At 41.1% G+C, this 144,179-nt stretch overlaps 1 protein-coding gene across 6 annotated transcripts; it reads left to right on the top strand.

Annotated features, from left to right (window-relative positions):
• The first annotated feature begins 25,427 nt into the window (after nucleotides 1–25,427).
• pbx3b (pre-B-cell leukemia homeobox 3b) lies at nucleotides 25,428–120,529 on the top strand. Of its 6 annotated transcripts, XM_029637690.2 has the most exons (11): nucleotides 25,428–26,388; nucleotides 27,110–27,183; nucleotides 97,499–97,740; nucleotides 101,062–101,252; nucleotides 102,589–102,724; nucleotides 103,956–103,985; nucleotides 110,023–110,188; nucleotides 110,793–110,870; nucleotides 111,320–111,432; nucleotides 112,906–112,995; nucleotides 118,341–120,529. In XM_029637690.2, the coding sequence occupies exons 1-11, from the start codon at nucleotides 26,195–26,197 to the stop codon at nucleotides 118,431–118,433; spliced, it is 1,407 nt and encodes a 468-aa protein (XP_029493550.1). In that variant the 5' UTR covers nucleotides 25,428–26,194; the 3' UTR covers nucleotides 118,434–120,529. The 6 variants fall into 6 exon arrangements, with proteins under 6 accessions (XP_029493550.1, XP_029493551.1, XP_029493552.1 ...); XM_029637691.2 differs by lacking the exon at nucleotides 103,956–103,985; XM_029637692.2 differs by lacking the exon at nucleotides 111,320–111,432 and having other exon boundaries at nucleotides 118,341–118,428.
• The last annotated feature ends 23,650 nt before the right edge of the window (nucleotides 120,530–144,179 follow it).

Genomic DNA, 144,179 nt, shown 5'->3' with positions numbered 1-144,179 from the left:
ATCACAATGACAGAGGAGTGACGCTGCCTGCCTCAGACCAGACGGACAGACTGTAGCTCTTATTTGACATGGTTGGGGTGTGCTGCTCCCCTCACTCAGCCAAAGGACATGTGGATTTATATCTTCTCAGAGTTTAGGTTTAATTAAATGTAAAGTAGGGAGATACATCTATGGAGAAACCGTTCATCACATTGTGTAGTTAACACCTAGCCAAATTGTTTGTTCTATGACCAGGAAGTGTAAGACAATATTGCTGCCCTACTGGACAGTCAGATCAAGCAGGTGAACTGTAGAACTTTGACCTCAATTGTGAGGCCAATGACTTGTGGTTGTTTACATATGTACCTCAAAACGGAATACAGAATTGAATCATTATGCGTGCCATATTAAGTAAAATCAAGTACAAATGAATTCAAATGGAAAATTATTAACCAAAATACATAAAATTCCTTTAGCTATCTTGCATTACATATATTGTTGGAGTTTTGAGTATTGTCTGTAAATATATTTCAATTCTTTAGCGACTGGGAACAATTGTTGCCCCTTTTCTGTGATCCATAAACAATGATAATTCAATTGTCTCATGTGACTGGAACACCAAATAATGCAATTTTATCAATTACATTTTGTCTTAATTGTTGACTTCACTTAGCAGAAGTACCAACACAGCAGAGCACCATGCCATTTTTCAATTAAAAGGTCCAGATGTTTTTGGAGGCTTCAGTAGACACAAGCAGCTATGAGAAATGTGGTATCTGCATTGTAATAATCACTACAACATCAGCTCCAGGCTGCATTTACATACTCATGTTTTATTCCAGCCCTCTTTCTAATGTACCGTTTAATTATACTGAGCGCAACACAATGCCAGACTCCCATAGCCCAAAATGTATTATTTTACAGTTGTGTGGAGAGGCTACAATCAAGTCTGCTACTGAATCCTCATGACAACATACACTACCCCATACATTCGATACTGTATGCATATACATGTATCCTATACAGTACATCATATATACTATGCATGACATATACATGTATCCTATACAGTACATCATATATACTATGCATGACATATACATGTATCCTATACAGTACATCATATATACTATGCATGACATATACATGTATCCTATACAGTACATCATATATACCATGCATGACATATACATGTCTCCTATACAGTACATCATATATACTATGCATGACATATACATGTATCCTATACAGTACATCATATATACCATGCATGACATATACATGTATCCTATACAGTATTTCACATATACTATGCATGACATATACATGTATCCTATACAGTACATCATATATACCATGCATGACATATACATGTATCCTATACAGTATTTCACATATACTATGCATGACATATACATGTATCCTATACAGTACATCATATATACTATGCATGACATATACATGTATCCTATACAGTATTTCACATATACTATGCATGACTATTGTAATAGTGGCAGACAACTATGTGTTTTGCAACTGGCTACTATCTGATATTATAGTGGCAACACATGTTAAGTTAAAAGGAGACTGCCATTCTGAGTGCACAATGAATCCATGGAAAAAACATTTGTCATACAAATAAGCAGACATCTATCATGTAAAGGTCACAAGTTCCGTTACGATGAGAAGGTGAGGAGTGAATACCCCTGTGCAAAGCAAACAACCGGAACCAATTCAGTGTGCATTCTATTTCCCCCTCTGAAACAGCCAAGCATGAAAGGACCACTCCAATTCAGATGGAGGGTCTGTGAGAGGTATATAGAGATACAGTGTGGCACGCGTTGAGGTCTAATCCAAACACACTCCTCTACAGAAGGCAATCAAATCTGGCGTTCATGTGTAAAGACACTTATCTGCTTGGGGAGTATTTCAACATCATATTTTCCAAGGGAAGTAAGTATCAGTACTGACAGCAGTTTGCCACTGTGAATCATTCAGAGCATCTCAATAGGAATGCCACCTAGGAAAGAAGAAATAACAGTGACATTTTCTCAGAGGTCAATCCTGCAATCACAAAGACAACTAACATATTTGCTTCTTAGTATTTCATTTGTCCATTTATTGAAGTCACGGTGGATGAGATCATAGGGAGATAATGATACAGATTTTAATCAGAAAATCTCATTTCGCTAACATGCTTTACCCTACTTTCCATGTTTGCTGCAGGCATGTTTTTGTCATTTGTTTGAAAACAATTTTGCTCTATCATCGCCACACAGGTAATATATGGCACATTATACTGCTCGAAGGAAGGGAGACTTAATGCGTTTCTAAATTCAAAAACAAATAGCTCACTTTTGATATTGTTGTTCAGATGGTGTATATTTCTGTTAGTTCATGCCATGCACCCCACACTTACCTGTTTAGTCAACTTCCATAAACAGCACATCATTCATTCTCTACTGTCATTGGTCACTTTCAGTGTAGCATGACAAAACTCCTGCTGAAGAGAGAGACTGATGTTGACAAAAGAGCTGTAATATGTTCCTGCAAGTGTGGACTTACTTTCCCAACCTCCAGTGAAATGAGTTACTGTTTTAGAGAGGGGTGATAATCACATTTTCCCACTCTTACTTTATATCTTTAGTTCATTGTCATGGCTAATGGAAACTCCCCCACAGACTGTCACTCCTTCCGTAAATTAGTGAACAAGTCCTCTTCCAAAACAATGACTAATACTGCACTTAATCTTGGAAATGCTCAACTTCCATGAAAAATCTTAGAGAAGCGGCTGGAATGACACTGATGCATCGGAGTATTGTCTGCCATTGCATTCATCATGTTCCTGACTTAATTAATCTTGATAGGCTAGGTACTAAATTACTTTAGCTCACACATTGTTCATCAAAAGCGCTGAACAAATGTTTATTGTACATTTCTGGTACCTATGATAATTATGGATGTGTGATAAGACATTTTACATAAAAATGAGCTGACAGTTGAGATTCACTAGTAGTTTTAAATGTTACACAGACACAGCAGAGACAAGTGCTATGCATTGTAGTTGGAAGTCTACAACTCGTCGTTTCACTGACCAGTACCTCGGTAGACGTATCACAGTAATGATAACATTAATAACATGAATTACCTTTCTCTCCACATACTCCCTGATTGTAGACATCCCCCATGTGTCGTCTCCATATTCAAATGCTTTATTTCAACTCTTAATTGTCAGGTGGTAGATGATTGTTCACTAAAAGGCAACCAATCAGTTTATCATGTTAATACACTTTTTCATTGAAACAACGAACAAACACTTAATCAGAATACAAATTGTGGTAACACTTTACTTCACAGTCCTGTTTCAGCTAATATTTTCCCGCTATTTATTAAGGAAGTTTGTGGTAACTATGGGTAACTTACCTGGTACCAAATGGTAGGTAATGGTGCTTGTTAGAATGAATAGAGAAACAAGGGAGTAAGTATAGGTCATTACTAAATTATTACATTTCTGAATACCAGGTAAATAACAGACTGTAAAAAAGAGCCTAGCGGAAACTTCATGAGGTATATGCAAATTAAGTCTCTCAATTACTTCCCTGAAAAAGCCCATGCAGAGAAAAACACCCCTGAGATGTACACAACTTTAGCTCTGACATAAGAAAACAGACATGCATAACTCATGTTATTTATCTCCCAAATGAACTCATTTTTCATGACTAATTCATATATGTCGAGGGGACTCCTGGGCACACACTGGTTGAAATTACGTTGAACCAATGTGGAATAGACGTTGAATTGACGTCTTTTCCCAGTAGGGAAGAGGCACATTGAAGGAGGAAAGCATTGTTTGCAAATTGCATAGTCATTCATTTAGATGTATAATCGTCTTCTGTAACTTATAGAGAAATAAAAAGTGATGTTCTTAGAACAGAGCACACAGTCATCACTAATAGGTAGACCGAAGCATTTGTATTGTTTCGCTAATGCTGACACACCAAACGGATTGACAGTGCCTAAAAATATTGGGAAGTTTGCCAACCTTTCCAGGCGCTACATTTTAAAATACATCATCATGTCACATCTTTAATGTAACATCATCTATTAGGCACATGGCAAACTAAGAAGAATATTTTTAAATGATGGGTTTTATGGCTTTGTGTTGGTGATTAATTCAATAAAAAAGGTGTTTCACAAATCATCCCTTTAATTAGTGGCGGTGCTACCTCTATCTGAGGCTGGTATGCGCGAGGGGGTGCGCAGCCAGAGCTCCAGCAGGCATAGGGGAGCTGGAGGGGGGGGTCCTTCACCAGCTCCAGGCAGCCTGAGCTGCACACCCAGGTGCTGGTGTCAGCTGGAATCCAGCTGCTCACACAGATTAATTTAATTATTTTGTTATTTCTGTCCTCTCCTTATTTTCCTTAATTCTTTGTCTACTTTCTGTCAGTCTTTCTTTTGCTCTCTCTTTCTGTCTATTGTTTGTCTACTTCGATACTTTCCCTGGGTCTTCAAAACACCTGTATCAAAATCACTGTAATGTATGGATAGTTACGGAATATTGTGCATGTTGTAGAACTGTAGTAATTACGGTTTTATAACTAGAGGTCGACCGATTATGATTTTTCAGTGCCGATACCGATACCGATTATTGGAGGACCCCAAAAGCTGATACCGATTAATCAAATCAAAATCAAATCAAATCAAATTTATTTATATAGCCCTTCGTACATCAGCTGATATCTCAAAGTGCTGTACAGAAACCCAGCCTAAAACCCCAAACAGCAAGCAATGCAGGTGTAGAAGCATGGTGGCTAGGAAAAACTCCCTGGAAAGGCCAAAACGTAGGAAGAAACCTAGAGAGGAACCAGGCTATGTGGGGTGGCCAGTCCTCTTCTGGCTGTGCCGGGTGGAGATTATAACAGAACATGGCCAAGATGTTCAAATGTTCATAAATGACCAGCATGGTCGTATAATAATAAGGCAGAACAGTTGAAACTGGAGCAGCAGCACGGTCAGGTGGAGTGGGGACAGCAAGGAGTCATCATGTCAGGTAGTCCTGGGGCATGGTCCTAGGGCTCAGGTCCTCCGAGAGAGAGAAAGAAAGAGAGAATTAGAGAGAGCATATGTGGGGTGGCCAGTCCTCTTCTGGCTGTGCCGGGTGGAGATTATAACAGAACATGGCCAAGATGTTCAAATGTTCATAAATGACCAGCATGGTCGAATAATAATAAGGCAGAACAGTTGAAACTGGAGCAGCAGCACGGCCAGGCCGATTATTATATATTTTTTTGTAATAATGACAATTACAACAATACTGAATGAACACTTATTTTAACTTAATATAATACATAAAGAAAATCAATTTAGCCTCAAATAAATAATGAAACATGTTCAATTTGGTTTAAATAATGCAAAAACAAAATGTTGGAGGGGAAAGTAAAAGTGTCATGTAAGAAAGCTAACTTTTCAGTTCCTTGTTCAGAACATGAGAACATATGAAAGCTGGTGGTTCCTTTTAACATGAGTCTTCAATATTCCCAGGTAAGAAGTTTTAGGTTGTAGTTATTATAGGAATTATAGGACTATTTCTCTCTATACCATTTGTATTTCATTAACCTTTGACTATTGGATGTTCTTATAGGCACTTTAGTACTGCCAGTGTAACAGTATAGCTTCCGTCCCTCTCCTCGCTCCTCCCTGGGCTCAAACCAGGAACACAACGACAACAGCCACCCTCGAAGCCACATTACCCATGCAGAGCAAGGGGAACAACCACAGGCTCAGAGCGAGTGACGTTTGAAACGCTATTAGCGCGCACAAACTAGCTAGCCATTTCACTTCGGTTACACCAGCCTCATCTCTGGAGTTGATAGACTTGAAGTCATAAACAGTGCAATGCTTCACGCACAACGAAGAGCTGCTGGCAAAACGCAGGAAAGTGCTGTTTGAATGAATGTTTACACGCCTGCTTCTGCCTACCACCGCTCAGTCAGATACTTAGATACTTGTATGCTTGTATGCTCAGTCAGATTATTTGCAACGCAGGACACGCTAGATAATATCTAGTAATATCATCAACCATGTGTAGTTAACTAGTGATTATGATTGATTGATTGTTTTTATAAGATAAGTTTAATGCTAGCTAGCAACTTACCTAGGTTTACTGCATTTGCATAACAGGCAGTCTCCTTGTGGAGTGCACAAGGACTAGTTAACTGTAAGGTTGCAAGATTGGAGCCCCCGAGCCGACAAGGTGAAAATCTGTCATTCTGCCCCTAAAAGAGGCAGTTAACCCACTGTTCCTAGGCCGCCATTGAAAATAAGAATGTGTTCTTAACTGACTTGCCAAGTTAAATAAAGATTAAATAAAGGTGTAAAAAAAAACGATTTGGTATGGAAACTTGAAATCGGCCCTAATTAATCAGCCATTCCGATTAATCGGTTGACCTCTAGTTATAACACAGGTATAGATCAACTGAATGTAAAGTGTAACCAAACAGTCAGCATGTCAATGCATACAGTATGTATTGTCTTTATCATAATGTATTTAAAGTGTGTATCCCTATACCTTTATACATGTTACATTTGCTAAGTATGCAGTAATACAACAATATTGTACAATGCTATACAAAATGTAAATGTTTTCATTGTTCAATCCAGATTTGAATAAATAGTTTATAGAATTAACCATGCACATTGACTGTATAGATTTCCTCTAGAATAAATCATAGCAATCAAATCATAGCAGCAAATGACATACAGTATATGTGATAGCCAAGATCTAATTCACCTTCCTTAAACCTTAATGGGAAACCCTTTGACACACTTGCTTAATCCACTTCTCTTTATCTGGAAAATATTCCGAATAATGAAAGAGATTCATTTTATAATGATACCATTTACATAAGTACTGTATTGTGACAGTCCATGCAACTACTGAAAGAGATTTTTGTTAAACTACTAGTTCTAGGTCATGTGAGTTGTTATTCACATTATCAGTCCTCGGCCATTTCCATGTAGATTCATCCTCAATCACGGTTAATGTTAACTTCATGTACACATAAGAGGGCTGATAAAGAATCATTAGTCTCCTTAATGAAATCATGGGTTCTATCCCTCCATCCTTTTCTATTGAAAACTGCTCTTCGCTTCAAAGTTGTTCTGCTGTATTAAAGCTCATTACCATTTCAATTTTAATAAACGCTCTTTAGAGTCATTACCTGCAGTAGAGTTAAAGGCTCAGCTATTAAAAGGTTACTTTAGTGTGAATAATGGCCTCCTGATATACTCAAGTTAATTACTATTGGAAACTGGTACTATTCTAATTTAATGCTGAAAGCCTAGTGAAGGATATGCCAGAGTAACAAAATTGTTTAAAAAAAAACTATTCATGGTCAACAGACCTATGCTATCTCTTTTCACAAGGATAATGTCCTCCTCTAACACTAAAGAAACTAATCCTGAAGGAATTCAGTTACCCCCCCTCCCAATATAACAAATGGGAAACGAGGAACATTATTTTTAAAGAATGGAATTGAGTCTCAGATGTTCTGTCTGAATCAGTCGAAGCCTACTTCATAAACGACACTCCCCATAAATGAGAAAGAGAAGAAATGGTACAAATGTCCGTCATTCTTTTACTTCCTATCTTTAAAAACCTCAAAGTCAATTATGTAGATATAATTTAAATTCAATAGCGTTCATCATTATATCCTTTCTGAAGAAGATTATTTAAAGCTATGAATGAGTGCCGTCAGCAGGTAGCCTAGCGGTTAGAGCGTTGGGCTAGTAACCAAAAGGTTTCTGGTTTGAATACTGGAGGTAAAAAAATCTGTTAATGTGCCCTTGAGCAAGGCACTTAAACCTAATTTGCTTCAGGGGCGCCATACTACTATGGCTGACCCTGTAAAACAACACATTTCACGACACCTATCCGGTGCATGTGACAATAAAATGTATTTTTATTGATTTTCTACAGAGCTTCAATAATTCCTAGTACAATAATTCCTAGTTCCAGTACAGTTACGACCTGTGCCCCAGGTCTATATACCACATATGCAGCACATGCATTAGTATGTGGAGCACTGATATTACAGGGGGCACCCATCAAACTGTTATCAGCCTGCTTGATTCAACTCTCCAAAGTATTCATCTGGTCAATATGTCAGTGTATTATGTCTGTTTGTAACAGTGAAAATGTGAACGTATTATAAATTGTATTTTTATTTTCAAGGACTCTTGGAAGATTAGTCCAAATGATGACTAAAAAGAGATAATAATAATAAATTATTATTATTATTATTTTCCTAATAAAATCAAATCAATCCAATGACCATTACTGTAATCACCATACTACTGTATTATCCTTCTGTTGAACTCTATGTTATCTTCTTCTCACAGACTTTAAGAGCACTTAAAGCTGGCCTCTTCATCTCCGGCACTATTTCAAGAGGTAAAAGCCTAATTCCAAGAATGACTGTATAAAAGGCCAGCACAAGGGCTTTTACATCACATTGGTATTCAAGGTTTGCTTGACAACAAATCAAATGTTCGTGTTTTTTAACAAGAAGCTGCAGAACACTTTACATGTTCTTATGGAATGTGTTATGGATTACTTTGACTTTAGGGACAGAGAGGCTAAAAACACCCACTAGAGCCGATGGTGAAACCAGCAAGTGATATACAGTAGTGGTGGCTAAGAGTCACTTCCTGGTTTTACTGAAATATGGAGTGGGTTTGACAGGAAGGGGAGAAGCCATTTAGGGAATTTGATTAAGCTGGCCCAGGGTGCCTGGGTTTGGCGGAACCGGGCGTGAGCCAGGTGCCCCGTTCTGGCTGACGTCGAATTCGGCTTAAAACAAAAGTGACGTTAAGTACGTATGTTTTTATATCCAAAAATGATTGCTTTGATAAAACCTAGTTTGAAAATGTGAACACATATTTTACGGAAAGAGATGTATGCATCATGCTGCCTTGTTGACAAAATGACAGAGCGGTTCAGATTACTGTTTGATTTGAGCAGGGCGTGCCTCCCTCGCCGGCTTTGCCCGGGCCAGTTTATTCGAATCCCCTCATTTTGACTGCCATATTGTCACGGTCGTCCTCTTCATCTGAAGAGGAGAGGCGAGAAGGATCGGAGGACCAAAATGCGGCGTGATATGTGTTCATGTTGAATGTTTAATTAAAGAAAGAACTGAACACTGAAACACTATACAAAAACAGTAAACAAAATAACAACCGTGAAGCTAATGCGAGCTGCGCTGAAACAAGCCATCAACATAGACAATCACCCACAAACAAACAGTGCAACCCAGGCTACCTAAGTATGATTCTCAATCAGAGACAACTAATGACACCTGCCTCTGATTGAGAACCATACTAGGCCGAAACATAGAAATACCCCAAAACATAGAAAAACAAACATAGACTGCCCACCCAACTCACGCCCTGACCATACTAAATAAATACAAAACAAAGGAAATAAAGGTCAGAACGTGACACATATTGTGGCCAGAAATGTTTGGTAACTAGGAAACTGTTCATAGTTTAAAAGCCTAGTTTTCTCACTCTAGTGAGAACTTTCTCAGTCTTGTAAAATATATTAAAACCAGGTCTGCCCAGAGTTGCCACAGGCCAGATCAGCAAATAGATGCCTAACTCGCTCCATTGTGAAGGAAGAACACCAATGTCTGCAACTTCCAACCACACCACCCCCTATCCCATCCCTAGTCCAACTTTACTCCCTCCACCCCTCCGTTTCCTCCAGAGACTGACAGCTGGGCTTAGTTACAGCATTTAAAGATGCTCTCACTGGCAGACCACAAAGCTTTCAAATAATCATTTTCCCTCAATCACATAATACAGGAAGAAAAATAATAATATAATGATGATATCACCACCTAACAAATTACACATATTCCACAAGCTAAAGGGAAAATTACCTTCATGTTCAAGATATAGTGAAAAGAATCAATCTAAACTTCCATTTTTATTTGTCTACTTAAAAAATGTACTGTAATTGCCTTATTAATTAATCTAGGCAGAATGCACTATGTGAACTTTTTTTCAAGCAATCTGTTTCGCTCGCTCTCAAGGTTGTGTGACTTTAACTCTACGCCTAAGTAAGACTTATGGGTGTCATTATGAACCCTTTCATAAATCCCCTGGCCCTTTTTGCTGGACACTAATAAGTACAGGTCAGGAGATCATCTGATCACTTTTTCACACAAGATTGCATTAAAACAAAGTAAACGATTAACCAGGTGACAGAGGACGCAGGAGGAATAGGGAGAGGCAAGTTGAAAATGTAGTCATGATGAAAATCTGAATTAATTTTGCCAACAGTAGACAGGTCGTTGATGTTTTGGATAAATCGTGTGATCATTGCCAGTCTCCATGATAGACAGATTATTTGCTGAACAATGTGTCTTTGAAGCCCACAGGTCAACCACTGTCAGCCGAGCAGATACTGCACATTATATATGAAAGAATGGGCAGCCAACTTCCATCAAAGACATGATGAAGAGACGTTATGCAGACATTTTTCTTGATCAAGAAAATGCAACCGCTATTGAGCAATGGCATTGTTTTACAATAAATTCTTTCATTTTTTCAAACAAACTATTGCATGGGCTGAATGGCTTTAGAGTAGCACTACTATTGTTCACGTTTCACATTAATGAGTAGCCAACAGACAAACCAGTCACAATGATGATACTAACAGACATGCTCAACAAAGGAGTTTGAAGTATAGAAACAATAGAAAGCATTTTCTGTTGATGAGAACAAAAAATAAGGGGATTGCTGTTAACATGTATGATGCTGTAAGTGTACCTGAATGCACAGACACCTCATTCAGACAAGCTGTTTCTTTTTCAGTCACTGTTACCTTTCTATTGCCTGCCTTTCTGCTTGTTATGTCTTTGAGCTTTTAGACGAGGACACAAAAGAAAGACTTGAAACCAAACGTGACTGTCACACAGTGCTTTCCAACATTGATCAACTATTTTTCATCAATTGTGAAATATAAAGTGTGCTTTTGTGGCATCTGTGGCATTTCTCATGAAAGATGACTGGTGATATGGGTCAAATGAAGTGAATCTGTCTACTGCTTAACAGTGCCAGTCCAGCGAGAGAAACAGTCTTACAATAACAACCTAATCCAAGTCCTAGACCTAGAGTATACAGTATAGTAAAAGTCCTGAAGAATACATTAGAAGTGATGATTCGGCACATAGCATAATAAAGACAACAACAGGGAAAAATAGGTCATCTAATTTGTCTTTATACGCTGAAGTATTAAAAAAAGACAAATTACAATTAACAAAAATACAGGTTTCTTGTATTCCTCTGTTCTACTGAACCTATTTTTTTGAAAAAAATGAAATATGAAAAACATGATTACAAAATTTTGCCAATCCGGCCAAGAAGATCTGTAAAAGAGCACCACAGTATGGGTCATAATACCCATAAAACCTAGCGTTCAAATAAGGAAATGGTTCCAATCGTTTTTCCACCATTCATTTTTCCCACAGGGGATTTTAGAAACACTTCAAATAAGGGCTGTGTTTTGTGTAGGCTTACCCTGGCGTGACGTTTTGATAACTGTGTAAATCTCATGTATTTACCCCCCAAAACTAAAATGCTAATTAACTGCTAATGTGGCTATCATTAAGAACTACAAATGCCATGATGATCTGGACGAGACTGCCGAATCGAAGCAAAGGTAAGAATGTATACTATCTAATGTAAGCAAAATGTTGTAATTAATAAATTGCCTACATTGCTTTAAATGGACAATTCTGTGAACTGTCTTGTGCAAGTTTTAAATTGACACAATACCTGTTAGCAAAGGTGTCAACTAGAGATGACGTGCAGGAGTTGCAGGAATTTGTAGTCTTGCATGATATCTACTTTGAGGTTAATTAGCATTTTAGAATATGAGAGTAAATAGAGTATTTTGATAAAAGTCACCTTGTCCGAGGGAGATTAACATGCTTATCCAAACGTCAAGCCAGGGTAAGCCTACACGAGACACAGACCTTATTTGAAGTGTTTCTAATATTCCCTATGGGAAAAGTTAATGGTAGAAAAATGATTGGAACCATTTCCCTGTTTGACCGCTAGGTTTTATGGGTATTATGACACCTCCACTGTGGGGCTTTATGTCCACTGGACAGGAAAGTTGTCTCTATCCCACCCAAACAAGTGCTTGCATTACACTGATGAATGGAGCACGCTGCCAGATTACTTGATTTGATAAGCAGTACAAATCATCGGTAACATAATACATCACAAATTGTTTTGTCATAAATTTATGGTACAATTTATCAAATGACCATCGCAGTGGGCTGAGTTATGGTGTCATATCTGGCATGATGTCAATACTCAAGTAGAGTTGAGGGCAGCCTGGCTACAGTGATTTAGACACATTGTGCTATGACCTTTGCACAATGTTTAATTCATGTAGCAGGAAAAAAAATGCTGTAGCATTTTAAATCAAATCAAATCGTATTTGTCACACGTCCCGAATACAACAGGTGTAGGTAGGCCTTATAGTGAAATGCTTACTTACAAACCCTAACCAGCAATGCAATTACTTTTTTTATACTAAAATAAATACCTACAAAAAATAAGAATAAGAAATAAAATTAACAAATAATTAAAGAGCAGCAGTAAAATAACAATAGCAAGGCTATATACAGGGGGTACCAGTAACAGAGTAAATGTGCGGGGGCAGCGGTTAGTTGAGGTAATATGTACATGTAGGTAGAGTTAGTAAAATGACAATGCATAGATAATAACAAAGAGCCGCAGCAGCGTAAAAGAGGAAGTGATCCCACCAGTTATCCCACATGCTCTCAATGGTGCAGCTGTAGATCCTTTTGAGGATCTGAGGACCCATGCCAAATCTTTTCAGTCTCCTGAGGAGGAATAGATTTTTGTTGTGCCCTCTTCATGACAGTGTTGGTGTGCTTGGACCAGTTTGTTGGTGATGTGGACACCAAGGAACTTGAAGCTCTCAACCTGTTCCAGTACAGCCCCGTTGATGAGAATGAGGCCATGCTCGGTCCTCCTTTTTCTGTAATCCACAATCATCTCCTTTGTCTTGATCACGTTGTGGGAGAGACTGTTGTCCTTGCTTCACATCACATGTTGTTACCTACCCTTACCACCTGGGGGCGACCCGTCAGGAAATCCAGGATCCAGTTGCGGAGGGAGGTGTTTAGTCCCAGGGTCCTTAGCTTAGTGATGAGCTTTGACGGCAGTATGGTGTTGAATGCTGAGCTGTAGTCAATGAATAGCATTCTCACATAGGTGTTCCTTTTGTCCAGGTGGGAAAGGGTAGTGTGGAGTGCAATAGAGATTGCATCATCTGTGGATCTGTTAGGGCGGTACGCAAATTGCAGTGGGTCTAGGATTTCTGGGATAATGGTGTTGATGTGAGCCATGACCAGCCTTGCAAAGCACTTCATGGCTATAGACGTGAGTGCTACTTGTCGGTAGTCATTTAGGCAGGTTACCTTAGTGTTCTTGGGCACAGGGACTATGGTGGTCTGCTTGAAACATGTTGGTATTACAGACTCAGACAGGGAGAGGTTGAAAATGTCAGTGAAGACACTTGCCAGTTGGTCAGCGCATGCTCGGAGTACACGTCCTGGTAATCCGTCTGGCCCTGCATCCTTGTGAATGTTGACCTGTTTAAAGGTCTTACTCACATCAGCTGCGGAGAGCGTGATCACACTTTTGATATGAATTGTGGGTGTATCATCCAGGTAACACAATTGCTTTATTTCTCATAGTCATCCAAATGTTCTAATCTTTAAGATATCTGTCTGATGATATTTGAATAAGATGATGGATATTCAAAGTTTACGTTCCAAGCTGTTAACAGAGTATATTGAATAATACACTGTTATCAGAATGTTTCACATAATTATAGGCTACAGCACATCACTGACAAGGCAAACAACTTTTATTCTTGATGGGAAGATACTTTAGTGATAAACAAAATCTATCATATCACCCTAACACACATATCAAACAATTAAAACAACTGAATAACTAGAACTCACACCTTTCTCACGATTATCATTATTGCTAGTTAGCATCCTCACAGCTTCTATGATAAATACACAACAATTATCTCACAAAACTTGCTTGTGAATCATATCTGGCATATTGATTACTCATTGATTTATAATGCATTGTTTGATGGGAAAATACTGTCATGTTAGGCTAATTCTATGCATAATTACTTCATCAACAATGCAGTGCAATTTCCTCCAATATTTCATGATCGGTTTTACGATGCCAGACATTTTTTATTTGCTCTCCAGTGCAGCCTTGAAATAAAGGCCTGAGTCCAATGTGGTCATAAGATAATCAAGGAAACTGCAGTAAACAGTCAGCGAATGGCAATTAAAGGGAAAGACCTTAAAATGGTTCTTCAAGTCAAACCTTGATCCTGTATTGGACGGGAAATATTGCCTGTGTCCATCCCACCACTGGCCAGTCTTAAAGCTTACTGCGACGACTACATGGACTCCTCACTCTCAGGGTTTATGGTCTGTGTAATCATTTTAAGCAAAGAAACCAGTGCATTCAGTGGAGACGGTGTAACAGCTGGAGTCTAGGGAGGACAAGTAGAGTATGATTGATCATTGGGAGCAGTATAGCTGTGTACCTCTCACCTTCCCCTCGTGCTTATTGCCTGGTTCTGATCTCTCACATCTGTCTTGACTTCCAAAAGAAACAGTCCCCCGGGATACCTCTCACAGTTACATTCCTAACTCTGTTTTTATGGGTGAGAGGAACTTTGGGGTTAGAGACAAGACATTCAAACCATAGTTTTGTGATTTCCAGTATTTTAAATTGTACATGTTGTTGTATTGTTTAGCGTTAGTTTTAGGGTTACAGTAGGTTACGGTAAGGATTAGGGTCAGGTTCAGGGTTAGGGTTAGGGTTAGCGATATGGTAACCGGTTCGCAAGAGTTTGCCCAAAAACGGAAAACATCAAATTGTACCTCAAGCTGAATGTTCAAATTCTCAAGCTTCATTTTGTATTGACTACAATTCTCCTTTTTGCTTCAATTGTAAAACCTGTCATAAAACCCAGCAACCATGTCAAATCACAAAAACCATACCGCCCTCATCTTATTATTTTAAAATTATAGTGGTTGCCAATATACAGTATCAGGGCCTTTAGGGGAGTCTACGGAGGAGCGGTGTAAACAGCCATGGTCTACAAAGCAGGAATGACCAAAGATAAAGAAATGAGGGGTGAAATGCACATGCTCGAACCCAAATCTATTGGGTAGTTACTCATTTCTAATGACCCATTAAATCAGGGCACATCTTGAGACCTCTTTTTCAAACAGACTGCAAACTAGATGGTGTTTAGAAAAGGTTCTGCAAATTCCCTCTCAAAAATTACTGCTGTCTTATGAACATGTCGTATAAATGTCGGTATGCTAATTGTGCATTTATAACATTCTTAATGGTTTGTTAATTTACCTCCTACACTAAGATTGCACTTGAAATGAGTTCATGACTACAGTGGGAGTTAACAACAGACAATGGCAGATGCAGTATTTTAAACATATTTATCTACCTTTGCAAAGAGCATACATGGACTTGTAGATAATCAACATTAAAGTAGGCACCATGGAATATTTTCTTTGCAGGTTAACCCTTTATCATGAATAAGACCATTTCATAGATTAATTTTGGATTTCAATACACAATCCCATATTAAATGTTTAATTTCATAAAAATGTACAGGTAACTGCCAAAATAAAGGAAACATCAACATAAAGTGTCCAGAACTGCATGGCCAGGCACGACTCCAACACCATCATTAAGTTTGCAGACAACACAACAGTGGTAGGTAGGCCTGATCACCGACAACGACGAGACAGCCTATAGGGAGGAAGTCAGAGACCTGGACGGGTGGTGCCAGAATAAGAACATATCCCTCAACGTAACCAAGACTAAGGAGATGATTGTGGACTACAGGAAAAGGAGGACCGAGCACGCCCACATTCTCATCGACGGGGCTGTAGTGGAGCAGGTTGAGAGCTTCAAGTTCCTTGGTGTCTACATCAACAACAAATTAGAATGGTCCAAACACACCAAGACAGTTGTGAAGAGGGCACAACAAAGCCTATTCCCCCTCAGGAAACTAAAAAGATTTGGTATGGGTCCTGAGATCCTCAAAAGGTTCTACAGCTGCAACATCGAGAGCATCCTGACCGGTTTTATCACTTCATGGTACGGCAATTGCTCGGCCTCTGACCGCAAGGCACTTCAGAGGGTAGTGCGTACGGCCCAGTACATAAGTGAGGCTAAGCTGCCTGCCATCCAGGACCTCTACACCAGGCGGTGTCAGAGGGAGGCCCTAAAAATTGTCAAAGACCCCAGCCACCCCAGTCATAGACTGTTCTCTCTACTACTACATGGCAAGCGGTACCGGAGTGCTACGTCAACAGGTAATCAAATGGCTACCTGGACTATTTGCATTGTGTGCTCCCCCAACCCCTCTTTTCACACTGCTGCTACTCTCTGTTTATCATATATGCATAGTCACTTTAACTATACATTCATGTACATACTACCTCAATAGTACCCAACTGTACATACTATTTCAATAGGAACCCATATACACCGGCAGTTAGGAAAGCTATGGCTAGCCTTTTCAAGCAGATATTTTCATCCTGTAGCACAAACTAAAAAAAGTTCTGGGAAACTGTCCATGGAGAATAAGAGCACCTCCTCCCAGCTGCCCACTGCACTGAGGCTAGGAAACACTGTCACCACATATAAATCCACTATAATTGAGAATTTCAATAAGCATTTCTACGGCTGGCCATGCTTTCCACCTGCCTATCCCTAACCCGATCAACATTCCTGCACCCCCGACAGCAACTCGCCCATGCCTCCCCCATTTCTCCTTCACCCAAATACAGATAGCTGATGTTCTGAAAGAGATGCAAAATCTGGACCCCTGCAAATCAGCCGGGCTAGACAATCTGGACCCTCTCTTTCTAAAATAATCTGCCGAAATTACCAACCTGTTCAACCTCTTCTTCATATCGTCTGAGATTCCAAAAGATTGGAAAGCTGCCGCGGTCATCCCCCTCTTCAAAGGGGGAGACATTCTAGACCCAATCTGCTATAGACCTTTATCTATCCTACCCTGCCTTTCTAAGGTTTTCGATAGCCAAGTTAACAAACAGATTACCGACCATTTTGAATCCCACTGTACCTTCTCCGCTATGAAATCTGGTTTCAGAGCTGGTCATGGGTGCACCTCAGCAACGCTCAAGGTTCTAAACGATATCATAACCGCCATCGATAAGAGCCATTACTGTGCAGCCGTATTCACCGACCTGGCCAAGGTTTTTGACTTTGTAAATTACCGAATTCTTATCGGCAGACTCAAAAGCCTTATTTTCTTAAATGAGTGTCTCGCCTGGTTCACCAACTACTCTGATAGAGTTCAGTGTGTCAAATCTGAGGGCCTGTTGTCCGGACCTCTGGCAGTCTCTATGGGGGTGCCACAGGGTTCAATTCTCGGGCCGACTCTCTTCTCTGTATACATCAATGATGTCGCTCTTGCTGCTGGTGATTCTCTGATCCACCTCTACGCAGACGACACCAGTCTGTATACCTCTGGCCCTTCTTTGGACACTGTGTTAACTAACCTCCAGATGAGCTTCAATGCCATACAACTCTCCTTCCGTGGCCTCCAACTGCTCTTAAATGCAAGTAAAACTAAATGCATGATATTCAACCGATCGCTGCCCGCACCTCCCCGCCCGTCCAGCATCACTACGCTGGACGGTTCTGACTTAGAATATGTGGACAACTACAAATACTTAGATGTCTGGTTAGACGGTAAACTCTCCTTCCAGACTCACATTAAGCATCTCCAATCCAAAATTAAATCTAGAATCTGCTTCCTATTTCGCAACAAAGCATCCTTCACTCATGCTGCCAAACATACCCTCGTAAAACTGACCATCCTACCGATCCTCGACATTTACAAAATAGCATCCAACACTCTACTCAACAAATTGGATGCAGTCTATCACAGTGCCATCCGATTTGTCACCAAAGCTCCATATACTACCCACCACTGCGACCTGTATGCTCTCGTTGGCTGGCCCTCGCTTCATACTCGCCTCCAAACCCACTGGCTCCAGGTCATCTACAAGTCTCTGGTAAAGCCCCGCCTTATCTCAGTTCACTGGTCACCATAGCAGCACCCACCTGTAGCACTCGGTCCAGCAGGTATATATCTCTGGTCACCCCCAATTCCTTCTTTGGCCGCCTTTCCTTCTAGTTCTCTGCTTCCAATGACTGGAACGAACTGCAAAAATCACTGAAGCTGGAGACTCATATCTCCCTCACTATCTTTAAGCACCAGCTGTCAGAGCAGCTCACAGATCACTGCACCTGAACATAGCCCATCTGTAAATATCCCATCCAACTACCTCATCCCCATACGGTGTTTATTTATTTATCTTGCTCCTTTGCACCCCAGTATACCTACTTGCACATTCATCTTCTGCACATCTACCATTTTTCAAACAAGAAATAAGACAAATAAATGGAAGACTTGAGCGTACATAACTGTTCACCCCCCCAAAGTCAAAACTTTGTAGAGCCACCTTATGCAGCAATTACAGCTGCAAGTCTCTTGGGGTATGTCTCTATAAGCTTGGCACATCTAGCCAGTGGGATTTTTGCACATTCTTCAATGCAAAACTGCTCCAGCTCCTTCAAGTTCTTTAAGTCATACCACAGATTCTCAATTGGATTGAGGTCTGGGCTTTGACTAGGCCATTCCAAGATATGTTTCCCTTTAAACCACTCAAGTGTTGCTTTAGCAGTGTGTTTAGGGTCATTTGCCTGCTGGAAGGTGAACCTCCATCCCAGTCTCAAATCTCTGGAAGACTGAAACAGGTTTCCCTCAAGAATTTCCATGTATTTAGCGCCATCCATCATTTCTTCAATTCTGTATAGTCTCCCAGTCCCCCCCGACGAAAAACATGATGATGTTCTCGGGGTGATGGGAAGTGTTGGGTTTGCGCAAGACATAGCATTTTACTTGATGGCCAAAAAGCTACATTTTATTCTCATCTGACCAGAGTACCTTCTTCCATATGAGTCTCCCTCATGCCTTTTGGCGAACACCAAACGTGTTTGTTTCTTTCTTTTTTTATGCAATGGCTTTTTTTCTGACCACTCTTCTGTAAAGCCCAGCTCTGTGGCGTGTACAGCTTAAAGTGGTTCTATGGACAGATACTCCAATCCCCGTTGTGGAGCTTTGCAGCTCCTTCAGGGTTATCTTTGGTCTCTTTGTTGCCTCTCTGATTAATACCCTCCTTGCCTGGTCCATGAGTTTTGGTGGGCGGCCCTCTCTTGGCAGGTTTGTTGTGGTGCCATATTCTTTCCATTTTTTAATAATGGATTTAATGGTGCTCTGTGGGATGTTCAACGTTTCGCATATTTTTTTTATAACCCAACCCTGATCTGTACTTCTCCACAACTTTGTCCCCGACCTGGTTGGAGAGCTCCTTGGTCTCCATAGTGCCACTTGCTTGGTGGTGCCTCTTGCTTAGTGGTGTTGCAGACTCTGGAGCCTTTCAGAACAGGTGTATATACAGAGATCATGCGAGAGATCATTTGACACTTCGATTGCACACCGCTGGACTTTATTTAACCAATTGTGTGACTTCTGAAAGTTGCATTGGTTGCATCGGATCTTATTTAGGGGCTTCATAGCAATGTGGGTTAATACATATGCACACACCACATTTTTTTTTGTTTTTTTGTAGTTATTTTTTAAATTTCACTACATTTCATGAAATCCAAATAAAAAATCAATTTAAATTACAGGTTGTAATGCAACAAAATAGGAAAAACACCAAGGGGGATGAATACTTATCCAAGGCACTGTTGTGTGTTTACACAGACAGTGGTGCAACAGCGCCTCTTCAGCCACCCGAGCCACGGCCTCTAGAAAGCGGAGACAGTACAGGTGCATCAAAGCTGGGACCAAGAGACTGATAAACAGCTTCTATCTCCAGGCCATCAGACAGTCACCACTAACCAGGCTCCACCCAGTACACTGCCCTGAACTTTAGCTAATGTTACTAGCAGGCTACAACCTGGTACTTAGAGACTGCTGCCCTATGTACATAGAATCATTGAACACTGGTCACTTTAATAATGTTTACATACTTCTTTGCCCACTTTATTTGTATACTGAACAAAAGTATCAACACAACATGTAAAGTGTTGGTCCCATTGTTCATGAGCAGAAATTAAAGATCCCAGAAAAGTTATTCTACAATTTTGTGCACAAATTTGTTTACATCCCTGTCAATGAGCATTTCTCATTTGCCGAGCAGTATTTCTGTTTGTAATAAAGCTCTTTTGTGGGGAAAAACTTATTCTGATTGGCTGGGCCTAGCTCTCCAGTGGGATAAATACCATGAAATAAATGAACAACGTACACAAACCAAAGAAAATACTGTTCGTAATTTCTCTGGTCATTTGGTCATTTACTCAAATCTCCCTCAGCAAGGGGATCACAGAGCCACCACTCAGACCAGGATCCACCTCACAGTCTCCTTACGACCGTCGGTAAAAGAGGTGGACACATCACCAGTAGTTCTAGTTCCTTTTGAATCTAAAAAGATTGAGTCATAATAACAAATGAAACATTGTTAATTCCTATCATTTTATTAAAGCACAAACATTTGAATATTCAATTAATTTGGAAATGTTGTTGAATTCATTCGTTTTGTGTTCAACAAGATTTACAGAATTGTCATGTTTTTAAAAAAACTCTTTAGTATTCCCTGACCCCTTGCAGACACCAGGCTTCTAAAATCATACACCCATAACATCCTCACTTAAACGTTATCCTCCCATCACAACAAAGAAAGCCATTATATCAGTGCATGCTAATCTCCTAATTAACAAGCTAATTAGGCAATTACAGCTTTGCAGAAGGATGCCTAAATGAAATATGTCAACACAGTCACTGCTTTCTATGGCACCTGTGGGTCTTTTAAGATGTCACATTGAAAAGCATAATATACATTTGAACAGATGAAGCATAATATCAATTTGAACAGATGACGAAGTGTTGTATATGCACACTCATGCGTAGTTCAAACAGACTAGCATTCTCTGTGTAAAAGTCCTCATTTCATTACTAGTGATGAGTTCATTTGGCTCAGTAATTGAAAGTCCTTTAAACATTTTTTACCACACATCCTTTCCAACTATACCATGCCCATTCCCAACAAAATCCACAGAAGGTAAATCATAGATCATCAGAATATTTCATTATGCAATAGTGATGCGTAGATTTCTTGCCCTGGATTCAAGTGGTGTAGCTGTAACAGCAATAATTTATTTCAAATGTTAATATGTTCTTTATAGAAGTGGGGCTTGTTTCAATGAATCCAGATCAACCAAAAGCAGGAATACAGTATAATGAACTTTCAGTTATGACTAACTCCTCTTTAAACCAACTGAGGTGCAATTACAAATGCATTAAAATGTGTTTTTTTTGTATCCCTCAGAAGCAGTGGTTTCCTACTGCAGATGATTAGGGAAGTTAATAGAAGAAGAAGAAATTATTCATTTTAGATTAGTAATATGGTTTCAGAATTGAAATCATAGTTTTATGACAATAATGCGCTCCTGGTTATGTAAACTGTGCGGTGAACGTACAATGCTACTGTGTCGTTTTGCAGGGGGCTGTCATAGTACGGAAATGAATGATGTTGACATATGGCTGAGAACAATGGTGAAAAGACATGCTATGCAATGCAATGAAGAATCATGCACTGCAACAGAGGAGAGGAGCTCGAGCTGTACCTTTGAGCCCTCCTTGACAGGTATGCAGTCTGACTTGACAGCTCAGTATTTCAATGATAAATGCAGTAGTCCTGGGACTCCCTATTCACTAAACTCAAGAGTGTGTTGAGCTGATACTTCAAGGTCAAGTGAATAAGAAAGAGCGGAACCACACAGTTCGCTAAAGAAGAGAATCTCATTTGCTTTTTGACTTAGTAGAAGCTGCTTGCCGCGATCTCAACCCTCAGACCTTTTAGGTTCTTGACTGAGTCTAGAACCAAATCTCTCTTAAATGTATTTCATGATTTCTTTCAAAAAAAAATGTTTACATTTTTTTTTACCTGCACGGTGTTCAATGAAGTGATGCAAAAATAGTTGGTGTTCCATTCTTATAACACTAAACCACTTTTGTCCATGTCCAATGATGGTTGTTTGATCCAAGAACATTTTGTAACTTATCTCAAGAGTTTTGAATGCACTGGGAATGCTCTTGAGTCAAAAGGTGTGCCCTTCAGTTGTCATTAAAGAGTCTGTAGGTTTAGTTACTGTTTTACCTCAAAACAGTAAATCGATTTCTTAACTAATGAAACCATACAATCTTGTCTTTTAGGCTAACAGGGCTTTTGCTCATTGGCATGCATGAGCCCCTTTCTGTCTAATGAGGTAATTTCTGGTGAATATCTTTCCATTTATGGGACCCCTTTTGGCTCAAGAGCACCTCCAGAGGCAAAATTTCTGTATGGCCTCTTTAATCCAGTCTTACAATTAATTAAGATAATATAACATGTTATGTGATGGTTCATATGGTGCCACCAGGACAGAGTTTGTGTGAACTTCACTATCACCAACATGTTGAGCTTTCTGTCTAGTTTACACCAAGGTAGGGTGTGGTCCTTTGTAGTTCAGAATGATGCTTGTAACACCAGGGTAGTAGGTTCGATTCCCAGGACCACCCACACGTAAAATCTATGCATGCATGACTGTAAGTCGCTTTGGATAAAAGTGTCTGCTAATGGCATACAGTGCATTTGTAAAATATTCTGACCCCTTGACTTTTGTGTTACATTACAGCCTTATTCTAAAATGGATGAGATTGTTTTTTCCCCTCATCAATCTACACTCAATACCCCATAATGACAAAGCTAAAACAGGTTTTTATAAATGTTTGCAAATGTATAAAAAATGAAATACTGAAATATCACATTTACATATGTATTGGTATTGGATTTTTATTAGGATCCCCATTAGCTGTTGCAAAAGCAGCAGCTACACTTCCTGGGGTCCAACACAAAACATGAAACATAATACAGAACATCAATAGACAAGAACAGCTCAAGGACAGAACTACATACATTTTTTTTTAAAAGGCGCACGTAGCCTACATATCAATGCATACACACAAACTATCTAGGTCAAATAGGGGAGAGGTGTTGTGCCGTGAGGTGTTACTTTATCTTTTTTTTTAAACCAGGTTTGCTATTTATTTGAGCAATATGAGATGGAAGGAAGTTCCATGCAATAAGGGCTCTATATAATACTGTACGCTTTCTTGAATTTGTTCTGGATTTGGGGACTGTGAAAAGACCCCTGGTGGCACGTCTGGTGGGATAAGTGTGTGTGTCAGAGCTGTGTGTAAGTTGACTCTGCAAACAATTTGGGATTTGAGACATTAAAGTTTCTTATAAAAAGAAGTGATGCTGTTAGTCTCTCCTCAACTCTTAGCCAAGAGAGACTGGCATGCATAGTATTTATATCAGCCCTCTGATGACCCTTTACTCAGTACTTTGTTGAAACACCTTTGGTAGCGATTACAGCCTCAAGTCTTCTTGGTTATGACTCTACAAGCTTGGCACACCTGTATTTGGGGAGTTTCTCCCATTCTTCTCTGCAGATCCCCTCTAGCTCTGTCAGGTTGGATGGGGAGCGTAGCTGCAGAGCTATTTTCAGGTCTCTCCAGAGATGTTCGATTGGGTTCAAGTTCGGGCTCTGGCTGGGCCACTCAAGGACATTCAACGACTTGTCCCAAAGCCACTCCTGCGTTGTCTTGGCTTTGTACTTAGGGTCGGTGTCCTGTTGGAAGGTGAACCTTCGTCCCAGCGCTCTGGAACAGGTTTTCATCAAAGATCACTCTGTACTTTGCTATGTTCATCTTTCCCTCGATCCTGACTAGTCTCCCAGTCCCTACTGCTGAAAAACATCCCCACACCATGATTCTGCCACCACCATGCTTCACCGTAGGGATGGTGACAGGTTTCCTCCAGACCTGACGCTTGGCATTCAGGCCAAAGAGTTCCATCTTGGTTTCATCAGACCAGAGAATCTTGAACATAGGCCACTGTGTTATTGGGGACCTTCAATGCTGCAGACATTTTTTGGTACCCTTCCTCAGATCTGTGCCTCAACACAATCTTATCTCGGAGCTCTACGAACAATTCCTTTGACCTCATGGCTTGGTTTTTGCTCTGACCTGCACTGTCAACTGTGGGACCTTATATAGACAGGTGTGTGCCTTTCCAAATCATGTCCAATCAATTGATTTTACCGCAGGTAGACTCCAAAAATTTGATCAATGGAAATAGTACGCACCTGAGCTCAATTTGGAGTCTCATAGCAAAGGGTCTGAATACTTATTTTTTTATACATTTTTTTATACATCTGTTTTCGCTTTGTCGTTATTGTGTACAGATTGATGAGGAAAGAAATGATGTATTCCATGTTAGAATTAGGCTGTAATGTAACAAACTGTGGAAAAGGTCAAGGGGTCTGAATATTTTCCATATGCACTGTATATTATATACTCATCCCACACTTGCTATTCTGGGGTGTTTGCATGATTTCAATGAAACAGTCTTATATGAATGGTGTGTAGGTATATGACGCTTAAATGTTGTAGCCATGCATCCAGCTCAACAACTTGTCTGCTGCCATAGCAACTGCAGGGGAGCGCTGAGCAGTGCTGCCTGCCTGTGCAATGCATGTCACCCATAGCAACGACCAATCAGAAGTTTCTATCCTTTTGTTCAAGCACAGTGAAGATAGAGGATATGATGGGTGGGCTTTCAGGACCATGCATCTGCCAGCAATAGGAGACTCTGGTCGTCAGTCGCATTCAAACACAACATTGATTGGTCGAAGTGGTTTATTTCAAATATTATAAACATTTTTAATGCTTGCCTACCCTATGAGCCTCAGCTTGGTAGAGATGACTATACCATAGCCCTGAAAAGGAAAAGGTCTGTGCAATTCATTATCAGTTTTGTATTAAACTATATAAAGATCTGATTAGGCCTAAGCATTTAATGGAATGACAGTATTTTGGTGCACGTGCACTTGTGAGGCATACGACAAGTGGAACTACACCGTTATTTCGTCATTATAATCACCATCTCAAGCAATGCACTAGAATTTTAGCTTTCGGGGTTCCAGAGAAGTGACAAGAATATAGACCCCTCCTCTGATGGGCGGAGCGTGCATTTGTATTTCGATGTTGTCTTTTTTTTCTCCAGCTCTTGTTCTGACACGTTTGCACTGAGTGAGTGGCATTGGCACACTTTCAATCGCTCACTACCTCTGCCATCAAACAACATAAAGCACACAGAGGCAGAGGCTCGCGCTCATAAATTTCAGCAGGCAGATATTTTTGCGCATCGCTTTACAGCGTGTAGCCTAATTAATTTCTCGCTGTTCTTTTTTTCTATAATTTTTCCACTAATGCAAAACATTTAAAAAAAAATAATTGCAATACATTTACAGGTAGCAGGTAGGCCTACTAATTTACTGCCTAAGTGTTCTATTTTTTATATTTTCATTCACATGTTTATTGTTAATTTTCACTGGATATTTTGTTTCCTGCTGACAATAATGGGGATTTGAACACTTTCAAGAGGAATTGTACGAGGAAACATAATCAAAAGAAGACGACTAATAAATGACAGATCAGCAAGGAGCAATCATACACAACTCGTCAACTCAAAAGACGAATTGACAAGAGGACTCCTGCAGGATACGAGGGACAGCGGCTGTCATTTTGACAAATAAGTTTGAACAATTATAGCTTATGTATTTTCGGACAAAAACATTTATACATACTCACACTTCGGACCGTGCATAAAGAAGGAAGATTGCAAGAAAGTGATTACTTGGACACGCGATATTGATACCATTACTGGTACTAACGTTAGCCTATTTATTTTTTCTTATAGGCTACGCGTAAACGCAATATCACCAATATACAGCTCTCTAACGCAACACATGTTGTAGTTGTTTTTTTGTATGTGAGTTTTTCAAGCCAAGTTTCCATTTGTGTGGCTTCGTGATTCTGTTTCGGCTGACTATGGACGAACAAGCCCGGATCATGCAGGCTCTCGGCGGTGTCAGCTTGGCTGGCCACTCGATACAAGGAGGCATGGCACTGCCGCCTCCACATGGACACGATGGGATAGATGATGGGAGAAAACAAGATATCGGTGACATTCTGCATCAAATAATGACCATTACTGACCAAAGTCTGGACGAGGCGCAAGCAAAGTTGGTTCATTTATATATTTTCTTTACAAAACACTTTACGCACCATTACTCACTATAGCTAATTAACATTAACATCCATGTAATAAAAGGCTGGCTATAAAATGCTGATCCATATGGCAATCCCATGGTCAAAGTTATTTGCAGGGGCCAATGTAGATTAAAAAGGTAACACCTGTCACCCAGTAATTCTAATAGTTTTGAAACTTGCTTCTGGCTGGGGAGGCAAAAAAAACTTGTATGTGCAAAGTGCAGGCTTTACATTGCATTTACATATAATGTTGCGAACTGGTAGGTTGGGGCTCCTGTAAACATTGATGCGTATTTGTAAAGTACTGTTTTACAGTAACTCCTGATATTTAAAAATAACGTTGGCTAATGTCCAAATTTAATTCCATGTTAAGTTATTTACCAATAACAACCATTTTGAATGTAGGCATACACTCTTAGTTTCAATTGTGCATTTTCTACTAATAAACTTTTTTAAAACAAACTTTGAAGTCTTACAAAATAGCATTTCAACAAACAATGCATCCATCGTCATTCGTGTTGACAAATCACTGTTTATGCTACAACTTTGCGATGCTTGTCAACATGTGCAAAATGAGCAAGACCTCGAAGTTATTGTAAAGAACAAAGACAGATTATTATCTCAAAAGTTTTAACAACTGAGGTGTTATAGTGACTATATTTCAATGTTGGTTCTTGTCTCAAACTGAAACAGGAAACATGGACTGAACTGCCACAGAATGAAACCTGCACTCTTCAGCGTCCTCTGCGAGATCAAAGAGAAAACAGGTAAGACTTCACATTAATTCAAGTGGAAGATGTAACAACAGGAGGACTGTATCAATAGGCAACATTGCTGAGCCCCAACGCATTTGCACACCGCCATCTTTACTCTCCCCGTTGGCAGCTTTATCCGAAGTTATCAAGCGGGAGACAGAATCAGCTCCCGTCCGTTATGACATTTTAAATGGGGAAATTCAGGTTATGGTTAACGTTACAGCCTTTGAGAAGCATCTGCAGATCTCCGCAAAAAGGTTTCGGTGCTCTCATGTAGAAATTGATATAGGGTTGTTGTCCGATGGTTACATAGGGGTGGAATGGACAATGAGGTGCGTAACATTCCTCCATATTTTATCATAAATAAAGGAAATTAACTTGCTTTGGTTTTATTAGGCTACACCACACCATGTGCATTATATGAGCCGTTTCAGCGCCATGCATCTCGTTTTTTATTATTAAGTATAGCCAACAGTGATGGTAATTATTAATCCTATATTTAGTCAGTTAGATTGTAATCTCGTGCTTAATGAGGTTTGCTGTCCAAAGGATGGATCACTATTGGCATTATTGGCACGAGTCTAACCATTGTTGCCTTCTGTAACGCACATAAAGCATTCAGACGATCAATAGAGCCAGCCGTTTCTAACGTGACAAGCTAAGTGCAATGATACTGTGGAAAGCATATATAAGAGCATTGTGTAGCCTAATAGAAAACATAATATTCAAATATCTGCCCAGCATGTGGGGACACAGATTTTAGAACCAGTCTCTTGCCCACATTAATATTAATTTCCTAATACAAATGGGTAGCCTACGAAGGAGTAACTGAATGAGGGTTAATATATTGTTAGAAAATAGGACTTGATTTAAGATTGGTATATTTTTTTAAACAGGAAATTGGTTTGGTCGTCCTTAGTAGCCTTCTACAAGGTGATGAGTTAAACTCAAAAAGTTAAATAGGCTTCCCCCAAACAACACTATTGTGTGTGTGTACAGGCGGTGTGAGTGAGTTTGTGCATGCCAGTCTGCGCGAGCGCATGAGTGAACAATTGTGGACCCATGCTACTTTAAGATAACCCTTTTCAAATTCTAACCATGATAAATCCACAAGCTACTAAGGTTAGCATACTAATTGTGCAACCTGTCTTATGAATCGTTCTTGTGCTTCGCAATGCCATGCAATCCTGACATCACAGCAAATCAAACACTATACATCGATAGAACACTATTTTATTATAATGCACATTTTCACTTCTGTTTTTTTTGCCCAAAATCTTTCTAGTGAGCCTGAGGGTTTTGCCGAAAGGAGATTGCTCATAAGAAGACACGAACCACATGCTACAGTCAGTGATGTGACGGTGTGCATCTTGAATACGCTTTTGTTAGGGTAGGTAGCCTAGACCAGTCGTTACAAGGCCAGATGCATATCATATGGTCCTAATAAATATAATATCACTTTTGGATATGACAACAAATACTATGATTTTACGCCCACGCTATTGGAGAAGGTGTTTTTTGTGGATAGGATACTTCTGAAAATGTTGATGAGCCAAAAGGAGGTTAGTGCTAGTCAACTTCTCACATATAAACCTATTACAAAGATGTGTTTGTACCGCAATGCAATATACAAAATTAACATTTTCACTATTGTAAGTGTCTATATTTGTAATATTTAATTGAACCTTTATTTAACTATGCAAGTCAGTTAAGAACAAATTCTTATTTACAATGACGGCCTATATGAAAACATATAAAAAATATTGCTGTTGAGTCATTGCTAAAGGGTGTGTGGCTGATTTTCTGGGGGATACTTTATACATTGTAAAAGGCAGAGGCTCTTCATTTTTATCCACAATATTTACTCAATATTTGTTGTTCAAAGTCACTCACACATAGATACCATAGAATGTATGATCCTGTGTCTGGTTCCACACACAGAGAGACAGGGAGAGCGTTCAGTATCTGGATCTTATCCTTGTCCCAGTTCGTCTGTAGTTGACATCACAGGGGCCAACAGAGACATTTATATTGCCCTTTAAATATTTGACATGACTTGAAGTGTAGGTAGGCCATCAGTAAAATGTCACAGGAACACAAGACTTTATTTTATGCATTTAACATTTAAATAATTTCAAGTTATTGAAATGTTTTATTCTATATCAAGCTGTTGCAGAAGCATTATAAGCTGTCCACTTTACTCTCGCTAGTGAACTGTGATCTTCGATACCAATGGTGAATCATATTATGTCAAGTTCCAGTCGTTTATGACTACAAAAGACAGTATTACAACAGTGGTGCAAGCGTTTGGCATTTTCCCCTGCATGTTGGTCAAGGCCACGTTTGGTATTTTGGTATCCTTTAAAAGAGTGAGAGAGAGAGGGATGACAGTTGTCAAATACCGGTAAACTCTTAAACTCAGTTGAAAGTTGCCTATCATACAGAAATCCCTTAAATTACATTCATTTGCTACTGCTTTTAAATAGTGACGAGGTGTCAGATGCATGGCCTCTGTGTGGCTTATAAGCAGAAGTGACTTGGGTGAGATCATAAAACTTAATGAACTTCTCGGCCACAGAAGGTGTCTGCAGGGGCAGGAGAAGGACCCTCGTGGCTGCCTAGCCTGCTTGAGGTTTTCTTTATGCCTGTCGAGAAGAAAGTGGGAAAGTGAGAGAGTGATTGTGTAAGAAAAAGGGGGAACATGATCACTGGATGTTTTAGCTCTATGTAACGATGTGTGAGCAACTGTGAGTATACTGTATGTTTTATACTGTATGAGTGTGCATCATAGATTAATCCATGCATTAGTATTAACACACACGATATGCATGTATCCCTACACGCTTTCAGATCTAAACCCCACCTGTAGGATTTATCTCCGTGGGCACATGTTGGATTACTTTTGACATTTTTATATTTTATATGACATTAAATATCAAATTAATTATACATGAGAAATAGAGTCTCTAAGTATGCTAATTATTTAAATGAGCTTGTTTACTATTCCAGTTGTTGTAATATTCTTTAATCCCTTTGATGGTCTTTGTTTCAATGTCATTTTCCACAAGAACTAAACCAGTAAATAATATACTGTACTTCTGTGCTACTTTGTTTGAGCACTCAATTTGGAAAAGCCTGTGTGTAGCAATGCTTCTGGTTGTACATTTTCTCTATCCCAGTCCCTCTGATCAGTATGTGTTTTGTGTGCTGTGTGAAGTATGGGGTAGCTGTAAAGTCTTTGTTTTTACTATTGAGAATTTAAATCCAGTTTTAGTTTGGAATTGAGATGTGTGTGTGTGTGTGTGTGTGTGTGTGTGTGTGTTTTGACATATGGACATTATTGATCTCATTTTAATCAGATAATCCAGTGCTTTATTTAATTATACTGTATCAATAGATACATAATAAAACTGTATCAGTAGTTTCATAATACAATTAAATGCAATTAGTACAATGTACATGTAAGGAGAGAGAAATCTTTGAAAATATAAAATGCTTATTATTATTCTTGGATCACATTGTACCAGCTGTAAATAGAAACAGGCTAAATCAAACCTGAAGTGTTTGTATTGTAGCCATGTAAACAATGACAGCAAACATACTTGGATTTACAACTGTTTGAAGAGGTAATGGATGATGTGTGTGTCTATCTGTGTGTGTATGTGCATATATCTCTGTGTGTGAGAGAGTGTGTCTGTGTGTGAGTGTGTGTGTGGTTATTCTGCGGTTTGGAGTCACAGCCTTCCCCCTTTTAGCCATTGACAGAGCTCAGCTGGTCTGGTGGCCTTCTTAACCAAACTGTTTTTCTCTCCCACTGTGGGTCATTCACATGCCCCCGTGGCATCATATAGAGGGATTGTTTGCTCCTTTCATGTCTGTTCACTGGCACATAATCTCAATGTCATTTAGCCACCCAATGATCCCATCCGGGGAAAACCATATCCAACCATAAATTTGACAGCAGTGCAGCAAACAAATATGTCTGTAACTACTTTATGTTTACAGGATATGCTTCAATACTGTGCAGAACATTCTTTTTTTTTTACATTCATATGTATGTTAGAAGTAAAGAAGGCCATTTTAACTCACCTAGAATCTCAGAAACTCACTAGGGAACTTGGTGCATGGCGGTGGGGGGAGGCTCAGTAGCCCGTGTTGTGTGGTTGGGAAAGAAAGTGGGATGCACTTGACTGGTGAACAGACTATTTGTAGTGTTCAGAGGAATTTTGGCACTCTTCTTACTCTTATTGTAGACCCAGAGCAGATTTCCTCATCGCTAATGCCCTAGAAATATTAATTCACTTTGATATGCTAATTAGGGGGCATTATGCAAGAAATTAGATTAAGTGGCAGCATGAAGTCATTTGCCTGTCAGTAAATTGAGTGTTTTTAGCAGGAGGGGTTTGTTTTTTCACTTTCTCTTGTTTTTGCATTTCAATGAGCTGAATGTGAGATATTGCTGAAACTGCTACAATTCTTTACCTTTTTATTGTCCATTGTTTATTTTCTCTCTCACTCATCATGTTTGATACCAGCAATCTGCAAATGAGGACACGTGTTTGCTCTTTGACACATTCCTTTTGTCCACACATCTTCTGAATTGTGCCCAGCATGTCAGAGGTAGATAAAGAAAAGTAAACTCTAAAAAGATACATTTGCAGGTTTTTTTTTATTACTGTAGCTTGAGGAAGACATACAGTGCATTGGGCATGAGATCTCAGTGCTAATCAGATGGGTTTTGCAGTAGTTTCTCTGTGCTGGGTTTGTTTTCTCTCCTCTCCTCTCTCTCTTGCCCTGGAAGCGAGGCTTGCATCAGCAGCGGGAGCAGCAAGAATAACAAAGGTGAAAGATTACCTCCATATGGTATTTCTGACCAGGAAAAGGAAAGGTTCTGCAAAAGCACTCCTCTTTGATGTGAGGTTTAATCAATAGAAAGAGATTACAGAAAACTATTACAGGCTAAATCACAGCGCGCCACAGAGGCTTAGTCCTCTCCACAGCTCTCTCAGCTGCACTGCACTCCTCCTGGCTGTGTATTGACTTGTTGTTTTCCTGACCTTTGACTCATCAAGTTCAGAAATGGGAGGTCTGGTCTGGAGAGGTAGGAGATTGCAGGAGGCTCAGACTGATAAATGCCCAGATCCAGTGTATAGAGCAGTGGATTAGAAAGACTAGTTACAGTATCTGACTAGGGGGGTAGGGTTATCCGACATGTTAGCCTCCTCATACTGCTGATACCACTGCTGAACATGCCACAGTATTTGTCTGTTAGTTAATCTATGTGCATGCTGTGGTTATGAACAGTGGACTGGCTGAGTAACTTTCAGATTGAGGTTGTAATTAACCACATGCAAGGCTGACTAAAAGCATTACCTTGAGTAAATATAGTTAGGATTGAGGGTGTAAACGTTTGTCAAACCTTTAGGGAACATTCATTTTAAAGCTCCCTGACAAAGAGTTAATGAGACCCCTAAATCTAGTTTGTTGTTAATTTGATATGCCATTATGATTATTATGAATATTATGATTATAGTTATATTAAATTGAGAAAACAATGAAGTTAACAGTGTTACAATCCTTACCATGGCCCAAGATCAAAAGTCAATATTTGTGAAGACTGCCTTGTTCTTTACCCTTTGCTTTTTATAGTGTTGATTTGTGCAAAATACCACAGTCAATGTATGCCGTGGAACAGAAATCCATTCAACAGACAGACAATTGACTTTTGGATGCTTTTTGTTCGAGAGTGCCTCAGTGATGCGGCTGCAGCGACTAGATAGCGCTCGGCAGAATGGCTCGCTCACAGCTGGGTTCCTGGCCGTCTCAATGGCAGGGCTACTTGTGCTTCCTCTGCAGCGGGTAGGGGATTGGGAAGATGGGGAGGTTATCTAAGCAGCTCCCAAATCCCCTGCTTTCTCCTAACAGCAGAGAAAAAAAGGATATGATAAAGAGAGAAAATAGAAAAAGTGGGGTGCGTATCAGTATCGATGGGGAAGGAAATCTGGAATGTCATATGTTCACATTCTCCCAGTATTTGTCATATTTTGTTTTCCCGACTGCAACAGTATAACAGCACCTGAATCTGATTCTGATCTGAATGAGGTGCTTTGATACGATAACCTGCTGGTGCTGATGACCCTCCGTCTGTGCTCACACAGACCCCATCTTATGCTTGCCTCTCTCGCTACCTCTTCTATAGCTGGAAGCATTTTCTGTGGGCTTCTGTGCGAACAGCAGCCCATAATTGTATTTTTGCCCATACATTATACCAATTAGTCTTTATGGCAACTGGCATAAAAATGTGCATCCTCCAACAATATTTTAGTAGGTTAATTGCAACATTTCTCAATTGTACAGTTGGTGAAATAGTTATCTTCAGGCGGTGGCAGCCAGGAGAGGCTGCTCGGGATGCAAAAGGGAAAGCTTGATTGAAACGTTTGACATCGGTAAAGCTTGGAGCAGCATGGCCCTTGCTTGCTTTCTGTGCACTCCATTATCCTCAGTGTTCTGGTCCCTCTCTCAGCTAACCAAACAGAGTATCCCACCTGAACCAACATGCTGCTGAAGCGTGATGAATAATAGAAAAGAAAATTAGAATAAATCTCTCAGATCCTCCTCAGCATTGTTCGGCCTCATCCATCAGGAAGAAAGGCTCCTCCCACATTGACCCAGTCTGGGTATCAATGACATTGTCTTATATTTGCTAATCTCATTTAATAAATGTGGTCCCTGCACCCCCACCCTCAACTCTGGAGATGAGCTCATGTTTCATTTAATTACTTTCTCCCTCAGATCGTTCGGTTTGCTCCATTCTTTGTTATTCAAGAAAATCCAGTGAATATGAACATGTAGAATATTACCTCATAGACAGAATTCTGTTATTGGAATTTCATTGGACTTTATTAATTCAGTTGGCTTCAAAACTTTTTTTTTTGTCAATGGGAATAAGTTTGTCTGTCGTGTTAGTTAATTCAAGATGTTCAACCCCTGTATAACTGATCATAATCTATTTTTTAACACACTTATTTCCCTGTGATCATTGCATATAGCTTCGCCCTCCTCTCCAGTGGTCAGATGTCATAATGTTTCCCCGTTTCCTGGTGCTTTATGTTCATGTTGGAGAAATTTTTGCAACATGGAGGTAGCTTGTTCCCCATCAGGACCCTGGCATCTGTTAGCTAGGCGTCTCCTCTAATATATTACTGGAGTTGTGCGCCCTTCAGACCAGAAAGAGACCGGCTGATGAATTCGATATCACCTTTGACTTGTCAGCTATTCTTTGCAGGTTAACCAAATTGTGCTAAGTATGAAACATTACATTTTCATTCAATGAAGTGAATGTTAAGCCAGCCACAGCTGTTTTCAATATTTTATGCTTTTCCCCTGACATGTATATGACATAAGTACAATTTGTGATGTGTTGTCATCAATAATTTTGTCAGAAAGCATAAAAGCTTGAAAAGCCATCCAACCACAGCAAAATATAAAATTACCATTTACCCATGCTCACCTCGCTGGACGGTTCCTGTCAGATATAGATTGAACAGCGAGTAATTCTGTTAAATCAATTAGTTTTATGTTTATTTATTGATGTTGTCATAAGTATACATTAGTATGCCAGATTTGTGTTGGTACTATTCAGTTCAAGCCCATTGAGGAATAGTCTGAATGTATCTTATGGAGCGATAAGTGATATTGATTGAGTAAGAGGTAATCACAGATCAGGTCAGGTAACAGAGACACTGGACCAATGCAATGGGGAGACTGTTACACAGTAATATGAATGATACAACTAGAAACAGAGCAAAGGTTTGGTTACCGGATGTTCCCTATAGAGTTTCTTTATCTGAGTCCAATCCTGGTCTTAATGTTTTAACGCAGTATCATTAGATGGTGGAACAATATTTCCATAGAGTGTTATTAGTATAAAGAGTGTCAGATGGAGAGACTGGTACAAAGCAAGTCCTCTCTTGGTAATGATACTGCTATTTATAGGTCCTCATTTCATTAGCTCCAGTGTTTCAGAGAATATATTTTCTCATGGGGCAATAGATGCCTGATGTTCATTTACTCCCCATACACATTAAATGTGGACAACCAACATGCCAGAATGTTTTTTAGTAAAGAGGGGCTCCTCTGCTATTACAGGAAATATTATTGGATGTTATTTGTTTTAGTGTTGATCTATTCTATGATTGACTGACTCATCTTTAGAGGTTTGATGATACATATCATATTATCCATGTAATACAGTAACAGGGTATAGTGAATGGAACTCTTACAGGTGATCATTTTTCCTTCAGAGAAGTGTTGGCATTTTCAATTTCATCTAGATTATTCGATTTGCCGATTTTATTTGAACATTTCTAACATTTGAACATTGCAAGGCTTCAAATCATTATCCGTGTTATCACACACATACTGTACAATGTTGAATAACGTTATGTAGCTATTATAGAAAACAGAACAATGTGTTATTGTTTTCTATTTCTGCCCTCATCACATGTAGTGTTTTCACAAAAGGTGTTTTCTAAAGTTCTCTCCTTATTTGTTCATCTGTAATTGAATCCCTTCTTCTATTGTTCCACAAGCCATTGTTCTACACGGTTCATACATTAGAATGATATATTGAAGGCAGAAATGGGAAAAAGACTGCAATGCAATGAAAATTTAATCAGCGTCTTCTGCTGCTTTAATAAGGCAAATAATTCTTATTGGCTGCTGTGTTAAGATTTCTAATATTTAATTCATACCAAACCTTGCATTATTCTGCCCCTGCCCTGACAAGCCCCACTCTGCTGCCTGCCAAAAGGCAACATTAAAAACTTAAAAGCAGATGTAAATGTCTGAAGGCATCTGGATGGCCAGTTTTGAAGTCATCACTAAATGGTACTACCTTGCATTATTAACTATTATTAGGGGCAGAGATTGTTTATCAATTGATAGTCTTTTTTACTTAACATTAAAATGAGAACAGAACATTTTTAATATTTGCCAGGTCAGATGGAACATAGCATCAATAATTTCACTGAAACTCCTTGATGGCCTCGTATTTGTGTTTTTAAAGGCAACTTATTGGCTCCTGGTGTTGAACACAGAGAAACCTTATATTATTGAGTGATTCAGAATTACTATCTTTACTCCTAAAACAATATACAAGGGACTGAAAAGCCCTTCCACTTCTATCGTCATATTTTCTTATTGGTTGGTGAATGTATAAGACTACTCTAAATGTACCTTTCCTTTTCTTCCTAGAAGTTCGTTTTTGTGGGCTGAAGCAACGGAAAGGTGGCAAGTGGCCAAAGGCTAGGTGATGGCTCATGTTAAAGTGAAACGGCAGGTCCTGTTTTCCTCTCTTGGTGAAATGGCTTAATTGGTGTCAGAGCCCCAGGGATAAAGGCCTCTTGCTCTGAACATAGCCACACCGTCATAGTCTTCCCTCAGCCAGGACAAGCGGGTAACGTCTGGTGGTGAATGAGGACTAAGCCGTGCCATAACAATATGCAGTGATGTTTGGGATGACAGAAATTAATACGCGCTTGCTCCCAGAAAGTCATGATTAATGACGGCGAGTAGGGGAACGCTGTCCCTCCTCTTACTCCACTTTGATGGGGATTGAAAAGCGAAAGAGGCTGGTTTCTCTTCTCTTTAGAAAGTGGATGTCACCCAGAGTACATTACTGCTGTTTTTCTTTCCCGTTTTTCCTCAAGAGGAATGCGGTGGGGGATTGGATGGTCCCTCCTAATGAATTTAGGATGGCTCCGCTACCCTGATTTGGGAGTTGACCCATCCTGTCCAGTAGCAAGCTGGTGGGAGTACTCAGTCTTCCTTGGAGTTATCGCTGTTAGGAACTACATGGGAAAGGAAAAGCACCTACTGATATAGATAATTACTAATATTACAACATAACAGTTATTGACAAATGTATGTTTCATTTGATTATCAGATTCTCTTATTAACATCTTTACTACATGTCTATAGATATTATAAACCAGTTAATGACATGCTGGCAACCTATATCCATATATCAAAATGATTTATGGTGTCTGTGCACTTGGAAAAAGAACAGAAAACTAAAATAAGATATATTCAATGTTGTGAAAAAAGAATGATGACAATGTGCTTTTTCATAGTATCTGTGTTTTTGAAATTACCAACATAAATTTTATTATAAAGGTCCGATGCAGCCATTTTTATCTTAAATAATTTCTGGGTAACAATTATGTATCTTACTGTGATTGTTTTCAATTAAAATGGTTTTAAAAAATTGCTTCTTAGCAAAGAACATTTTCTCAAACAAGAATGTAGCTAGTACTGTCGCGGATAGGTCTGAGTGGGTAGGTAAAAACAGAAAACGAGCTGTTATTGGCAAAGAGTACGAACTAGAGGTCGACCGATTAATCGGAATGGCCAATTAATTAGGGCCGATTTCAAGTTTTCATAACAATCGGAAATCGGTATTTTTGGACACCGATTTGGCCGTTTTTATTTTTTATTTTTACATCTTTATTTAACTAGGCAAGTCAGTTAAGAACACATTCTTATTTTCAATGACGACCTAGGAACGGTGGGATAACTGCCTTGTTCAGGGGCAGAACGACAGATTTTTACCTTGTCAGCTTGGGGATTCAATCTTGCAACCTTACAGTTAACTAGTCCAATGCTCTAACCACCTGCCTCTCATTGCACTCCACGAGGAGCCTGCCTTTTACGCGAATGCAGTATGAAGCCAAAGTAAGTTGCTATCTAGCATTAAACTTATCTTATAAAAAACAATCAATCAATCAATCATAATCACTAGTTAACTACACATGGTTGATGATATTACTAGTTTATCTAGCGTGTCCTGCATTGCATATAATCGATGTGGTGCACTTTCGCGAAAAAGGACTGTCTTTGCTCCAACGTGTACCTAACCATAAACATCAATGTCTTGCTTAAAATCAATACACAAGTATATATATTTTTTTAAATGCATATTTAGTTAATATTGCCTGCTAACATGAATTTCTTTTAACTAGGTAAATTGTGTCACTTCTCTTGCAACAGAGTCAGGGTATGTGCAGCAGTTTGGGCCGCCTGCCTCGTTGCGAACTAATTTCCCAGAATTTTATGTAATTATGACATAACATTGAAGGTTGTACAATGTAACAGCAATATTTAGACTTCGGGATGCCACCCGTTAGATAAAATACGGATAAAATACGGAACATAAATGTTTTGTTTTCGAAATGATAGTTTCCGGATTCGACCATATTAATGACCAAAAGCCCCTATTTATGTGTGTTATTATGTTATAATTAAGTCTATGATTTGATAGAGCAGTCTGACTGAGCGGTGGTAGGTAGCAGCAGTCTCATAAGCATTCATTCAAACAGCAATTTTGTGTGTTTTGCCAGCAGCTCTTCGCTGTGCTTCAAGCATTGAGCTGTTTATGACTTCAAGCCTATCAACTCCCGAGATTAGGCTGGTGTAACCGATGTGATATGGCTAGCTAGTTAGCGGGGTGCGCGCTAATAGCTTTTCAAACGTCACTCGCTCTGAGACTTGGAGTGGTTGTTCCCCTTGCTCTGCAAGGGCCGCGGATTTTGTGGAGCGATGGGTAACGATGCTTCGAGAGTGGCTGTTGTCGATGTGTTCCTGGTTCGAGCCCAGGTAGGGTCGAGGAGAGGGACGGAAGCTATACTGTTACACTGGCAATACTAAAGTGCCTATAAGAACATCCAATAGTCAAAGGTATATGAAATACAAATGGTATAGAGAGAAATAGTCCTATAAATACTATATTAACTACAACCCAAAACCTCTTACCTTGGAATATTGAAGTCTCATGTTAAAAGGAACCACCAGCTTTCATATGTTCTCATGTTCTGAGCAAGGAACTTAAACGTTAGCTTTTTTACCTGGCACATATTGCATTTTACTTTCTTCTCCAACACTTTGTTTTTGCATTATTTAAACCAAATTGAACATGTTTCATTATTTATTTGAGGCTAAATGGATTTTTATTGATGTATTATATTAAGTTAAAATAAGTGTTCATTCAGTATTGTTGTAATTGTCATTATTACAAAAAAACAAAAAAATTGTCCGATTAATCGGTATCGGCTTTTTTTGGTCCTCCGATAATTGGTATCGGTATCGGATCTGAAAAATCATAATCGGTCGACCTCTAGTACGAACTGTCTTTCTTGTTGGTCTATTCACTTTTTTACTGCCAAAACTCCATCACATCAAAACAGGCTGAAATTTCAAGCGTTCCTTTCAAACAGCTCATACACTAAAATGCCATTATCAACACTTTCACAATTGGACAGTATCATTCCAACCTCATAGTGTGGAAATATATATATAAAACACAGGAAATCACGTTTTTGACTGCACTGGGCCTTTAACATCTTCAACATTGAGGCTTTTCTGAAAATGAACGATTCAGGGCCCAATGTGTGAACACAATGAACTGATGTGCAGTAGCCATGATATGAGTATCTGTTGTGTCCTAGCAGGAGACACATTAATATTTAATCCAGTCTGCCATAGAGATCCCCAGACCCTTCTTTTCAGGCTTTACTTTCACTAATGTCTTTTCCACCTTCCCAGGTATTTCATTTCTACGTAATGTGGAATTAAAGCATGCATTAGGATGATACCAGGCACCTTGTAACCGATTTCTAAGGACACGTGTCTCTGCACAAATTCAAAAAGCAAGTTTTGACAATGGACATTTTGCTGACGCAGAGTATTTCTCTCACTTCTGCTTCTCAAATAAACACTAGCTCTTTCAGAATGATTGATACATATTTAGGTAGCCTTTTTCCCCTCGTACTACTGTGGAAGGTAGGAGTTTATGCAAGCAGCAGAAATATCAACGTTTTAAACAGTCAATCACTAAGCCTCATAACGGTCTGTCTCTGCTCTCAGATGGGTGTGTAGGAAGACAATGTCAGCTTTTATTTTGGTTCTCAGTTATCTGAACAGTTACTGTCTCAGCATTCATCATTTCAGTTGTTTCCTGTTGATGATTTGTACTGCAGTATACTAAGACTCAAAGCCCACATCAACAAGATCTCATAAAGTCAATGAATGAGCATAGTTGCAGGGGTTTGTTGACTATTTCAACCTTGGCACAGTAACTGAAAGGTAGTTGGATTGAATCCCCGAGCAGACAAGGAAAAAATCTGTTGTTCTGCCCCTGAGCAAGGCAGTTAACCCACTGTTCCCCGGGCGCCGAAGATGTGGATGTCGATTAAGGCAGCCCCCCCGCACCTCTCTGATTCAGAGGGGTTGGGTTAAATGCGGAAGACACATTTCAGTTGAATGCATTCAAGTTGTACAACTGACTAGGTATCCCCCTTTACCTTTCTATATAGTAAGTTGCTGCACATGTCAGTCTGTATTTTGTACTGTAATGTCCTCAATTTGCTTTTGGACTTTGAAGATAATTATGTAAATTGAGAGGCCTCCCATGCAAGGGTAAACATAGCTGTGTTAGGACAGAAGGCGTGGTTCCCCTCTTTCTCTAAATACTGAAAAATAGACCCTAACATCATGTGTGCGTGCATGTGCGCAAGTCAGCCAGCCTGTCAGGTCCCGGTGTGAAGGCTTGGTTCGAGGGCACTTGGTGCCTCTGTCTGTAAGTATGCCGAGCATTGCCTGGCCTCCCGGGTGCTGAAGGAGAGCATGGAGTGGCAGAGTTAATTTATTTAATGACTGAGCGTCTTATATCTCCCGAGCCCTGATTAGAATCCTTGCTTGATGAGAGAAGCGATAGAGTGGTGTGCACCAGCCTCATGCACGTAGACCCACAGGCTCCGATTCCTCCATCCTCTCTCCTCCCCACCCCCACTCTATCTGTCTCCGCCGCTTTCCCCAAACCTTCAGTAAAGATCAGAAACAAGGCTTAGGGAAAAAACATAGAGTGAGGTGTAGAGTGAGGTGCCATAGAGTGAGGTGTTTTACAATTCTTGGCTGTACACCTGTGATAATTTTGTAGTGTACCTCATCTATAATTTAGTATGGTGAGCTAAAGCGAGCGATGCTGGGAAATCCGAGTGAGGTGTAATTGTGATTAGTAGTTGTGTGATCAAGATGAAGATCTGTATGAACGTGGGAAAGCCGAACAGTGTGTGTCACTTTGGCAGCAGTGGCTGTCAGCAGTGTGGGAGCTGTGGTTGTAAAAACCATGCCCTCGCTCTCTGCCAGCATGTCTCTTGTGGAGCCAAAGCACTGCCCTGTAGATCTGGACTGGCTGTGGGAGGGAATGCAAAAACACCGAGGACTGTGGAAATAAGTGCTTAGAGCCCTAATTGTGAACGGGTTGAAGTAATGACATACTTCTCCGAGCTATCATGACTAAAGAGGTGAGAGAGAGGGGGAGAGAGGTGAGAGAGAGGGGGAGAGAAGTGGCGTAGAGGGAGAAAATACTCCCTGCTTCTAACATTTCCATAAGCCATCATCAGTAATGCAGCAGCAGCCTCACAAACCAGAAATGATTTCTTCAGACATTGCTGTCAAGTCTTGTTCAAATAGCAGCCTCACATTTGAATAACAGCCGACATTTTGAATTAATTAATCAGACAAGATAGTCTAGGCCTTTTCTCATTACTCTACGGGTCAGGCTGGGGAAGATATATGCGGTGGTGATGATATACTTGTCTTTAATAGTGATTTATGGAGATTTTGGATTGTACTCGATTTGTCAAAGGGCCTGGTAGCAGAAAAAAATAGGGCAGTACATATTTCATTACCTAATCTTTGATTGATTCCATGATGCTAAAATATATAATTTTGTTGTTTAGGTGCATGGAAATCCCCTGTTAAGGCTGCAGCCTGGCATCAAGAGCAGAAATACACACGCATGCACACTTGCACACACACACACCATTTTAATCTCCTCATAGACCTTTCCCATTTTACTTTTCCTATGCAATTAAGCGAGGGCTGTAAATTACAACTGCACAGTACTTTAATTATCACAGTGTTAAAATAGAGTTCCTGTCTTTGAGAGGATTTCATTAACTTACTGACTATCCTGTGTGTACTAATTTTTTATTCCATAATTTGATTTACATGATGTTGTTGTAGGTACATGTATGTAATGACACAGCCAGCCTATGACACAGGGCTATTCTGGCAAGTGAAAGATAAGCACCTATCCTAAAATAGAGACAACATATTCATGTCAGCTTCCAAAGTCAACAACGATCTTGACATTTGCTGACAGTCTTGTGTTAAACTATTTTGGCTTTCAAGTTGTAATGTAAAGTAAGTTAAATATTTCATTTAGGTGTGAATCCAATACATAATAGTTTTATGACATGCATCCTTTCTTGTTTTTTACTAGCCACAACAACTTCATCTCCACATATATTTTTTCTAAATCTTGAAAATTATCATTCTTTTCTATTTACACAAAGGCACCGTGTTTGACCAGGCTGTAAGCCAAGAACAGTTCACATAGTGGAATGAAATGCCTATTACATTCAACCTACTCTGTTTATTGCTCTTAGGGACTTGAGTTTGTGGTTTCAGATTGATGTACAGCAATGTTCAAGCTGGCTGTATATGTCTGGTGTGTGTGTGCATGTGTGTGCCAGCTACCTTGCTTTGGGCATGTGTTGTTAAGAGTGTGTGAGGGTGAGACTGCAGTATGTTCTGTTTATAATTCTCTACATGGGTGTGACTTTACAGATGTGTAATATACTTATGAGGGTAAAGGTGTTTGTACAACCCAGAGGTGCAGAGAGACTGATGATCTTCACCTGCTAGAGCTGCTCAATACTACTATTCAACAATGACTGAGGCTATATAACACACAAACATTCTTGTGTTGATTATTGTCTCTAAGCCTTACATTGGTGGAACATGTCAATGTGTCTTTGACTCAATTTATTTAGCACAAATCTGTCATTTTTGTGGTTTTGATGGTTGGATATAAGAGATACCGGGGTGTGGGTTGTGGATAAGTCATTAAAAACTGTGTCACCTCCTCACTGGCCATTTGGCTCATTTGACAGGACTTGTGAGAGCACTACAGTGTGTATGTGTGTGTGTGTGTGTGTGTGTGTGTGTGTGTGTGTGTGTGTGTGTGGCATGTGTGTGTCAGAATGGTATGAGCTGTTGCCATTCTAGTGTGCAGGCAGCCCATCACAAAATGCACCACCGACCATTGTGACAAAACATTCAAATAAATTGCTGTCAGGCTGCCGAAACACCAAGTGCAGCGATTTTTATCTGACGTGTAGAAGACCCAGACATGCAGTCGTGACAAGTAATGCTGGTGCACCTGTGAGAGACTGACGATAAAAATCAGGATATGCCTGATCCTCGGCATAACAATACCTACCATTACTTGATATTATTACTCTTCCTGAAGAGAGAGCTCAAGATGGAGAGATATGTGAAATGTGGCAGTGTTTTTAAAGCCTGGGTAATGAATGCACTGCAGTTTTTTTTACTGCACAATTCATTATACAGTAAAATGCCGGACTACTGATATTGAGCTGTCAATTCTTTTTGCATTATAAATATATGTAATTAGTTTCAACTCCCCTTTCTTTGAATTGCACAATTGGGAACAATGGGTTTACTTTTTGGACAATTGTGATAGTGATTTATAAACATGATGTTTTACTCATAGATCTCCAGTGCTTTACATTTACGCTATAACATTTTAGTTAACCTTAGAATGAGAAAAAGCTCTCCAGAAAACCAGAGATGGAGGACACATTGTTGAATCTGACATCCATCCTACTCAGGATTGTTATGTTCTACCTTATATGTTGTTAATGAGGAATAGGCCCTCATTATGATTTTAAGGATGAGAGAGGAAAGCTTTTAATTAATGATATGTAAATGGTTCTGAATTGATTATGTTAGAATATCAAGAGAGATGAGTAGAAGCTGTGGTGTAATATATTTTAATTAAGAATTAATTAAAAATGATGGCAATTTTAAAGAGCCTCACAGAAAATAGTGGAATTTACTCTCTGTCAGGAGTAAATTAGCCTTTGATTAAATAAACGAGCACATACTGTATTTATAGAAGAGTTATTTTTAAACTTTGCCAGGAAGAATTACACCGGTTTCAAAAAGAATTACCATCCAGTGGTGGACCAGTAACTGAGTTTGCCATGGGTTAATTGTGATTCATCCCAATTATAATTGATGAGATTTCCTTGATTCGTGTCAGTTTATAGATCAATAAAACTGTATTTCATTTCATGTATTCAGTGCCTGAAATTACATTGTGCATAATAAAAGCAATTACAGTGCATACAATGGCATCACACTAAAACATTGTATATGTATTACATACTGTATATACACATTATTATCATATATGACAAGTCAATTACAAACCAAAAAAATATCACTTTTTTGGGGGGGTCATACAATTTCTGTAAAAAGATTAGTTGTGACTAGTGTGAAAACATAGGTAACCTCTTTAATAGTCATCTGCTTTATTTTATTATTTGGAGAAGAGATAAACATTTGAGAACTTAGATGCACTTATCGTGTGCAGTAGTTTAACAAGGCAGCACAGGCCTTTGTTCTCTGCTAATACTAGCATGCATGCTCTTTGCGATACTCTGCGATCAATGGCAAAGAGGCTGGTATCACAGCAGTTGGAGCAGGCATAGCTTGCGGGGGAGGGGAGGGGGGTCCCTGGTGGTTCATTTTGATTGGAGCACAGAGTTTTGTGTTGAAAGGCCAGGGAGAGACAGGCTGTTGGAACCAAATCCCCCTGGATCAGTTAGAGCTTTGCAACAAAAACACCTTGATATTCCGAGAGAACATTTTGCTAAAGAAAAGAATGAAATTAAATGAGCTATCTGAAAACAGAAAACAGAAACAATGAAATGGATTTAAACGACTTGTGAATGTTTGTGTGTTTACACTGTATGAATGTGTGTGCTGTGTAGTGTATGGTGTGGAATGAGTTTGACACCTGTGGTGTATAGCCTCTACGGTGAGGCTATATTGCTTTTTGCAACAGTCCTGAAGTATTTATTTGTCATTCTCAGTTTTCAGTATTCAAAAGGCAAATATATGGATATTGAGGTGAAATAGGCTGTTAGCTGAGTAGTGCTGTTAACAAGCATAGTGAGACAGCAGGTAACAGTACAGTATCTTTCCACAGAGAGAGAGCATAGGAGAGAGGGGTTTGTGATGGGAGGAGAGGAGGGCTGTGATGGGAGGAGAGGAGGGCTGTGATGGGGTAATGAACCAGTTATGGGAGGCAGTGTGTACATGGTGGCTAAGAGGGGAGGAGATGGTAAATAGGGTATCAGTCCTACTCCACCATAACCCCTCACACACACACACACACACACACACACACACACACACACACACACACACACACACACACACACACACACACACACACACACACACACACTCAGCCAATGGCTGGCAAAGCCTCTCTCTTCTTTTTGACACCTGCAACCAGTTGCAATACATCACTGTCAGGATCGCTTTCACCACCCATCTGCATTTGCACGTTAGTTACCCATGGAGGCCCTCGTCAAAAAAGTTGAGCAGTCCTGACACAAGCTCCCTGGTGGGAACATGAAAGGTGATGCGATGTTGGGAGGTGTCATGGCGGGTGTCACTGCTGGCTGCACTCTCTCCCAACACAAACCTGATTAATACTGAAGGCAAAAATGGATTGTTAGCTCATTGGCTGTTAATGCACAAATACCACACCATTCACCTTCTATGTTTAATACTGAACGTATCTGGGCTTTGTTTCTTGATTTCCATCTTCAATATAGCTGATATAGGCACAGATGTAACGTTGTACCCCTGCACATCGACTCGGTACTGGTACACCGTGTATATTGCCAAGTTATCGTTACTCATTGTGTATTTATTATTACTTTTGTTATACTTTTCTATTATTTATCCATGCTCTTTGTCTCTGCATTGTTGGGAGGGGCTATCAGTAAGCATTTTGCTGTCTACACCTGTTGTTTACGAAGCATGTGAAAAATACAATTTGATTTGATTTGAAAAGAGATTACATCACACTTCCATAGCATATTTCCATCGGCAGGTATCATAAATGGAGTATAATACTGAAATAGTTCATGAGTATGAGGTAGTCTAAGTTGAAGTTCAGATTCATTGGCCCTGTATTAGTGGCTCCTGTATTGTCTGCAAGGTTGTGAAATTGGCTGTGAGTCTGGTCATTGAGGAGGAAGTGACTGCATGGCGCCTCCAGTGTGAGTGAGCTCACTGTGGCGTGGTGGGGGTAGTAGTAGTCGTCTGACAGTGCCACTGTTAGCTAGCGGTCGGTGAGTGGAGCGGCGGCTCCGGCCCCGATGGAGGGGGGTCAGCGGCTGAACTCGCTGATGGGAGCCAGAACATGAAACAATGCCTGGGTAACGTCTGGTGGGTGAGCTGCACAGAATTACAAGCGAGGGAGCGGGCCTGCTGAGGCAATTACAGCCTAATGGGGTCATTTGGAAGGCAATTGCCAGGGGTTAATGTAGTATGGAGAGATGAGGTGAGATTGAAGTGAAATTTGGGGCTAGATAATGTGTTCAAATGAAAAGGGAGCGATCAGACAAGTTGTGCATTGACGAGGTGGGAGGTTGAATTGGGGAACGAGAGCATGGGCACTCGCAGCGACACAGATGGACACAGGGTTCTATCTTTCTCTCACTAATACACACACACACATCGTATGCCCTGGAAGCACTTACCTCTCTCCCTACTGGAGGTCTTCTTCTGTTTCTCCTCTGTCTCTTCTGTCTGCCCCTTTGCTCTCTCCATGGCCTCTCCTTGTTGGCTGCTCTCTGAACAAGGGCTGCTGTGTTTCACCCCTGCTGATGAACAGTCTACAAGGAAGTGTTATTTTACAGATGCTCACGCTGGACAATGTTTGTGTTTCAGCACTTGTGATGTAATTCTGTGTATCATATGTGAGAATACCAGTTACGATGATCATAGTGATGATCATACTGTGTAATACAGCATAGGGAAGTCCTCAGTTAGAGACATGTCAAGCCCTCCTAGTATCAGTTGTGATAGAGTGGTAAGCGTGTTGGAAGAAGTAGGAGAGGCACCGCAATGGATCGGGATAAAGAGGATCATTATGCGCTCTTACGTTATCCAGTTCATTACCTTAATTGCCAAACATAATCCTGTTTTGGAAGGGTGCACTGGAGCTTTGGGAACAGATCTTAGCCCAGGCTTCATCCCCTGATCCCCTGGCCGGATTTGCAGGAGGCAGCCCAATCATGCTAACGCTAAACTTTGATCAAAGCCAAACTTCCTTAAGGTCAGCCATGTGAATTCCCCTGGAGCTACTGTGTGCGCTGAAGCGAACTGCAGTATAGGAGGTTGTAGAGCACTGTGTGCCTTGCTGCTGCTGCCTGTGACCGTGCTGGATCACCGGCCAGCAATAGCATTATCATCACCTTTCAAGTCTTCAGCGTTTTTACACGATTATGCTCAACACTGGAACTTAACGTCATCCATGGGTGAAGATTCTTAGAACAGTCTCTCGCCCTCTCTCTCTTCCACTCTTCTCTCTCTCTCTCTCTCTCTCTCTCTCTCTCTCTCTCTCTCTCTTTATTTCTCTCTCTCTCCCTCTCTCGATCCCCAGTCCCCCTTTTTTCTCTCACACAACCCTGCCATCTCTGTGAAGTCTGCTCCTCCTCTCCCCTTCCATTCTACACAGTGTTTTGGCCTGGAGCCGGCCACTTCACTGAGGCATATTTTCCCAGACTCCCTGAAGGCTATTTTACCAGGATTCCCATTAGGTCTTAACCCATTACCAATGTTCCAAATAATTTACGGAATCATCTATTTATATGGTAATTAATTAATTTGACATGGCTTGCTCAATGCTCATGAAATCACCCATTTCTTCTGTATGTACTTCATGCTTTTCTGTAAAATTTTATGACATTTGGAAAATCAAAAGAAATCAGCCAAGACCTCAGAAAAAAATTGTAGACCTCCACAAGTCTGGTTAGAAACGCCTGAAGGTTCCACGTTCATCTGTACAAACAATAGTACGCAAGTATAAACACCATGTAACCACGTAGCCGTTATACCGCTCAGGAAGGAGCCGCGTTCTGTCTCCTAGAGATGAACGTACTTTGGTGCGAAAAGTGCAAATCAATCCCAGAACAACAGCAAAGGACCTTGCGAAGATGCTGGAGGAAACAGGTACAAAATTATCTATTCCCACAGTGGAACGAGTCCTATATTGACAGCAAGAAGGAAGCCACTGCTCCAAAACCGCCATAAAAAAGCCAGACCAACGGTTTGCAACTGCACATGGGGACAAATATTGTACTTTTTGGAGAGATGTCCTCTGGTGTGATGAAATAAAAATAGAACTGTTTGGCAATAATGACCATCGTTATGTTTGGAGGGAAAAGGGGGGCTTACAGCATCATGTTGTGTGGGGTGCTTTGCTGCATTAGGGACTGCTGCACTTCACAAAATAGATGGCATCTTGAGAAAGGACAATTATGTGGATATATATTTTTTTATTATTATTATTATTTGTTTTTTTTTACCCCTTTTTCGTGGTGTCCAATTGTTGTAGTAGCTACTATCTTGTCTCATCGCTACAACTCCCGTACGGGCTCGGGAGAGACGAAGGTCGAAAGTCATGCGTCCTCCAATACACAACCCAACCTAGCCGCACTGCTTCTTAACACAGCGCGCATCCAACCCGGAAGCCAGCCGCACCAATGTGTCGGAGGAAACACCGTGCACCTGTCAACCTTGGTTAGCGCGCACTGCGCCTGGCCCGCCACAGGAGTCGCTGGTGCACGATGAGACAAGGACATCCCTACCGACCAAGCCCTCCCTAACCCGGACGACGCTAGGGCCAATTGTGCGTCGCCCCATGGACCTCCCGGTCGCGGCCGGTTACGACAGAGCCTGGACGCGAACCCAGAGTCTCTGATGGCACAGCTGGCGCTGCAGTACAGCGCCCTTATGTGGATATATTGAAGCAACATCTCTGTGGGCAGAACTGAATAAGCGTGTGCGAGCAAGGAGGCCTACAAACCTGACTGTTACACCAACTCTGTCAGGAGGAATGGGACAAAATTCACCCAACTTATTGTGGGAAGCTTGTGGAAGGCTACCCAAAACATTTGCCCCAAGTTAAACTATTTAAAGGCAATACTACCAAATCCTAATTGAGTGTATTTAAACTTCTGACCCACTGGGAATGTGATGAAAGAAATAAAAGTTGAAATAAATAAATCTCTACAATTATTATGACATTTCACATTCTTAAAATAAAGTAGTGATCTTAACTGACCTAAGACAGAGCATTATTACTAGGATTTAATATCAGGAATTGTGAAAAACTGAGTTTAACTGTATTTGGCTAAGGTGTATGTAAACTTCCGACTTCAACTGTATGGAATCATCTAGTATCCAAAAAGTGTTAAACAAATCAAAACATATTTTATATTTGAGATTCTTTAAAGTAGGCACCCTTTGGCATTCTTTCAACCAGCTTCATGAGGTAGTCACCTGGAATGCATTTCAATTAACAGGTGTGCCTTGTTAAAAGTTAATTTCTGGAATTTCTTTCCTTAATGTGTTTGAGCCAATCTGTTGTGTTGTGACAAGGTAGGGTTGGTATACAGAAGATAGCCTTTTTGGTGAAATACCAAGTCCATATTATGGCAAGAACAGCCCAAATAAGCAATGAGAAACCACAGTCCATCATTACTTTAAGACATGAAGGTCAATCAGTCAATCCGGAATATTTCAAGAACTTTGAAGTGCAGTTGCAAAAACCATCAAGCGCTATGATGAAACTGGCTCTCATGAAGACTGCCACAGGAAAGGAAGACCCAGTTACCTCTGCTGCAGAAGAGAAGTTAATTGGCGTTAGCATCCTCAGAAATAGGCTATTAATTGCACCTCAGATTGCTGCCCAAATAAGTGCTTCACGGAGTTTGAGTAACAGACACATCTCAACATCAACTGTTCAGAGGAGACTGCGTGAATCAGGCTTTCATGGTTGAATTGTGCAAAGAAACCACTCTTAAAGGACACCACTAAGAAGAAGAGACTTGCTTGGGCTAAGAAACACGAGCAATGGACATTAGACCAGTGGAAATCTGGTCTAATTTGCGTTTTTTGGTATCCAACTGCCATGTCTTTGTGAGACGCAAAGTAGGTGAACAGATGAACTCCGCATGTGCAGTTCCCACCGTGAAGCATGGAGTTGGAGGTGTAATGGTGTGGAGGTGCTTTGCTGGTGATGCTGTCTGAGATTTATTTAGAATTCAAGGCACACTTAACCAGCATGGCTACCATTTACATTCTGTAATGATACGCCATCCCATCTGGTTTGCGCTTCTCCAGGCTGTGTAAGGGCTATTTGACCAAGAAGAATAGTGATGGCATGCTGCATCAGATGAGCTGGCCTCTACAATCACCCGACTTCAACCCACCAAACCGCAGAGTGAAACAAAAGCAGCCAATAAGTGCTCAGCATATGTGGGAACTCCTTCAAGACTGTTGGAAAAGCATTCCTCATGAAGCTGGTTGAGAGAATGCCAACAGTGTGCAAAGCTGTCATCAAGGAAAGGGTGGCTACTTTGAAGAATATAAAATATATTTTGATTTGTTTAACACTTTTTTGGTTACTACATGATTCCATATGTGTTATTTCATTGTTTTGATCTCTTCACTATTATTCTACAATGTAGAAAATAGTCAATATAAAGAAAAATCCTTTAATGAGTAAGTGTGTTCAAACTTTTGTCTGGTACTGTACATTTACATTATGTATGACAGAAGATTCAGTCATTCATAATTTGCACTCAAATGCCTGCAGCAGCCTGCAGCCTTTATTTGTTTAGTTCTTATTGGAATACATTAGGCTCTCTTGTCTGGTCTGTTCACAGAGTAGCCTCTCATCCATAGCACAGCCAGTCAGCGCCATGGGGAGTACTAGTATGATGCAGCTATGTTGTCATTTCATAGTGACAAATACTCACTGGCAGACAATCAGGATGGGGGAGAGGATGGAATGGTGCCACTGACAAAGTGCCCTGACCTCTAGGGCCCCTGGCCTCCAGAGAACCAGGCACAGATTCACCTCAGGTCAGCAGTGGTGCGAACACGGTGCTCCCTCATGGAAAGCAGCTCATCCCATCGCAGGAAGACTCTGCTGGTGGAGAAGGTAGCCATCAAACCATTTGCCTATAGAGTAGGACAGAAATTGGGTATAGATTTTGTTTGAGATTTTCAATTGGTAAACGTGTAACCGTTCTGTACCTTTATGATTGCCACCCTGTTGCATTTTAAAATACCATCACTGGTCCCCATGAAACCTTTGTACCTAGTTTGTGAACAGGCCATGAAGTAAAGCCTTTACAACTGCAACAGAAAAGGAGATGTAGAAAGCCCATGTCAACAAAGCATCCCATCAAAGCCAGGCTCTTTCCTGTTGTAAGGTAGGGAAAAATCAATGCTGCAATCTTTTTATTTTTGCCTTCTCCAATCCGTAATTGAAATGGAAAATCAAATGATAATTGTTTTATCAATATTCCCTTCCTGCCCTACAAGGGTCATCGCAGAATGATCATGAGTCGGGGATATGACGAGGACAAAATGTGAAATTGAATAGCTAGGAGGCAATAAATCAGCTTTGACAACTAAGAGTGACCAGCATGTATCTGGAGCAGGCAGCTCTCCCCTCAGAATTTGTCCTAATGCTGTCCACGCTAAATAGGGAATATTCATCTCATTATGGCTGCAGTTAATATTGTTATCAAATAGTACTCTTAGAATTCATGCTGGAAGTCAAGGTCAGCTTTGGTATTATTGTTGTCATTTTGACTCTGGTATCAATACTAGAATAGAGGACAAAGCAATATGGCATACGCTGAGACGAGGGAGAAAAACTGAAGATGAAAAACAATTCCTACAATGTAAAGCATACAACATAAGTGCATTCTAGTCATAATACAAGTATTTATTACCTTCAGCTAGTTAGTTAATTAGCATTTTGGTTCAAAACTAGGACTATTTGATTTTTAAATGATTAAATAAAATTGTAGTTTTTTTTTCATGCTCCACGTACACAAATAATGTATCTCTTGTCTCATAGAATTAACATGTTTTTATTACCTTTTTCCATGAAACATTTCTTTAGACAGGTGGTGTAGAGGACTATGGGTAGCTTGTGGCAAACGACAGCACATTTTACCTCCTCTCTATTATATGTCCTTAAATGAACACGTAGTGCCAGCTTTACAAGTCTTGTAAAAACTGCAGATAAAACTGTTGCAGAAAATGGAAATGCTAAATCATGTGAAGTCCCTTTCCATTGGGCTCATCCTCTTGCAAGGCATTGACAAAAATATGAAATTGATTTGGTTGAAGGGTGTTAAAGAGGCGACAGGAGAATGTCACAAACAATGAATGGTCGCAGCTTGGAGGAAAATCAATGGAGGAGGTTGAAGCCAGTCTCGAGAGCAACTTGGCAGGCGCACACTGTTCCAAGAACAGATCTGTCTTCTGGCCTTGGTTGCATGATCAAAGGGAACACTTGATAGGTTTAATGAAGGGAGATACTATTCAATTGACAACAGAAATATAGATATTGCAGAACAGTGCATTTCTACTTCTGTGCAAGCCCCAGCAATGCAGTAGGCAGGATTGATTAAACGTCTTAATTGGCTGCTTAAAGGAAGTTAAGAGACAGCTTTTGCTCTGCGTACACATACAGTACTGTAGCTTGTCAGTGCAGGGGCTCACAAGGCAACAGCCATCACTGCAATATTGAGGTATTATACTTTTCTATATAGGTTTTATCTATCAAAGGATTTATTTTACTGATACATTGTGACAAGTTGTATTACATGGTAGGATGGGTAACATGGATACTTCCCCACTTGTGCCAGTTGTAATCTATTAACCATATGGTGCCATGGTGCATTATAGCGCTTATGTTGCAGTATTACGCTCTTGTGATGTATATTGACATGATCTTTATGGGTTTTATTATCCCAGATTCAAATCAGGACAAAAAAAAAGATCCTCAGGACCTGTACATTCCCATTAGTCAGGTTAATCTCTTGACAGTGTTGATGATAACCTGTGCAATTAAAAAAATGGTATTGGCTGAATATCATTCAAGTGGACGTTGTGACCCCCCCCCCCGTCACCACACACACACACACACACTTAGATGGAATTGCAGTTGTAAGCCTGATGCCATATGCTACTTTCCTCTTTAGCTGGGATTATGCCATCATTATTGCTGATAAAAGCTGTTTACTGCCTTGGCTCTAAATCGATGCTCGGGCGCTCTGAAACTGGCATTCCCTCTCCAGAATAGTTCATTTCATGCCAGCTGCTCAGGATTCAACCCTTTTGTTCAAGATTTCGCAGGTTTTAACAATGTTTATTTTCTGATTTGATTTTTCTTCTTTTAACAATAGACGTGCTTTCTCTTCCAATTGGACAGATGTTTTGACAATATTCCCTTTCCATTTCTGTTTAAGCTATATTTAAGGGGGCAATACTGTATGTTTAGTTCTGGCAGTTTGCCATCAAGCAGACTGAATAAACATTTGTTTTCAATATTAAAAAAATGACTTTTTTGTTTTTAGACCAAAATGTCTGGCATTTACATTTCAGAGATCACCAAAGATTACCCAGAAGCGCTGCACAGCCCTGTGTTATCAATCAGTGTCATATCAGTCAATGCAGGTTGACAACTGTGTTAAGATAACAACCAGTTCCCAGGACTATCAGGCCCCAATGACCTTGTGTGTCTCAAATGAATAATGAAATACCAACATGAAATCACAACCCACTGGTTCCCAGGCAGTGATGCATGCCCTATACCTGACCAGCTAAAGCCCCTCCACTCTCTTTCAGGCAAGAAAAACAGGCAACTCAAACAGAATTGCAATGATTGATTTCTAAAACAGGATCACATGCTTTGATCTAGTGCAAATAATGGCATATTCCTCTCCACAGTTTAGAAGGAAGAAGTAAATAGCTTTTCCTATTGCATCCATTAGATGTTGAGCTAGAGACAGTGTAGCCAACAGTCCCTGTTGCCTGTTGCAAATTCACAACACATACAGCACATATAGTATGAGGCAATTATGCTTGTCATCTGTCGTCTTGTTGACAGGAGTGTTGGGATGTATAAATCGTCTGCACAAACATCTCCTCTACTACTCTACGTTTTGGCTCCATGTCCCTTAAATAATGTATCTCACTCGCTCTGCCTGGCTCTGGCTCCTGGGGTACCCAGGGAAATCACGTTGATCAATATTGACTATTTGAGAGGAATTGCGGCAAACATTAAAGGAGAGTAGGATTTACAGTAGCCTTCTACTAGGCTCTAATCTAACCATAATTTAAATCCATTGAGCGAATGGTTAGAATTCTAATTCAAATGTGATATAACACAAGTCCTTAGGAAGGTTTATTTTAACATCTCAGTCCTTTGTTTTCCTTCTTATGAACTTATAACAATTGTAGTGTGTTATAACGAGGCTTTTGGAGCAAAGTGTTTGTTTGTGTTTGTATACATGCATAGGCATGTGTTCACAGGGCATAAATCAGGACATGCAATCCAGTATTTCTTTATTGGTCAAGGGCCATTGAGCAAAATGGCTTAATGCTCTCTTAACCATTTCAGCGCTGGCAGCAACTAGAGGAACTGCTGCTTATTGCTGGCCAGCTGGCACTTGAACCAAGGAACAGTACACACACTGTGACTCTCAGTGTGTTCATCTACAGTATGCAATCTCAACAGCATTGCAACTCTCCTTTGGGCTAGTCGTACTGCTTCCTCCCTTCCATAGGCCTCTGTGTTAGCTAGCTAACTCTGGTTAATAGATTTGTCAGGAATGTGTGAAACCCATATTGCTGTGAAGTAATGCCATTAAGTATCTGTACATTTGACAATGCTTTCTTATTTAACATCAGATAATGTCTTCTGGCTGTTATTATGTACAGTGGGGCAAAAAAGTATTTAGTCAGCCACCAATTGTGCAAGTTCTCCCACTTAAAAAATGAGAGAGGCCTGTAATTTTCATCATAGGTACACTTCAACTATGACAGACAAAATGAGAAAAAAAATACAGAAAATCACATTGTAGGATTTTTAATGAATTTATTTGCAAATTATGGTGGAAAATAAGTATTTGGTCACCTACAAACAAGCAAGATTTCTGGCTCTCACAGACCTGTAACTTCTTCTTTAAGAGGCTCCTCTGTCCTCCACTCGATACCTGTATTAATGGCACCTGTTTGAACTTGTTATCAGTATAAAAGACACCTGTCCACAACCTCAAACAGTCACACTCCAAACTCCACTATGGCCAAGACCAAAGAGCTGTCAAAGGACACCAGAAATAAAATTGTAGACCTGCACCAGACTGGGAAGATTGAATCTGCAATAGGTAAGCAGCTTGGTTTGAAGAAATCAACTGTGGGAGCAATTATTAGGAAATGGAAGACATACAAGACCACTGATAATCTCCCTCGATCTGGGGCTCCACGCAAGATCTCACCCCGTGGGGTCAAAATGATCACACGGTGAGCAAAAATCCCAGAACCACACGGGGGGACCTAGTGAATGACCTGCAGAGAGCTGGGACCAAAGTAACAAAGCCTACCATCAGTAACACACTACGCCGCCAGGGACTCAAATCCTGCAGTGCCAGACGTGTCCCCCTGCTGAAGCCAGTACATGTCCAGGCCCGTCTGAAGTTTGCTAGAGAGCATTTGGATGATCCAGAAGAAGATTGGGAGAATGTCATATGGTCAGATTAAACCAAAATATAACTTTTTGGTCAAAACTCAATTCGTCGTGTTTGGCGGACAAAGAATGCTGAGTTACATCCAAAGAACACCATACCTACTGTGAAGCATGGGGGTGGAAACATCATGCTTTGGGGCTGTTTTTCTGCAAAGGGACCAGGACGACTGATCCGTGTAAAGGAAAGAATGAATGGGGCAATGTATCGTGAGATTTTGAGTGAAGGGCATCGAAGATGAAACATGGCTGGGTCTTTCAGCATGACAATGATCCCAAACACACCGCCCGGGCAACGAAGGAGTGGCTTCGTAAGAAGCATTTCAAAGTCCTGGAGTGGCCTAGCCAGTCTCGAGATCTCAACCCCATAGAAAATCTTTGGAGGGAGTTGAAAGTCCGTGTTGCCCAGCAACAGCCCACAAAACATCACTGCTCTAGAGGAGATCTGCATGGAGGAATGGGCCAAAATACCAGCAACAGTGTGTGAAAACCTTGTGAAGACTTACAGAAAACGTTTGACCTCTGTCATTGCCAACAAAGGGTATATAACAAAGTATTGAGATAAACTTTTGTTATTGACCAAATACTTATTTTCCACCATAATTTGCAAATAAAATCATTAAAAATCCTACAATGTGATTTTCCGATTTTTCTGTCATAGTTGAAGTGTACCTATGATGAAAATTACAGGCCTCTCTCATTTTTTTAAGTGGGAGAACTTGCACAATTGGTGGCTGACTAAATACTTTTTTACCCCACTGTATGTGTTTTTGAATCATAGGGTTAAATGTCTTGCTATGGTGTCCTGGCTCACTGAAGATCCCCTAATGTCGAGGATATTCTTTTCATAGCTCTTGGGTATTGTGTAGCACTTTCTCACTCATGCATGAATGTCTGCACACCAAATCACGCTTTAACCTCATCCAGGAAACCCCATCCCAAGGGTCCTGCAAGCTCCAGCAAGATCTGTGTGAGTGAGTCATTGCCAGGATTAAGGTATGCTGCACTCATAGAAAAAGGGTTCCAAAAGGGTTGTTCAGCTGTCCCCATAGGAGAACCCTTTTTGGTTTCAGGTAGAACCATTTTTGGTTCCAGGTAGGACCCTTTTGAGTTTCATGTAGAAATCTCTGTGGAAACCAAAAAGTGTTCTTCAAAGTGCTCTCCTATGGGGACAGCCGAAGAACCCTTTTAGGTTCTGGATAGCACCTTTTTTTCTAAGAGTGTAGTCATAACCATGCTCACTATGACATAGAACATAACTTTGCCCTATTGTATTCTTGCTCAACATTGAAGGCCAGGGCACTAGTTTTCATACTGGCATACTGGCACAGGAGAGCTTGAGCTGCAGTTGGGAATGTCAGAATCAGGGGACACAGGACTGATGTTGAGAGTTTTGGAGAGGGCCTGTAGGTTTGGTATGGAGTAAGAGGGACATACATCTGCTTTCATAAGACTCCATTATAGACATTGAGAATTGGAGCTGGGGTTGGGGCTGGGTGGCAGGACTTTGATAGTGAGGGGATTACAGCGTGCACTCAGCCTGCTCCCTATGGCAGGTGGTGACAGGGCATGTGTGGTCCCCGACACAGGTGTGTGCAATTAGCCTGACAGCTAATCCTGGACAGCCATGAAATAGGACCTCTTCTAGAATGCTTGTGTGTGCATGCATGTGCACAAGCAATAAACATCTGGCTTTTGATAAACTATACAAATTATAGATAATATTACACAATATGAGCTATTTATTCTTAAGAACTAATGTACTTACCATAGCATTTCAGGAGGGTTTCATACCCTGTTTCCTTCCACTATGTTGGAAAATGTGTATGCCATTTATTCAGCTCGTAGTAATGGGGGAATGGACTTGGAAGGGAAGAGAAGGTAATGTATTGGAAAATATTGCATTACTTGTCATAGGTCAGGTTTAAAATGCAGCTTGATACAGTTATTACCTGTAATCCGGGCATAAACACAAATCCTCAAGCACCAGCCCAATTAATAATTTGCATAATTAACATGCATTTTTAACAGAGGCTGGCCCTGTGGTTGCCAAGGCAGGACTGTGGGTAATTAGGGCTAACGAAGCAGTGCCTTGGGCCCTTACCCGCGGACGTACTGCACTCATTCTCAGTACAGGGATTGACAACTGCAAGAAAAGCTCTTCCAGTTTAGAGCGAAACAGCATTTGACAGAATTAATAGTTGACAAACTGCTCCTAAAGCCCTGGCATTGTTTCTGTCAGTTGTTTGGTTTGATGTCACTGTTAGACATTATAAATCAATAGTGTCAGGATTTGGTAATGTTTATAGCAAGACAAGGTTTATTATTTCATGTGACTGTCATGGACAAATAGTATTTATCATAGCTGTCTATAAACTACTGGAGACAGACTGTTGGTTTACCCAAACCCACTCCACTCTTGCAGGGGTAATTCCAATGTCCACTTACATATTTAAAGTAATTTATTTTCTCAGCCCTGGGACTACGTTAACTGTGTGCTTTCTCATTCTCCTGTGGGACTCTGTCTCTTTGTTAATTACCAGGGTGCTGCTGCCACATTAACACATACCAAAAGATGATCAAAGCTATGATCAAAGCTAGTTGAGACCCTGTCAAATATATTTCAGACGCTCACTATCTAGATTTTTTTGAGACGGCCTGTTGTGAAGATGTAGAAATACTGGTGTAATCCTCCTCCTTTAACAGTAAATATGCTTTTATGTTTTTCTTGATAACATTGTCTGTCTGAGTGATCTGAGAAAGGGAGTGCAAACTTCTCAAGGAAATGCCAAACTGACTAAGGTCAGGGAGTGGTCATCGTCATGTCAGAACAAAGCGTAGCCTACCAGGTCAGACGCTGAGGAACATCTAATCCCCTTCCATCAGTAAAGCACAAATGTACGTGTCAAATTCCGACATACTGTAGCACATCAGCCACTCTGGGCTGAGCCCAAAGAAAGGGCCTTAACCTTTGTTTCCGAGCTGCACTAATCAAAGCAATTAGAGCCATCACTTTTAATAAGATGATAAATTACTCATCTCAGACTACAACTTTGTCAATGCAGTACATAAATTGTTGCTGTATTTGGTGATTGATGTCTTGTACTCTATTAGCCATGCTATCTAATTTGTATTCATTATTACAGGAAAATAAACTCACAACACGATCATTATTTACAAGTTAATGGCGAGCTAATTACAGAAAAATAGCTTACGGTTGTGAGTATGACTAAATAAAAGCAGGGCATTCTACTGGAGAATTGTAAAACTTGGACACTGTCTTGTTGGCCTAGCGTTATATCCTAATTTGACTTTGGTGCAGGTCATGTTGGTTACCATCTCTGGTAAACACATACTATATCAAATAAAATCAAAGTTTATTTGTCACATGCACAGGATACAGAAGGTGTGTACAGTGAAATCCTTACAGTAGAGTGAATTGGTTACTGTAACGACTTTCTTCGTTTGTCGAAAGAGAGGACCGAAATGCAGCGTGGTGGTTACTCATGTTCTTTAATGAAGAATATAGTGATACATGAAATAACTTACAATACAAAACAACAAACGGAACGAAACCTAATTACAGCCTATCTGGTGAAACTACACAGAGACAGGAACAATCACCCACAAAATACACAGTGAACCCAGGCTACCTAAATACGGTTCCCAATCCGAGACAACGAGAATCACCTGACTCTGATTGAGAACCGCCTCAGGCAGCCAAGCCTATACAACACCCCTACTCAGCCGCGATCCCAAATTCTACAAACCCCAATACGAAAATACAATAACCCCATGTCACACCCTGGCCTAAACAAATAATGAAAGAAAACACAAAATACTAAGACCAAGGCGTGACAGTTACTTGCATAATGGAGTCTTTTGTTTAGACATGTAGCTAGCAATTAATCATATTCCCTACTCATAACGTTACTACCCTGCATGAATCTACATGTAGCTAAAGCTAACCAAGTAGGTTCAATGTTAGCTAGCTAGCTATAACTAGCAATGCAAATGGCTCCAAGATTCAAATAATATTACTACACAGATCATGCATGTAACATTATCTAGCGAGCCAGCCAGCTAATGTTAGCTAGTTAGCTAACAGTATGCTTTAACTTGCAATGAAACAACATTCTGACAAAATTAGAAACATATCACATATGCCATGGTTGCCCTTAGTTTGAAGATATAATCCGGAGACAGGTGTTTTATACAACAGCCTGTGTTCTCTTTGCAGTCAAACACTTGAATTTTCTCCATCTCCTTAGCTATCATACTCTGCTTCCACTGGGCATTCCACTGATTTCAAAACTCGGCCTTCCAGAAAGTAGAGAGCCTTAGCAACACTTTTGCAGTTCTTCATGATATCTTTCAAAATGGCGTGGTAGAAAGCACTATCAACACATACTGAGCAGCTCACATTACAGACAGAAGCATGCTACATGGCAGACCAATTCAAACTCATCTCCTGGCATGTCCAACCCATCCATTATCTCAGCCAATCATGGCTAGCGGGAAGGTTCCTGACTTTTTCCGTGGCTAAACCAACTAGGCTCATAATTTAACAATTTCATTTGTATATAGGGATGGAATAAATGTTTGTGATTAAAGCACATGAAAATTCACATTCCAGAAGGCATTTCTTCCAAAAAACGCATTTTGATTTAAAAAAAAACATTTTTACGGTCAAATGCCTCTCCTGTGAAAGGACATACGCTTTCCTGAAACAAGTCACAAATAGTTTCTATAGTTTTCTTGATTACACAGCCCTGATCATCTTCAATTTCTCTCCCTCTTGTTTCATGCTTATGACTCCCATGATAACAAAGGATTTAATCTTTGTATTGAAGATGCATCTACTGTGTCTTATGAGCCTGAGAAATCAACAAAAATATTTAAACAAAAAACGGAGAGCTGAGGATTGGGTATTGATCAGCAGTGCCATTGACTATCAGTTCCACTTTCAGCATGGAGGTAATCAGTTAGCTCAGTGCACTAATTCATCCCTGGATTGCAGTGCATCCGTTAGAATGCTAATTCTCTACTATGATCTGACAGCTGGGCCAGAGGAAGGATCAGAAAGGAGGTGTAGGAGGTGTATGATTTTGGTGTGGTTCTGGTGTAAGAGGAGGACTGTGGTATATGGGATGTGTCTAGGTAAGGGGTACACAACTGTCCCCTCCTGTCTTTGCCCCATAGCACTAATGATGTAAATGAAATATGACATTTGGTGTCTACATTTAACTTGCATTTTCAGTCCACTTGAAAGGGCCAGTATGCATGACCTACCTTGATTAAGCCCAGGGCTGCCTTGGACTGTACCCTTTAAACTGCAAGAAAAAGTGAGAGTGCAGAGGAGAAAGCTGAGCCTGTATAATTGGGCCAAGTAGAGCGGTGGGAGGCAGCCAGTCTCCGCCTTGCCTTTTGTATATTCATGACCCCCCCGACTTGATTGATGGAAGGATAGCATTTGGTGACATTTGCAAGTTGAAAGGTAGTGCAGTGGCTGGAGTGGTGCTGTGGCTGTGCCTTAGAGGGGGCAGTAAGAGGAGCCTCATTCCTATGCTGAATATATCCAGCCCCTTCTCATTTTCTTTGTCTCCGTTAGAAGAACATCTGCTGACAACACAGAGTTTAAAATGAACCAAGTTGAGAATGAAAAAGGGGATGAAAAGAAACATCCATCTGTGTGTTTGCATGTGAAAAGCACAGGCATTGGCCACATTACTTGGGCCACCTTTGTAGCAGGTTAGTGTTTTTTGTCATTCATCGATTTCTGGAGGGAGCTCTGCAGTGGTCACTAGCTGGCATTGCCACAAAGTCATACAATCTGATTTTAAACCTAACCCTAACCTTAACCACACTGCTAACCCTAATGCATAACCCTAACCTTAAATTAAGACCAAAAAACAAATGTTTTGTTTTCATTATTTTTTACAACATAGACCATTTTTAAGGGGAAATCGCTCAGTTCTGCCTCCAGGACAAGACTCAAGACAATTAAGGTCAACCTGCACGTTTGTAATCAGCTCCAAGTTGTGTGATTGATCTGTATATTATGTCTGATCATGTTATTATATATTTTTTTCTTATTTAATTGATAGCTTTCAAATGTATTTGTCACATACAGATGGTTAGCAGATGTTAATGCGAGTGTAGCGAAATGCTTGTGCTTCTAGTTCCGACAATGCAGTAATAACCAACGAGTAATCTAACCTAACAATTCCAAAACTACTACCTTATACACACAAGTGTAAAGGGATAAAGAATATGTACATAAAGATATATGAATGAGTGATGGTACAGAACGGCATAGGCAAGATGCAGTAGATGGTATCGAGTACAGTATATACATATGAGATGAGTAATGTAGGGTATGTAAAAAAAAAGTGGCATAGTTTAAAGTGGCTAGTGATACATGTATTACATAAAGATGCAGTAGATGATATAGAGTACAGTATATACATATGAGATGAGTAATGTAGGGTATGTAAACAAAGTGGCATAGTTTAAAGTGGCTAGTGATACATGTATTACATAAAGATGCAGTAGATGATAGAGTACAGTATATACATATGAGATGAGTAATGTAGGGTATGTAAACATTATATTAAGTAGCATTGTTTAAAGTGGCTAGTGATATATTTTACATCAATTCCCATTGTTTTATTTGCTTCTCTGCTGATCATTGTCCATTTTCTTGTACAGAAATACAAAAAAATCGTATATTACATTTACAATATCTGATGATTTTATGAAGAAGGTAAATGTAGATATTAATCCCCACTCACCATGTGTTCATACGTATGGAAACACTTTGTGACAATCACATCATCAAGTTTGTTGCTGCAGTTGGAAGGAGAAGATCTAAAAACCTGCGACAGAAATCTCACTCTGTTCCTTTGTAAACACTTCTGCTGTCCCTCCAAAAAGACAGCCCACACTTATCAGAGCCACAATTTATAGCTGGCAATGTGAAATGTTCGCCTGCTGCAACTCCCATCTTTGTATTTACATCAATTAACACATAAACTCTAATTACCCAGATCACGGCAGTTGGGAGTCCATAAATGCAAAGCGGCATGGAGAACCTAGCCAGCTGACAAAGAAGGAAGGTGACGATAAATAGGGAACTATCAATTAAGTAGAGGCAGTGACAGTGATGCATGTGCGTGCTGGGAGGTGTCATGCATGGGGTGGAGGTAGGAGTGAGGAGTGTTCCGTGCGGGGGCAGAGGGGTCTACAGATAGCTAGCTATAGACAGAGGCTGTGGGGTTCCTCCAGCTCACACATCGACATACTCTGTGGTGGTGATGACACACTGGCTGCACATCCCTTTGCTGCTTTAACAGCACGTTACCCCAGACACTTCTTTTATAAGGTGTTGTTTTAGGTGATGGTGTCTGTGTGTGTAAGGATTAGCACCCGATTCACTTTTTATTACCATTATCTTGGATTTATTTTATTTGTTCAAAATGTACAGTAATAGCCTTACGGGGCGGTTTTCATAGTGGCTTGACAGACAACCTGACCGTTTATGTTTCTATATAATAACTGCGCTTTGCAGACTCAATCATAGAGAGGAAAAAATAGTGGCTTCTTATAATGATTTTGAATGGATCACAGACCAAGCTTGAATCGCAGGTTAATCCCAATAAATTGAACTTGATCAAAGACCACAGCAGTAAAAAAGTATGGCTCTGTACATTAATCTAGCAAACACATGAAACAGGCCCGGGTCCGCTCTATACATTAAACACTGGCTGCAATAATGCTGATCTTATAAAATTCTGCAAGTGTTGGCTCCAGTCAGCTCTGTTAGGACGTCTTATTATCCACGTTTCTCAATCTCAAATGCTGTTCTATCTGCTCTCTTTTCTCTACAATACCCGGGTTTAGCAGGATAGCATGGAAAGGATGGCTAAATGATGGATCTGCTAAGGAGTTGTTTACAAGAGTGTGTAAAGCATTAAAGAGCTGCCAGAAGGCCATTAACATAAATGTTTAAATCAGACAAACAAACTTATATACCCAAATGAAAATGTTCCCTGCATTAATCTGGCACAGACGGCACCAGCCTAACAATTAGTGCCCCCTCTGCCACCCCTCCCACACTCACCCCACCCAGTGCTCATTCAGTAGTACCAGTAGTGTTTATGTAAAACAGGAATGGGCTACTTTGATGGGGGTGGGGGCCATAGAAAATATGTACTCATCATGAGGGGCTGCAGTGGCCCGCGGAACTGCGTACCTACATCCATACCCACATAGCCCTAACCTTTTGGGTGCCCTAAGTGAAATGTGGTCCCCCCCACCTTGTGATCAACATTTTTTAGAGTTAATTTCCTGCAATTCTACATATTTTGTGGTAGGTTGATGAGAAATGTTTGCAGATTTTAAAACGATATCTGAGTGAGACTGACTAACAAAATCAATGGGGCCCCTCCGGTCGATAAATTGACCATGATTAGATAGCTGGCTAGACTAATTTACCTATCTGAAACATTTCAGCTGACATGGGCTAATTGAGTGACTGTCAGTGACTTGACAAAACAAGAGAAAAACTGCTGATGCAATACCAAATTTCAAAATTGCACCTTGTGTTTTTTTTAGTTTTTTTTTTAACCTTTATTTAACTAGGCAAATCAGTTAAAGAACAAATTCTTATTTTCAATGATGGCCTTGGAACAGTGGATTAACTTCCTGTTCAGGGGCAGAACAACAGATTTGTACCTTGTCAGCTCGGGGATTTGAACTTGCAACCTTCCGGTTACTAGTCCAACACTCTAACTACTAGGCTACCCTGCCGTGTGTTCTACTATTCTAACTCACAACAGGAAGTTGATACCCTGACTGAGTCCCCCCAGAAAAAAAAAAAAACAAAAGGAGGTGGTCTCCTGATGTAGAAACTACCTGGGACAGCAGATTTGGAGTGCCATGTCACTGCTGAAGCAGCATCTTTGCCAGACACCACTCCAGGAATCTGAAAATAATTGTCAGACTTGTATATTATGACTGAGTTTGTCGAGTTGCTGTGAGGTTGTGCAGAGCTGCTGTAAAGGACTAGAGAGTTCATCTTTATATCTCTCTCTCAACACACAGAAGGCTCGCCACATAGCTAGTTGGGCCAAACTGGAACGACTGATTTAAGTGCTAGTAAAAGTGTCTGATTTTAAATACTGTTTGCATGCCACCCCCTGGAAGACATTTCATATTCAGCAGATTTACATTATGGCCATTATTATGATTTTATGAACCATGAGCATTTAAAACTATTGCTTTAAAAGTGCATGGGGATATCTCAGGCTCCGCACAGACCGGTGTAAATCTTTGTCTATGTCTGTGTAGCTCTGACCAAAGCCAAACAGACACCCCACTGAAGAGGAGCTCATGACTAAAAGCCATCTCAGTAAAAGAGTGAGAGAGGTTGTTGCTGCATGACCCCCCATCTCTTTCTCCTAGCGGACTCCCTGAAACCTCCGGGAAAAAATGAAACTGATTTAATTCTCCCCATGTGCCACACAAAAATAAATTCTGCCAGTTTTCAGGGAATAACCTTGAACATGACAGAATGGTGTAAATTCTCCCAGTGTTTCATGCATCTCTCTTTTTTTGATAGCCGTGAATAAACCATCCGCATGCTGTTGACCTGGAGGGAGAGGATGAGGAGCAGAGTTTGAAGCTAAATTAGCCCTTTCATATGCTCATGTTTATTCTCACACATTGACTTTATTTCTCTCCTCTTGGTTCCTCTAGTCTGTGCTTTCTGCCGACGTAGCTTTCCTGTGTTTAGTACCATCATGCATCATCTCTGACCACGACTCACTAGTTAACCAAAACCTTGTTACACCATCGTTTACGGTTGTGTTGAAGTAACACTTTCTGGAACATATATCTGTTGAATGTTTTAGATGTTTGGATGCACCATTGGAAATAAATGAATTGAAACAGAGACAAATAAAGCATTTGGATTGATTCCTCCATTACCTGGATAGGCTGTTGACTTTGGGGAGAGTTATCGCTGTTTTCTTAAGTGTGGCGTGGATATTTGCTGGAGGGCTGAGTGATCGAGTCAGAAGCCTGGAGCATCCTAGTGTGTTTATACATTGCTTGTATGGCAGCTTTCATAAGACATTTACCCCATGATTTGCGATGAGCTTATGTGTGAATAATTAATGGCAATTAATCCTTAATTACAGTAATTAGGCAAGTCACAGGAAATTAAGCTGCAGCTGGAGAAGCCTGTGCCTTGGAAAAGGGTGGACTGGGGCTGAGCGAACGTGCCATTTAGTGACAGTGGAGCTGTGGCACATTGAGCTTGCACCAGTGTGCCTGTTTGGCAGCAGGGGCAGGGCGTGTGGAGACACAGATGCTCCTAGGCAGTGGGCCTCTGTCACCGTGCAGCCAGTCCTGCTCTGCAAGCACAAGTAAAGGGCTCATTGGCTGTGTGTGTCTATGTGTGTGTGTGTATGTCCACCACCACACTCACCCCATAAAACCCATAAAACCCACCTACCTACAAAACACCCTGGAACACCACATAGCATTTTCAGTTTTTACAAAATGACATCCTATTTGGAGGGAGAGATGCTGAGAGCTGCTCCAATCAGGATCAGACAGTCATTAGATTAATTTACTCCCTTTTATCTTTTTTAATCTTTTTTATAAAAACTGAATTTAAAACTTGGTGGAGCACCTGAGCTTTAAAACTTGAATGCCAAATTTGCTATTAAGATCCAGTTTAATCTCAGTTCATGTGGCTTGAAGGACCAAGGGTTCTGAAATAATTCACCAATATTTGCTGCAAAACCATTAATAACTCTCCAGGGAAGGAAACAACTAAACAAGACCGGTTTCTGGTTGCTGATTTAATTGTTTGGTAAGCATTGGAGATAGTAGTGATTTTATTATTGGCAAAGACTGAGTAGGAGAGTGGAGGAGCGTCTCTCTCCGTTTTGTTCAGAACCCATTTGTGCTGTTCCGTGCTTGCCTTGATGAATTTCCGCTTCTTTCTGCTCCTGTTGCTTCCAATTACACTCTTATTCAGAATCCTAATTGATATGCCAGTCCCACTAGATGGACCATGGCTTTTTTACACTCCATTTTTCCATTGGCTACTTTGTTTAACTTCCTCCTATGACCAAAATTGGGTTCATGAATTTCTCAGTTAGTGAAGAATAAAGCTAGAACTGTAGTGTATATGTAAATGTGATTCTTTTTTACAAGCTGTTTTACCAACCTCAGTATTATTACATGCGTTGTACAGTTGTTTTTTCATGTAATGTTTGTTACAATCGATTGTGCATTGTTTCTCCCTTATCTCCTCCCTATATGTCTACTCCCTGAAGTAGCCGAGACAATGTTACTGCTCGCGTTTTCTGTGCATAGAAGGACTGTTTATACTAATAGGGAGTTTTAAGTGGCATGGGGAGGCATCCAACTGTGATATTACGTTAACCCATATTACTTGGCTGTGTCTGTCAGTGACTGCCTTCAAAAATGCTATTTGAAATAATACGGATGTATAGGGCGCTAAGAGATGCTCTCCTTGATCCTGACTTACAGCCACACATCCTCCTCTCTCCTTAAGGCTCATTGGTATCATTTTAAAGCACCTTTAAGACTAATGTAATGTATGCTTAGGTTCTCTTATACTCAGCATATGTATAAGGAAATATTTATCTTCTTTCAAAACCAGATATACCCCATTATGTCCTAGTCATCTGATATAATGATAAGACCAACATGTTATCTTACTATACAACAAGGCTAGTTATGCCTAACCCTACAACAGACATCTTTTCTGCTGTTACACAAAAACCCTGTCTCTTTTTTGTTGTGTTGTGATGGACCAGAGGGAGGATGGGTAGCAGTACCTTAGCACCAACAGCCTCCTGCAGTCTAGGGAGATAGCCAGCCTACCCCCAGAACGACAAGGTCAGCATGTTCTACAGAACATGCCCAGGGTCCTCTCTATAAATCAAATGAATTAGGCTGGGTTAGCCGTAAACTCACAGCGTGTAAGCTACAGGGTAACTGCACAGGAGCAATGCTTCCAAATCTCCTCCTGAGCAGGTCATGCTATGCAGGGGTCCTGAGAAAAGCTTTGTGAATCAGAGATGGCCCTCACGGCCTTAACTGCATTTCTCCGTGCTGGCATGTTTTCACCCATAAGCTTTGCCACAGAGCCAATCATGAGCAATGTAAAGGCCCTAAAACAAGCAAGCTAAATAGCGTACCTAAATTGCTTACCACAATATACAGTGGGGCAAAAAAGTATTTAGTCAGCCACCAATTGTGCAAGTTCTCCCACTTAAAATCCAGAAAATCACATTGTAGGATTTTTAATGAATTGATTTGCAAATTATGGTGGAAAATAAGTATTTGGTCAATAATAAAAGTTTATCTCAATACTTTGTTATATACCCTTTGTTGGCAATGACAGAGGTGAAACGTTTTCTGTAGGTCTTCACAAGGTTTTCACACACTGTTGGTATTTTGGCCCATTCCTCCATACAGATCTCCTCTAGAGCAATGTTTTGGGGCTGTTGCTGGGCAACACGGACTTTCAACTCCCTCCAAAGATTTTCTATGGGGGTGAGATCTGGAGACTGGCTAGGCCATTCCAGGACCTTGAAATGCTTCTTACGAAGCCACTCCTTCGTTGCCCGGGCGGTGTGTTTGGGATCATTGTCATGCTGAAAGACCCAGCCACGTTTCATCTTCAATGCCCTTGCTGATTGAAGGAGGTTTTCACTCAAAATCTCACGATACATGGCCATAGTGGAGTTTGGAGTGTGACTGTTTGAGGTTGTGGACAGGTGTCTTTTATACTGATAACAAGTTCAAACAGGTGCCATTAATACAGGTAACGAGTGGATGAAAGAGGAGCCTCTTAAAGAAGAAGTTACAGGTCTGTGAGAGCCAGAAATCTTGCTTGTTTGTAGGTGACCAAATACTTATTTTCCACCATAATTTGCATATAAATTCATAAAAAATCCTACAATGTGATTTTCTGGATTTTTTTTCTAATTTTGTCTGTCATAGTTGAAGTCTACCTATGATGACAATTACAGGCCTCTCTCATCTTTTAAAGTGGGAGAACTTGCACAATTGGTGGCTGACTAAATACTTTTTTGCCCCACTGTATGTAAAATTTGCTTGGTACAAATAGTCTGTACACAGTCTCTTTGCAACATTGGCATGTATGCACAGGCATAACCAAATTTGTTGAGTCTATCGCTTTAAGAGGGTGTGTGCGTGCGTGCATGCCCGCAGGCTTGTGTGTGTGTGTGGCTAGGGGCATTCTTGTATCTACAGTGGTGTTTACTCACATTGCCAATCAAATATGAATTCAGTAACAGTGAGAGGTTACAGCGATATGGTGCTCAGGCTTTCCAAGAGCCGTCTATGAATGAACAGTCAACACAGTGAGAGCTTCAAAGAATCTCTCTGAAGCGTTTGAGCCTCTCATGGAGAAAAAAGCTTATTATGGTTGAAATGTTTTTCTAGGAGGCCCAGATATTCTTTGTGAACGTTATTACCCAGAAATATAGGGTATTTCTATGTGTTTATATCAAGAAGCACCTACAAAGAACCAGTTAGCAGCCTAGTGAGTTTGAGTTGTGCAGTTCAAAAATAAGAACTCCATTGAAAAATATTGCAATATTTCATTGTTCACTTTTCAAAACTATGTCATTTCAATTACTAAAGTATTATCTCCAAATGTATGCTTCTTAAATACAACAGATAAAGCTACACACGTGTTACAGAATAAACAACTATTGTGTGGATCTAATTCATTTCCACTACAATCTGTGTGATCATGTGTGTGAGCACGCTGAAGTTATGGTTGTAATGATAATGAGTGTTGTTGAATGGTAGCCTGTAAGAGGCCTACTTCCTGCCCTGCCGGTAGAGCCGTGCAGATGACACCTCTGCTGATCTGCTAATGGACCAGGATCTGTAAGGCTATCCCCTGGCCTCGCTCTGACCCCTTTGTGCAACTGAATTCCTCAGATGTTTGCAGGATCAAGTCACTTAATCTGTAGCACAGGCCAGGGCCAGAAACAGAGGACAAGGGAGAGAAAGAGAAAGAGAGAGGGCAAGAGAGAGTGAGAGAAAGGGGGAGGCAGGAGCAGACGAGCACGGCACTCTGCTGAAGGTCGGAAGGAGCAGCCCAATGTGCAGACTAGAGAACTGCAAATGTCTGGCTCTCAGCTATCTTTCCTAACCAGTTTTAAGCTGCTACATTTTTTACATGGACATAAGAATATACTGAATCTCAATGCTGGTAATTGCATAAATGAAAACAATGTATACCTCATTACAAACAGGCTGAATACAATATTCCTCCAACATTGTTCTGTGAGATGGTACTCGGTTTGTGAAAACAATGTATACCTCATTACAAACAGGCTGAATACAATATTCCTCCAACATTGTTCTGTGAGATGGAACTCGGTTTGTGAAAACAATGTATACCTCATTACAAACAGGCTTGAATACAATATTCCTCCAACATTGTTCTGTGAGATGGAACTCGGTTTGTGAAAACAATGTATACCTCATTACAAACAGGCTGAATACAATATTCCTCCAACATTGTTCTGTGAGATGGTACTCGGTTTGTGAAAACAATGTATACCTCATTACAAACAGGCTTGAATACAATATTCCTCCAACATTGTTCTGTGAGATGGAACTCGGTTTGTGAAAACAATGTATACCTCATTACAAACAGGCTTGAATACAATATTCCTCCAACATTGTTCTGTGAGATGGAACTCGGTTTGTGTCCCTGACTGCATCCCTGTCGCTCACCAATCATGAGAGACTTCCCATCAAACCCCAACTGCTCCCACATGAAAGCAGCAATTCATAATTCCAGGTCTGTGTCACACACAAAAAGCAGGCTGTCTGTGCCTAATGGTTTGGCGGGCCTGATGTGAAAAGAATATAGCTTAAATAGGATGAAACCTGGAGAACTATTTGACAATCAGACAGTGATGTATTCTGAAGGTGGAGAGGCTAGGGTGGGCCAGTGTAATGTATGTGCTGAGGCTCCTAAACATAAGCTGGAATTTGCTTCAGTACTTTTTTGTTCTCAATCACCTCGATGAAACAATCCTGAAGGAGACTCTTGAATGGCTGCTTGAATGAGACCCCTGACAAGCTGATTTTCCACCCCTGGCGCCAGACTGCTTTCTCTAGTTAATATTCCTAGATAAAGTGTTGCACAGAAGTAAACCAGAAGAACCTCCACTCCTGACACAAGTGACAGCATTTGCATCAATTATGTAGTCTGTGGTGGCAGAGAGGAAAGAGAGAGGAAAGGAGAAGAGAGATAGGAAAAGGGTCTGTAACAGAATGAAGAGGCAAAATGAGCATTTCTACTAAAAAAGCATTCCTAAAAAATAGCATTCGAGATCATTTACATGAAAGCAGCAGAGGCATTACAATTGGTAAAGGAGCGAGTGAGTCTATGCAGCATTTACTGTAGACACTAAACCCCAGGCAAAAGAGAGGGGAGCGGGTGTTTCTTTGTCTGCTTTTCATTGACTGTAAGTTGAATATCTTGTGGCAGAAGCAGGGCAATGGAGAGAGAGAAAGAAAATCCCTGCTCTGAGTGAACCTCCAGCCCTCTGATTGCTTTGTCAAACAGAGCAGGCCTCAGCTGCTCCATAGACTCACCAAAGAGACCGTCTCTCACAGCCCAGCGTAAGAAGCCAAATAAACTGCATTAATGAGGAGTGCACTAGGAAAGCTGCACTTTGTTCACAGGCTTACTGAAAGTGATGGGGCACTCTGTGCATTACAGTAACAGTAGAGTAACGTTGCCTTCTCCAATAGATGTCTTATGTTATAAATGTGATAGAGATTCAATTATATTACCATGTGTTTACACAATGCACTTCCTTCATCGGAGTGTGTGAGCAGTAGCTCTAGTCCAGCATCATCAGAGGTGTTGTGGTTGCCTAAGAGACGGTGCCAGTGGTACCTGGGTCCTGCCACCTGTGTGGGGGGAGATGCCCAACTGCTGTACTGAGCCAGTGGCAGTGGCGTGACCAAGCTGCACTGGCAGAACTGTGGCCACACTCCCTGGCAGAGGTGCTAATTTTAAACCATGTCCCAGATTTAATATACCCCAGTGCAGCACTTCTTTACTGTGTGTCCAACCTCATCTCTTGTGCCACTGAAAAACACACTCAGAGCTGTTGGGCCATGATCCACACACACACACACACACACACACACACACACACACACACACACACACACACACACACACACACACACACTCATAAATGCAGTGTACACATAAACTCACACACACACACACACACACACACACACACACTCATAAATGCAGTGTACACATAAACTCACACACACACAATCACACACACAGCACCTGTCACTGCCTTTTATTCAACGTCAACCTTCAACTGTCTCACATATCTGGAGTGACACTGGCAAAGTGCTTGACTGCTTTTTGCCAACAGACTGCAACACTTTAACTGTAGTTAGTCATGCATCATTATGGCAGATTCAAAGCAGTGTTTCTGGGAATGCCTGCAGATGGTGGAGGCAGAGCCATTTGGAAGGGAAGGAACTGTGACAATGATGCTTATTGCATGAGGAAGTGTGTATGGAAATGAGAGTGAGTATGAGTAACAGTTACTGAAAGGAAAAGCTTGTGATAGACAAAACAAACAAATAACAACTAAAGATGACCATAGGTCAGAAGAAAACAGTATTGTGCTACTGTTGAGTATTGTGCTACAGTGGAGAGTTACAGTGGAGAGTTACAGAGTTACAGTGGAGAGTTACAGAGTTACAGTGGAGAGTTACAGAGTTACAGTGGAGAGTTACAGAGTTACAGTGGAGAGTTACAGAGTTACAGTGGAGAGTTACAGAGTTACAGTGGAGAGTTACAGTGGAGAGTTACAGAGTTACAGTGGAGAGTTACAGAGTTACAGTGGAGAGTTACAGAGTTACAGTGGAGAGTTACAGAGTTACAGTGGAGAGTTACAGCGTTACAGTGGAGAGTTACAGAGTTACAGTGGAGAGTTACAGTGGAGAGTTACAGAGTTACAGTGGAGAGTTACAGAGTTACAGTGGAGAGTTACAGAGTTACAGTGGAGAGTTACAGAGTTACAGTGGAGAGTTACAGAGTTACAGTGGAGAGTTACAGTGGAGAGTTACAGAGTTACAGTGGAGAGTTACAGAGTTACAGTGGAGAGTTACAGAGTTACAGTGGAGAGTTACAGAGTTACAGTGGAGAGTTACAGCGTTACAGTGGAGAGTTACAGAGTTACAGTGGAGAGTTACAGTGGAGAGTTACAGAGTTACAGTGGAGAGTTACAGAGTTACAGTGGAGAGTTACAGAGTTACAGTGGAGAGTTACAGAGTTACAGTGGAGAGTTACAGAGTTACAGTGGAGAGTTAAAGAGTTACAGTGGAGAGTTACAGAGTTACAGAGGAGAGTTACAGAGTTACAGTGGAGAGTTACAGAGTTACAGTGGAGAGTTACAGAGTTACAGTGGAGAGTTAAAGAGTTACAGTGGAGAGTTACAGAGTTACAGAGGAGAGTTACAGAGTTACAGTGGAGAGTTACAGAGTTACAGTGGATATAGTATGTGCTATTGCAGTATGCTTGTGGAATGAGTCTTACAGTATTTATCCAGAACTATCTGTTTTTGAGATATGATACTGTACATGAAATCTGCATGCAGGTCTTTGTTAGGAGGAGGCTTGTAATGTGGGTATTGATCAGGCATTGTTTCCTAGAATCAATTATGTTGGTTGTGTAACATAGGACCACCCTGCTGTCTATATAAAGCCGTAACCCTCTTGCATCCAGGCTTTGTACTTCTACATAAACTCATCTCTCGAAAATTGCCATACCATAACTGTCACTTGTCAGTTACTCTTTTGTTAAATTTATAAGAAACCTGTTACATTTTCAACTGAATATCCCTGTTGGAAGATAAAATGCTTTTAACCACCCTCAATAGAAGCTGATTCAAGGTTTCTTTATTCTTAAAGGGAATAATGAACCCATTAACAAAATACTCACTCATGGAGAAAAAAAAAATCTTATCTTTATTCCACATGATCATACAGTGACATATTCCTTTTGACATCATTGAATGCAATTTCTCTCCCATATTAATTCTGCTCAGCGACATTAGCACATCTATAGACTCCCAGTCCTTCATTACAAAGTAGGTGGCCTGGAGGAAAATATATGTATTCGTTCCCTATGGCATAAAATATGGATTAGTTCCCTATGGCATAAAATATATCTATGTATATTTTGACATGGCCTATTGATTAACGAGACACATTATTTATCTTATTATTAGTATTAATTTTGTGCTACAATTTGCCATTTACCTTGAAACATATAATAATAATAATTTTATTACATTGTTGTTTCTCAATGGGCCACTAGGCTATAAATAGGAGCTAAGTGAAAATGTCAAATCAAATTTTATTGGTCACATACACGTGTTTAGCAGATGTTAATGCGGGTGTAGCAAAATGATTGTGTTTCTAGCTCCAACATTGCAGTAATATCTAACAATTTCATAACATATACCCAATACACAACATATACCCAATGGGCAGGTCACTCTGAGGAAGATGTCAGCTTGACCTCAAAATGTCAGTCACCTATTCACATCCTGTACAAAGGATTAAAGTGAGCTAAAATAAATCAATCTCTGCTTTTTTTGTTGAGTGGCCCAACTGCTTTCTGCCTTGAATTAGTCCTTTTGAAAGTTTTTCTTGGTAAGCCCTTCTAATGATTTTTGTCATTGTTGTTGAGCATCCCTCATTTCCTCAGTGTGCTCTAAGGACAGCCTGGTAGAGAGGGACACAGGAAATCAAAGTAATGGAGTTCATAGGACTACTGTACTGGGCATCTATTAGCCCACTGCACTTCTGCCCTAACCTACAGTTTTTCCACACATTCCTTATTGTTTCCTTTCTTTTCCCTACTTTGACACAAATGCTATTGGTTTGCAATTTTAGCAAAGAACATGCTAGCTACTAATGTCATGTACATGGCAGTCTAGTCACTGATGTGACATTTGTGGTATTTTCTACTATGCCCCTTTTTGTTATAAACCCCCCTTATAGACAGCGTCTGTTTCAGAAATGTCTTTAAAGTATTCCGATCTGAGTTGTAGTCAACATGGCAGATGCCATGTCTCCAATAAGAGCTTTTAGTAGGAAATACTTTGCATTTGTTAGAGTGCGCTTGTTGCCAAGGATCTGACTGAATCTGAAGATTTCTGTGCTTGTTTCCTTAAAACAAGTTGTACAGTTGACTTACGAGATACTCAAAAGTCATTCAACTATCAGGGAGAGTCACAGAACAATGACAATTACTGTCTGTCTTTTCTTAACCGTTCTGATCTTTAGTGATCACAGATTGTCCATCAAGCTAGAGAAATAATTACCCTAAATGTCTTGTGAACAGACTGGGAGCAGATGCTCAAATAGCACCACTGTTTCTACCAAGGTGAATGTGTTTGCAATTTCCTCCTGTATCCCTGCTTAGTGAGATGGCCAGACGATAAATAATGAAAAACTCAAATGAATGTAGTACCACTGGTCCAGATGAATGGGCTTGGTGCCCCCACCTCCCACCTAGCCCCCACCTCCTCCCTGTTCAGCCTTATTACAGCCCTATTACCACAAGGCCTCTCTACCAATCTGGCTATGTTGGGCCCCCACTGTGGAGCAGCATGGCACTGGGAGTTGTGGAACAGTCCCCCCATAGCCCCAGGCTGCCTCTACCTTTGGTATGCTGCTCAAGGTTAAAAGGATCCCAGTTGGGTGTTTAACACTGCACACGGCTTGGACCCGGGACAACACTAATACTAGCTATCTTGAACAAGAAGAGCAATGCTGCCGGGTGCTGGACCTTGAGGAATATCTCCCTCCTATTTCCGGGTGAACTGTTTGTCTTTGGGTCTGAATTAGATGGTTTTTATGGTGGTTTTCAACCATCAATATGGGAGCTAGAAAAGAGCAAACAACATCATTACTGCCATTTCCAGCGTAAACAGGGAGGTTACAGCTACTGCTCTAGAGTCACTACCATTGGAATCTATAATAGTTACCCTGCAACATCCTACTAAGCCAATGTACCCTGTTTGTAAGACAACAACTCCTGGACTGAGATGCATGATTTATAGGCTTCTCCTGATTGTCATACACTTGCTGCTTTTGCTGGTGTTCAGTTTAATAGCTGACAGAGCACTCCTGACTTTGAGTAACAGAGCTCAGAGAAACTGCGTGCTGGGCTCTATAGTGACTCTACCTCTGACCCAAAGCGAGGGAGGCTAGATTTATGAAATCCACATGTTTAATACATTTCATTTTGTCCAGGGGATTTGTATCGCTTACCGCAGGATTGTAGGCTTGCAACATTTGGTGTATAGTACCGGTGGTGGTATTGTCTGAGGGGAAAGAAATGCCTAATATTTGTTCCTGTAGATTTGTCTTACGGCATCTCCCACTCCATACATTTCCATAGAGATAGATCTACTACTGTATGTTGCATTGTTGTGCAGACGTGTGCAGTACATGCAGTCATGATACTTCATACATAATCCCCCCTAAAAACCTGCAAAAGAAATGGAAATGGGTAAACACATACAGCGATTGAATATCAGGTGGGTTTTTAAAGGACTGAGGTTGGCCTCAATGTCATATACGACCTGTGTGTATTCATACATAAAGTCAGAAATATGAAACATACAGTCCTGTAGCCTGTTTGCAGCGGAACTCTTCCCATTGGTAAACATATCCTCTGTGGTTTGCAGCTATGGAGACAAAAGAAAGAACACCAAATGGACTGGACCTAAGAATATTTGCTTTTCTGAAGTGTTGGCATAATGTAACAAATAGAAAGCCATGGTTTGTTCTCACCTGTAATTAGGTAACAGTTTTTATAGTTAGTGTTTGCCTTCGTAATGGTGTTTCGATTTAGGTGAGTCTGTGTCATACCCCTCCTATTTGGAGAGCAAACAGGAAGGGAACTATACCTTCCTACCTGCACTGCCTCATGCTGCTGGGCCTTATGAGAGAATAAATGAAAAAGGGTAGGGAGAGAGGGATGGAGAGAAAGTTCACGGCCTGGGTCAGTAACTAGGCAGCGTCACTGCCCAACACAACCAGCTGTGGACTGACAGTCCTCTCTGTGGAAGTGGATGCTTTGTTTACTCCTAGGATGCAGGCTAGTGTACTGTTGACAGATACAGTACCAGACAAAAGTTTGGACACAACTATTCATTCAATGGTTTTTCTTTATTTTTACTATTTTCTACATTGTAGAATAATAGTTAAGACATCAAAACTATGAAATAACATATATGGAATCACGCAGTAACCAAAACACTTCACCTGGAATTATTTTCCAACAGTTTTGAAGGAGTTCCCACATATGCTGAGCACTTGTTGGCTGCTTTTCCTTCACTCTACAGTCCAACTCATCCCAAACCATCTCAATTTGGTTGAAGTCAGGTGATTGTGGAGGCCAGGTCATCAGATGCAGCACTCCATCACTCTCCTTATTGGTCGAATAGCCCTTACACAAGCCTGGATGTGTGTTGGGTCATTGTCCTGTTGAAAAACAAATGATAGTCCCACTAAGCGCAAACCAGATTGGATGGCGTATCACTGCAGAATGCTGTAGTAGCCATGCTGGTTAAGTGTGCCTTGAATTCTAAATAAATCACTGACAGTGTCACCAGCAAAGCACCCCCACAGCATCACACCTCCTCCTCCATGCTTCACTGTGGGAACCACACATGCAGAGATCATCCGTTCACCTACTCTGTGTCTCACAAAGACACGGTGGTTGGAACCAAACATCTCAAATTTGGAGTCATCGGACCAAAGGACAGATGTCCACCAGTCTAATGTCCATTGCTCGTGTTTCTTGGCTCAAGCAAGTCTCTTCTTCTTATTGGTGTCCTTTAGTAGTGGTTTCTTTGCAGCAATTCGACCATGAAGGCTAAAACACACAGTCTCCTCTGAACAGTTGATGTTGAGATGTGTATGTTACTTGAACACTGTGAAGCATTTATTTGGGCTGCAATCTTGGGTGCAGTTAACTCTAATGAACTTATCCTCTACAGCCGAACTAACTCTGGGTCTACCTTTCCTGTGGCGGTCCTCATGAGATCCAGTTTCATCATAGCACTTGATGGTTTTTGCGACTGCACTTGAAGAAACGTTCAAAGTTCTTGACATTTTCTGAGAGACCTTCATGTCTTAAAGTAATGATGGACTGTCGTTTCTCTTTGCTTATTTGAGCGGTTCTTGCCGTAATATGGACTTGGTCTTAAGCCAAACAGGGCTATCTTCTATATACCACCCTTACCTTGTCACAACACAACTGATTGGCTCAAACACATTAAGAAGAAAATAAATCTAGAAATGAACTTTTAAGAAGTGAATTGAAATGCATTCCAGGTGACTACCTCATGAAGCTGGTTGAGAGAATGCAAAGCTGTCATCAAGGCAAAGGTTGGCTACTTTGAAGAATCTAAAATATATTTACATTTGTTTTACACATTTTTGGTTACTACATGATTCCATGTGTTATTTCATAGTTTTGATGTCTTCAATATTATTCTATAATGTAGAAAATAGTACAAATTTAAAAAATAAATAAAAAACTTGAATGAGTAGGTGTGTCCAAACTTTTGACTGGTACTGTATGTGTAGCTAGTGGCGAGTGATAGTCAGAATGTATGAGGGCTCATAATACTGCTGTCATCCAGTGGTGCCATGTTGAAATTAAGCAGTTTACCTGTTTTCGTTCAGGAGAGTCGCAGCAGACAGCTCGGGCTTCCTGTATTTATTGACTTGTTTTACTAGCCTTAAATAGGGCGCTTTTATACGGGCCTGCTCAGTCTTAAGACTCTCTAGACGTTTACATTATTCCTGGCTGAGTTACACACACATATACAAGGGCACGTCCGCAGGCCAGAGCAGGTGTGCGCACTTCACACATGTATGGGAGCCCGGCACATATCCTCAGAAGCACTTTATCATATCGCCATGCACTGTGCAGTGTGTTACAGGCTACACATTAACCATACAGAAATGCTACATAGCTACATATTCTACACTACTATAGTAGTTTGTAGTTTTTTTAGATGATTTTATATTGATTTTAATCAATGATTTTGCCCATGCATTAAATATGCACAAATAAGGAAATATTTGAAGCCCTTTACATGATTTTCTTCAGGATTGTACATTGTAGTTGAATATATATTATTTGCACATGCGTCTGAGTAATAGAAGTAAAGATCTGGAATAGCTCTAAACATCGTCTCTCCCTGGCTAATCTGCACAACTAAGATGTCCAGTATGTTGGGCAATTCATGAGAATGAATATGAACTCCAGTCACAGTGGAAGTGATGATCCCTATCCCAGCCTAAACCCTCAGACAGTATTTACATTCTTTTTTATTTCTGAATAAACCCCTTTTATTTCCCGCTGTGAGGATATTGAAACCTTTTGTAGTGGGGTAATATTTTATATGTGTATATTATACTGTATATACCTCACATGCGACCCGTAATAAGACTATATGCCTATTAAATGAATTATTTGACTCCATAAAGATAATTTAGCAATATGGAGAGACTATAGTTGAGTTACAGGAATTGGAAGGTCGAGAAAGGTCTAAGAATTGTCTATATCAAAGGCCGATATTGAATTACATTGTAAAATGGATGGAATCACATACAAGCCATTAAGCTTAAGTTACATGGCAATACTAGCATCACAAGGCATTCACAATCTAGGCATGAAGATCACAGAGTTACAAAGCAAAGCATAAAAAACATTACAGGCCTACAAGAGAAAAATGTTCCTACAACCTTTCTGCGGAGTGGATAACAGCAGCAAGAGGCAGAACAAAGGCATGTCATTCCATTTATAACATCTAAATGTGTGACTCTTTAAAACCGAAACCAACGAAACCAACCACCATTGACCAATCAAACTAAACCAAGTTACAGTAACCTAATCAGTCAATCTCCACAAGATGTCACAGCATCTAAAGGCTTGTAGTATGGGGGGAGTGAGCACAGTGCAGATAAGGCAGAATTCCTAAAGACACTAAAACCCCTTTGCATAGAGTGGTTTAGAATTACCCTGTACAGTTACAAGTTACCACAGAGATCATACATCCATGGCGATAGCGTCAGAGTTCTCCTCAGGGGACAAGTTTCAGATATGCGGTGCATTCGGAAAGTATTCAGACCACTTTACTTTTTCCACATTTTGTAATGTTACCGTCTCATTCTAAAATGAATTAAATAAAACATTTTCCTCATCAATCAATCAATCAGATGTATTTATAAAGCTCTTTTAATATCAGCCGATGTCACAAAGCGCTATACAGAAACCCAGCCTAAAACTCCAAACAGCAAGCAATGCAGATGTAGAAGCACGGTGGCAGGAAAAACTCCCTAGAAAGGCAGGAACCTAAGAAGAAACCTAGAGAGGAAACAGGCTCTGAGGGGTGGCCAGTCCTCTTCTGGTTGTGCCGAGTGGAGATTATAACAGTACATGGACAAGATGTTCAAACGTTCATAGATGACCAGCAGAGTCAAATAATAATAATCACAGTGGTTGTAGAGGGTGCAACATGTCGGCACCTCCGGAGTAAATGTCAGTTGGCTTTTCATAGCCGATCATTCAGAGTTAGAGACAGCAGGTGCGGTAGAGAGAGAGAGACGAAAACAGCAGGTCCGGGGCAAAGTAGCACGTCCGGTAAACAGGTCAGGGTAGGCAGAACAGTTGAAACTGGAGCAGCAGCAGGTGGACTGGGGACAGCAGGTGGACTGGGGACAGCAAGGAGTCATCAGGCCAGGTAGTCTTGAGGCATGGTCCTAGGGCTCAGGTCCTCCGAGAGAAGAGAGAAAAGAGAGAAAGAGAGAGAGAGTTAGAGGGAGCATACTTAAATTCACACAGGACACCGGATAAGACAGGAGAAATATATCAGACTGATCCTAGCCCCCGACAAACTATTGCAGCATAAATACTGGAGGCTGAGACAGGAAGGGTGTGTTAAAAATAAAAACAGAAATACCTTACTTACATAAGTTTTCAGACTACTATGAGACTCAGAATTGAGCTCAGGTGCATCCTGTTTCTATTGATCATCCTTGAGATGTTTCTAAAACTTGATTGGAGTCCACCTGTGGTAAATAGAATTGATTGGACATGATTTGGAAAGGCACACCCCTTACTATATAAGGTCCCACAGTTGACAGTGCATGCCAGAGCAAAAACCAAGCCAAAGGTTGAAGGAAATGTCCGTAGAGCTCAGAGACAGGATTGTGTCGAGCCATAGATCTGGGGAAGGGTACCAAAACATTTCTGCAGCATTGAACCTCCCCAAGAACACAGTGGCCTCCATCATTTTTAAATAGAAGAAGAACCCAATTGTCACTCTGACAGAGCTCAAGAGTTGCTCTGTGGAGATGGGAGAAACGTACAGAAGGACAACCATCTCTACAGCACTCCACCAATCAGGCCTTTATCATAGAGTGGCCAGACAGAAGCCATTCCCCAATAAAAGGCACGACAGCCCGCTTGGAGTTTGACAAAAGGCACCTAAAGACTCTCAAACCATGAGAAACAAGATTCTCTGATAAAACCAAGATTGAACTCTTTGGCCTGAATGCCAAGCGTCACATCTGTAGGAAATATGGCACCATCCTTTCAGTGAAGTATGGAGGTGGCAGCGTCATGCTGTGGGTATGTTTTTCAGTGGCAGGGACTGGGAGACTAGTCAGGATCGAGGGAAAGATGAACGGAGCTTAGTACAGAGAGATCCTTGATGAAAACCTGCTCCATAGTGCTCAGAACCTTAGACTGGGGCAAAGGTTCACCTTCCGAAAGGACAACGACCCAAAGCACATAGCCAAGACAACGCAGGAGTGGCTTCGGGACAAGTCTCTGAATGTCCTTGAGTGGCCCAGCCAGAGCCCAGACTTGAACCCGATCGAACATCTCTGGAGAGATCTTAAAATAGCTGTGCAGCAACGCTCCCCATCCAACCTGGCAGAGCTTGAGAGGACCTGCAGAGAACAATGGGAGAAACTCCCAAATACAGGTGTGCCAAGCTTGTAGTGTCATACCCATGAAGACTCAAGGCTGTAATCACTGCCAAAGGTGCTTCAACAAAGTACTGAGTAAAGGGTCTGAATACTTATGTAAATGTGATATTTCCTTTAAAAAAAATGTATTTTATAAACTAGCAAAGAAATCTAAAAACCTGTTTTGGCTTTGTCATAATGGGGTATTGTGTGTCGATTGATGAGAGAAAAAAACTATGAAATCCATTTTAGAATAAGGTTGTAAAAGTCAAGGAGCCTGAATACTTCTGAATACTTTGAATGCACTTTATATCAAACATGGATACATTAGCATCACTAACACACATTACAATAGCCAATCCTCTGGATACTGTTGAGATAGAAATATATTTTGGCTCCTTGACGGTGGAAGGGCTGACTGGTCCTTGGACATTGTCTTGTGTTTTGTCTAGTCATTTTGCCACGTGGCCGGAGAGCACATACATTAGGGCCGAGCCTACACTTTCACACAGATGCCATCTTAACCAAAGCTTATAGGTGCCCATTTGTCGAATATCACTAATTAGCCACCACAGGCAAGACAACAACACACTCCAAAATAGAAGGTGTGGAGCCGTTTGCCTGAGAAAGAGGATGTCTTAAGTTCTCTCTGTGGATTTATTGCCAATTAATCCTAATGAATGTAAAAGCAGTGCTTTTCAAAGGGGTATGGGATTTCACAAACACATTATGAAAGTCGATACCATACCTTAACACTTGGGGTTTCTTTGTGCCCAGTTTCTTTGTTCTTGTGTGTGCATGGCAATATACTGTATTTGACCTGGAACCTCATGGTCTGCTTGATGTCTATAGGGATTTTGTACATAGAAAGCGGTGACATGGGGCAATACAGTCTGAAAAGGTCAGCTGGTTGCTTCAAGGAAATTGAGATTAAATGTATGTTTCCACACATCTGTTTTAAAATTCTAGGTTGTCTGGAGGTATTCAACGTTAGCCATTTTAAAAAGGCTCATAGCTACAACCCTTTGCCACTCCATCACTACATTCAACTCAGAGGCCGAGGTGAGTAATGGGCTATATTTTCACACACAAGTGGGCAACAAAAAACACAAAAACAAAATCATTAATTGCCCACATGCAGTAACCAAATGCCATCAAGGGCCCATGCTCTCATTAACCTGGCACCTAATTATCTGCCTCCAGTCTGAGTCGTGACAAGCCCCGGCGTCTGAACCCAATGCTTGTTGTGTCAGCAGTGGGATGCAGCGCTACTGCAGCCAGCCAGCCATCAACCCAGGGCTCCATTAGGTGTGTACCAGACAAAAGCCCCGTGCCGCAAAGGTTCCCTCTGCACGCGTCACTGCAATGTTCCTTCCGTTAATACCTTCCCTTCCAATTAAATCTGCAACTGTTAATTACTGTAATTATGGGAGCGAGCCCCTCGCTCTGTCCCCCCCACCTCCCTCTCTCCCGGTACGTCGAGACAAAATGGCACGGTAGCTGTTGTGCTGCTTCAGTTGTGCGTCTTCTCTGCTCCGGTGAAGCCCTTTGTAAGGAATTGAGTGGGGATAGGGACTTGATTCACTTGATGGGGGTGATGTGGTGGAGACTGCACAGTTCATCATGGATAACTGGGGAAGGAAGTCACAGCCCATGGCCATGTCTCCAGACGAACTAATTAAATGGTGTGTAAAATACACTCCTAGAATAATTGGAAACAAATCATATTTTTTACCTTTTCCATTGGATATTAGACGAGGAGTAGCACCATCATAACACCAACTTTTTTCCCTATAGCAATTTTTGGTTGAAATTATTATTTCAAACGGTTATTCCATTGTGAATCGCTATTATAATAGTCTGTATTAAACCACAGTACCACTTTAGTACTGTCACAGTTCTTGCGATGGATATGATGTGATGTGTTGACTAAAAGTGGAGCTAATTAAAGAGTAGGTTGGCAGCCTTCCTGGTAGTCTCTGTTCTAATGTCCATCCTCTCTGTCCTGCATCTGTCACATGGTGTTGTTGGCACTGTACATCGATCTGACTAGCTCCTCCTCACTGTCACACTACAGACCACCGCAACCTGCAGCATCAGGCACAACAATACGCCAGCAGCCATGATGCTCCTTTTCAGGTACATGAGACTTTGGCTGAACATTCTGTCCCTCCAAATCACAGCCACTATTTACCTTAGGTTATAAACACTGTAAAAAAACAAATGTATATGTGTTCTCATTAGTGAGCATCTCAACATGTCTCACCGCTCAGCAGTATGATGGCTGTCAAAGACACCCATTTCCAACAGTACAGCCTCTGCCTCCACCTGCAATTGGGGCTATATATGTTAGCTCGTCTGGTAAGAGAATGTTAATCTATAATTTGGAGTCATATTCTTCCCTATAAAATGCACTCTTCAGAGGGAAACAGCTCCCTCTTTTTCAGGCAGTGCAGTCTCTCCCGTGGATTCACTGAAACAAATCTAAATGGTGGACTGTCATCTCTCGTGTAGAAATGCCATTGCAAAGAATATTGTGTCTGGCACTGGATCATGGTCTGCTGTATGTTCCCAATGCTGCTTTATGGTTCATGAGCACACACACACACTCTCACACACACACACGCACACACACAAGCTTGCATGCATTCACGCGTGGACTCATGCACAAACACACACAAATGCCTCAAGCCGAAACTATTTATTTGGAGGAATACAGTAAAAACATGGGATTAATGACAGAAGTAGTATTATTTGTTTCACCCTTAGCCTTTAGAGTAATGTATGCATGGCTTCATGCACATTATATTTAGATGAAGTGGTATCTATATGTGCCTGGTTGTCTGTGTGTACAGGACCTGCTGTGTGACCTGGTTTTGTGCAATCTCCATCTTCTAATTAGGGAGCTGCAGAGAAGGCTGCAAAGGAAGGAGCGATTAGTTGCCTTTGGGTATTTCATAACTGGCTTTCAGTGCCACATTTGCATTATGTGCTTGGGGTCTGAATAAAGAATTAGGGTACATTTGCAGTAAATTGAGGCTAGTAGCTAAACAACAAAAGTACATCAGATATGAAATGAAATAAGAGAGGAAAAAGCAGCAGATGCTGTTAGTTATCTTGAAATGCTATAATACTACTTTACTGTAAATCTCATTTTCTTTGTTACTAAATAATTACACTAAGGTACCATTTAAAAAAAAAAGAGGTATTTTTGTATTCTAGGTTTATGTGAGTATTGATGGTAAATGCTTTAACAGGCAGTTACTGATTGGTGCTGATTCTGGGCTGCTAGTGCAGCCCTGTGCTTGAGCCCCATGCTGTATGTGTTCTGTAGGGTTAGTCAGTGTGATGATCTGTAGAGGAGGTCCTGTCCACTCATTTGGCCAGTCTCCCTGACCACTGCGTGCGGCCGCCACAGCCAGGCCTGGTCAGCCATCACTGCGCCACTTGGCCACCTGCCCACTCAAAGTCTGAGAGGGCAACATCCAGAGTGGACACACACACACACACACACACACACACACACACACACACACACACACACACAGCAAGTGACAGTAGGCTTTGTTTACCCAGTGTCCCTCCCTCAGTTGTCTCCCATCCTCTCCCCGTGGTCTGTCATGCCATGTGTCACTTTCCACAAATGTTAGTGCCACAATAGGACAGTGATTAATTTTGGTGTGTTTGGCAAAATGTCTACAAGATGTTTGTTTGGGTTATCTTTTCCCACCCCCTAACCCATCCCCTCTCCCATCTCTCTGATTCGGTGAAGCCCGACCCCCCCCCATTCCATTGTCAAGGACTTTGGGAGAGGACAGCATCATCATCGAAGGACAAAGGCTACCTGAACTGACAAGGATCTTCTTATTTGACCGGAGCCACTTTTTGTCCGTTTTCTTCCCCGCCCCCTGTGCTGTCCGTTTAGAGTGTGCTGGTGGTGTATGATGGGAGAAGTCTTGAACCAGCACCGGGGGGCTGTAACACTTCACTGTCAATGGGCCTTATCACTCACCGCACTGGGAGGAAACACATCATCATGCTAGACAGGGATTCCCCAGTTTAGGGTCCCTTCCCTGCCCTCTATTACTCTGTATTTAATCTATCTGCATGCTCACTTGTTCATCCCCACAGTATCTCTGCCTGCCTCAACTCTAAAGTCAAACCCTCCGCGGTCTACAGTGGATACAACAAGAACTCACATGCTTTGAAGTCTCTTTTATAGAGATGGAATAGTAATGTAAGGTGTGTATCTTTTCCTATTGATGCAGTTTGAAAGAGGGAGCGTGAGCGCGCATTGACAGATGTGCAGGGAACTGTCAAATTCACCGTTTCTGTCTGTGGGGAAATATAATGATTTAGCCCCTGAATTAGACAGAATCCTTTTCAGCTTTTTAATCGTAAGGAAGAAAGTGAAACCAAATGTGGCTAATGCGTGCTAGCTTTCCCTCAGTGTGGTATCAGGTATGGTAATTACCCTACCATTAACATTGGGAATAGCTAATGTGTATTAATGTGTTAATTACTGTACATGCTTGAGAGAGCCCGAAGGCATTCTCCCAGATTCTCTGTGCCATGTGGATGTAGGCCAAGCTTAAAAAAGACTTTAAGGACATCAATGAAATAGAATCTTTATGTTTTATTGGCCAGAACAAAAGATTTCCAATGGTAATTTGATGCACTTCTCTGCTTCTAAAGCGAGAGCCACTAATCTGGAGGCTTTGAAAACGAGATGATATTAAGTCAAAAGAGACATGGAAACAAGTTTGTAGTGACACAGTGTTCTTTGTGTTCTGTTGTTTCTTGTGTGTTGCTTTGGCATTGTGTTCTAATCACATGGTGAGTTAAGATTCAGGGATCTTCACTAATACTCACCCAGAGAGGGGCCACCTCGGTGGGATCTGTTCAGCAGGCTGAGAGGAGAGCCACGGCCTGCCTGTCTCTGTATTGCTTGGGATTGTATCCTGCTCTAAGAGAGATGACCTTTGCAAATATTGACAGAAAATAAATTTGGTTTCGATTAGTTAGCTTTAGGAGACCTTTGTGGATCAATGCAATTAGATGCACAGTGTGTCGATATTCGCTGGGCCTTTTCGCTGGACGCATTGAGTAGGAAAGGAACTGCATGGGGTCAGGGTTAGGTGTATCGAACAGGATATTTTGAAAGCAGTGGAAGTAACAGAGATACAATGTGTTCTTTAAAATACAACAAGGCACACAGTTCACAATCAATTTGCAACACACTATTGTGCAGTTTGTATTTGTTCATGTTTTTATCCCTCTATATAACCAAATGCGGTAGAGAGAAAATAATTAGGTATATAATTAAATATGTGGAACAAATATTCAAACAAAGTAAATGTAAAAAGGGAAAATCATCTCACAAATTAAAATATCTCTCTCTTTTCCTCTGTGATGTACTGAGGTGTTATGGTCTTCTCTCTGTGACAGTGTAGTACTGCAGTATGATCTGGTGGATAACCCTCCTCCAGCCCCTGATCCTGCTCCTCTCCTCAGCAGCTCACATTAACCCAGCAGGGCTCTGCCTTTATGACTCTCCTGCTCACACTTCAGTGATGAGAGTAAACAAACGCTGGGCCAAAGGTCAGCTAAGCCCCCGGAATAAAAGAAGGCACAGGGGGAAATAGGTGGGAGGAAAGGAGAGTGGCCAGAGGCATTGCTCAAATCACTGTCAGAACATCAAGCAGGGGTGATAAACGAGACAATGGCACTAAACCGGAAATGATTGTAAACAGTGGAGGGGAGAGAAAGGCCTGCTTTGTCTTCATGTGTCAGTTGTGTTATTTCATCGGATCAGATATGACATTGAAACATGTAAAAAATAATAAGTAAAACCACACCTCACTGATATGAATGTATTAATCACAATGTTGACTTCCTTTCAATCCTAGAGTAGAAATTAGGTAAACAATATGAACACAGATTTCAATGAGAGAAAAACAGAAATCCAAGGAGAGAGAAATCCAGTAGAAGATGGAAATTCACAGCACTTGGTCTTTTGGCTCGGAGCTGCTCCCTGCTGTATGTTGAGGCAGGTGGAGGGGGGGAAGTGTTTCCAAACCCGTTTGTTATGGATGGGCCTTGATAGCTGCTCTGGCACAAACACACGCTAGTGGGCTGCTGGAGGGGCGGAACAATCTCAGACCAGTGGAGTAATCATTTTTATCCCGCTGATTTCCCAAATAGAAATGGACATGTATGATAAAAATGTCATGGCCACTCCACACGTTAGCTTCCTAATAGGATTGCACGTCACTTCCTAATGTCTCGCTCTGTTTGACCATGCTCTGAATGGACACATTATTGCTCACAGGAACTTTACTGTAATATATGCTGAGACAAGTAGCTCTTTATGGCCTGTGATTATTTGGTTTGAATGAAACCCTGTAAATTCCCCCAGCTGTGCTTCCCCTGGATAAAGAGTGAGTGGAGTAAAAGTGACAACATGGGTTTGGTGTGGAAATGTGCACTGCTGCTCTCAGAGTTCTAGTTAATGTACCTGACATGAAAAACATGCCTAACTACTTACTATCACCTCCATCACAAAGGAAAGTGCGGACTTGAGCTTGTGTCTGCAGCAAAGGGTAGGCAAAGGTACTGCACTGAGCAAACCTGCTCAATCAACCTCCAGATATTACCACCACCAGAGGTACTATACTAATAGCTCAGCATCTTTACAGATATGATGGTGATGGGTTAAAGATATGATGGTGATGGGTTAAAGATATGATGGTGATGGTTTAAAGATATGGGGTGATGGGTTAAAGATATGATGGTGATGGGTTAAAGATATGATGGTGATGGGTTAAAGATATGATGGTGATGGGTTAAAGATATGATGATGGGGTTAAAGATATGATGGTGATGGGTTAAAGATATGATGGTGATGGGGTTAAAGATATGATGGTGATGGTTTAAAGATATGATGGTGATGGTTTAAAGATATGATGATGGGTTAAAGATATGATGATGGGGTTAAAGATATGATGGTGATGGGTTAAAGATATGATGATGGGGTTAAAGATATGATGGTGATGGGGTTAAAGTTGTGATGGTGATGGGGTTAAAGATATGATGGTGATGGGGTTAAAGATATGATGGTGATGGTTTAAAGATATGAGGGTGATGGGTTAAAGATATGATGGTGATGGGGTTAAAGATATGATGGTGATGGGGTTAAAGATATGATGGTGATGGGTTAAAGATATGATGGTGATGGTTTAAAGATATGATGGTGATGGGTTAAAGATATGATGGTGATGGGGTTAAAGATATGATGGTGATGGGTTAAAGATATGATGGTGATGGTTTAAAGATATGATGGTGATGGGGTTAAAGATATGATGGTGATGGGTTAAAGATATGATGGTGATGGGGTTAAAGATATGATGGTGATGGGTTAAAGATATGATGGTGATGGTTTAAAGATATGAGGGTGATGGGTTAAAGATATGATGGTGATGGGGTTAAATATATGATGGTGATGGGTTAAAAATATTATGGTGATGGGGTTGAAGATATTATGGTGATGGGGTTAAAGATATGATGGTGATGGGGTTAAAGATTTTATGGTGATGGGGTTACAGATATGATGGTGATGGGGTTAAAGATATGATGGTAATGGGTTAAAGATGTTATGGGTTAAAGATATCATGGTGATGGGTTAAAGATATCATGGTGATGGGTTAAAGATACGATGGTGATGGGTTAAAGATACGATGGTGATGGTTTAAAGATATGATGGTGATGGGTTAAAGATATGATGGTGATGGGGTTAAAGATATGATGGTGATGGGTTAAAGATATGATGGTGATGGTTTAAAGATATGATGGTGATGGGTTAAAGATATGATGGTGATGGGGTTAAAGATATGATGGTGATGGGTTAAAGATATGATGGTGATGGTTTAAAGATATGATGGTGATGGGGTTAAAGATATGATGGTGATGGGTTAAAGATATGATGGTGATGGGTTAAAGATATGATGGTGATGGGGTTAAAGATATGATGGTGATGGGTTAAAGATATGATGGTGATGGTTTAAAGATATGAGGGTGATGGGTTAAAGATATGATGGTGATGGGGTTAAATATATTATGGTGATGGGTTAAAAATATTATGGTGATGGGGTTGAAGATATTATGGTGATGGGGTTAAAGATATGATGGTGATGGGGTTAAAGATTTTATGGTGATGGGGTTACAGATATGATGGTGATGGGGTTAAAGATATGATGGTAATGGGTTAAAGATGTTATGGGTTAAAGATATCATGGTGATGGGTTAAAGATATCATGGTGATGGGTTAAAGATACGATGGTGATGGGTTAAAGATACGATGGTGATGGTTTAAAGATATGATGGTGATGGGTTAAAGATATGATGGTGATGGGGTTAAAGATATGATGGTGATGGGGTTAAAGATATGATGGTGATGGGTTAAAAATATGATGGTGATGGTTTAAAGATATGAGGGTGGTGGATTAAAGATATGAGGGTGATGGGGTTAAAGATATGATGGTGATGGGTTAAAGATATGATGGTGATGGGTTAAAGATATGATGGTGATGGGGTTAAAGATATGATGGTGATGGGGTTAAAGATATGATGGTGATGGCGGTTAAAGATATGATGGTGATGGGTTAAAGATATGATGGTGATGGTTTAAAGATATGATGATGGGTTAAAGATATGATGATGGGGTTAAAGATATGATGGTGATGGGTTAAAGATATGATGATGGGGTTAAAGATATGATGGTGATGGGGTTAAAGTTATGATGGTGATGGGGTTAAAGATATGATGGTGATGGGGTTAAAGATATGATGGTGATGGTTTAAAGATATGGGGTGATGGGTTAAAGATATGATGGTGATGGGTTAAAGATATGATGGTGATGGGTTAAAGATATGATGGTGATGGGTTAAAGATATGATGATGGGGTTAAAGATATGATGGTGATGGGGTTAAAGATATGATGGTGATGGGTTAAAGATATTATGGTGATGGTTTTAAAGTTATGATGGTGATGGGGTTAAAGATATGATGGTGATGGGGTAGCTCTTTATGGCCTGTGATTATTTGGTTTGAATGAAACCCTGTAAATTCCCCCAGCTGTGCTTCCCCTGGATAAAGAGTGAGTGGAGTAAAAGTGACAACATGGGTTTGGTGTGGAAATGTGCACTGCTGCTCTCAGAGTTCTAGTTAATGTACCTGACATGAAAAACATGCCTAACTACTTACTATCACCTCCATCACAAAGGAAAGTGCGGACTTGAGCTTGTGTCTGCAGCAAAGGGTAGGCAAAGGTACTGCACTGAGCAAACCTGCTCAATCAACCTCCAGATATTACCACCACCAGAGGTACTATACTAATAGCTCAGCATCTTTACAGATATGATGGTGATGGGTTAAAGATATGATGGTGATGGGTTAAAGATATGATGGTGATGGTTTAAAGATATGGGGTGATGGGTTAAAGATATGATGGTGATGGGTTAAAGATATGATGGTGATGGGTTAAAGATATGATGGTGATGGGTTAAAGATATGATGATGGGGTTAAAGATATGATGCTGATGGGGTTAAAGATATGATGGTGATGGGTTAAAGATATTATGGTGATGGCTTAAAGATATGATGGTGATGGGGTTAAAAATATGATGGTGATGGGTTTAAAGATATGATGGTGATGGGTTAAAGATATGATGGTGATGGTTTAAAGATATGGGGTGATGGGTTAAAGATATGATGGTGATGGGTTGAAGATATGATGGTGATGGGTTAAAGATATGATGGTGATGGGTTAAAGATATGATGATGGGGTTAAAGATATGATGGTGATGGGGTTAAAGATATGATGGTGATGGGTTAAAGATATTATGGTGATGGTTTTAAAGTTATGATGGTGATGGGGTTAAAGATATGATGGTGATGGGGTTAAAGATATGATGGTGATGGGTTAAAGATATGATGGTGATGGGGTTAAAGATATGATGGTGATGGTTTAAAGATATGATGATGGGTTAAAGATATGATGATGGGGTTAAAGATATGATGGTGATGGGTTAAAGATATGATGATGGGGTTAAAGATATGATGGTGATGGGGTTAAAGTTATGATGGTGATGGGGTTAAAGATACGATGGTGATGGGTTAAAGATACGATGGTGATGGTTTAAAGATATGATGGTGATGGGTTAAAGATATGATGGTGATGGGGTTAAAGATATGATGGTGATGGGGTTAAAGATATGATGGTGATGGGTTAAAAATATGATGGTGATGGTTTAAAGATATGATGGTGATGGGGTTAAAGATATGATGGTGATGGGTTAAAGATATGATGGTGATGGGGTTAAAGATATGATGGTGATGGGTTAAAGATATGATGGTGATGGTTTAAAGATATGAGGGTGATGGGTTAAAGATATGATGGTGATGGGGTTAAATATATGATGGTGATGGGTTAAAAATATTATGGTGATGGGGTTGAAGATATTATGGTGATGGGGTTAAAGATTTTATGGTGATGGGGTTACAGATATGATGGTGATGGGGTTAAAGATATGATGGTAATGGGTTAAAGATGTTATGGGTTAAAGATATCATGGTGATGGGTTAAAGATATCATGGTGATGGGTTAAAGATACGATGGTGATGGGTTAAAGATACGATGGTGATGGTTTAAAGATATGATGGTGATGGGTTAAAGATATGATGGTGATGGGGTTAAAGATATGATGGTGATGGGGTTAAAGATATGATGGTGATGGGTTAAAAATATGATGGTGATGGTTTAAAGATATGAGGGTGGTGGATTAAAGATATGAGGGTGATGGGGTTAAAGATATGATGGTGATGGGTTAAAGATATGATGGTGATGGGTTAAAGATATGATGGTGATGGGGTTAAAGATATGATGGTGATGGGGTTAAAGATATGATGGTGATGGCGGTTAAAGATATGATGGTGATGGGTTAAAGATATGATGGTGATGGTTTAAAGATATGATGATGGGTTAAAGATATGATGATGGGGTTAAAGATATGATGGTGATGGGTTAAAGATATGATGATGGGGTTAAAGATATGATGGTGATGGGGTTAAAGTTATGATGGTGATGGGGTTAAAGATATGATGGTGATGGGGTTAAAGATATGATGGTGATGGTTTAAAGATATGGGGTGATGGGTTAAAGATATGATGGTGATGGGTTAAAGATATGATGGTGATGGGTTAAAGATATGATGGTGATGGGTTAAAGATATGATGATGGGGTTAAAGATATGATGGTGATGGGGTTAAAGATATGATGGTGATGGGTTAAAGATATTATGGTGATGGTTTTAAAGTTATGATGGTGATGGGGTTAAAGATATGATGGTGATGGGGTAGCTCTTTATGGCCTGTGATTATTTGGTTTGAATGAAACCCTGTAAATTCCCCCAGCTGTGCTTCCCCTGGATAAAGAGTGAGTGGAGTAAAAGTGACAACATGGGTTTGGTGTGGAAATGTGCACTGCTGCTCTCAGAGTTCTAGTTAATGTACCTGACATGAAAAACATGCCTAACTACTTACTATCACCTCCATCACAAAGGAAAGTGCGGACTTGAGCTTGTGTCTGCAGCAAAGGGTAGGCAAAGGTACTGCACTGAGCAAACCTGCTCAATCAACCTCCAGATATTACCACCACCAGAGGTACTATACTAATAGCTCAGCATCTTTACAGATATGATGGTGATGGGTTAAAGATATGATGGTGATGGGTTAAAGATATGATGGTGATGGTTTAAAGATATGGGGTGATGGGTTAAAGATATGATGGTGATGGGTTAAAGATATGATGGTGATGGGTTAAAGATATGATGGTGATGGGTTAAAGATATGATGATGGGGTTAAAGATATGATGCTGATGGGGTTAAAGATATGATGGTGATGGGTTAAAGATATTATGGTGATGGCTTAAAGATATGATGGTGATGGGGTTAAAAATATGATGGTGATGGGTTTAAAGATATGATGGTGATGGGTTAAAGATATGATGGTGATGGTTTAAAGATATGGGGTGATGGGTTAAAGATATGATGGTGATGGGTTGAAGATATGATGGTGATGGGTTAAAGATATGATGGTGATGGGTTAAAGATATGATGATGGGGTTAAAGATATGATGGTGATGGGGTTAAAGATATGATGGTGATGGGTTAAAGATATTATGGTGATGGTTTTAAAGTTCGATGGTGATGGGGTTAAAGATATGATGGTGATGGGGTTAAAGATATGATGGTGATGGGTTAAAGATATGATGGTGATGGGGTTAAAGATATGATGGTGATGGTTTAAAGATATGATGGTGATGGTTTAAAGATATGATGATGGGTTAAAGATATGATGATGGGGTTAAAGATATGATGGTGATGGGTTAAAGATATGATGATGGGGTTAAAGATATGATGGTGATGGGGTTAAAGTTATGATGGTGATGGGGTTAAAGATATGATGGTGATGGGGTTAAAGATATGATGGTGATGGTTTAAAGATATGAGGGTGATGGGTTAAAGATATGATGGTGATGGGGTTAAAGATATGATGGTGATGGGGTTAAAGATATGATGGTGATGGGTTAAAGATATGATGGTGACGGTTTAAAGATATGATGGTGATGGGTTAAAGATATGATGGTGATGGGGTTAAAGATATGATGGTGATGGGTTAAAGATATGATGGTGATGGTTTAAAGATATGATGGTGATGGGGTTAAAGATATGATGGTGATGGGTTAAAGATATGATGGTGATGGGGTTAAAGATATGATGGTGATGGGTTAAAGATATGATGGTGATGGTTTAAAGATATGAGGGTGATGGGTTAAAGATATGATGGTGATGGGGTTAAATATATGATGGTGATGGGTTAAAAATATTATGGTGATGGGGTTGAAGATATTATGGTGATGGGGTTAAAGATATGATGGTGATGGGGTTAAAGATTTTATGGTGATGGGGTTACAGATATGATGGTGATGGGGTTAAAGATATGATGGTAATGGGTTAAAGATGTTATGGGTTAAAGATATCATGGTGATGGGTTAAAGATATCATGGTGATGGGTTAAAGATACGATGGTGATGGGTTAAAGATATGATGGTGATGGTTTAAAGATATGATGGTGATGGGTTAAAGATATGATGGTGATGGGTTAAAGATATGATGGTGATAGGTTAAGATATGATGGTGATGGATTAAAGATATGATGGTGATGGGGTTAAAGATATGGGGGTGATGTGTTAAAGATATGATGATGGGTTAAAGATATGATGGTGATAGGTTAAGATATGATGGTGATGGGGTTAAAGATATGATGGTGGTTTAAAGATATGATGGTGATGGGTTAAAGGTATGAGGGTGATGGGGTTAAAGATATGATGGTGATGGGTTAAAGATATGATGGTGATGGGGTTAAATATATGATGGTGATGGGGTTAAAGATATGATGGTGATGGGGTTAAAGATATGATGGTGATGGGGTTAAAGATAGGATGGTTATGGGTTAAAGATATGATGGTGATGGGTTAAAGATTTGATGGTGATGGGGTTAAAGATATGATGGTGATGGGGTTAAAGATATGATGGTGATGGGGTTAAAGATATGATGGTGATGGGTTAAAGATATGATGGTGATGGGTTAAAGATATGATGGTGATGGGGTTAAAGATATTATGGGAATAGATAAAGTTAGTGGAGTAATGGCATTTTGGGGGATTTGGTTTGGCATGCCTGATGCTACAACTCTTCCAGCATCAATGTGTCCAACACAAATGGCCACATGCATCCTTTAACACCATTACAACTACAAGACAAACATCCAGCCAATAGATCCACAGATAGACACAAATTTGTCTTGCAGTAGCATCTCCACATCTGAGACACACACCAATGTCGATGGGGATTGTTAATGGGGTATGTAATGAGAGAGGCGATAGTATGTTACTTTAAATATCCATATAGTATGGTGTGCTGGGTCACAGTCAGTGCCTGGTAGAGCCCCTTTCTGATTGCTAGGCTACTGCCTCACACAATAGAACGACTAATCTTCGTATTTAAAATTCAAGGGCTCACCATATCTTAATGAAGCCTTAAGAAACTGTTAAATCCCTACATCTCTGGCAGATTATTGAATAGAGATAACCCTGGTAATCATAACATCTAAGTGGGCACTCAGTGTTTACTGCAGATTGGGTGCCCTTTTTATTAATTTATTGGACTGAATAATGGAGATTTATTTGGCTGGTAATTCTGACTGGCTGCAGTCTTTTTTTCATTGTAGCCGTCATGACAACATTCTCTATGCATGCAGGTGTACTCCTATGCTGACTGATGGCTAATTAGGATTGAAATATATAGGAAAGAATGAAAAGAGAAAAGGAAACAGCAGATCCCGATAACAATAGCGAAAGTCAGCGCTCAATGATTTGTTTGTGTGTATGTGCGCGCGTGTTTGTGCGTGCGTGGTTGCTTGCGAGCCCTGAGGTATCTTAGAGTTGCACAGTAATCAAGTGCACAATTAGAAGAGAAAAAAGGAAAATATTGTCTATGAGTAGTTGTAAATGAAGTAGAATAATGCTAAATATGGTAATGTTAAGAATGTGGAAGAACCCTGGCTCTGTTGTTAATCACAGAAAACCAACAGACAGTTGTGATTTCAGGCTTTGCATCATGCAGAAAAGGCAGACACATGCTTGAGGTTTATTCCTCTGTTTAGCATCCTTTCGGAGAATAGAAGTGCCACCTCGCAGTTGAGCATTTGTCAGTTTATGGATGTTGCTGTCATGTAAGCCTCCCTGTACACACAGTGTGCAGTGCAGTGTGTAGATAAAATAAGGCAGGCCCGGGCTTTAGGCGACAGGAACACAGCACGTACACAGGAGGTACCCAATCCATTCCCACAGGGGATTACCCGCACTGCACTTTGGCTATATGACAGACATCCAGGGAAAGGTACCTATAGAAAATAATTGTGGCTTTAGCGGCTCACTGCTCAGGATACTGTACAAGACAATACTTGTGAGGCTGGCACTGCATAATCTGAGCTGTTGTATGTTTTTTACCCTCATGGAAATCAGCCAGTCAGCCATGGAGGAGTCAGTTTAAGAGTGTGTCTAGGTGTGGTTCTTGGTGAGTCCATCAAACCCACCCTCTGGTATAGAATGAACACTAAACATATCACAAATTATTATTCAGTTACCATGGAGGTTCTGCCCTATCAAACAAAAGAACAGTATCAAAACTACTTTGTGTCTGTGTCATGTCTGGAGGTCTGGACGTCCTCATGTCTAACTGTCACTCTCTCTCTCTGATGTCTCTCAGGCCTCAGCATCCGTGGTGCCCAGGAGGAGGACCCTCCCGACCCCCAGCTCATGCGTCTGGACAACATGCTGCTGGCGGAGGGCGTGTCAGGACCAGAGAAAGGGGGTGGATCCGCCTCTGCCGCCGCTGCAGCCGCAGCTTCGGGAGGGGCCTCAGACAACTCCATCGAACACTCAGACTACAGAGCCAAACTCACCCAGATCAGACAGATCTACCACACAGAGCTGGAGAAATACGAACAGGTTGGTGTGAGTCACACCTTTAACCAGCTTCACATCACACCTTTAACCAGCTTCACATCACACCTTTAACCAGCTTCACATCACACCTTTAACCAGCTTCACATCACACCTTTAACCAGCTTTACATCACACCTTTATCCAGCTTCACATCACACCTTTAACCAGCTTCACATCACACCTTTAACCAGCTTCACATCACACCTTTAAGCTTCATAGACGTATTATTAGAGTACAAAACCAGGAACAAAATATTTGTTGTAATATTGGAAACGTACATATTTTGTGGTTCGTTAACTAAGTCTAAGTTAACTAAGTTTCAGGAGTAGTGTAGACTAAGTTAACTAACTCTCTGGAGTTATGTGGTCTAAGTCTAAGTTAACTACGTCTGGGAAGTAGTGTCATCTAAGTCTACGTTAAGTCTGAGTTATGTAGTCTAAAAAGTCTGGGGTGTAGTGTCATCTAAGTCTACGTTAACTAACTCTGGGGAGTAGTCTTAGTAAGTTAACTAAGTCTGGGGAGTAGTGTCTAAGTTTAAAAAATATATATATATATATAATTTATAATATTTTTTTTTAACCTCTTTTTCATGGTATCCAATTGGTAGTTATAGTCTTGTCCCATCACTGCAACTCCTGTACGGACTCGGGAGAGGCGAAGGTCAAGAGCAGTGTGTCCTCCGAAACACAACCCAACTGAGCCGCACTGCTTCTCGACATAATGCTCGCTTAACCTGGAAGCCAGCCGCACCAATGTGTTGGAGGAAACACCGTACACCTGGTGACCGTGTCAGCGTGCATTGCGCCCGTCCTGCCACAGGAGTAAATAGAGCACGATGGTACAAGAACATCCCTGCCAGCCAAACCCTCCCCTAACCCAGACGACGCTGGGCCAATTGTGCACCCATGGGTTTCCCGGTCGCGGCCGGCTACGACAGAGCCTGGACTCAAACCAGGATCTCTAGTGGCACAGCTAGCACTGCAATGCAGTGCCTCAGACCACTGCGTTACTCGGGAGGCCCAGTGTAGTCTAAGTTAACTAAGTCTGGGGATTAGTGTCATCTACAGTGGGGCAAAAAAGTATTTAGTCAGCCACCAATTGTGCAAGTTCTCCCACTTAAAAAGATGAGAGAGGCCTATAATTTTCATCATAGGTACACCTCAACTATGACAGACAAAATGAGAAAAGAAATCCAGAAAATCACATTGTAGGATTTTTTATGAATTTGTTTGCAAATTATGGTGGAAAATAAGTATTTGGTCACCTACAAAAGTTTATCTCAATACTTTGTTGTATACCCTTTGTTGGCAATGACAGAGGTCAAACTTTTTCTGTAAGTCTTCACAATGATTTCACACACTGTTACTAGTATTTTGGCCCATTCCTCCATGCTGATCTCCTCTAGTGCAGTGATGTTTTGGGGCTGTTGCTGGGCAACACGGACTTTCAACTCCCTCCAAAGATTTTCTGTGGGGTTGAGATCTGGAGACCTTGAAATGCTTCTTACGAAGCCACTCCTTCGTTGCCCGGGCGGTGTGTTTGGGATCATTGTCATGCTGAAAGACCCAGCCACGTTTCATCTTCAATGCCCTTGCTGATGGAAGGAGGTTTTCACTCAAAATCTCACGATACATGGCCCCATTCATTCTTTCCTTTACACGGATCAGTCGTCCTGGTCCCTTTGCAGAAAAACAGCCCCAAAGCATGATGTTTCCACCCCCATGCTTCACAGTAGGTATGGTGTTCTTTGGATGCAACTCAGCATTCTTTGTCCTCCAAACACGACGAGTTGAGTTTTTACCAAAAAGTTATATTTTAGATCATCCAAATGCTCTCTAGCAAACTTCAGACAGGCCTGGACATGTACTGGTTTAAGCAGGGGGACACGTCTTGCACTGCAGGATTTGAGTCCTTGGCGGCGTAGTGTGCTACTGATGGTAGGCGTTGTTACTTTGGTCCCAGCTCTCTGCAGGTCATTCACTAGGTCCCCCCGTGTGGTTCTGGGATTTTTGCTCACCGTTCTTGTGATAATTTTGACCCCACGGGGTGAGATCTTGCGTGGAGCCCCAGATCGAGGGAGATTATCAGTGGTCTTGTATGTCTTCCATTTCCTAATAATTGCTCCCACAGTTGATTTCTTCAAACCAAGCTGCTTACCTATTGCAGATTCAGTCTTCCCAGCCTGGTGCAGGTCTACAATTTTGTTTCTGGTGTCCTTTGACAGCTCTTTGGTCTTGGCCATAGTGGAGTTTGGAGTGTGACTGTTTGAGGTTGTGGACAGGTGTCTTTTATACTGATAACAAGTTCAAACAGGTTCCATTAATACAGGTAATGAGTGGAGGACAGAGGAGCCTCTTAAAGAAGAAGTTACAGGTCTGTGAGAGCCAGAAATCTTGCTTGTTTGTAGGTGACCAAATACTTATTTTCCACCATAATTTGCAAATTAATTAATAAAAAATCCTACAATGTGATTTTCTGGATTTATTTTCCTCATTTTGTCTGTCATAGTTGAAGTGTACCTACGATGAAAATTACAGGCCTCTCTCATCTTGCACAATTGGTGGCTGACTAAATACTTTTTTGCCCCACTGTAAGTCTAAGGTAACTAGGTTAACTAAGTCTGGGGAGTTATGTAGTCTAAGTCTAAGTTAACTAAGTCTGGGAAGTAGTGTAGTCTAAGTAATGTAGTCGTCTCAGTAAAATGAGAATATGATCAACTCGTTCAGGTGCCTTGTTGAGCTTCAGCAATAAAACAGACACATTATAAGAGAAAATGAAAGGTGGAACACTGATGCCTCAGCAGTGCAGCGAGGTGAATTAGACTAATTTACTCCCGGCACTCTGAGAGGAGAGGAGTGAGGGAGAGGAGGGAGGGGAGAAGAGGACACACAACACTTTGCCTGGAGTGAATGCATCTTTCTTAGGGGTGTTTCCAGGTTTTAATTATCTAAATGTAAATACTTAACGAATTTTACTCAGAGTAATGAGCTAAAGTGTGCACTACGTAAATGAGTTATTCTAATTAATCATGTATGAACTACTGGTTTAACGAAAAGCTGTTTAAATTCTCTCTGTGCTGGGCCAAAGCCAAATTGCAAATCGGCATTTGCATTTATAGATGACTTCACCAACTAAGTAATTGAAGTGCTCAGCAGTCGTATAAATACTGGGCTGTGTTTTTAAAAAGCACGATCAGTGAAGATACTTTTAACTAAGGGAGAAGGCTAATAAACACATTCAGCTACTGAAAGTTGTTCCTAACCAAAGGATACTAGCCAGGAGGGTACTAACAGGGCTGGGTTGGGCTCTGTGATTTCTCTTCAGGCGTGTAACGAGTTCACCACCCATGTGATGAACCTGCTGAGGGAGCAGTCCCGCACGCGACCCATCTCTCCCAAAGAGATAGAACGCATGGTTGGCATCATCCACCGCAAATTCAGCTCCATCCAGATGCAGCTCAAGCAGAGCACCTGTGAGGCCGTCATGATCCTGCGCTCTAGATTCCTTGATGCCAGGTCAGTGTGTATATATGACGTGCATGTGTGTTACTGTGTGTCCATGTGTTCCAAAACCTTTCTTAGACCGTGACCCACAAAATAAATGTTTTCTAGACCCACAAAATCAATGTTTTCTAGACCCACAAAATCAATGTTTCTAGACCCACAAAACCAATGTTTCTAGACCCACAAAACCAATGTTTCTAGACCCACAAAACCAATGTTTATATCCTGGAGCATACAGTAGGAAGGCACTCAGAGACAGAACTATATGGAGACATATGATCGTAATAACAACACTTCCTATAAAATGTACTTCTATATCTGCGAAAAACTGAATCAACAACATACAGCGCCAAACAGTACACTGCAAATATTCATAGATGATCTTGCCATAAAGCGCACGTGTTATGTGTTATAGCCACCTTTCAAGATAATCATCCGCTATAACCTGAAAGCATTTTAGATTAAATGAAGTGGGAACAAAGTCATATGTAATCAGCAGGTGTTCTGGATTACTGTAATCACAAACCGTTTGTGGAGTGGAGCTCTAAGGAGAGTGGGAGGAAGCAGAAACCAAGCAGAAGCACATTTGCTGCCCATTGCTTGTGTGAAGTGCAGTAAACAAGGCAAAATAAGCAGCAAATGCTAAATAACATGATAAGTAGTTCCCTGGGGGGTAGAAGGGGACCCAGATCTAGTTAGAGTTGGTTTGTCCCCACTGGAGTTCCCTGTTGTGGAGTGGAGCTCTAAGGAGAGTGGGAGGAAGCAGAAACCAAGCAGATGCACAGTTGCTGCCCATTTGCTTGTGTGAAGTGTATTAAACAAGGTAAAATAAGCAGCAAATACTCAATAACATGATAAGTAGTTCCCTGGGGGGTAGAAGGGGACCCAGATCTAGTTAGAGGGGATTTTTTCCCACTGGAGTTCCCTGGGACTGTGGCATTCCAGGAACAATGCTCAGCTGGGCATGTCTTGATTTCTATAATGTACCGAGATGCAACTGGGCCTAGCACTCCATCACCAAGCCTGTCCATCTGCTGTGCTAAACACTACACATTACATGCTTGGCCTGGAGATCAGAGACCAACAGACCAAATTAAGCAATGTATGTGTTTGTGTGTTTCTGTGTGTGTTTGCGGGTTTAGCGGTTGGAGGATGGCTTGGTGTGTGTTGATGAGGATGGTGCTGAAAGGAGGACACAATATTCCGCTCCTGAGACCCCCATTCCTCATTATTTTCACCATTTATGTTTGAGATTGATTGTGCTATTTGTCCGATCCAAATGGATGAGTTAATGCTGGTTTCGCTAATGAGCTTCCTTGGCCTTTCTCTCATTTTGTTCACTATTCAGGCGGAAAAGGAGAAACTTCAGCAAGCAGGCGACGGAAATCTTGAACGAGTATTTCTACTCGCACCTCAGCAACCCATATCCCAGTGAAGAAGCCAAAGAGGAGTTGGCCAAAAAGTGCAGCATTACAGTATCCCAGGTGGGTGCAGCTTCCTTATCTCAGACGCAGTGGCTGGTGGGTATTCAGGGGAGAAAAGGCAGTATACGAGGCCCCTGGCTGCAACTCAAGACCATTCTGGAAGGACGGCTAGGCCACACTATCAGAGAACAATGTCCTTATCTTACCTTGACATTGAGCCTAATGACACCCCAGCTAGGGCAGGTTCAGCCTATCACAGCAGTGGCCACGGGGAGGGGAGGTCAGCATCCTAATATTGGCCGCAATCAGAGGCCTACAGTGGGTAAGCCCTCCATATATGTCCTCTCTGGGCCTGTTAGTCCTCCATATATGTCCTCTCTGGGCCTGTTAGTCCTCCATATATGTCCTCTCTGGGCCTGTTAGTCCTGCATAGATGTCCTCTCTGGGCCTGTTAGTCTTGCATAGATGTCCTCTCTGGGCCTGTTAGTCCTGCATAGATGTCCTCTCTCGGCCTGTTAGTCCTCCATATATGTCCTCTCTGGGCCTGTTAGTCCTGCATAGATGTCCACTCTGGGCCTGTTAGTCCTCCATAGATGTCCTCTCTGGGCCTGTTAGTCCTCCATAGATGTCCTCTCTGGGCCTGTTAGTCCTGCATAGATGTCCTCTCTGGGCCTGTTAGTCCTGCATAGATGTCCACTCTGGGCCTGTTAGTCCTGCATAGATGTCCACTCTGGGCCTGTTAGTCCTCCATAGATGTCCACTCTGGGTCTCCTGCCATTTTCTTTGTCATTCTCTCTGTCTGCTCAATCAGTCCAGGTGGCTGGATGTCAACCTGTATAGGTTATCCAGTTAATCCATATGATGTTTAAGGTACATGTGAAGTCACAGTGCTCAGGCTTAGACTTGTACATGCAGACGACACTGCTTCACCCAATAAACATTTTGTTTTTACAAACAATTTATGTGACTTTCCCACTTGACCTTTTATCTAATAGATGGGTTAACCTGAAGGCAATATAATCTCTCACACCCAACCCCCACACCCAAACCAATTCAGCATTGTTATCCTCCTTCACTCTGTTCTGCTACTATTGTTCAACTTTGGATAATTTAGATTTGTGTATTCTAGTTCAGATGTTAATCCATGGTTGTTCCAATTTGAGAATGACCTATACAATAAACACTGATTTGCAATGTTCTCTCTTGTCTGTGGGGAGGGGGCGTGGGGGGTATATTGAGTGTAGTCATGCAGAGTCAGATACTGTAAAAGCCCATTCTTTTTTGCCTTCAGGGGGTGGGAAGCACCATCACAGTATCACAGGTATGTCATGACTTCTCCTGATCCACTGTTGTTGTTTTCATTCTTTTGTATATTTTCTTGGTTTCTGTATGTGCACCTTCACAGTCTACCACTGCACACAGATCCCCTTCCTCACACAAATGGACTGATATCCTGGCATTCAAAATCAGTCTGATGCTATTTTAATGTAGGCGTACCATGCTTACAGCTTTACTGTAAGTTTGGCACCAAGCAAGTTCCACTGTGATACATAGAATGTGTGTTATTTTGCTGTTGAATATCACACAATATTGGGTGAGCAAATCATATGCCAAGACTAGGTATCATACAACATTTTCATTGTATTTTCAGCACACTTTTGATCATTCTTTATGATTGCTAAATACCATTTAAAGACAACAACCATACCACCACATTATATGTTGGTTTTGATGTCTCATGTCATATAATTTTACTTTTTTGTTATTTATATAACACAAATCATTTGTTTTCTACACAGTATGCATTTTTTGTTAGTTGTAGATCGTCTGCTAGTTATGTCCTTCTTGGTTTTAGAACATGCAGCGTGTGTCTAATGTTCTGCTTTCTGCCAGTGTGGTTCATGTTAGTTGAAGGAGTGGGCATTGACCCTCACAAGTGGAACAGTTCTCTGTTCTGAGTGCTTGACTTAACAGGGCACTGTAGGAGTTCCCAGGAGAACAAATCAGTCCAGAAATAAGAGGCCTTTTAAGAATTCACTTGAACTCATCTCAAGCCCCATTAGCAGGGTTCTCCTTGACAACCCTAGTCCACTGCAGCCACTCCTATTGACTACTTTGTAGTGCTTTGGCTCAGTCTTAGTGAGTTAGACTATGTCAAGTCCTCTCTGAGTTTGTTGTCTTACCCAAGCATAGGAGAGCCTGGTGAAGTCAGAAGAGTTACTCCCGAGAATGGGCAGTAATGACGTGTTTGGGTATTTCCAGATACTCTCAAACTCAATGGTGAGGTTTGTTCACTAAGGAAGGCATTATGTACAGTATTACAGTACCTTTGTATACTTCCTTATAGAACTTTCTTTCATATACACTACAGTGACTGTAGTATAAATATGTGAATCAATAAGCATTAGATATCAGTCTGATGGTTATCACAGATGTCTAGGTGGAATCTACTGCTTTGATTTATGGATTGACTAAGTAGGTTTAGGTGGACATTACACAATGCCTATATTGTTATTTGACTAGAGGGAACTGAGTATGTGTTTCATTGCATGAGCATATACTGAACAAAACTATAAATGCAACATGTAAAGTGTTGGTCCCATGTTTCATGAGCTGAAATAATAGATCCCAGAAATGTTCCATACTCACAAAAAGGTTATTGCTCAAAAAGGTTGTGCTCAAATGTGTTTACATCCCTGTTAGTGAGCCTTTCTACTTTGTCAAGATAATCCATCTACCTGACAGGTGTAGCATATCAAGAAGCTGATTAAACAGAGTGATCATTATACAGATGCATCTTGACAGTACGTGTTCCATTTGTATTTTTGTTCAGTATAATTTGAGCCAGTTTGCTACAGCAGGAAAATAGTCCTGCATCAACAGGAAATGTGAATTATTATTTGTATTATAATTCATGGACATTTTTTGTAGTGGTTGATAAATCTTTCCTTAGGGAAAATCAAGTCTGACATTTTAATGTGGATATTACAAACTTTAGAAGCATATTAAAAACTTGAATACTCGACAAGTTTGCATTTCCTGATCTGCAGGAAAATCCTCAGCATCAAAAGAGTGTTAAAGTTAAGATCCTACATCTGTAATTCTGTTGGTCAAGATATTACCTCACTTCATGAAGCAATGGACCCCTAAATTCAGGATGCAGTCTTACTGTATTATTTCACTCTGTCAGTATGCATGTGTGACAATACAGGTGTGGGATTGGACGGCAGTGGTTTCTGTCAGTGTTTATGGATGTGTCAGGGGCCATAATTGATATAATCTCCAGACAATGCTGCTGTGAGGGGGCACTCTGCTCCCAGGGCACAGACAGGGACAGGCAGCCCTCTAACCAGACAAAAGAGAGAGAGAAAGCTCAGAACACAGGGCCGATTCAGCACCACAATCTGTGTTTACCAATTTCAGAGCTCACAGTCTTCACACATCAATATTTCAGGTCATTATATATTTAGGCGAGGGATGCCTTGGGTTAAGGTGTTAAGTATTCATGTTCTCTGTTCTATTATTGATAATATTAGCAGCAGGATGGCCACTGAAACCACCTTCGTCTGTATAATTAAGACCCATGTTTTAGGTTTCGTTAAAGAGTCTCCCGAAGAAGACCTTATGAATCCAGTGGTATTGAGATCTTGGAAAGATAATCTATTCCTTTTCAATGACAAGAGCAGTGTATTGACCCGGAGTGGGTTAGAAATGTTAGTGAATTATTAACTACTGTTACATGCCCCCTCTAGTGGGTCACTGAGAACAAACCCGGTGTCGTGTTCTTGCAAGGAGTCTGCATGACCATTATACAATCGCTCCTTTTGATGCAGCTGCTGAGGTCAGGTAATTCAGTCTTTCAACTTGGCTCCCACTACACAGGGAAGTCAATTGAATGCACGGTCTGTCACAAGATAAAAGGGAATTAGTTCTGTGGATTGGGTTGTGGTCCCTACCTTACGGTGCCTGCATTTACACAATGTTTAGCTCAACTGTGAATCACCAAAGCCATAGTTGAGTGGGCAGGAGAAAAATGTGTGTGACCAGGGGAAGTGGTCCCTTAATACCCAGGGTAGAGGATGCTAACACTGCTAAGGCTGTGCAATCTAACAACACCGTGGTTAAACACAGTCATAACAACTTGTCCTGAATAATAGAATAACACTGATCAGGTGTTCACAAACTGATATATTCAATAGAATTTCCCCATGATCTGTCAAAAGCAATTCTGTTTTTGAATTGATTGTAATACTTTTATATTTCAAGCATTCATGTAACACAATGTTGAATACTGGAGAGTTCATTATTTCTATCAATAATCAGAAGCAAATATATTTGAGATCTACTGTTTCCAGTAGAACTATAGCCCCAGTAGAACTACAGCCCCAGTAGAACTACAGCCCCAGTAGAACTATAGCCCCAGTAGAACTATAGCCCCAGTAGAACTACAGCCCCAGTAGAACTACAGCCCCAGTAGAACTATAGCCCCAGTAGAACTATAGCCCCAGTAGAACTACAGCCCCAGTAGAACTACAGCCCCAGTAGAACTACAGCCCCAGTAGAACTATAGCCCCAGTAGAACTATAGCCCCAGTAGAACTACAGCCCCAGTAGAACTACAGCCCCAGTAGAACTATAGCCCCAGTAGAACTATAGCCCCAGTAGAACTATAGCCCCAGTAGAACTATAGCCCCAGTAGAACTATAGCCCCAGTAGAACTACAGCCCCAGTAGAACTATAGCCCCAGTAGAACTATAGCCCCAGTAGAACTACAGCCCCAGTAGAACTATAACCCCATTAGAACAATAGCCCCAGTAGAACTATAGCCCCAGTAGAACTACAGCCCCAGTAGAACTATAGCCCCAGTAGAACTATAGCAAAACCAAAACCAGCGATAGTCACCATGGTGATTACCATTATAACAATTTTTCAAAGGCCTCTCATATATTGCTAATCCAAGCTCATTGTCATTATCATTGTGTTTATTATGCACTATAATGCCATGTAGATGGGATTCATAAAGTGTCTGGCTGTGGTGTGGCTCGGTAGTTTTCATTATGTTGTGGCCCTTGTGTTAAAACAGCGCTGCTGATAAGTGACTTCTTTATGATGCGCTGTGAGGCCCATAGATGCCATTGAAGCAGACAGGTACGGCCTCGGTCCTCCATGTGATTTCATAAAGAATCGATTAAAGGTTGCTACAGCCATTACCCAGCAGCACACACACACACACATAGGCAGACAGACAGGCAGCTCAACTCAGTCGTTACTATTAGATGAAACAGGCCAGAGGCTTTAGAGAGCTGTCTGGAGGCTTCTTTTTACCTATGCTTTGTTTTAGCTCTCTTAAATGTTAGCCCAAGTACTGTACCGCAGAATCATTACTGATATTAAAGGCATTACAGTTCTACATTTTCTGAAATATAACAATGCCATTGTATTTGTCTTAAAGTGATTTCTCAGAGCATGGTAATGTGTTTTTATTTCCTGTTAAATATATACAGTAATATATATATATATATATATATATATATATATCAAATCAAATTTATTTATATAGCCCTTCGTACATCAGCTGATATCTCAAAGTGCTGTACAGAAACCCAGCCTAAAACCCCAAACAGCAAGCAATGCAGGTGTAGAAGCACGGTGGCTAGGAAAAACTCCCTAGAAAGGCCAGAACCTAGGAAGAAACCTAGAGAGGAACCAGGCTATGTGGGGTGGCCAGTCCTCTTCTGGCTGTGCCGGGTGGAGATTATAACAGAACATGGCCAAGATGTTCAAATGTTCATAAATGACCAGCATGGTCGTATAATAATAAGGCAGAACAGTTGAAACTGGAGTTATATATATATATAAAAAGTGCATAAAAACCTCTCTCTGAGTGGTATCATTATTGGGATATTACTGTGTGTGTGTATATATATATATTCACAGTAATATCCCAATAATGATACCACTCAGAGCGAGGTTTTTATGCTCTGCAGTGCTGTGATCTGGCTCAAAGGTTGAGACTGCCTGCATCCTCACTGCCCTTAACAGCCACTGTAAGCAGGTTAAGTAAAAAGGATGGTGGCTAGGGCTTTCATTGCCTCCAATTAAACCTTGCTTGTTAGTTTAACCTCTAGGTAAACACATTAAACAATTGATGTCAAGGAAACCCTGCCAACAGTGGCTTCGCCTGAATGGTCATTCATTTTAATTGCCTAGATATTAAAGATTTAGAAGCACAGAGACATGCAGGATAGAAACGATCTGATGTCATGCAAATCCAGTTGGTTTGCGCATGCTGCAGCATTGGCGGGTTGCTGGAGATATTAAAATGTATGCGCAGGGGTGGAAATGAAATAAAGCTTCATTAGGGGCAGCTGCTCTTTGGCTGGTCCGGCAGAAGGCTGCAGGAGCTGAGGGGAGCCATAGCACGGCGACAGGCCACTCTAATTTATAGGCCTATTAAAACACAACCCTAATCTCTTTATTATTCCACTCTTATTGCAGAGCCAGCCCTCACAACCTGGAACATTTATTCATTTATTTTCTTTCTTTCTACCATGAGGTTGGAACGATTTATTTCTGCCACTGTGCTGTAGTACTGTAGTATTAGTCATAATGATATAATACAAATATAAGCATTTAGAAATAGTAATATAGGAACTGCACTTTTTAATTATAGAAGCTACACTTTTTACAGATTTTAATGTTAGCATGTATTGTTGATAAAGTGATAGCTAAACTGTGATGATAGAGTTTCAATGAATAGAGACACAGCAAACATTTTGCCCTGAGATTGTATTTCATATGGACACAAAGGTTCCTCATGAACGTTGTGTTGTAGGCCTCACTGTAACTCGTTGACCACAATGCCTGCGTCCTGTGTTATGCAGCCTGGCTGACTGAATGTGCAGTGGCCAGACATGGGTTTGATGCTCTGCACTGGTGGACTAAGAAATCATCTTCATTAATATTCATCTGTCTATCTGTTAAGCAACTTCTACCACCAGTGCAGTAGCAAACAAGTCTACACATAACATGTCAGAACTTATTTCCTTAGGCCTGGCAATGTAATACAATCTGATAAATGTTCAGTGTGTGTTGTGGGAGAGAAGCAGCCCCTTGTGTGTTGATTTTGTCAAGAGACAAACAGAGAGCATGTCATGCTCCTTTCTATGATAACGCACAAGTGATTCCTGATTATTGCTTAATTAGCCTGCATACCCAGTGGACATTACTGCAGGGGCTGGGAATTGAGTACTTGATGGACCCAAACGTGACATCTTGAAACAATCACACTGCTCAGTGCACAGTGCCTTGGCTGCTTGACGTCTGACACCTCGGCTCTCCCTCTGCTCTCTCCCCCAGGTATCCAACTGGTTCGGCAACAAGAGAATCCGGTACAAGAAGAACATAGGCAAGTTCCAGGAAGAAGCTAACCTGTACGCTGCTAAGACTGCAGTAACAGCAGCGCATGCAGTGGCCGCCGCAGTGCAGAACAGCCAGACCAACTCCCCTACCACACCCAACTCCGGTAGGCACCCCTGTGCAGGCCCTAACTCTGCCATCCACCCCCAGCCCTCAGCCCCCAGCCCCCCATGCTCAACCCCCACTCACGCACCATTCACACAGGCAGGAGTGACAGGCACTGCTCCCAGCCTTGGGATCACAGAGTCTCCTGTCTTTGAGACAGTCGATGCCAAATAAGACAAGCAAACTCATGCATAAAGAGTGCATTCTTGGTTTGTGAACCCGAGAACAGATGTGTATCTGACAAAAAGACAATTCAAAATGATGTCACTGAGGTTTTGTTTTCCCTTGACTTTTCCTCAGCCCCCACTCTAATTTGTCAAACTGTAGCTCCACTGTATGGTAGTGCATTTTATTCTAAGAGAGATTGAAAATAATAGCTGGGAGCAGTTAGAGTAGACTGTATAGGTTACACCAATGTGAAATAACAACAGCAATGCACACAATTGTTAATGAATAATGGGACTCACAAATGACAGTACAAAGACATCCAACACAATGTATAGTCCAGGAGAATGACTGTGATTTTGGACTTGGCTGACCTGACAAAGGGATGTGATCTGGTAAGCGATAGCTATTTGAAGTGGTCCCCTTTTTCTTGCACCCAGGATTCCAGATGAAAGATGAAGAATTTCAGCTGGACTCTGCAGAGAGCAAAAACACTCTTTTAACCAACATGTTTACTGGTACTGCTCTTTTCATAAGCTTCTTATTGTCCTTGTCATTGGTATATGATATTTCCCCACTAACAGTAGATAGGAAGTTAGGGATGTGGAAAAAATTGGGAGCTTAAAGCGATCAGCCACATGTTGGATCACTGTTTGTTTCATGTGATTTTTATTCAATCTGTTTTACCTCCTTTTTTTGTGGACAATCTGAATACCCTCCTCAGAATTATGACATGACCACTATCCTCTCCTTTATCATGTGTTTCCTTGCTTCCCTTCCTTTTGTAGTTGCTTGCTTTTTGGGAATCTAGTAACTGAGTGTAGTAGTGGGTGTTGTGTATGCACAGTAGAGTGTGTTTGTGTTTGTGTCTCTCTGTGTTCTTGTGTGTGTGTGTTTTAGTTAGTATGTACTCTTTCCTCGTAGCCCTCTATATAGTTATTCAGCTACTTACATCTTCCCTTTCCAGGTTCTTCAGGTTCTTTTAACCTCCCAAACTCTGGGGACATGTTCTTGAGCATGCAGTCTCTGAATGGGGATTCTTACCAAGGGGCACAAGTCGGAGCCAATGTGCAGTCACAGGTAGGAGCCACAAACAGGGACAGGTCTTATGTGCAAATGCACAGAGCCGTCCCGGTTTTGCCTGTGTGCTGAGCCGTCCACAGTGCAGTCTTGAAGTACAGTAACTAAGACATGCTTCCCACATTGGGCCAGCTCAGATTCCCAGTTTCACAGTCTCTACTGTAAAAGTGACAATGTGGGCTCCATTGTCTATTTTCAGAACATTAAAAGTGTTTACTGACTGTAATTCGCTTTGGATGGAATATTCTGGCTTACCTAAAAATATCCCACCCCATTGCTATCAACAATAATTTCTAAAATACTCCAGAAAATGTATTTATTTAATCTCTGTAACTGACTAGATTGAAGATTCCCATTTTGTGAATGCATTTGGCTTTGACTTGAGCTCATGGGTTGGTGTTGGGTTTTATTGTATTGTATTCAACCTACAGTCCTGTCTTGTATTCTTTCCTGTCTTTGTCTCATTTTGGTTGTGTTGCATTTTGTTGCTGTTGTTGTCATCCATTATGTTATTTCTTCAGGTTCAGAGACAGACATAGAGAAACATTGCCAGAAGATACTGACCCTACCGTTACACTTGTTTACACTGAGCTGCATTGGGGTCGGAACGCAATCATGGTTACATTAAGACACCATGGAGCCGTCGTGAGATATGAGTTGGAAAACGTACCTCAATGCAGGGATGGGATATTCCACTGTACTAAAAATGTTACCTTTATTCACACTGCTCCATATAGAAGACTGGAATACTACCAGTTTTCCCGGAAACCTGCCCTTTTTGTTCTCATTCTAGCTAGCATTAGCCACATAAGCCATTATTGAATGGCATGTGACGTTGAACAACAAAGGAGCTGATTGGCTGACACTGCCATTCCAAAATGCTAGCCAACATTGAGGATGAAAAGGGCAGTTTTCCCCAAAAGTAGAAGCATTTCATTCTTGTCGGTGTATCAGAATGGATAAAGATCAAATTTGGAGTACAGAGGCATATCCCATCCCTGCATTGAGGTACGTTTTCCGACCAGTATCTTGCGCCGGCTTCCTGGTGTCTTAATGTAACCATGATTGTGTTCCGACCCCAATGCAGCTCAGTGTAAACAATTGTAACGGTAGGGTCAGTATCTTCTGGCAAAGAGAAACATATCCATAAACATGTCAGATGCCCCCATCAGAACTAGAGATGAATGGTTTTGGACATAGTCGCAGGAAGTAGGGGTGCTGAGGGTGCCCCCCCCCTCCCAACAACAGCACCACCAACCCATCTTCCAGCTGCCATGGTTTCATAAAGTGCACACACCAATCATAACATCATGGAGAGATTAGTCTAGTTAACGTGTTGTCTGTGTCTCATAGTCCCTTCCCACATGGAGTAAGTTTTGTATGTTTTGAAACATGACATTGAGCATGTGTGTTAATGTAAAACCCCATGCCATAGTGAGTTGACAGCCATGCCCACCCTCTCTCTCCCATCAGGTGGATACCCTGCGCCATGTTATCAGTCAGACGGCAGGATACAGTGAAGCTCTAGGGGGGAACACTATGTACAGTCCACACGGCTTGGATGTAAGTGTCTCTGCTTCCTCTTTCTGTAGGTACCATTCTGGAGACAGTGGTTATACCTTGAGCAGACCTTGTCCGAACTGGATCCATTCTACTGCAAACATTAGTCACAGTATGTTAGTAGTAAGCTCGGATACAGTTCACCTTGACTTGCTTCCAACTGTGTGATAAAAGTAAATTCTTAGGCAAATGAATTGCACTCGTTTATTTTCTTTCTTGACCCGTTATACATTTCCTTTTCTCAGAACAAAGTTTTGAATGTTACTAGAAAAGGTTTTATGGAAATCTAGGCTGTCAGGAACATAGTAAGAATAGATGGCTAATCTGAGCTCAGTGAGCCAGGGAAGTGAGAAACTCCATTCAGCACTGCCATAGCAAATGATTGAGCTTCTTAAAGGATGAAGCGAACATGTGACACAGGAGATCAGAGATTGTAGGTATGTTGGTACGTTTTCATTGCAGGAGGATAAAAGCATAGTTTAATAAAGCACACATAGATCATAGTGCAGGTGGAATAAAATCCCCCTGTTTTTGCTTTTATAAACATCTTGTAATACCTTATGTGACTGAAATCAAAATGAAATGAGTAGGCTTTTAGTTGTGTATCTATGTTTGGTTTAGCTTTTTTGAAATGCTTCAGAGACATCGCCATATCCTTATCATGATGATAAAATATGAAAGTGAGATCGCCTGCAGCCTTTTACAGACGTGAATTCCATCTTCCTTGATGAGGCCTGATATGGTGCTTTTTTGTAATACAGTGCATAATCTGAAGCCATCAGAGTAAAGATTCATTTATTTGATGAGAGAGAGCAAGAAAAGAGAGAAGCAGAGGGAGGATGAGAAATGGCTACTGACATATTTCCCTTAGCAATATCAGAGAGAAAATATAACCGTTTGTTGTCTTTGTTGCCATGGTTGGTACAGTGAAGGTTCAGTTATCTTCAGCTTCCCATCATGACAGCTGTTGTTATTGAGAGGCATTTGAATATCATGAGTTTATATGTACAGTCTAAAATAATCATATAATAATCATAATCATATAAAATTATGTAAAATACATTTTCAGTAATACAAAGAGATAAACCGAATACTTTCGACATTATGAACCTTGGTCAACCGTTTCGATTATAATTATTTTCTTCAAACTTAACAATCACTCCAGTCCCAATTCATTGTATAAAAGTTGGATACATGCAGTTGAAGTCGGAAGTTTACATACACTTACGTTGGAGTCATTAAAACTCGTTTTTCAACCACTCCACAAATTTCTTGTTAACAAACTATAGTTTTGGCAAGTTGGTTAGGACATCTACTTTGGGCATGGCACAAGTATTTTTTCCAACAATTGTTTACATACAGAATATTTCACTAATAATTCACTGCATCACAATTCCAGTGGGTCAGAGGTTTACATACACTAAGTTGACTGTGCCTTTAAACAGCTTGGAAAATTTCATAAAATGTCATGGCTTTAGAAACTTCTGATAGGCTAATTGACATCATTTGAGTCAATTGGAGGTGTACCTGTGGATGAATTTCAAGGTCTACCTTCACACTCAGTGCCTCTTTGCTTGACATCATGGGAAAATCAAAAGAAATCAGTCAAGACCTCAGAAAAAAATTGTAGACCTCCACAAGTCTGGTTCATCCTTGGGAGCAATTTCCAAATGCCTGATGGTACCACGTTCATCTGTACAAACAATAGTACGCAAGTATAAACACCATGGGACCACGCAGCCGTCATACCGCTCAGGAAAGAGACGCGTTCTGTCTCCTAGAGTTGAACATATTTTGGTGCGAGAAGTGCAAATAAATCCCAGAACAACAGCAAAGGACCCTGTGAAGATGCTGGAGGAAACAGGTACAAAAGTATATATATCCACAGTAAAACGAGTCCTATATCGCCACAAGGAAGAAGCCACTGCTTCAAAACCGCTATAAAAAAGCCAGACTACGGTTTGCAACTGCACATGGGGACAAAGATCATACTTTTTGGAGAAATGTCCTTTGGTCTGATGAAACAAAAATAGAACTGTTTGGCCATATTGAAGCAACATCTCAAAACATCAGTCAGGAAGTTAAAGCTTGGTTGCAAATGGTTCTTCCAAATGAACAATGACCCCAAGCATACTTCCAAAGTTGTTGCAAAATGGCTTAAGGACAACGTAGTCAAGGTATTGGTGTGGGTATCAGAAAGACCTGACTTCAATCCCATAGAAAATGTGTGGGCAGAACTGAAAAAGCTTGTGCGAGCAAGGAGCCCTACAAACCTTACTCAGTTACACCAGCTCTGTCAGGAGGAATGGGCCAAAATTCACCCAACTTATTGTGGGAAGCTTATGGAAGGCTACCTGAAACGTTTGACCCAAGTTAAAGTTAACAAGTTAACAATTTAAAGGACAATGCTACCAAATACTAATTGAGTGTATGTAAACTTCTGACCCACTGGGAATGTGATGAAAGAATTAAAAGCTGAAATGAATCATTCTCTTTGCTATTATTCTGACATTTCACATTCTTAAAATGAAATGGTGATCCTAACTGACCAAAGACAGGGCATGTTTACTAGGATTAAATTTCAGGAATTGTGAAAAACTGAGTTTAAATGTATTTGGCTAAGGTGTATGTAAACTTCCGACTTCAACTGTATTTGGAACAACATTTAAATGAGCACACAGTTTTTTTTGTGGTGTTTACAATGTAAGCAAGCACTCTCTTGCTAAACTATAACACAGGCCTTCATTAGTGTTCTCAGACACAGCTTGCTGTCATTTTGGTTTTGTTGAGCACCCTTTAGCCTGCAGGCCTTTAGAAGAAGTGTCAACCCCTAGCAGGCTCAACTGAAGTGTTTCACACTCTCCCACAAGGTTTCTCACTTTCCTTCACTGTTTAAGCCAGAGCTCACTTACTCACCACATGAGAATATGCTCTGAAATCCAACATTAATGACAACACATCCAATAAGGGCACCTGCGAAAAGAGGAAAAATATCCAGGCAACAAAAAAACATGCTTTGAATAATTAATTTCAAGATATGGAGAGGCCTTCTCATCCAGCAATACTCTTATTTCAATGCAGTACCGACATTGTGACAACGCAGACCAGCTATAGCTATTTATTGACCTATTCCAGGCGATCTAAATCATCAAAATACTAATTCCACCAATGAGCCACATGAGTACTAGAGCTCCCAGTTTACGGTAATGCAGACAAATTGTTTTGATAATGAAGTGCATCATAGGTAAATGAGCATACGCTAACCTTTTGTTTTGTTGACGTGACGAAGGTGATCCAGCAAAGGCTAGTCCCTGCCGCGAGCCAAGCCAAGTAAGGCTGGCTCAGACTGGCTCTCTTGGAAATGGCCTGCCCTGTCACTTCCACTCACTTCCACCTCACCCAGCCCCAGCCTTCCCTCTTCCTGACTGACAGAAGAAAATGTAGTGACAAGCTGCTGAAATCTGATTGGACATTGATTTCAGAGTTCGCCCCCATTGGCTGAGACATAAGGCCAATTTGTTTCAATGTGTCTCATTGCTAATCCTAATATAACGCAGAGAATGCCCATTTTCTTGGCAGTTATACTATATCAAGGAGACTATGGATGGGAGATTAAGTCAATGATTTCTAATGCATCTTTTTGCGCAATATTCCAAATACCTGTATGGCAATAATCATTTTTAAAAATTATTTTTATGAACATTTATGTCCGCTTGTTCTCATAATGTATTTTTGGTCTTGTGTCTTTTGCTCCTCTGTGCTGTGTGCACCTTCCGATTTACATCTGAGATCTGTATCTAATGACGAGATGCTCATGTTTCCACCCTAACAATGGGAGTTGTTGTGCCAAAGGCGGGAAGGCAGGTGACAAGCTTACGTCCAAAATAAGCACATAGAAACGCATTGGGTTTATTTTGGACAGATTTTAGTGAGAGTGAAACCTCTTGCTTCGCCTCTTCCTCTCTGTTTACACACACACCAAGCCACTCCCCCTGCCACTCACAACAACAAAGATGAGAGAGCACTTCTTCCTCTCTGACAAGCGGTTTCAACTCGCCATTTGCATTTGAGGTTTGGTCCAACAGAATATGGACACAGAAACACATTGAGACATTTGACTGTAATAGAAAAGTTAACCTTTCTAACGATACACTTTGTGTCTCAACTCCTCAAATTGTGCGCAGAGCAGATGCTACTAAAACAGGAGTATCAATTAACATGATTGTGGGAAATGTATGCTCAGTTTGTCCAGCTAGCAGCAGTTATACTAGCTGTCTAGTTTGTGTTTTATAGATATGCAATTCAAATAAAACACAATTATATAAAGAATTGGTAACTCGTTCTCATTCGGAGAAATAAGGTTGGCCACTTGATTTCAACATCTGAACAAAGTGGACAGGCTAGCATGCTAACAACAATTCAACTGTTCAAACTTGTTAACTAGCAAATAGATACAATTTTGCTCAACTTTAAATATCAAGATTATCTGGCTACTCACTGAAATGTAAGCTTGTGCTTGACTGATTGTTTATGAGACCTGTGTTCATTTTCTATCATGCCTGCTGCAAGAAGTTAGTCAAATCAAAATCAAATGAAATTGTATTTGTCACAAGCACCGAATTACAACCGGTGTTGACTTTACCGTGAAAAGCGTGCTTACGAGGAATTCCAAACTATGTTTAAAATAATTCAAATGAAAATATATGCAACACGAGTAATACAAGTGCATTTTCATAAACAGACTTGAAAGCCAGATCACTGATTATTGCCCCCAAAAAATCCCAGGTTAAACTATTTTGATGAAATAATACAATTATTACTGTCGCTTTTGGTTTTTGCAATGCTTATATTTAGTCTATTGTAGGTGTCATTTCACAAGCCCTGAATTCATTCGTTTATTGCTAACTGTTTAAAATGCAGTGTGTTGACATTTCATTGTACAACAGAGCTTATTTAGAAAATTGTTCATATATATCGTGAATCGCCCAAGTCTGTAAAAATGTAGCTATGATTTTTAAGCCATATCGTCCAGCCCTAAAGGTGACACCTATTTTTGATTAATTAATTAGTAAATGAGCATTGTACACACACATACTGTGTACACAATGAGAATGACTGTTATACCTTATGTTTTGGTTATCTGTATTCTACTAAATATATTTTATTGTACAGAGATATCTTATTCTCCCTCACATGAAAATGTCTTGGGGAATAATAACTGGTCTTGATTACAAATAGAGGCTTCTTACAACTGCATTAGGTTGTTAACATGGACTTCTTCATTTGTAGTGAGATATTATATTACTAAGTATTTAATTGTGATCCCTTCTCTTCTGCTTCCTTCCTAGGCTAATGGGGGATGGCACGATACAACTACTCCATCTGCTGTAATCTCCCCAACAGAAGGACCTGGAAGTGTGCACTCTGATACCTCAAATTGATCTGTTATCGATGCATCTGATCCCCAAGCTGTAGAGCCTGAACTTTCACTGACTGACCAACCAGAGAGGATAAACAAAACTTTTTTTTTCAGAACTAATTGTCTGCTGCATCTACCAGAGTCCTCAACTCCCCTCACAATGACTTTCTACAATGTGGACACCTGATGTTTTCTTGGTAGTTCAGTGAAGTTGTCACTCAAACTTCATCAGTCTCATGATTATAATTCACCATTGCTATAGTTATGTTTGTCATTTGAAGGGGTAAGCACGTACTGTACAAATCAAACAAGACCCAGCTCTTTATTGTGCAACATTCATTTCAATTGACAATTGATTTAAGAAATGATCTTTCCCAAGCTGAAATGATTCCCAGTGCTGAGTGTATGACATGTGTTGTCATAGGTATTCTAAAACGTTTTGGTTTTGAAATGCAATATATATACAGTACGAGTCAAATGTTTGGATACACCCACTCATTCCAGGGTTTTTCTTCCTTTTGACTATTTTCTACATTGTAGAATAATAGTGAAGACATAAACTATGAAATAACACATATGGAATCATGTAGTAACAAAAAAGCGTTAAACAAATATATATTTTAAATTTGAGATTCTTCAAAGTAGCCACCCTTTGCCTTGATGACAGCTTTACCCACTCTTGGCATTCTCTCAACCAGCTTCATGAGGTAGTCACCTGGAATGCATTTCAATTAACAGGTGTACCTTGATTTGTGGAATTTATTTCCTTCTTAATGCGTTTGCGCCAATCAGTTGTGTTGTGTCCAAACTTTTGACTGGTACTGTATATATTTCCTATCTATTTTTTTGTTTGTTGATCAATCAATTACCTTGTTTCTTGGTCTCTTTCTGTATATTGACTAACAACCTAGCGGTTCTATCACTGAATGCCAGGAGTGATGTTTGTCTGTAATGTTGTACAGCAACTAAATAAGGCTCCCATTGTAAACTCTATGGCAGCTTGGGAGTGTTACTTTCAATATTAGTTTTGCTTTACAACCACCAGTTTGAAATGCGTTAGAAGTCATTGACAGTAGAAGTTCATTGACAATGCTAATGGGATAACTCTGTATTTTACAAACTTGCAACATATTTGACAGTTATCAACAAAAAAAGCGTAAAAAGACTGGGGTGATTGTCAAACATAGAAAAGCATGAAAGTCATGTGATATTTAAATATGTTTTTGTTTTTGCTATGGGTTGACATAGTCATGGGTCTAACCGTAAATCCAACCAGTTATAGCACTTCCTTTTGGCATGTGACAAGATACCAGTCACACAAAATATGTTGTATATAATATAGCTTAAGAGTATTTATACATCCCACGAAATCAATACACAGCTTTATTACCTCATTCAAAATCATAGAAACCAATAGATTTTCAACATTTCTATAGCTTAGAGTGCTCACTTACTACCTCTAAACAATATCACGACCATAGTTTTTGACTTTTTATTTAACATTTTTATTTAGTTGTTTTGATTATATCTTGTAATTAACTCTTTGTTTTTGTTCATGTAATCTAATGTATATTTTAATCTTTTAAGAAAACAAAGTTGCTTTGTTGCAACTGTAAAAAACAAAAACAAGAACATTGATGATGTTAACAATAATATTAATACTAAGAATAGTGAAAAAATTCAATTACATAAAAATAAGAGGGAGAGGTGCAAAATTGTTGGGTGGTGGATTTTGAGGGTGGGTTGGGAGAATGTTGGTCATAAATTAACACCAAACAGTAAAACTGTTGTAAATACTGAAGAACATTTTGAATGTTTCTCATCTTGTTACTAATTCACGCAAAAAAACATAAAAATTGTAATGCATAGAGGTTTCAGTATTCTGAACTGTACATTTCAAGCTCTGTTTGACAGGGTTCAAACTGTCTTTGTCTTTTTTGTATTGTATGTGATTCTGAAACAGAAAAGTCATGACAAATGATTTGTGGCAGTGATTCTAATGTATTACAAATGTTTAGTGTTTCTTTCTAACCAGACTACACCCTGGACTGAAAAGTCTTCCTTGTGGTAGTTGTGTAATTTCAAACATGAATAAACTTTTTGCTTTCAAGACAGAAATTCCTCTTATTATTATTATTAATTTGTTAATTTATACATTACTACTAACAGTCTTTCTCCATGTATACTGAGTATAACAAACATTAGGAACACCTTCCTAATATTGTTGCACCCCCAACTCCCACCCTCTGAATGGCACACATACTGTACACAATCCATGTCTCAGTTGTCTCAAGGCTTACAAATCCTTATTTATTCTGTCTCATCATCTACACTGATTGAGGTGGATTTAACAAGTGACATCATCAGTAAGGGATCATAGTGTTCACCTGGATTCACCTGGTCAGTGTATGTCATGGAAAAATCTGGTTTTCTTGATGTTTTGTACTCTTAAGGTAGATCATTTCAGTTTCTTTGACTGACATTGTCATGACCAGAATGCATTACATCAACTAATACAGTGAAAAGTAATAACATGACTGTATATGGCTCATTATACCCCTACAGTCATTGCCTAAATTATGACCAGTCTAGATACTTCATTCTATTGTGGCAAACTAAATAAATATCAACCAACCAATCATTTTTAACGGAATCCATCTTTATAAAAATGATCTCACGAAGAATTACTATGCTGAAATATCACACTAGACCATGGTAGGATTTCTGAGTGAATTCAGCCCTTAAAAGAAGCATGGTTTATCCACAGGAACAGGCCTGCGTCAAAGACTTTAAGACTTCAGGGCTCATTTCAGGCATTTGCTTTGATAGAAATATGAGGAACAGCTTGCTGTTACATGTGGTAGGCTGACATGTGACAAGATCATATTAATAGTGCTAATTGTTGCCTGAGCCCTCTGACAAATGCAACTAAATTAATTACCTCAAGTAATTAGGCTGTTTGGAGATCTGGGATTATCCCAAATCCTGGATTATCCTAAATAAACAACATGTAAACCATTGGACAATGAAGTAAGCTTTTCATGAAGGTCTGCATGGAAATGCATTTAGATGCAATGAGTTGGGTATTGTAGAGCCTGACAATTATGAAGATTGGTGTGAAGATTAGTGAATAAATAGACAAAATCACCTGTCTAATAGAACATCAGAAAATTGATGATCAGAGACAGAATTGAGTGTACAAAATCCAATGGCCCAATGTGGTTTTCCTACAGGAACTTGTCTCAAAAGACTGCTACCCAATATCATATAGTACACCTCTTATTTCATAGGACTGTTTAACTGGCCTCTCATTTGAAACTGTGGCTGGAAGGGGAAGACTTAATTGAACCTGGTTCTGAGGTTACTGCTTAGCCAGCATGCTTTCTGCAATTAACTGAAATGTCAGGCACTTCTAATTCCAGTTATTATTTCTGTCTGTGATAGAAAGGCTGTCTCAATGGGTCCTTGGTTACCAATATAAAATGGAAATTGACACCCATGTATTCCTATTTTCGTAGCAGACTCCTTGAAAATGAACCATGCATTCACTGTGACTGAAAAGGGAAGCATGCAGCTATGTAAGGGCTGTGTTTATAGTATGAACCCCTGAGGCAATGTGTTCCATTTTAGTAACACTAGCTAAGAGCTAACTGTTGTATGCTACTCCTTTAACGCCCAAGAACCTTACATGTTATATTCAGAGGTAAACTGTCTCTGGCAGCCAAACCAGCCAAATACTCAATTGCGAACATAGCCCTTTACTTTAATTTCACATCAAAATCATTTTACAAATGACAAATTTACACTTACTGTACATGGTTTTAACACAGTTGCAGCCAACAGTATTTCTCATTTACAACAGTTTTCTCGTGTCCTCCTTCTCTTATACACAGGTGGAGACACTAGATTGGACATGGAAATATGGCCGGGGGGTAGTAATTGTACCTTTTGTTTCATGAAAATTCTTTCTCGATTATATGAAAGTAAAGTCCAAAGGTTTCCAAAACCGTATCACGAGTGCCGGGACTGTTGTACACAGTTCCGCTCCGTCATCAATGCTTCAACTGAGAACCAAAGAGGGAGCCCTTTGATTTCTTGTTCACCAAGAAATCTATTTACTATGAAATCTCAGTTTCAGCGGTAATGGATGAATGAAATATCACAAATGTAAAACATATGGCGTTATTTAATTTAGGCTAGCACCTGACAAACTAGCTACTGTAGCCACACCTGCACTGTACATCAGGCAGTATGACCCAAGCGTGACAATAGATAATTTGCTACTGTTGTATTGATATTATGTAGCTCAATAGTAATGTTACAAAACTCTGAATGAGTACTGCACATACCGTAGGAACCCTATGTGGTATGTAACATAAATAAATAACACACATTTAAGTCTGTCTTTATTGTTCAAATATTATTCATTGGGCTTTTGTATTAAAATAATCAAAAGGACCAAAACACCTTTAGAAGTAATATTTGTCACAGAAATGCCTACTAGAGTTTTCTCTAAGGTTCATTAAAGACAACATTTTCCAAGTAAAATTTACAATGAAAATCATGCATCATTACATATGGAAATCCTGAATTATACTAGCAATCGGCAAGATCTGAGACTGTGCCTATTAAATTAAATAGGGGACAATATTTATACGTTAAAATGTAAACTACTCTTGTATGCCTGGCTCTACTCACCAAATGAAATTGGTATGATTTAAAACATAAATTAATAAACACATATGAAAGTGTGCAGAGAAAGGCAATCTTCCTATTTTTCATTAGGATCCTTTAATATTTCATTGAAGTACCACACTCCCATTACAACACAGGGCCTGCCTCTCCCTGCTTGGTGGGTGATGTATAGACAAATGCATTGCTTTTCCACCACACATTTGATTAACAATGTGCACAGACATCTCCTTCGCAGGAAAATAGCGATGAAGTTGAAAAAGTATTGCTGTTTTCTGTTTGGTTCTATGTATATGTAAATTACCTAGGTTAAGTATGTTAGCATTGTGTAGGCTTATTCTGTTGTTGAAAATTTCCACCAGTCACCAAATAATCTACAGTAGGCTTACCCACCACCCTTACTAGTAGGTAAAGACTTCTGAAAGAATTGTCATAATACTATTTGAAAAGCATGTATTTTGCAATATTCTTGCATTTTGATAATGGGATAGTTATACAGAAGTCAGTTAATATTTATAGAGCAAATGTTGCCAGTCTGGATGTAGTCATCACTCATTACACAGAACTGCAGTTTGCCTTCAGTGGATATGGTTTTATTATAATACACTCCTCTTACTTTACCAGAACTTGTTTTGTCATACATAGCGCACAAGCTATAGACTAGTTTGATTTATTGAGTGTGAGCATAATGGGGCATGGACTCGCTATACTGAGTAGATCTGGAGTGCTGATTTCTATAAAGAGATGAGTCCTGAGTGGCCTTTGAGCTTTAAACAGTTCAGTTAATTAACATTTGATCCCACCTATCCTTGCATCTCTGGAGTTCATTCTCAATTCCATTTCAAAGCCTACTGAACCCATTCAGCCATCTTGCCCTCCTAGAGCTAGTACAACTTATGCTGTTATATGAGGATTGCAACAAGGTTTCAAGTGGCCTCCTCCCGAAATTGATGGTGGCTTATCTTACCTTGTTGGGTAATGGCAGACCTGTGAAGGCTTGTGACAGCAGACAGATGTTCTCTTTACCTCTCAGCAGAGGCATGTCAGCCAGCCTTTGTGCTGGTAAAGTACACTGACATCAAGTCCCAAAAATAGAAGAGGGAAAAAGGCACATTCTCTCTTTCTCCCCCCACCATTACGAGCAGGTCATGGACTGTTCTCTTTAAATGCTCTGTGTACCTAGAGCACAGTCAGATCAGTAGGTTATATTCTGTAATGGGAAGTCATTAGCTGTGGGTCTGTGTGCTGTGTGTTCTCAATCCCTTGCTGTTACATTCATCTTTTATATCTCATGTTTCACACAGTATTAACAGCTGCAGCTTGTTTCCACCATCTGTAGACAATTACTTTGAGTTTACTTGGCTTTGTTATAATAGCATGTTTTCATCTAGCATCTCTCTCAATAGGCACCATACCGCAATCTCTGACAGGTGCTGAGGAATTTGCTCAGGAGACACAGTGAGTTGAATTATTATTGCATTATTTAGTCTTGAAATAAACAAACAAGTTCCTCACAAACATTGTGTGCTACCAAGTCTGCATTGTATAGCTATTACATTTCACGTGTTCAATTGTTCTGTGCAGCCAATTATTATTCATATCAACTAGCAAGTACCCCCATTGCCCCTTAACTCCAACAGGCCACCGTTAATATGTAATACTTCCCCGACCGTACGCTCTCATTTGCTCCTCACTATCTCTTTGTTCTGTGACCTTTCTACATTCACCTTGCCTTGTTTCACCTATTTTCTATCACCAGAATAGCTCAGATTCCTCAGTCTAGTTTCAGTATAATAACTTGACACTTCACATTGCATTAGTCTTAGTCCCGACAACAAGGTTATGTGACCTATAGTGTCAGAGAGCATACTCCATACTTGCCTGGAGTAGCTATTTATCAAGACAGCTTTGGGCCACCTATGATTCATAGCAGACCAAATACAAATATGAGGCTGTGGCTAGTGGCGATAGCTAGAGGCAATGTTTGTGTGACAACAACACCTTTAGTGACCACCATAAAGGCTATACAGTAGCTCTCTCTAGAAAGGATAACCATGGCACAGGACTTGTGAAAATGCATATTTTTATTTTATTTTTCCCTTTATTTTATCAAGGATTGATACCCTAGACCAAGGTCTCTTTACAGATGAGCCCTGAATTCCAGAAATAAATTCAGGAAGTCAGTTTGATTGTTTTTATTATCAATAAATACCTTCTACTCCTCAGTGTCTTCACGAGTCATAAACAATTGATGGTGTTTTTTCAAATTCTGAATGGTTATTTATTTCCAGTATTTACTTCCTGAATTGACTGCCTTCAATTCGATTTGACCCCATCCTTGAAGTCCAGGAGTTTTTTGTGACCTGACCCGGTAAAGCTCAGGTGCCTAAATACATACATTATTCCCAATAGTATGAGGTATCAGGAAAGATGTTATGCTATCACAAAGGCAGATCCACAGTATCAACTTTGACAATGAGCGTAGAAGCTAGCCAAGCATTGTACTGGCCAGGGTGGGGTGGGGTGGATAAGGGGAGACCCAGGGCCGGACAGAAGGAGGTTGTGTTGTGAACCCTGAGGAGGTTGTTAGGAGACCACTGGCATGATGTCATACTTCACATGTCATCACTCATCCCGATGGCATTAACAATGACGAGCATAGATACAGACCATTCATACTATCATGACAAACAAACGTGTTTTTGTGAAATTCAGAAATGTTCCAAATGCATACAAATATTTTTTCTCTCAAACTTTGTGCACAAATTTGTTTACATCCTTGTTAGTAAGCATTCCTTCTTTGCCAAGGTAAGCCCTCCACCTGACAGGTGTGGCATATCAAGAGCAGCATGATCATTATACAGATGCACCTTGTGCTGGGGGCAACAAAAAGCCACTCTAAAATGTGTAGTTTTGTCCCACAACACAATACCACAGATTTCTCATGTTTTGAGGGAGCGTGCAATTGGCATGCTAAAATGGCCCCGGAGGAAATTGCAGCAACCAATTGTGCTATTATGTGTTTTTTTCAACAACAAGCAAGACTCACATGATATCCTCCAAACACCCGGCAGGGCCGACATCTCAGTTATTCGCAAGAGGAAAGCGACGCAGGTACAGAGGATGAAGAGCCGGATGCCTCATCAGGACCCGCAGAAGGCGAGTAGGAAAGCTGCCGTTACCATCAATATTATTCGCCAACATGCAACCTAACCCGGAAGCTTACAAGAAATCCTCCTATGCCCTGCGACGAACCATCAAACAGGCAAAGCATCACTACAGGGCTAAGATTGAATCATACTACACCGGCTCCGACGCTCGTCGGATGTGGCAGGGCTTGCAAACTACTAATGGGAAGCACAGCCGCGAGCTTCCCAGTGACACGAGCCTACCAGAAGAGCTAAAACACTTCTATGGTCACTTCAAGGCAAGCAACACTGAGGCATACATGAGAGCATCAGCTGTTCTGGACGACTGTGTGATCATGCTTTCCGTAGCCGGCTTGAGTAAGACCTTGAAGCAGGTCAACATACACAAGGCTGCGGGGCCAGATGGATTACCAGGACGTGTGCTCCGAGCATGTGCTGATCAACTGGCAGGTGTCTTCACTGACATTTTCAACATGTCCCTGATTGAGTCTGTAATACCAACATGTTTCAAGCATGGCCGGGTGGTGCCAGAATAACAACAACCTATCCCTCAACGTAACCAATACTAAGGAGACGATTGTGGACTACAGCAAAATGAGCACCGAGCACACCCCCATTCTCATCGACAGGGCTGTAGTGGAGCAGGTTGAGAGCTTCAAGTTCCTTGGTGTCCACATCAACAACAAACTAGATTGGTCCAAACACACCAAGACAGTCGTGAAGAGGGCACGACAAAGCCTATTCCCCCTCAGGAAACTAAAAAGATTTGGCATGGGTCCTGAAATCCTCAAAAGGTTCTACAGCTGCTACATCGAGAGTATCCTGACCAGTTGCATCACTGCCTGGTACGGCAATTGCTCGGCCTCTGACCACAGGCACTACAGAGGGTAGTGCGTACGGCCCAGTACATCACTGGGGCTATGCTGCCTGTCATCCAGGACCTCTACACCAGGCGATGTCGGAGGAAGGCCCTAAACATTGTCAACGACCCCTGCCACCCCAGTCATAGAATGTTCTCTCTACCACCTCATGGCAAGCGGTACCGGAGTGCCAAGTCTAGGAAAAAAGGCTTCTCAACAGTTTTTACCCCTAAGCCATAAGACTCCTGAACAGGTAATCAAATGGTTATGATTTTTCAGAATTTGGCAGTACGACCAACCGGCCTCACAACTGCAATTTGGCAGTACGTCCAACCAGCCTCAAAACCGAGAACCACGTGTATGGTGTTGTATGGGTGAGCAGTTTGATGATGTCAACGTTGTGAACAGAGTGCCCCATGGTCTTAGTGGGGTTATGGTATGGGCAGGCATAATCTACAGACAACGTGGCAATTTGAATGCACAGAGATACTGTTAACGAGATCCCGAGGCACATTGTCATGTCATTTGTCCGCCGCCATCACCTCAAAGTTTCAGCACGATAATGCACGGCATGTCGCAAGGATCTGAATACAATTCCTGGAAGCTGAAAATGTCCCAGTTCTTCCATGGTCTACCATATGAAAAGTGAGCACTTTTCATATGGTGTATGAAAGGTAATACTGGAAGTTCCTGCAAGTATTATTGCAAAAATAAATATATAATTTTCTATTGTATTCAATTTCTCAGATTTTTCATTGCATGTAGGGTGCTTTTCTTTTCTGTGCCAACTATGTTTCTGTGTGTGCGTGCATTTGTGTGTGTGTGTCCACTGGGTCTCAGCAGTCTGCCTGGCCCTTTGTCTGCTTCCTGGTGGTGTCTGGGAGTTCAGGTCTTCAAGGCACCAGGATCATTTTCCCTCTGTAGCTGTTGTCACTAGTATGGACCCAACTAATTCATCTTGCTAATGGCAGGCGGCTCAGTTGAGTGCTATTATTGTTTTTATTATTTCAATTGTTTTATGCTGGCTGCAGTTCCTCTTTTTCCTTGATGTAATACAATTAGCAAAAGTACACTTAAGAGAAACAGCTCTTTCTATCCTCAGCTCCCTCAGCCATGTTTATTTGTATTTATTTTATACAAAAGTACAGATGAAATTAGTCAAATACAGGAGTGAAGATACTACTGTTCAGTAACAGAATAAGAAAATGACTGGAAGGCATCTAATCATTTAAAAATGAATACAATTTTCTTTTTCAAAACACAAAAAATGATTTGGTTAATTGTCTTGATATGAATGTATATTTGTTTTAACTGGGGAACAATGTGAACTTAAAATGGAATAAATACAGTCAGTAGGTTAGAGAATCACTGATGCATGACTCTCAGGAGACCGGTCGACATGAAGTGACACCAGCCTGATTTCAGTCATGACTGGAGGAAGGTCGTCGCCACACAAATGAAGAAAATGTGAAGTAGTTGGGGGTCTAAAAGTCCTCAGACAGAACTCTCTGGGCGCAATTAAGCCCAGCATCGGTAACCAGATCTCCTCATCGACATTCTCAATAAAAGGATATTTACAGAATCTACAAAATACTCAGGCCCCACAGCCTTATAAACGTCTGAGGCGCTTTACTACATGAAGAATCAAAAGAATTTGCACTTTGTGGTTTTAAGACGTGGTTCAAATGCTATTGTTTGTTGTGTGCAAAAATTGATCCGGACTTAAAATCGAAGGTCTCATCCACATGTATGGATATGAGGAGAATACATTTAGGAAGTGATGCAACTAGAAATGACAGCATGGCCTGTCCAGAATCTGTGTCAAGTATCTTCATGGCATGAATATCAAAACCTGGTACAGTGTCCGGCCACACCACAGGAATTCATTACCATCATTGCTAGTCTGACACAAATGAAGTCCTGGCACTTGCAGTCTACCCTCTCAGACCACCATACTTCATCATAAGCCATCCTTAATTTGTTTGGTTGTCAGAGACTGCTGTTGTCAAGTCTGTAGCGAGGGGCAGCCTGTTCGTTTACAGCTCTCTTTGTCACAGTATGTCAGGGCAGCAGGGGCTGGTTGGAAGTGGGTGGATGGTTACTCACACACTGATCCTTCGCTTGACTTTTTCAACCTCAAAACGCCTCCAGGACAGTTCTCTAATTAGCACCTACAGCTATGAATTAAATATACAATCCCACTAGTAGTACTGTCTGTCACCCTTGACCTTTGAAGTCCCTGTGGGAAACATGACCAAAGAGGGAGGTAGGCATAGAGACTGAGGCACATCAAACCAAATTAGCACAGACAGGTTTTTAACAAATGAGAATTCACAGCTCAGAGAGGAGCTGGGGCAATGGAGGGTTTTGCATTCCAACTCCATTTCCAAATGGTATCTAGCTAGGGGTATGGAACACATTTGAGCTTTTCCTCTCTCTCCCTCTAGAGAAATCAGCCTGTCTCTGAGGCTTTTCACATCTACGCATCTCTGTTCACTCTCCATCCTCCTATTGATTTCTTATGAGAAAGTAACCAGCATGTCTGAATGAGAGTCAGGATGTTGTTTGAAAATGGGATTGTTCAGCTTATCTGTATTTAGTGTGCAACTTCAAACCCGTAAAACACACACGCAAAGGAATGTTCACGTATTTTCAGTGTATTAGCTGTGTAAGAGAGGAATTTTCTTTTTGCAATAAAGGTAATGATCAGACGCCCCATCTCTCTTCAACCCCATCTCTCTTCAGATTGCCTAAATCACCTTAAAATCTAACACAGAGAAGCTGAGCAATATGGATGACAGCATTTGTCGTAACACCAGACCCTCATTAACAGAAAGAGCCAACTGCTCTGGAGGGTTCGTGGCCTTATATCCCCAGGCAAGCACAATGAATGGAAATGGGATGAGAGGGTGGGGAATACAAGTCCTTCTCCATCCCCACCACAGAGGGAGCTGGTACAGGGACAGAGTGGCTCTAGAGCTATCCAAATAACATATATATTATATTATTATTAAATTAAGACCTTCACAATTAAAATCTGGTAATGTTAAACAAATGTTTTACAATTAATGCATTGTAGCTGAAATAAACACTATTTATTCAGGTTAATGGAGTGAAGGTAATATCCGGCATTGATTAATGATATCACACATTCATTATTAGTACGTTTTCAGAAGACTGAACTGTTGAATTTATAAACACAAATTGGTCCTCTGATCAGTTTAACACGACTCAGGGTAAGACCCAGATGCAGACATTTAGATTCTCAGGAGACAAAGGGCTGTGATAGAGAGGTTTGATCCTAGACACATGAAAAGTGAAATCTATACGGAGGGTGCTGGACAACAGAAGACGAACAGCAGAGGGGCTAAGAACCTTAGAGATGGGGAAAGATGGGGATCTGCCTCTCTCCACCAGGAGGGGCAGATCCCGAGTGGACAGCCATACCCTCTGCCCGAGACGATAGCGGGAAGCAGGGGTCCGGTGGAGGTCCGCCTGTCTCTGATACCTGGAGGTGGTCTTGAGAAGAGCGGACCGGGCTCTCTTCCAGGTATGGCGACAGCGGAGGACGAACATCTGATATCCCATGGAACACTTGAAAGGAGAGACTAGCAGCCGAGCAGGGAAGGGTGGTCCATCCACACAAGTTTCTGGCTCCAGTTGGTGGGGTTGGCAGAGAAGAGGCAACGAAGAGCCGTCTCCAGGTCCTGATTGGCTCGCTCTGACTGGCTGTTGGTCTGGGGGAAATAAACGGAGGACAGGCTGGCTGACGAGCTGGGCCGTCTCCTTGGCCGAGGGTCACTTCGGAAGGGGAATGAAATGGCCTGCTTTGGAAAACCACCACCATAAGGATAGTGATGTTGCCATCTGATGGAGGGAAACCGGTGACGAAGTCCAGGGATACATGGGACCAGGGGCAGTGAGGAACAGGGAGTGGTTGTAGGAGACCAGCTGGAGCTTGCTGCTGGGTCTTATTCTGAGCACACACAGTGCAGGTAGCGTCTAACATGGAGACATCAGGAACCATGGTGGTCCACCAAAAACATTGTCGTACAAAGGCCAGGGTCCGATGGGAGCCAGGATGGCAGGCAAGTCTGGAGGAAGGAGCCCATTCCACGACCGGGGAGAGGCAGAGTCTGGGACAATAATCCTGTCAGCCGGGCCATTGTGCCTCTTGAGCCGTGAAAAACCCAAAACCACGGGTACCTGAGGAGATTTGATGAGCAGAAATTGCATGGACTCTCTATTGCATACCTGACACTCGCCGGTTGATAGGAACCGTATTGTGGGTGACTCTGCCAATAGAGCGCCCATCAAGCGCTCTGAAGTCTATGGGAATGGAGAGGGGTTGAGTAGGGATTCCCAGCTCTGACACCAGGGTAGTGTCCATAAAACTATCGACGGCCCCAGAGTCAATCAGTACCCGGAGAGATTTTGACTGGTTACCCCATAGCAGGATGGCATGGAGAAGGGTACAAGTACTGGGAGATTGGAAATTTGCCGTATGGCCCACCAGTGTACTCTTACCTACTGATTAGCCTGGTGTTTTAATGGACCAGAGAAATTAAATGACCGGTAGAACCACAATTACAGACAGCTCTAGGTGTTCAGTCTGCATGAATGTTCGGCAGGAGACAATCTAGCTCTGCCAAGTTGCACAGGCTCGGGGGAGGCGAGTCGGCAGACCTCAGTGATTCCTGGGGGAACTCGGGTCACTTTGGATTCTCTCTGGTAATGTAGATGCCGGGGACTTCCGGGATTCCTCAGAGGCGAGGTGGGATCCTTGGCCCGAGCAAGTGTGACTGGGAACAGACCTCCTCTCCTTCCTACATTCCTGTAGCCGCCCATCGATTTGTATGGTCAAGGCGATGAGAGAGTTGAGATCCATGGGCTGCTCCCGGGCTGCGAGCTCTCTTTTACATCCTCCAATAATCCTGCTGACCAACTGGCAGGTGTCTTCACTGACATTTTCAACATGTCCCTGATTGAGCCTGTAATACCAACATGCTTCAAGCAGACCACCATAGTCCCTGTGCCCAAGAACACAAAGGCAACCTGCCTAAATGACTACAAACCCGTAGCACTCACGTCCGTAGCCATGAAGTGTTTGAAAGGCTGGTCATGGCTCACAACAACACCATTATCCCAGGATCCCTAGACCCACTCCATTTAGCATATCGCCCAAACAGATCCACAGATGATGCAATCTCTATTGCACTCCACACTGCCCTTTCCCACCTGGACAAAAGGAACACTTATGTGAGAATGCTGTTCATTGACTACAGCTCAGCGTTCAACACCATAGTACCCGCAAAGTTCATCACTAAGCTAAGGATCCTGGGACTAAACACCTCCCTCTGCAACTGGATCCTGGACTTCCTGACAGACCGCCCCCAGGTGGTGAGGGTAGGTAGCAACACATCTGCCATGCTGATCCTCAACACTGGAGCTTCCCAGCTGTGCGTGCTCAGTCCCCTCCTGTACTCCCTGTTCACCCACGACTGCATGGCCAGGCACGAATCCAACACCATCATTAAGTTTGCTGACGACACAACCGTGGTAGGCCTGATCACCGACAGCGATGAGTCAGCCTATAGGGAGGAGGTCAGAGACCTGGCCGGGTGGTGCCAGAATAACAACCTATCCCTCAATGTAACCAAGACTAAGGAGATGATTGTGGACGGGGCTGTAGTGGAGCAGGTTGAGAGCTTCAAATTCCTTGGTGTCCACATCAACAACAAACTAGATTGGTCCAAACACACCAAGACAGTCGTGAAGAGGGAACGACAAAGCTTATTCCCCCTCGGGAAACTAAAAGGATTTGGCATGGGTCCTGAGATCCTCAAAAGGTTCTACAGCTGCAACATCGAGAGCATCCTGACCGGTTGTATCACTTCCTGGTACGGCAATTGCTCGGCCTCTGACCGCAAGGCACTTCAGAGGGTAGTGCGTACGGCCCAGTACATCACTGGGGCTAAGCTGCCTGCCATCCAGGATCTCTACACCAGGCGGTGTCAGAGGAAGGCCCTAAAAAAAAATTGACCCCCAAGCCATAAGACTCTTGAACAGGTAACCAATGATTACCCGGACTGTTTGCATTGTGTGCCCCCTCCCAACCCCTATTTTACGCTGCTGCTACTCTCTGTTTATCTTATATGCATAGTCACTTTAACTATACCTCAATTAGCCCGACCAACCAGTGCTCCCGCACATTGGCTAACCGGACTATCTGCATTGTGTCCCACCACTCGCCAACCCCTCTTTTTACCCTTCTGCTACTCTCTGTTCATCATATATGCACAGTCACTTTAACAATACCTACATGTACATACTACCTCAATAAACCTGACTAACAGGAGTCTGTATATAGCCTTGCTACTCTTTTTTAAAATGTCTTTCTACTGTTGTTTTATTTCTTTACTTACCTACACACAAACCCACCCGGACACCAGTGTTTTAAGGTACACCAGCGGTCCAAGGGAAAAGAAGAGGGCTGTTGCTCGAAGATGAGGGAGCACTGGGAGAGAAAAGCCTGACAGGTTCCTGAAACTCCAGCGTAGTGCCTCGGAGGAGGTAAGCGGGGTTCTCGGGAAGCTGGGGTGGGCTGACTAGACGCATTGCTGACAACGGGGTTAAAGAGAGGCTGGGAGGTTACTGTTGTGGCTGGCTGCCTAACAGACAATCTGCGGAATTGCTCCAGCAATGTATTGAAAGTGCAGTCATGGCGTTCTACCAAGGTCTGAAATCCTTTCATAAGATTTTGAAGTAACTCCTTGTGTCTTCCAATGGTGGCACCTTGGGAGGAGAAAGCGTTGTAGAGCTGGTCCAAGTCTGCTGGGTCAGCTATGGTCAGTTCATACTAGCATAAGACCCAGATGCAAACACAGGAGTAAGACAGTTTGAATCTCAGGTGTTTATTACAAAACGGCGGGCAGACAAATGACAGGTCCAAAACAGGCAGAGGTCAGTAATTCAAGACAGCGTCAATGAGGGACAGAACGGCAGGCTCAGGGTCAGCGCAGGCAGAGGTCAGTAATTCAAGACAGCGTCAATGAGGGACAAAACGGCAGGCTCAGGGTCAGCGCAGGCAGAGGTCAGTAATCCAAGACAGCGTCAATGAGGGACAGAACGGCAGGCAGGCTCAGGGTCAGTGCAGGCAGTGGTCAGTAATCCAAGACAGCGTCAATGAGGGACAGAACGGCAGGCTCAGGGTCAGCGCAGGCAGAGGTCAGTAATCCAAGACAGCGTCAATGAGGGACAGAACGGCAGGCTCAGGGTCAGCGCAGGCAGAGGTCAGTAATCCAAGACAGCGTCAATGAGGGACAGAACGGCAGACAGGCTCAGGGTTGAGGCAGGCAGAATGTTCAGAACCTGGAGGACTAGAAAACAGAAAACAGAGATACTGGAAAACAAGAGAACATGCTGTTAAGACTTGACAAGACAATACCAACAGAAAACCCAGGTATAAGTACACAGGGGATAATGGGGGGAAATGGGAGACACCTGGTGGGGTGTGGAGACAAGCACAAGACAGGTGAAACAGATCAGGGTGTGACAAGTTTACACTTCATGCCAAAGGCAAGGGCATCTCTGAGAGTGTGTCCAGCAATAGTATCTTATAGAGAAGTAAATGTTGTGTCTTAGATGAGGGAGATAGGCCATCATTAATGCTGCATTTAGACAGGCAGCCCAATTATGATATTTTTTTCACTAGTTGGTATTTTGACCAATCAGCTCTGAAAAAGATTGGTAAAAAGACCAATTCGTGAAAAAAGATCAGAATTGGGCTGCCTGTGTAAACTCACACAGTCAGCGGCAGACTGGCCGTCTGGCTTTTGGGCAAATGCCAGATGGGCTGGTCAATTTTAGCCTAGTGAAGGGAGATACATAGTCAGTTGTATAACTGAATGCCTTCAACTGAAATGTGTCTTCTGCATTTAACCCAACCCCTCTGGAGTCAGAGAGGTATGCAGGGCTGCCTTAATTGACATCCATGTCTTCAGTGCCCAGGAACAGTGGGTTAACTGCCTTGCTCAGGGGCAGAATGACAGATTTTTACCTTGTCAGGTTGGGGATTCAATCCAGCAACCTTCCAGTTACTGACCCAACGCTCTACCTACCAGGCTACCAGGGGCCTGTCTAAAATGTTTTTTTTTTCATGAATTGATCATTATCTGGAAAAAAATAGGTCTTCAATTAACAAAATTAGGGCCTCTAGAAAAAATGGGTTGTGTGTTAGAAATGCCAGGGACGATTTATGGTCCCAGTCCGCCCCTGCCTGCAGTTGTATCCCGCCACCCCTCCATGTTTGTTAATCACCCTCACTAGGACACACAAACTCCCCTAGGCTCTTTACTAAAAAGCAATAAACACTGTATCACACTGACTTACCAACTGGCAAATTCCTGCAACAGAGAAACAAGAAAAAGTCAGACAGAAAAGTGTAGTGGATTCTCTTCACATGGGGCACCGTTTATGTATTATTCACTATTTACATCAAGGTTATTGTAGGGTCGTTTCACCAATTAGGTGCCTTTTGAGTAGTGTAAATTGGTGTTCAACTTAATAATAAAAAAATTCCCATCTATTAAGTGTCAAATAAAGTAACAGCGTTGACTGTAACAGGGTTGACGACTTCCTCTTAAATTGGTTGGATGAGCTATGGGAGGATGGGCTTACTGTAATGACTGGAAGGGAATAAATGGCACGGTATCAAACACATCAAGCATATGGAAACCACATGTTTGAGCCTATCCTCTTATAGCTCCTCCTACCAGCCTCCTCTGTTGATTATACAGACAACATGCAGCAAAAATTACTGCGTAATAAAGCAAACCAAAAGGGCCTTCAAATGGACATTGTGACAGGTAAGAGCAATCTTGGCCTCCGTTAGCTACAAATGACTCTTTTGAAACAGCACCTTTCAGCAGAGGTGTCACAACAATACATGTTTGTGTTGTAAAACTACCAACTCGCAAAGTGCCATTCTTATTCATGTCTGTCATGGGCATGTTGTGAACAGAGCCTTCATAACAAGTGAGTACAGCTCTGAGTTGCTGCCATGAGAATGCCAGAGTGAAAGGGATGTGTGAACGTGTCATAGCCATCAACATCTAGTAAACTTCAACACTAAGAAATTTGTCCACCATCTCAAAAGTGATGATCTAGCTTTGCTGCTCATCAGCATTGTTACAAAGATTGCATTGTACAGGTGTCCGTCCGCATGTTACACTTCAAAGTTTGGCATGTGTGGAAAAGTGCATGCGTCAGGAATTTAGCTTGTTTGTTTATCTTAATGGTACATGGTAATAACAATACATTTGAGGCATAAACAGAAAGGTAACTCATAATTGTCTCATATTTGATCTGTCATTCTCTCTTTTATGCAAACTTTGTGGCTTCTCTCCCACTGCAAATTAGTGGTGTAAAATCTTATTGAGGCAATGAAGGTCAGATAACTTAATGTAGTCAGCGGTAATATAAAAGGCATGTTTAATTTACCTGAAAAGATTATCCGAGAAATGAAATAAGTTGTGGCTGTGGTGTTTTGAGGCACTTTTTGAAAAATGTGTTTAACACTTAAACGTGACGAAAAAAGAAATGAACGGGTGGGGAGTGCAAGAGAGGAAAATAAGTGAAATGTAACTCATACTGTAGGTAGCGATATTTTGATAAAGCAATCATGGTTCCAGGAACAAGCTCGAGACCTTGAGATCAGCCTTTGGTGATTCTGCGGTGCACTTCAGAACATGGCAGCATCAGATTTACAAATTGAAAATCATTAAGATTTCTAACCAGGATGTGATAAATCTGAAATCACTCTCGATGAACCTGGACACATTTTCATAAATCAAAAAGATTACTTGTGGATTTAAAAAAATCTGACATCAAAGTGTCAGGCTTACTAATGGTTTTTGTAGATCCCTTACCATGATATATCATTAATCCTAGATACATTTGAAATATGTCAGCAGTGCAACATGTGATCTCTCTAATATCAGTGAATATCCTGTTTTATGTCAACACCAGGAAACAGGGAAGGCACAAAGGACTAAGGTGTTGTGTCTTACACTGATGAGAATCTTTAAATGATGATTATGATGATGGTGAAGATGACGAAGACAATTATGATGAGGATTATGATCATTATTATGATGATGAAGATGGCATTCTCTACCAAATGCACGTTTTGGCCTCTACACCGTGGTTCAAATTGCCCATAATCCCACTTTACAGCTGATGTAATACAGAATTGCATAGTACATTAGCGTTTCATGTTTTTAACAATCAAATACACCATGCTTTGCTAAACAACCTTCAAAGTGAGTGCAATGGATTTGAAATAGATTTGAAAAAACATAGATTCCACTGTAATGTATGTTCTTCTCATTCATCCTAAATCCTGATCATGTCCATATATAATGCTTACAGGCTTTATTCTGAGAATGGTGTTGCTGAGTATCAGAACCTCTATTGTGGAGAGGGGGGTATTGCCAGTGGTGTGAGCAGGGGTGCCTCTGTAATCTAAACGTCATTCAATGAAAGGCATCTCCCAGAAACCCCGCAGATGTCATACATATGAGTCCAAAAGATTCAATTACTCTTTCTCATTTTATCTCCCTCACCCCTCATTCCCTCCCTCTTTCCTATGCACCAGTTGCTTATCTGCTGTGATTATAGTCATTACGTACCAGCCGTGTCTATGGCAAGATTTCATCTGAACCAGCCATGCTCAGCCACCTGCCTCTGCAACCACCTCCTCAAGTTAGACCCAGAAAAGCCGTACAGACTTGTGGTTAGGACCTTATTTCAACCAGAAGCCGACTCGTAAAGGGGTTCAAACTCAATAAGTACAAGTATAACAGTAACTTTACAAATATGTAACACAACTCTTGCTTCACATAATTACATTAGCACTTTCATCAACACCTATTAAATGTGATGTCCTATCCAGTATAATGATAGTGAGGCTCATATTATCCTATGGTGACTATGTTAGAAGTGATGCACATTATGTGTATGATTACCTCTGGATGGAGGGATGCATCAGACAACACCGCTGCTCTTTTCATGTTCAAAATCTGTTTCTAGCACATCTCTTACCTACATGTCAGATGTACCTCTTCTCCCAGTGGGAGAGGTAGAGTTTAAATGTGATGGAGCAAAACTCATTATTTGACAATGACATCAAAGGAGATGGCTGCTTTTGTGTTTGATGTGAAACATGTTTGAAGTGCTCTCCTCAAGATAGTGGAGTGGTGGGGGCGAGTTCATTGTTGCTCAGCTCTGTGGATGATTATCTTCTATCACTACCTATCGCTGAAACGCCTGTCAGATAGTAGAGTGAATAATGATCTACAGTATTCACCTGCATGCTGTATGCTCAGCTTAGGTCTAAACCGAAACTAGTATGCCACTGGGGTATATTTATATGATTGTGGGTTAAGTCATTAACGTCAGTGTTCATGTTTCTCCTCTTAGTAAAACATTTTTCTTAGGTATTCATTGAATGAAAGTTACATGAAAGCAACACTAAACAAAGGTTGTAGTTACCAATGCTAAACAGTGCAAGCCAAGAGGTAACTCTTCCAATACTCTCCCTGCATATTCCACGTCTAACAGTACCCTTCAAAACAAACTTCACTCACTGGTCATGTTTCATGTTTTAGCGCCTAATATGTACCCATCTGTCCTTAATGGTTACATTACTTTTGCCAAATAGAAGAGTTAACAGTTCCACCAATACGTTTAGCAAGCTATATATTTAGGTAGGCCTTTAAAATCCCCCACCACTAACTATTATTGTACATGGGTTGGCAGTCTATAGTCGGGCCTGTAAAATCTTTCAGGAAGGGTCATTAAGGATATTTCATTATCTCCATATTGCCAAGGTCAGGTTGTCCATATATCCACTTTACGGCTGCTAGGGGAATATGCTGCGACTGTAGTATAATAGACAAGAAAATGTCCACACCAGGAATGATGGGAAATCAATATTGGGCCCAGCTCATCAATACAAACCTCATTTTCACAAGCAGGAAGAAGGTCCTCAAGAAAAAAATGGAGGAAAATAGATTAAATCAGAAAAGGAAAATAAACTATAACAACGCTTCAGTGTTCATAATATGTTATTTATTGCATAGTATGCAGTGAGACTCCTTCGTGAAGGTTGTTCAAACCAGTTTTCTAGATTTTGTTTTAATCTAACACCACTGGATCAAGCAGTCCATAAATGTCCTAGTACAGCCATGTAACCATGTTAAAGCAGAGAGAAACATGGGCTGTGACAATAATTTCCCCAATTTATATTACAGCTGTGAGCCATGCTTTGTTCTGTTACAGAGAATGTTGATTCTCCTGCTCATTTGAAGGTAATTGTGAAGTTTTAGCAACCACAACAATGACTCAAATGCAGGTATGATAAATTACATTACTTGTTCCTTTGCTCATGTGTTATAATGCATGGGTGAATTTGATGTTACCTCTTGTTAGCACATCTCATCTAATAATTGACATGTAAACTTTACATTCATCTTAACTTGACATAGCTGTAGGAAATCGTCCTCACACGGGGCACCATTTATGTATAGGTATTGTCCTATTTGTAAAGATACTCCGCAAGTATGAATTATGCGTGATATCATTAAGAGGTATCCGTTTTACTGTGGCAGTATAAAAAGACACATCGCTACATAACATCTGTACCTGTGTATAGGATATAACTCTACAGTATTATACTGTTAACAATAAATGCAATGGCCTTTCATCTGTCATATCTAGCCTTTTATAAAAACATTTGTTGGGAGGGATCAAACTTTTGTGAAATACATATTTTTATGAGTGTGTTGTTGTTCTACACAGAATGTTCAAGGCAATACAGTAAGGGGGAAATAGCCTGTGGTTGTTTAACCAGCCAGTGGTACCTTAGGGCGCTGTTTGTTAATGCAGCGTAGCTTCCTCCAAATGAAAATCATACGACAAAACTGATGCTGAAAAAAAGGCCTCTCTATAAACAAAGTTCTGCAGCATATATTAAATTAAGGGAGTACAGGAGTCCAAAAGATGCCTAGGTTTATTTTAGGCCAGCAAGTGAGACTTACCTCACATATTGTTGTTATGCCTGAATTGAGCTCAAAATATACTATTTTTTAAGCAGGTTTGTCATTGAACCCAAATCTGTTTTTTCAGGTCTTTTTTTGCTTCATCTGCTCTGCATGATTGTTTGATAGGGGGCCTGACTGCCTTGGAACCAACACAAACAAAAACAGTGAGAAAGCATGGAAACATTTTCTTAGTCCATGTTAAATTACACATTGTCTACTTTTAATTTTTATTTCACCTTTATTTAACCTGGTAGGCCAGTTGAGAAAAAGTTATCATTTTACAACTGTGACCTGGCCAAGATAAATCAAAGCAGTGCGACAAAAACAACAACAGAGAGTTACACATAAACAAACGTACAGTCATTAAGACAATAGAAAAATCTATGTACACTGTGTGCAAATGTAGAAGAGTAGGGAGGTAAGGCAATAAATAGGCCATATAGGTGAAAAAATTATACATTTAGCATTAACACTGGAGTGATAGATGTGCAGATGATGATGTGCAAGTGGAGATACTGGGTAGTTGGGTGTGCTATTTACAGATTGGCTGTGTACAGCTGCTCTGACAGCTGATGCGTACAGTTAGAGAGGGAGATATAAGTTTCTAGCTTCAGTGATTTTTGCAATTCGTTCCAATCATTGGCAGCAGAGACCTGGAAGGAAAGGCGGCCAAAGTAAGTGTTGGCTTTGGGGATGACCAGTGAAATATACCTGCTGGAGTGCGTGCTACGGGTGGGTGTTGCTATGGTGACCAGTGAGCTGAGATAAGGCGGGGCTTTACCTGGCAAAGACTTATAGATGACCTGGAGCCAGTGGGCTTGGCGACGAATATGTAGAGGGCCAGCCAACGAGAGCATACAGGTCGCAGTGGTGGGTAGTATATGGGACTTTGGTGACAAAACGGATGGCATTGTGATAGACTACATCCCATTTGGAAGTGTTGGAGGCTATTTTGTAAATGACATCGCCGAAGTCAAGGATCGGTAGGATAGTGAGTTTTACGAGGGTATGTTTGGCAGCATGTTGCAAAATAGGAAGCAGATTCTAGATTTAATTATGGATTGGAGATGCTTAATGTGAATCTGGAATGAGAGTTTACAGTCTAACCAGACACCTAGGTATTTGTAGTCGTCCACATATTCTAGGTCAGAACCGTCCAGAGTAGTGATGCTAGTTGGGCGGGCGGGTGCGGGCAGCAATCGGTTGAAGAGCATGCATTTAGTTTTACTAGCATTTAAAAGCAGTTGGAGGCCACGGAGGAGTGTTGTATGTCATTGAAGCTCGTTTGGAGGTGTCCACACAGTGTCCAAAGAAGGGCCCGATGTATACAGATTAGTGTCGTCTGTGTCGAGGTGGATCAGAGAATCACCAGCAGCAAGAGCGACATCATTGATATATACAGAGAAAAGATTCGGCCCGAGAATTGAACCATGTGGCATCCCCATAGAGACTGCCAGAGTTCTGGACAACAGGCCCTCCTGTTTGACACACTGAACTCAATCTGAGAAGAAGTTGATGAACCAGACGAGGCAGTCATTTGAGAAGCCGATAAGAATGCGGTGATTGACAGAGTCGAAAGCCTTGGCCAGGTCGATGAAGACGGCTGCACATTTACATTACATTTACATTTAAGTCATTTAGCAGACGCTCTTATCCAGAGCGACTTACAAATTGGTGCGTTCACCTTATGACATCCAGTGGAACTGCCACTTTACAATAGTGCATCTAAATCTTTTAAGGGGGGAAGGATTACTTTATCCTATCCTAGGTATTCCTTAAAGAGGTGGGGTTTCAGGTGTCTCCGGAAGGTGGTGATTGACTCCGCTGTCCTGGCGTCGTGAGGGAGTTTGTTCCACCATTGGGGGGCCAGAGCAGCGAACAGTTTTGACTGGGCTGAGCGGGAACTGTACTTCCTCAGTGGTAGGGAGGCGAGCAGGCCAGAGGTGGATGAACGCAGTGCCCTTGTTTGGGTGTAGGGCCTGATCAGAGCCTGGAGGTACTGAGGTGCCGTTCCCCTCACAGCTCCGTAGGCAAGCACCATGGTCTTGTAGCGTCAATCACCACCTTCCGGAGACACCTGAAACCCCACCTCTTTCAGGAATACCTAGGATAGGATAAAGTAATCCTTCTCACCCCCCTTAAAAGATTTAGATGCACTATTGTAAAGTGGCTGTTCCACTGGATGTCTTAAGGTGAACGCACCAATTTGTAAGTCGCTCTGGATAAGAGCGTCTGCTAAATGACTTAAATGTAATGTAAATGTAGCGGATGCGAGCTTCAACTGGAAGCCAGTGGAGAGAGCGGAGGAGCGGGGTGACTTGGGAAGGTTGAACACCAGACGGGCTGCGGCGTTCTGGATGAGCTGTAGGGGTTTAATGGCACAGGCAGGGAGCCCAGCCAACAGCGAGTTGCAGTAATCCAGACGGGAGATGACAAGTGCCTGGATTAGGACCTGCACAGTACTGTCTTTTATCGATGGTGGTTATGATATCGTTTAGGACCTTGAGCATGGCTGAGTTGCACCCATGACCAGCTCGGAAACCAGATTGCATAGTGGAGAAGGTACGGTGATTCTAAATAGTCGGTGATCTGTTTGTTAACTTGAATTTCAAAGATTTTAGAAAGGCAGAGCAGGATGGATATAGGTCAAATCAAATTATATTTGTCACGTGCACAGAATACAACATTTCACCTTACAGTGAAATGCTTACTTACAGGCTCTAACCAATAGTGCAAAAAAAGATGTTAGGCGAACAATAGGTAAGTAAAGAAATAAAACAACAGTAAAAAGACAGGCTATATATAGTAGCGAGGCTATAAAAGTAGTGAGGCTATATACAGACACCGGTTAGTTAGGCTGATTGAGGTAGTATGTACATGTAGATATGGTTAAAGTAACTAAGCATATATGATGAACAGAGAGTAGCAGTAGTGTAAAAGAGGGGTTGGTGGGTGGTGGGTGGCGGGACACAATGCAGATAACCTGTTCAGGAGTCTTATGGCTTGGGGGTAAAAACTGTTGAGGAGCCTTTTGTCCTAGACTTGGCACTCCGGTACAACTTGCCATGCGGTAGTAGAGAGAACAGTCTATGACTGGGGTGGCTGAGGTCTTTGACAATTTTTAGGGCCTTCCTCTGACACTGCCTGGTGTGTAGAGCTCCTGGATGGCAGGCAGCTTAGGCCCAGTGATTTTCTGGGCCGTACGCACTACCCTCTGTAGTGCCTTGCGGTCGGAGGCCGAGCAATTGCCGTACCAGGCAGTGATGCAACCGGTCAGGATGCTCTCGATGTTGCAGCTGTAGAACCTTTTGAAGATCTCAGGACCCATGCCAAATCTTTTTAGTTTCCTGAGGGGGAATAAGCTTTGTTGTGTCCTCTTCACGACTGTCTTGGTGTGTTTGGACCATTCTAGTTTGTTTTTGATGTGGACACCAAGGAACTTGAAGCGCTCAACCTGCTCCACTATAGCCCCGTCGATGAGAATGGGGGCGTGCTCAGTGCTCCTTTTCCTATAGTCCACAATCATCTCCTTTGTCCTTGGTTACATTGAGGGATAGGTTGTTATTCTGGCACCACCCATCCAGGTCTCTGACCTCCTCCCTATAGGCTGTCTCGTCATTATCGGTGATCAGGCCTACCACTGTTGTGTCGTCTGCAAACTTAATGATGGTGTTGGAGTCGTGCCTGGCCATGCAGTCATGGGTGAACAGGGAGTACAGGACGGGAATGAGCACTCACCCCTGTGGAGCTCCAGTGTTGAGGATCAGTGTGGCAGATGTGTTGCTACCTACCCTCACCACCTGGGGGCCGCCCGTCAGGAAATCCAGGATCCAGTTGCAGAGGGAGGTGTTTAGTCCCAGGATCCTTAGCTTAGTGATGAGCTTTGAGGGTACTATGGTGTTGAATGCTGTGCTGTAGTCAATGAACAGCATTCTCACATAAGTGTTCCTTTTGTCCAGGTGGG

This window comes from Oncorhynchus nerka, linkage group LG27 (assembly GCF_034236695.1).
Source record: "Oncorhynchus nerka isolate Pitt River linkage group LG27, Oner_Uvic_2.0, whole genome shotgun sequence".
NCBI classification, from domain to species: Eukaryota; Metazoa; Chordata; class Actinopteri; order Salmoniformes; family Salmonidae; genus Oncorhynchus; species Oncorhynchus nerka.
Note: the sequence above shows the minus strand (reverse complement) of the source record. Positions and strands in the feature narration are given on the sequence as shown.

Excerpts from the sequence above, each read along its gene's own strand:
- pbx3b (XM_029637690.2), top strand. The coding sequence starts at position 26,195 with ATGGACGAACAAGCCCGGATCATGCAGGCTCTCGGCGGTGTCAGCTTG. Across the intron at positions 101,253-102,588 it reads TCTAGATTCCTTGATGCCAG|GCGGAAAAGGAGAAACTTCA; the intron begins GTCAGTGTGTAT and ends TTCACTATTCAG. Across the intron at positions 112,996-118,340 it reads ACAGTCCACACGGCTTGGAT|GCTAATGGGGGATGGCACGA; the intron begins GTAAGTGTCTCT and ends CTTCCTTCCTAG.